Here is a 109,964-nt window from a genome sequence, read left to right on the forward strand (position 1 = left end):
AACGGGAACGCGTAGCATGTAAAAATCTGTCCTCGATTGCAACACTCACTATCAAGGTCCAAACTGCCTCTGGAACCAACGTCAGCACAATAACTGTTCGTCTGGAGCTTCATGAAATGGGTTTCCATGGCTGAGCAGCCGTACACAAGCCTATGATCACCATTCGCAATGCCAAGCATCGACTAGAGGTGTGTAAAGCTCGCCGCCATTGGACTCTGGAGCAGTGGAAACGCGTTCTCTGGAGTGATGAATTACGCTTCACCATCTGGCAGTCCGACGGACAAATCTGGGTTTGGCAGATGCCACAGAGAACGCTACCTGCCCGAATGCAGAGTGCCAATTGTAAAGTTTGGTGGAGAAGGAATAATGGTCTGGGGCAGGCAAATATAGGTCACCTTGGCCTAGAGAGATTTACACTTTTATCAAAACGTCACGCCAGGGTAAGCCTACACAAAACACAGCCCTTATTTTAAGTGTTTCAAAAATCCAAAAAAATTAATGGTGGAAAAACAATTGGAACCATTTCCCTGTTTGACCGCTAGGTTTATGGGTATTATGACTCATACTGTGGCCATTCACGATTGGCAGTGACAATGGCCTATTTTGAAATTAGGTATGCCTCATTTGGTGTTTGAGGGTATAAAAAAATTGAAACATTTCTTAGACAATATGTGTGGGCATAGGCAGACATTGCAGTTGGGGGATGCATTTTATGCATATTTTATAATGATATTGATTAGGCTAAACTGTCAGTACAAAACTTTGATTGAGAAATTAAGTAATAAATAAATTGTGTTCCTGCACCTAAATAAAAATGTGCACTACACTACTGGATAAGATTGTTGCTCATGAGGCATTTCTCAGTTACATTCTTAAAGTATCAATGGATAATAATTTAAAAGTAAAAAAAATGGGTGGACCCTCTCCCCCTCTCTTTCTCTCTCCTCTCTCTTTCTTTATTCTCTAATCCCCTCTTTCATCACTCTTTCTCTCTCCTCTCTCTCTTTCTTACTCTCTATCACTATTCTCTATTCTATATTCCCCTCTCTCAATCACTCTCTCCTTCCTCTCTTTCTCCCACTCACTCCCTCTTTATATTACAGAGGATGGAACACGGTGTTTTTGTGTAACTGCAAGGAGAAAATTAAGGACCATGTTGAGGATGAATTAAGCCACTTCCTGTTTCCAAAAGAAGGTGAACCTCAACACAGGGCATCCCTATAAGGTCACGGTGGGTTGTGTGCAAGGACGGTTAGCTAGCTCAATCGCAGTCCACAGGGGCGTCATGGTTATGTAAGGTTCGTAGGTAATGCTTTTCTATGGAAGAAAGGCCTTGTTCTCTGTGGGACAAGGTTTTCACTGTGAAGAGTTAATTTCAGGTGTAGGCGTGCATTCATCGGGAGCCTCTGCTGAATGATCCCATATGTGAATTGTGTTTCTAGCCTCAACCATTTTACGAATGTCACTCAAAAGCACATTAAGGCCTACCTTTCTGCCATGTAGTGGGGGAGGGGCAAATTCATTCAATGTTAATTGGATTATGGTTATGTCTATGGTTGAGGCCTTAACCCTATCTTCAACTCCACTCCTAGCTCAACCCTAACCCTAACCTGACAGACAAACAGACAGGCAGGCAGACATTTAGACTCTAACCCTAAGCCTAGCTTCATGTCCACATCCTGGCTCAAACCTTACTCTAACCTCGACCCTAAACTTAACCCTAGCTTCATGTCCCACATCCCGACTCAACCCTAGCCATAGCTATAGGGTTATGGTTGAGGTTGGAGTTGGAGTTAGGGTTGAGAAGGTATGTGGGCAAGAAGTTAAGGTTAGGCTTATGGCTATGGTTATGGTTGAGCCGAGGTGAAGCGTGAGTTAGGGTTAGTGTTAGGGTTGAGCCGAAATATGGACTTGAAGCTAGAGTTTGGGTTAGGGCCTCAACATTCGACCAGTGGCCGTTGGTGCCATTCAAGATTAGGGAGGACACATTTTTTTAATGTGCATGGCCCTATTTCTATTACAGCATATTGGTTGACTGTCATTCATATTCCATCCACCCAGCTCAAAGAAACATCAATAGATTTAGGCTACTACATGATACTCGAATTTGCCGTATACCCATCATAAGGTTGCTACAACCTAGTCTACAAATGAAAGTTCACAACGTAGGTGCACAGGGCGAGAGACAAATTGGAGTAATCAAGGTGACAGACAGTGACACATTCAATACTGCCTTGCACACTTTTGTCTGCGTCTAGCTGATCTGTGGTGTAATCATTAGTCCAAAAAGTTGCAAAATGTTCCATTTTGTAACTACAACGACGGTTTACTGGACAGATTCAGGTAGGTCCCTCCTCATTTCATTCTGTTTGCTACAGTTTAAGAAATGTTTTGCAACATAATCAGTGGAATGAATACACCCCTGATCACCCGCACACACAGTTCACTTTCATAGCAGCCACATACAGCACAATACAATCACTTTGCTCGTTGTATAACTCCTTCTCGCATCGAGGTGACTCCTTTTCTCACCTTTTCCCTTCGCTTGTGGACTTCAGTGCTATTGCTATTACAGCGTATGAAGGAGCGGAAAGAGCGTGGAGATGTGGAAATGGACAGTGAGGAAGAAGGAAAGAAGATGAGTGTAGATGGAAGGGGTGTGGTGAGGAAGATTGGCGTGAAGTACAAAATGAAAACAAAACGTACTCCGGTAGCTCAAAAATGAAACCTGATGAGAGTGAGGATGAATTTCTTGCTGTGGCAGGTGCGGTGAAGACTGCAGTGTTTGGGCCTCGTCCCAATGATGACAAGTGGGCATGAGATTTTTGGAGAGTGGATCCTTGCCTTTTGGCTGATCCATATGTGGTGTCAGGATGGGTGGATAAAAGGTTGGGGACAGTTGAATCAGTGAAAGTAACTTGAAGTGGACTCCTGATGATTTTTTGTATGTCTTCTGTCCAGATGGAGCGGGCTCTCCACACCACGTGCCTCTGGACAAGACTTGTGACTTGCTTTGCTCTACGGAGCAGGACGCTGTTGAAAGGACTGATAACTGGAGTGGCGATAAGTGTTAAGGACCAACTAAAATTGATGATTCCCGGTGTCTGTGACACCCGCTGTTTGGTGCGACACAGACCTGTTAGCGAGTGTGGTGAAACAGAAGACACTGTCTGTTTTGATATGACAAAATCAAGATAGGATGTGTCAGTTATCCCATGAGAGCTTTTGTCCCAAATGCATTACGGTGTTTCAGCTGCCAAGCTTATGGTCATGTTGCAGCAGTGTGTAGAAGGGAGATTCCTAGCTGTGAGAAGTGTGCAGGACAGCATGAGACAAAGGAATGTGTAGTATCTATGGAAAAACATCTGTGTGTTAACTGAAGGCATACCCATGGTGCTGAAGATCAGAAGTGTCCGGTGAGAGAAAGGCAGGTTGAGATTGCCAGGATCAGAGTAGTACAGAAGGTGTTGTATGCTGAGGCAGTGAAGAGAATAGTAGAGGATGATGGGTCCAGGGCAAGGGATCCTGTGATTAGGCAGAGGCCAATAGAGAGTGATAGGAATAACATGTGTTTCAGTAAAGGTTGGCTTCATAGCGTTCAAAGCCATGGTTATCAACTGTACCACAGAAATGGAATGTAAATCACAGAAAATAAATGTTTTGGTGGCAGCTACAGAGAAGTACTTGGGTGTACAAGAGTTTACTGCAGAGGATTTACAAGGTGTGTTGAACGATATAGTCCTGTCCTCTCAGGCTGCCGGCCTGGTGTAGGATCAGATAGGGCCAAGTAGTGGAATAGTGGTGAGGTTTGAATGGGTGTTAGGTTTTTCTTCCCTATTCCCCCATTATTTTTCATTTACCCTTTGTGTCACAAAGTGTAATGAATTCACACACCAGAACAGTAGGCAGAAACACAGGGCTAGATAAGAGAAAATAGATTAATAGGGAGGCTGTGACCGGCTTCACAGTCCGGTACAGTAGGTGGCGGTGTATGCACCTTTCAGTTGGTTGCAATCCGCCAATATACATTTGAAGAAGACGAGACCAGAGTGGGCGGAGGAAATGGCGGCTGTGCTTGAATCCGAAAGTGCTGCAAGTGAAGTGTGTGACAATGAATGGAAAATAGTGAAATAAAAGAATGGAACAAAACAAGCAAAATTGTAGTAGAAGACAAGGACCTGTCTAATAATGCATTTCTCATTGGACTGCGTTTTTGGACAAGGAGATTAATTTGGGAAATCCATGTGCAATATCGAGGACTGTGATGAAAGCAGTGAGGAAGGTGGATTCAATCAAGGTGACTAGAAGCGGCCTTGTTTTGGTTAATTGTGTTGATGAAGAACAGAAGAAGCATGCACTGGATCTGGCAAAATTGTCCACTTCAGAAGTAGCATGTATTCATCTTCGGAGCAGGGCGCCTACCAAAGGAGTTATAGCTGGAGTCTTGTTGGATATAAATGTTGCAGCAGTTTGTAGGAACGAGATTCCAATATGTGGGAAGTGTGCAGGAGGGCATGGGATAGAGGATTGTGTAGTTTCAGTGGATAAAGGTGTGCGTCAACTGTAGGGGTGCACATGTTGCTGGGTATCGGAAGTGTCTGGTGCGAGAGAGGCAGGTTGAAGTGGTTAAAGTCATAGTGCAGAAGGTGTTGTATGCTGAGGCAGTGAAGAAAGTAGAGGAGGATGGGTCAAGGGTGAGGGATCCTGAGAGGATCCCTGTGAGTAGTAGATTCATGCCAGCACGGAGGGATCGGCCAACGAGTGATAAATGCTTCAGTAAGGTTGACTTCTTAGCGTTCATAGCAATGGTTATCAACTGTACCGCAGAAATGGAACGTAAATCACAAAAAAATTGATATTGTGGTGGCAGCTGCAGAGAAGTATTTGGGTATACGAAATTTGACTTCAGAAGAGATACAGGGTGTGTTGAGTGCTGGTGTCCCGTCATCCCAGGCTGCTGGCATGGTGCAGGAGCAGATAGGGTCAAAGTAGTGGAATGGGGTAATGGGATTTGAATGTGTGCAGGGTTAGATGGAAGGGTGTTTTTTTGTATGATTTACAACACTCCATCACTCTCCTTCTTGGTCAAATAGCCCTTACACAGCCTGGAGGTGTGTTGGGTCATTGTCCTGTTGAAAAACAAATGACAGTCCCAGTAAGCGCAAACCAGATGGGATGGCGTAACGCTGCAGAATGCTGTGGTAGCCATGCTGGTTAACTGTTCCTTGAATTCTAAATAAATCACTGACAGTGTCACCAGCAAAGCACACCCACACCATCACACCTCCTCCATGCTTCACAGTGGGAACCACACATACAGAGATCCGTTCACCTACTCTGCGTCTCACAAAGATACGGCAGTTGGAACCAAAATTCTCAAATTTGGACTCATCAGACCAAAGGACAGATTTCCACCAGTCTAATGTCCATTGCTCGTGTTTCTTGGCCCAAGCAAGTCTCTTATTTTTATTGTTGTCCTTTAGTAGTGGTTTCTTTGCAGTAATTCAACCATGAAGGCCTGATTCACACAGTCTCCTCTGAACAATTGATGTTGAGATGTGTCTGTTACTTGAACTCTGTTAAGCATTTATTTGGGCTGCAATTTCTGAGGCTGGTAACTCTAATGAACTTATCCTCTGCAGCAGAGGTAACTCTGGGTCTTCATTTCCTGTGGCAGTCCTCATGAGAGCCAGTTTCTTCATATCGCTTGATGGTTTTTGCTTTTGCAACTGCACTTGAAGAAACTTTCAAAGTTCTTGAAATTTTCCAGATTGACTGACCTTCATGTCTTAAAGTAATGATGGACTGTCATTTCTCTTTGCTTATTTTAGCTGTTCTTGTCATAATATGGACTTGGTCTTTTACCAAATAGGGCTATCTTCTGTATACCACCCATACCTTGTCACAACACAACTGACAAGTTTTTGAGATCAGAGACAAAATCCCCATGTTGTTGCCTACTCGGGAAGCACGACCACCACCGCCACTCGTTTAATGTGAGTGAGTCAGAGACGCAATCTAAGGGCTACCGATCCCGTTTTTAGCAGTCCCAGACGTCCCGATATTTTCAAACATGTTTGATTTTATCGACACAAAATCTGCAATGTTCTTGTAGTGTGAGATGTGCAAGTTTTGAGAATGGTGAGAAGAAGCCAGTGAGATGATGATGTTGTTTCGCATCACCCAGAATTTGTAGACACGAGCAGGAGCGATGACTACTACTAGTATGCATTGGTACTTGCCTTTAACCAAAGCCAAAGTGTGACATTTTTACAGGTCTGAAGTTCACATGCATATTATTCCATTTAAAATGTTGGCTAGATATTTCATGTCTATATAGCAAGCATGAATTTCTGATTGAAAGCGTTTATAAGGCTGCTTTGAGCCACAGCTCATTCTAGCTACGTTAACAATCTAATCACATCATTGTTTTCTCGAGACAGCGTGGTATCAACAATCCTCACGACCAAGTGAAGAATCTTGTAGTGTGTGACCCCCCGTCTGTGCCAGATCATTTAATGTGTGCACCACTAAGTTGGCAAGACAAAAGAAAATACAGGAAAGACAGTTGTTTTATGTGAGAGTAGCTCTCCCTCTCTCTGCTGCTCCTCAATTTTTTATGAAAATAATTTGTTCACAACCCATTCGACTATTATATTTTTCATCTCTGAATCAACTACTCACCACACTTTATGCACTGCGGTGCTAGCTAGCTGTAGCTTATGCTTTCAGTACTAGATTAATTCTCTGATACCTTGATTGAATGGGCAACAGAGAGAGAGGTCGAGGTGGGAGAAAGGGGAGGGAGAGAGAAAGAGAGAGATGGGAGGAAGGGAGAGGGAGGTAAAGAAGAGAGAGAATGGAGAGGGTAGAGGGAGAGAAGGGGGAGTGTGAGGGAGGGGGAGAGAGAGGGTGAAGGAGGGAGGGGGAGAGAGAGATGAGAGACATGGGGATAAGGAAACAGAGGAGAGAGATTGAGGAAAATAATAGAAGGGAGAGCGAGAGAAAATAGAAGAGAGAGAGGGGAGGGTGTAGGGGGTGAAAGAAGGGGGAGGGAGAGAGAAGAGAAGGGGGGGATAAAGGAGGGAGAGAGAGAAAGAGAGAGATGGGAGGAAGGGAGAGGGAGGTAAAGAAGAGAGAGAATGGAGAGGGTAGAGGGAGAGAAGGGGGAGTGTGAGGGAGGGGGAGGGAGGGGGAGAGAGAGAGAGATGAGAGACATGGGGATAAGGAAACAGAGGAGAGAGATTGAGGAAAATAATAGAAGGGAGAGCGAGAGAAAATAGAAGAGAGAGAGGGGAGGGTGTAGGGGGTGAAAGAAGGGGGAGGGAGAGAGAAGAGAAGGAGGGGATAAAGGAGGTAGAGAGGCAAAGAGAGAGAAGAGTGATTTGGAGAGGAGGGATTAAAGAATAGAGAGAGAGAGAGAGAGAAGGAGGAGGGAGAAAGAGAGAGATAGAATAGGGTATAATACATAAATGTGTCCTGAAAGGATGTGTGTGGATGTCTGGCCTGGCAAAGTGGTTTTATGCGCTGACTGAACAAGGGCTGATAATTGAGTTTTTTACTCCACTGGGCCCTCATTTATAAACCTTGCGTATGTGCAAAATATGCCCCAAAACATGCTGTGCGCCAGCATCTTCGATCATCCTCCAGAGGGGGAGGTGAGCGAATTTTTCAGCTCCGGCATGGTGCCCAGACCGCTCCGGAGTACACCCTCACCTTTCGGACTGTGGCAGCTTCCAGCAGATGGAATGAGCCGGTGCTCCGCACTCTATACCGTAGTGGACTTCGCGGCGAAGAGGTCCAGACGGAGTTGGCATGTCGGGATGACAATATTTCCTTGGACGCTCTCACTCATCTCGATGGCCATCCGTCGGATAACCTTCTGCGGGAGTGCCGGTGTCCACTTCGCCACTCGCCTCCCTTCAGAGCCTGAACCCATGGAGGTAGGGGCCACACACCTCTCTGCAGCAGAGCAGCGTCGCCGGAGTCAGCTGGTGCTCTGTCCCTATTGGGGCCAGGAGGGGCACCAGTGTCAGTGGTGTCCAGTGTGCCCTCATGACCTTCCATCTCCCAGGGTAGGCATGAGTATCCCATTTTCATAGTTTTCTGCCAAACCCTTTAAGGTACCTATTTCACTGGCTGGCTGTCCCTCAAGTGTTGTCTCTACAGCTCTAGTGGATTCTGGTGCCGTTGGGAACTTCATCGACCAGGCCCTCGCCTCCTCCCTGAACTTAATCTCATACCGACTCTCCTCTCCTTTTCCTATTCAAGCTCTGGACACACAACCATTGGGATCCAGCACAGTTACACACATCACCGCACCACTCACCCTCATCGTGGGACACATGCACCAGGAAAGCCTTTCCTTCTTTATCGTTTCCGCACCTGTACACAAGGTAATCCTCGGCCTCATGTAGCTCCAACGTCACAATCCCACCTTCACATGGTCAAGTATGAAAATTACCGCCTGGGGACCAGGATGCCGGAGGACCTGCTTTCCCGTATCCTGTGGTTCCACGCCGGGTGAGGGCCCTGTGAATTCCCACCAGCCTATCAATCGGTCCTGGCATATCGTTGGGCCCGTATGTTGGGACGTAGATGAGAACATCCGCCATGCTCTGGAGCGGGAACCTGCTCCTGCCACCTGTCCTCCAGAGTGCATCTACGTTACCACAGGGGTGAAAGATCAGCTGTTAACCTGGGCACACACATCCCTCGCCGCTGGACACCCAGGTATCACCCGCACCATCCAATCCCTCTCCGAAAAGTACTGGTGGCCCACCTTGGCGCAGGACGTCACCCACCATGTCAGTCTCAAACTCCCCACCAACTACCGGATCTCACCTTCCTTTCATGTTTCCCTCCTCAGGCCGGTGGTTCCAGGTCCCCTGGCTGATGCCATCCCCCACGACACCCCACCGCCTCCACTGGACATCCAGGGGACCCCTGCCTATGCTGTTAGGTCCCTCCTGGACTCTCAACAATGAGGGGATCGGCTCCAGTACATAGTGGACTGGGAGGGATACGGTCTTTAGTGCTCTTGGGTCCCAGTGGCGGACATCCTGGACACCAACATCATCTGGTATTTCCATCTCCGCAGACCGGAATGCAAAGTGTTTGATACAGAGATAAAGTGCATGGGGAACGTATGGTGGATGGTTGGAAATGGCGGCGAGTAGTGCAGACGAAGAGGAGGAAATGGAGAAAAGGTTGGGAGAAGCAGATGTGCTGGAATGTGATCAATATGGGTGACAGCTCTGATGATATGGAGCGGGAGGATGAGGGTCAACGATCTGAATGGTCTGTAGTGGAAAGACATAGGAAGAAGAAAGATCATGATACTGAAAGGAGTCTAGTCTAGTATAGAAAGCATAAAGAGGGCCAAGGTCAGAAGCAAGAGTAATAATGTGTCAGAGTGGAAAGTTGTGATGGTGTTTGATGAGACCACAGGGCCTCATTTACACCCTATCCGATTTAACCGATGCCGTAGAGAGAGATTGGTGAAGTCAAACTAGCCCCGTTTATTGGAAGTGGTAGATTGCTATTATTTTGTGGTAGCCAGGCCCAGCAAGGGAAGATTCTTCAAATGGAAAAGCTTAATGGGAAGAAGATGAAAAGCCATGTCCCTGGTGCTTATGCTAGGTTGAGGGGAGTCATCACTGGGGTCCCAAGATCTATGTCCATAGATGATATTAAAGAAAATGTGAAGGGAGGCAGAGTGATTGAGGCCAAAATGTTGATCAGTAGAAAATAGGGTCAAAGAAGTGAAAGCTTATCAGTGCTGCTGAGGTTTTAAGAAGATTTTGCCTGGAAAAGTATAGATAGGATTCCTTAGTTTGTCCCATCCCCATTGCAGTGTTTTAAATGCCAAAGAATGGGACATGTAACTGGTCAGGAAAGAAAAGATGTGCCAAGTGTGGAGGGGGACATCATTATGGTAAATGTGGGAGCAATGTGAAAGTTAAGTGTTGTAATTGTGTGGGGGGGCATATGCAGAATTTGGTGGATGCCAGGTGCATAGAGGCTAGGGAGGCTCAGAGATATATAGTAGAATCAATCATGATGTATCATATGCAGAGGCTGTAAGACAGATTGCTGGTAATCGGGATTTATTTGTTTTTTACATTTTCTTTTCTTAGTAGTACAGAATTAGGCAGAGCATGATTGAATGCACACTCCAGCACAGTAGGTGGCGGCATGCACCTTGAACGTTTGTTTGCGGACTGCAATGATATCATAGAAGAAGAAGATGCGGCACGTGTATAACTACAACCAGTTAGCAAGTTGGAAATGTCAGAGTTCCTAGTTCAAATAGCATGTGAACGACGCTAGCACGACGCTAGCATCGACGCTAGCACGTCGTGAAACACACCTTTCACGTCGTTCATTATTTTCCATAGAACGCACAGCCCCTCGTTGAAACACGCGAGAGCTTGACGAAACGTGAAGAAATCCGGTGGAGGTGGATGAGCAACACTGCACTGTGACTGGAGCAGAGATGGATGGAAAGGTAGGGGGTTAGGAGTTGAGGATGGAAAGGTAGGGGGTTAGGAGTTGAGGATGGAAAGGTAGGGGGTTAGGAGTTGAGGATGGAAAGGTAGGGGGTTAGGAGTTGAGGATGGAAAGGTAGGGGGTTAGGAGTTGAGGATGGAAAGGTAGGGGGTTAGGAGTTGAGGATGGAAAGGTAGGGGGTTAGGAGTTGAGGATGGAAAGGTAGGGGGTTAGGAGTTGAGGATGGAAAGGTAGGGGGTTAGGAGTTGAGGATGGAAAGGTAGGGGGTTAGGAGTTGAGGATGGAAAGGTAGGGGGTTAGGAGTTGAGGATGGGATGGAGTGTAGTGGTGGAGTGTAAAAAGGTGGAGGTAGGGTAGTCAAGGTTAATAAGAAGACGAAGCCTGAAGAGCCTTTGTAGGTCTTCTCAGAGGAGAGTTGATGAGGGAAGTTCGGTTCGTAATGTTTTGACTGAGATATGTATGACAAGGCGCTCAAACTCAAGCAGGTACGGTGCATTCGTTAAGTCTTCAGACCACTTGACTTACTCCACATTTTGTTACGTGACAGCCTTATTCTAAAATGGATTAATGTTTTTAGACATTTTTGCAAATGTATTAAAAATAAAAAACAAATACCTTATTTACATAAGTATTCAGACCCTTTGCTATGAGACTCAAAATTGAGCTCAGGCGCATCCTGTTTTCATTGATCATCCTTGAGATGTTTCTACAACTTGATTAGAGTCCACCTGTGGTAAATTCAATTGATTGGACATGATTTGGAAAGGCACACACCTGTCTATATAAGGTCCACAGTTGACAGTGCATGTCAGAGAAAAAACCAAGCCATGAGGTCGAAGGAATTGTCCGTAGAGCTCTGAGACAAGATTGTGTCGAGGCACAGATCTGGGGAAGTGTACCAAAAAATGTCTGCATCATTGAAGGTCCCAAAGAACACAGTGGCCTCCATCATTCTTAAATGAAAGGAGTTTGGAACCACCAAGACTCTTCCTAAAGCCAGCCGCCCGGCCAAACTGAGCAATCGGGGGAGAAGGGCCTTGGTCATGTGACCTCAAGGACCTGTTTCCTCCAGCATCTTCACATGGTCCTTTGCTGTTCTGGGATTGATTTGCACTTTTCGCACCAAAGTATGTTCATCTCTAGGAGACAGAATGCGTCTCCTTCCTGAGCGGTATGACGGCTGCGTGGTCCCATGTTTATACGTGCGTACTATTGTGTGTACAGATAAACGTGGTACCTTCAGGCGTTTGGAAATTGCTCCCAAGGATGAACCAAACTTGTGGAGAGCTACAATTTATTTTCTGAGGTCTTGGCTGATTTCCCTATGATGTCACGCAAAGAGGCACTGAGTTTGAAGGTAGGCCTTGAAATACATCCACAGGTACACCTCCAATTGACTTCACTTTGGTTAGCAAACCTATTCATTAATGGCCCCTCTACTCAGAAATCAAGTTTTCCCTCCATCCCTAGTTTGCATCGTTCCAACAACTCTCAGATAAATTCCACCTTCCGAATAGTCATTTCCTTAGATATCTACAAGTGCGCAGCTTTGTCCGTGACATGACCTCAATTCAACACTCTTCCTGTGGCCCCTCCTACTGATTCATTTTCCACACCATCCCCAACAGTAAAATGTATTATTTTTTATAGCTATGATCAAATTTACTCTTCATAATCCTTCATTCACAGCTATTAAAACTTTATGGGAACAGGATCTAGGTGATGAGTTTACTGATGACAAATGGGAAGATATTCTGTACCATGTCCACTCCTCTTCTATTTGTGCTAAACATTGTTTGATCCAATGCAAAATCCTCCACCGCACTCACTGGACTAAACTCAGGCTCTCCAAGATCTATCCTGATGAGGTGTCGTCGGTAAGCTCCTGCTTCATTAATACATATATTTTGGTCCTGCTCTTCTCGACATAACTATTGGTCTGCCATCTTTGATACCATATCTAAAGTATTACAAGTGCCTTTTGCGCCTACTGCCAAAACATCATTATTTGGGGTAATACCTGATACTATTACACTACCAAAATACACATATTTGTAGCCCTTGAGTTTGTTGGCAAGAATGTTGATTTTACTTATGTGGAATTCGCCCTCTCCTCCCTCTCATTTTGTGTGGATTAAAAATGACTTACACTTTAGTAAATTGGAGAAGATAAAATGTACCCTTCTGACAAATTCTACCGAATGTGGCAACCTTTCTTTACCTATGTAGAGACACTGAAATTTCCCTCCACTCTACAGTAAACTGCCGACCTAAGCTGTGTATTTAATTTATCTACCTTTGTGAGTGTTTAATATTATCCTGTCTTATTATAATTTTCTATTCGTTTTGAAGACTAACAAAGTTTTTTTTGTGCACTTTGCTGTTTCTAATGTATGTTTTGTTATGAAAGTATTACTTAAGTATTTAACATTTTCGAATGGGCATATACATTCCTACCTTGTTAAAAAAGCATGTTCCCATGGTATATCGAATGTATAAAAATCACATGTGCAATGTACTGTATTTCAAGCATTGTTTACTGTAACTGAAAAAAATACCAATAAAAAGAGTAAAAACAAAACAAAAAAATACAGTTTCTTGAGGAGTTACCAGCCAAACCTGATGTGATATGTCTCCAGGAGACATGGCTTAAACCTACTCTAGATTTTGTATTACAAGGTTATGTTGCAGTCCGTAGAGATAGGGGGGGGGGGGGGGGGGGGGGGTGCTACATTTATGAAGCGGACAATCCCATATACAGTGGGGAGAACAAGTATTTGATACACTGCCGATTTTGCAGGTTTTCCTACTTACAAAGCATGTAGAGGTCTGTAATTTTTCTGTAAAATCCAGAAAATCACATTGTATGATTTGTAAGTAATTAATTAGCATTTTATTGCATGACATAAGTATTTGATCACCTACCAACCAGTAAGAATTCCAGCTCTCACAGACCTGTTAGTTTTTCTTTAAGAAGCCCTCCTGTTCTCCACTCATTACCTGTATTAACTGCACCTGTTTGAACTCATTACCTGTCCACACACTCAATCAAACAGACTCCAACCTCTCCACAATGGCCAAGACCAGAGAGCTGTGTAAGGACATCAGGGATAAAATTGTAGACCTGCACAAGGCTGGGATGGGCTACAGGACAATAGGCAAGCAGCTTGGTGAGAAGGCATCAACTGTTGGCGCAATTATTAGAAAATGGAAGAAGTTCAAGATGACGGTCAATCACCCTCGGTCTGGGGCTCCATGCAAGATCTCACCTCGTGGGGCATCAATGATCATGAGGAAGGTGAGGGATCAGCCCAGAACTACACGGCAGGACCTGGTCAATGACCTGAAGAGAGCTGGGACCACAGTCTCAAAGAAAACCATTAGTAACACACTACGCCGTCATGGATTAAAATCCTGCAGCGCACGCAAGGTCCCCCTGCTCAAGCCAGCGCATGTCCAGGCCCGTCTGAAGTTTGCCAATGACCATCTGGATGATCCAGAGGAGGAATGGGAGAAGGTCATGTGGTCTAATGAGACAAAAATAAAGCTTTTTGGTCTAAACTCCACTCGCCGTGTTTGGAGGAAGAAGAAGGATGAGTACAACCCCAAGAACACCATCCCAACCGTGAAGCACGGAGGTGGAAACATCATTCTTTGGGGATGCTTTTCTGCAAAGGGGACAGGACGACTGCACCGTATTGAGGGGAGGATGGATGGGGCCATGTATCGCGAGATCTTGGCCAACAACCTCCTTCCCTCAGTAAGAGCATTGAAGATGGGTCGTGGCTGGGTCTTCCAGCATGACAACGACCCGAAACACACAGCCAGGGCAACTAAGGAGTGGCTCCGTAAGAAGCATCTCAAGGTCCTGGAGTGGCCTAGCCAGTCTCCAGACCTGAACCCAATAGAAAATCTTTGGAGGGAGCTGAAAGTCCGTATTGTCCAGCGACAGCCCCGAAACCTGAAGGATCTGGAGAAGGTCTGTATGGAGGAGTGGGCCAAAATCCCTTCTGCAGTGTGTGCAAACCTGGTCAAGAACTACAGGAAACGTATGATCTCTGTAATTGCAAACAAAGGTTTCTGTACCAAATATTAAGTTCTGCTTTTCTGATGTATCAAATACTTATGTCATGCAATAAAATGCAAATTAATTACTTAAAAATCATACAATGTGATTTTCTGGATTTTTGTTTTAGATTCCGTCTCTCACAGTTGAAGTGTATCTATGATAAAAATTACAGACCTCTACATGCTTTGTAAGTAGGAAAACCTGCAAAATCGGCAGTGTATCAAATACTTCTTCTCCCCACTGTAGGTGTGTAGGAGAGGGAGTTGAACAGTATGTAGTGGTAGAGGTGTGTTGGGAGGGGGGAATATAGTAATAGTGAACTTTTACAACCTGTGTAAGAGACTAGAGTTGATGGCCCTTGGGAATGTAGAAGGTCAACATAAGATACGGGTAATGTGGTGTGGGGATTTTAATGCTCATAGTACGCTCTAGGGAGGGTTACGGACTGATGTAAATGGACAGGAGGAGCTACTGGATGGCCAGGAATGACCCAGTAACTGGAAATGAATCTACTCTGGATCTAACTTTGATATCAAGTTCAATGGCTGGCAGATGTAGTTGGGAGGTTTGAGGAATCTACAGGGGGTAGTGATTACTATCATATGTGTACTGTAGGATTGAGGGTTTAAGAATCAGTTGGAAATTGATTGAGGAGATGGATATTTGAGTCGGGTAGAGTAGGTTCAGTTTCAGGAGTTGAGTGAACAGGAGCTGCCTAAGGCTGATATCAAATCAGTTATAGAAACAGTGAATGATGGAAGCAATATTAGGGGTCACAAGGAAGGTGATTCCTAAGGGCACAGGGAGGAGAAAGAGTGGGCTGAGGAGTGTAGAGAAGCTGTGACGTGTAGGAACAGGGCTTTCAGAATGTTGAAAAGGTCCCATAATTACCAGCACCTGATTCAGTATAAACAATCAGTAGTAAGGAGGATCATTAGAACAGCTAAGAGGGAGTATTGGCACCGGTTCTGTGGAAACATAGGCAGGATCACTCCTGTGGGAGAAGTATGGGGGATTATTAAGAGGATGAGGGGTCAGATGAGATTGGGATCTCCCTGTGCTGAAAAGTGGGGAGATAGTTGCAGTGAGAGCTACTGAGAAGGCAGCGATGTTAGCCCAGGCATTTGTGAAGGTGCACAGCTGATTATAATCTGACAGAAGAGGGGCAGCGTGGGAGAGATGGGGTCAGAGGAGAACATCCAGGGTTCCTGGATCAGAGAGATGGTGGGGGATGCATTAGCTAAAGCTGGGATAACATCTCCTGGGAAGGATCAGATGTGTTACATCACGATGGCTCATCTCAGTGACACTGCAATGGGGCCTTTACAATAAAGTGTGGAAGGAAGGGAAACTGCCTGGAAGTTGGAAGGAGGCTGTAGTGGTGCCGATACGGAAACTAGGGGAAAACCCTACTAGTGCTTCAAGCTATAGGCCGATAGCGTTGACATCTCATGTATGTAAACTTATGGAAAGGATGATAACGGAAAGGCTGATGTATTTTCTGGAGTAGAGGACTTATGTCACCTGATCAAAGTGGGTTCAGGAAAGGCAGGGGAATGATCCTGTACTGTCCCATGAGTAGTCATACAGAAGGCACAGGCAAATAAGGAGGTGGTGGTAGCTGTTTTCTTTGATGTAGAGGTTTATGATATGATGGGGAAGGAAGACAGGGTTTTTAACTGGAAAAGTGATTTTATTTTTGGGTGATCAATACAAGTAAGGGTGGGGAGCTATATCAGAAAGCGATGAGGTAGATAATGGTACCCCCCAGGGAAGTGTAATTAGTCCTTTGTTGTTCTCCATTATGATTGATGATGTATTCTCCTAGGTGAGACCTGATATTGGGAGGTCATTGTTTGCGGATGATGAAGAACTGTGGAAGAGAGGGTGAAATATTACCCATACAGCCAGAAGAGTTCAAGAAGTGATTAGTGAAGTTGAGCAGTGGTGGGGTTTCAAGTTTTCAGTTGAGAAAACAGACTGTGTTTTTTTTTTTCTAGAAGGAAGGTTTGGGGGGAAATCTACTTGAAGTTGTATGGAAGGAATATGGAGAGGGTAATACATGAAGGTTACGTATGTAACCAAGGTTATGTGAGCTATTGGATCACTCCAATCATCGTCAGCGATTACTCACTTCGAACTGGACGATGTATCCTGCTGAGCGGAAGGATACCATTTTGGAGTGATCCAATATAGTGTTACATAACGAAGGTTACGTATGTAACCACAGTTATTTGAGCTATTGGATCACTCCAATCATCTTGTTGGTGATCTACCATATTGGAGTGATCCAATAGCTCACATAACCGTGGTTACATACGTAACCTTCGTTCACTCACTCCCTAGAGCTAAATCGAGGGCTGAGGGGACAACTGTTGTGATTGGACCGCCACTTAAGATGACAATCAAGCTGCATCCGGTCTCGACAGGGATTAACCTGAGGGAGGCTAACGCCAGCAAGTGTAGGTAGCTGCATCACTGGAATTCCTCTTTTAATGGACGTGTCGAGAGAAGTGGGAGGATAGGGAGCACTGATGGGAGGATCAGGCGCTGAATGATTTCTCTGCGATTGGTTACTGTTTTGATTGAGTGGTGTTCCTGAACGTGTCACTTCAGGCCAGCCTGGGGACGAAGTTATCGTGTGAAACAAGATCGGGAGAGCTAAAAAGGCACGATCTAATCTTGATAGAATCATACTGTGTCAGTTGAATGTTAACGAAACACAAATAACAAACATCTGAAACTAAAATTCAAATAAAAGTTGTCACTTTTTACCGATACATATTACGTCTATAACTCATAACGTCTGTTTGGCTATCATATGATGACAATAAAATTGTGTTTTGTTAATAACACTTATTATAACTACCTTTGTAGGCTTATTATTAGGCACCAAACAGACAATACAGGTTTTTCATTTACCAGTAAATCTATATTTCCTTATTATAGCTCACGGCTATCGTCAAAGGATGACAAAGTTTTTGGCTCAATAATCTACTCTTGTAGAATCTGGTAGCCAACCACCTTAGAATGGGAACTTCTGGGCTCGGTATTGTATTGACATCCTATTCAATGACAAGGTCAAAAATAAAATCTATCAATATGACTCCTACCAGAAATCCACTGTAGGCAACGTAACATATATAATGTCATGTTTCTATTATGAAAATACTGTCAAATTAACCTAATGACTTCTACATAAAGTTAGACTGTCATGTTCCTGACCTTATTTCCTTTGTTTTGTCTTTGTTTAGTTGGTCAGGACATGAGCTGGGTGGGCATTCTATGTTATGTGTTTCTATGTTGGGTTCATTTTCAATTAGCCTGATATGGTTCTCAATCAGGGGCAGGTGTTTTACGTTTCCTCTGATTGAGAACCATATTAAGGTAGGCTGTTCTCACTGTTTGTTTGTGGGTGATTGTTGCTGTGTCTGTGTTTGTTCACCACACGGTACTGTTTCGTTCGTTTGTTCATGTTTTATGTTCTCATGTTCAGGTCTGTTCACGTCGTTTTGTTGTTTTGTGGTTTATCAAGTGTTTTTCGTCTTCGTTATTATTATTTTAAAAAGTATGTATTCAAACCACGCTGCATTTTGGTCCGATCCTTGCTCATCCTCAGACGAGGAGGAAGACGAGCGTTACAGAATCACCCACCAACCAAGGACCAAGCAGCGGGGTAACAGGCAGCGGCAGCAGGAGCAGAGTCTGGATTACACTACGTGGGAGGAGATCGACAGGTGGGCGATCGACCCAAGGAGAATGCCGGAGCCCGCCTGGGATTCTCTGGAGCAGTGTGAGGAGGGATACCGGCGAATGGAGGCAGCACGACGACGCGGTAGGAAGCCTGTGAGTCAGCCCAAAAAATGTATTGGGGGGGGCTACAAGGGAGTGTGGCGAAGTCAGGTAGGAGACCTGCGCCAACTCCCCGAGCTTACCGTGGAGAGCGAAAGTACGGGCAGACACCGTGTTATGCTGTAAAGCGCACGGTGTCTCCTGTACGTGTGCTTAGCCCGGTGCGGGTTATTCCACCTCCCCGCACTGGCCGGGCTAGATTGAGCATTGAGCCAGGTGCCATGAAGCCGGCTCAACGCGTCTGGTCTCCAGTGCGTCTCCTCGGGCCGGCATACATGGCACCAGCCTTACGCATGGTGTCCCCGGTTCGCCAACACAGCCCAGTGCGGGTTATTCCACCTCCCCGCACTGGTCGGGCTACGGGGAGCATTCAACCAGGTAAGGTTGGGCAGGCTCGGTGCTCAAGGGAGCCAGTACGCCTGCACGGTCCGGTATATCCGGCGCCACCTCCCCGCCCCAGCCCAGTACCACCAGTGCCAACACCACGCACCAGGCTTCCTGTGCGTCTCCAGAGCCCTGTTCCTCCTCCACGCACTCTCCCTGTGGTGCGTGTCTCCAGCCCGGTACCACCAGTTCCGGCACCACGCACCAAGCCTCCTGTGCGTCTCCAGAGCCCTGTGCGCCCTGTTGCTGCTCCCTGCACTAGCCTTGAGGTGCGTGTCTTTAGCCCGGTACCACCAGTTCCGGCACCACGCACCAGGCCTACTGTGCGCCTCAGCCGGCCAGAGTCTGCCGTCTGCCCAGTGCCGCCTGCACTGCCCGTCTGCCCAGTGCCGCCTGCACTGCCCGTCTGCCCAGAGCCACCTGCACTGCCCGTCTGCCCAGTGCCGTCTGCGCTATCCGTCTGCCCAGCGCCGTCTGAACTGCCCGTCTGTCCTGAGCCTTCAAAGCCGCCCGTCTGTCCTGAGCCTTCAAAGCCGCCCGTCTGTCCTGAGCCTTCAGAGCCGTCCGTCAGTCAGGAGCCGCCAGAGCCGCCCGCCAGACAGGAGCAGCCAGAGCCGCCCGCCAGACAGGAGCAGCCAGAGCCGTCAGCCAGCCATGACCTGCCAGTGCCGTCAGCCAGCCATGACCTGCCAGTGCCGTCAGCCAGCCATGACCTGCCAGAGCCGTCAACCAGCCATGACCTGCCAGTGCCGTCAACCAGCCATGACCTGCCAGTGCCGTCAACCAGCCATGACCTGCCAGTGCCGTCAGCCAGCCATGACCTGCCAGTGCCGTCAGCCAGCCATGACCTGCCAGTGCCGTCAGCCAGCCATGACCTGCCAAAGCCGTCAACCAGCCATGACCTGCCAGAGCCGTCAACCAGCCATGACCTGCCAGTGCCGTCAACCAGCCATGACCTGCCAGTGGCGTCAACCAGCCATGACCTGCCAGAGCCGTCAACCAGCCATGACCTGCCAGAGCCGTCAACCAGCCATGACCTGCCAGAGCCGTCAGCCAGCCATGACCTGCCAGAGCCGTCAGCCAGCCATGACCTGCCAGAGCCGTCACTCGGCTCTGGCCGAGTGCCGCCCCTCAGTCCGGTGCCGCCCCTCAGTCCGGTGCCGCCCCTCAGTCCGGTGCCGCCCCTCAGTCCGGTGCCGCCCCTCAGTCCGGTGCCGCCCCTCAGTCAAGTGTTGCCCCTCAGTCCGGTGCTGCCCCTTAGTCCGGTGCTGCCCCTTAATCCAGTGGGGTTAATATGGTGGGTAGCCATTAGGAGGAGGCCACGGAAGCGGGGATTAACTATGGTGGGGTGGGGACCACGTCCAGAGCCAGAGCCGCCACCGTGGACAGATGCCCACCCAAACCCTCCCCTATAGGTTCAGGTTTTGGGGGGGGGGGGTTCTGTCACGTTCCTGACCTTATTTCCTTTGTTTTGTCTTTGTTTAGTTGGTCAGGACGTGAGCTGGGTGGGCATTCTATGTTATGTGTTTCTATGTTGGGTTCATTTTCAATTAGCCTGATATGGTTCTCAATCAGGGGCAGGTGTTTTACGTTTCCTCTGATTGAGAACCATATTAAGGTAGGCTGTTCTCACTGTTTGTTTGTGGGTGATTGTTGCTGTCTCTGTGTTTGTTTACCACACGGTACTGTTTCGTTCGTTTGTTCCTGTGTTCATGTTTTATGTTCTCATGTTCAGGTCTGTTCACGTCGTTTTGTAGTTTATCAAGTGTTTTTCGTCTTCGTTATTATTATTTAAAAAAATATGTATTCAAACCACGCTGCATTTTGGTCCGATCCTTGCTCATCCTCAGACGAGGAGGAAGACGAGCGTTACATAGACTGAAACCTTAAAGTGTGTTAACTAAACTAAATCAACCTGCTTTTCTGTAAAAATTAATTCATACATTCTAATCAGGTCCATTCACAGGCTCAAAAGACTCCTGTGAGGGCGGGACATTTCCTAGCGACAATAGTCCTTACAGTGCTTCTGCCGTGAAGTCATGGAGCCCCAAAAACTTCTCGGCTGCAAATAGTGATCTCCAGCTTCTTAGACCCTTGTGCTGTACAATTAATCACTGTGGCTATAAATGCCACAAAATCCACTTTCTTCACAATGAGTGTATCCAGATCACTCGATTGACTTAAAACACTAGGAACTGGTTGCAATGCATCCACTGCCATATTTTCAACACTATTCACCGCCTCCACATAGGTGATCTGCTGCACAGCCCTGAACCTTGACACCTCTACCTCTTTCACCCTAATAGGGCACTCAAGGAAGTCCAGACTGAATGACAGATTTTTCAATACTATACTTCTCCCGTCTGAAAAGATTTGACACGTGACCTTATCCTTTACAATTCCCACACTGTAATGGTTAGGACACAAATGCTCTCACCACATACCTCACATGTCCAAGCCTCACATATTAAGGTAGAGTCTCCTCAAACAACAATATCGATAGGCTTTTCTCCTTCCTTCCATTTACCATACGGGTCAGGCAACGTGCCACTCCTGTGATTTTGTGACTATGGTACTTGTCATCTATATCCAACGAGACTCCAGCTATAACTCCTTTGGCAGGTGCCCTGCTCCGAAGAGCAATACGTTACTTCTGACGTGGACAATTTTGCCAGATCTAGTGCATGCTTCTTCTGTTCTTTAACACAATTAACCAAAACAAGGATGCTTCTAGTCACCTTGATTCAATCCACTGCTTTCTTCACAGTCCTCGATATTACAAATGGATTTTCCAAATGAATCTCCTTGTCCAAAAAACGCAGTCCAATAAGAAAAGCATTATTGGACCGGTCCTTGTCTTCTACTGCAACTTTTGCTCGTTTTGTTCCATTCTTTGATTTCACTATTTTCCATTAATTGTCGCACACTTTACTTGCCGCACGTTCAGATTCAAGCACAGTAGCCATTTCCTCTCTTTCCACCCAACTGTCACTGATCTTGATTGTCCCATTTCTCCCCATCCTCCCACTTCTCTCAACACGCCCATTATGAGTCACTCCAGCGAGGCAGCTACCTAAGATTCAGCGCAAGGTGGAGAATGAAGATGTGCGAGGAGAGGCCATCCGCATCTGCCAAGAAGTTATGCCTGCAGAGAAGAACAAAGTTGGTGATACCATCGACGTTGTGCATCGCCTCGGCAAGAAGCAACAGCAAAACGATTCAAGACCAAGGGGTATCATCATCCTCTTCACTGCCAGATTCTACAGGGATGCTGTCTGGAAAGTTGCTAGGAAGAACGCCTTCCTTCATAGCCATGGTATGCGTTTCGCCGAGCATCTCAGCCCGGAGGACATAGAAAGAAGGAACAAGTTGTGGCCAACGATCAAGTTAGCACGAAATGAGGGTAAGGCTGCTTACTTCGTTGGAGGACGAGGCTTCATCAACGGTTCAGAAATCAATATTCCTCCCTAAAATCTCACCAGAAGGAACAGGTTGATGGTTTCAGCCATGGTATTCTCATTTTCCTTATGTTGTTTACCTAACAAGCATCAGGTGATTATTTTTCAGGAATACTCAGGTACTTCAATTTATTAGTTTGTTCTTGTATGACCAGAAGACCTATTTTGTTTACAAACTTACGAAGAAGATTGAAAGCTGTATTTATTTTTTATGTATACAGTAACTAAGATACTGTTTTAAAGGGCATACAGGTCTGCTCTGACTTTACACGGTTATTGTTCCAATTAGTTATTAATACTTATTTCCAAAAAAAGATCTTAGGAACGTGTATATGTAAAACATTTTTTATTCAATTATTTTATGATCAGTTTTCATATGCACTTAAAATAGTAGGTACCCTTTTATTTAAATTATTATTTTGTATTTTATGTCTCAGAATAGTTCCTGATTACACTAAAGAGGGTTTTTAGTCTCTCTTACTACAAGAACCCTTGGTTTGGTCTTGAACATAATTTTCAGTTGAGTTGAATTTCAAAGCCGGATAACGTCTAGCTCAAAGTTGATGGAATAAGCTATTTTCACTTTAAATTGACTTAAATGGTGCAGATCTCGGTTCCTTATCGTTTACGTTCACTGCTCCTACGTCTTTGACTCATCCTACTACAGTATATAATCTTTGTTGTTTTGTCTTTGTCTTTGTTTCGTAACCCCCTAGCATTAAGAGAAACTAATGTGAACCGCAAGGCCTTATTTTTATTTGCTAAACAATTTCGAACAGATTTTTGCCTTCTTCAAGAGTCTCACTCAATTTCGGCTGATGCCAACTTCTGGAGGTCACAGTGGGGCAACGATATTTGGCTTTCCCATGGATCTGAACGCTCCGCTGGTGTCACTACAATGAAAAATACCTTTGGTGGTAATATTCTACACTCGGAATCTGACCCCTTTGGTCACTTTGTCTTGTGATCAGTTACAATGACATTACGCTCATTACTCTAAACTTCTACGGGTACAACACCAAACATGAGAATGATGAATTGCTTGAATCTATAGAGAAACATATACTTCATTGGTTATCTAAATTTCCCAATTCGTTATTATTGATAGGAGGGGACTTTAACATTACTATAGATAATTCAACTGATAGATGGCCCCCAGGTAGACCAACCAATCAGAATTTGGGTTTAATACTTTTTATGGAAAAGTTTGATCTTACTGATATATGGAGAGAGAGGTTTCCGGCCGACAGATCATTCACTTGGAGTAACAAAACAGGTTCCAGACAATCCAGAATAGATTTTTGGCTTATATCCAAATGTATTGATAGTGAGTGTGTTACTACAAATATCTGTACTACTCCCCTCACAGACCATAGGGCCATTTACATTGATATCAAAATATTTACCCCTGATAGTAACCTTGGCAGAGCTTCCTACTGGAAGCTAAATAGCTCATTATTAAATAATGATATAGTTAAATTTGAGGTTAAAGATCTGCTCTCACACTTTTGGGAAAGGGCTTGTGAAGAAAAATCTTATTGCAAGAACTGGGAGCGCTTTAAATTTGAGGTGTCCAAATACCTTAGAAAATATGGTAGTAATCTTGCTAAGACCAGAAGAGCTGAGTAGGAAAAGGTGATCGTTAAGATAACTTCATTTTCTCAAAGGTCCCCAGCCGGCCTCTCGGGGGAGGAGAAGATGGAACTAATTGAGTTACAAAATAAACTGGATAATATATATAGATTAAAAGCAGAAGGAGCCTTTATTAGATCTACGAAAAAATGGATTGAGGAGGGAGAACAGAATTCATCCTATTTCTTTAGACTTGAGAAATCTCACTCTAAAAATAACACTATCCATAAATTAAACATTGATGGTGTTATTACAGATGACCAAAAATTAATCGCTAAATACTGTAGCAATTTTTACAGAAAATTGTATAGCTCTATGTACTGTCAGGAATCCACAGATATGTTTTTTTAACTCACTGAATAATGTTCACTCTATCAGTGATATAGAATCTAAACAGTGTGATGAACCCATCAAAGTTGAAGAGATTATAGAGTCTATCAAACATCTAAAGAGCAATAAATCACCAGGTGTTAATGGAATTACATCAGAATTTTACAAATTATTTTCTGAACAAATAGCTCCCTTCCTATTTGAAGTATTTTTAGAGAGTATTAAAAACAATGTTCTCCTTCCTACAATGAGTCAGGGGTTAATAACACTGATACCTAAGCCTAAAAAAGAAGTGCTGCTCATTGATAACTGGCATCCAATTTGTCTTCTTAATAATGACTATAAGATATTAGCCTTACTACTTGCAAAAATAATTAAAGAAGTCCTGGATGCAATCATTGATGAAACACAGTCTGGCTTCATGAGGAACAGACATATTTCTAACAATGTCAGACTAGTATTAGACATACTTGACTACTCAGACCTAATAACTGAGGATAGCTTCATATTATTTTTAGATTTTTATAAAGCATTTGACATAGTAGAGCATCAGTTTCTCTTCCACTCCCTTGAGAGACTTGGCTTTGGGGATTTTTTCTGTAAGGCTATCAAGACTCTCTATGCAAATGGTAACAGCTCTATCAAATTAAAATATGGCACCTCACCTAGATTTGAGTTAAAGAGAGGAATTAGGCAAGGTTGTCCTATCTCCCCGTAGCTGTTTTTATTAATCACCCAACTTCTTGCAAATTCTTTAAAAAATAGTCCTGTACAAGGTATTTCCATAGCTGGTAAAGAAATTATTATAAGCCAGCTGGCTGAAGATACTACACTTTTTCTGAAAGACGCTAACCAAATTCCCATATCGATCAATGTGATACAATTCTTTTCCAAAGCGTCTGGTCTATACCTTAACATTAATAAATGTGAACTCATAGCTGTCAAAGATTGTGTGACACCTTCATATTATGGTATTCCAGTAAAAGAAGAACTTACATATTTAGGCATAACCATTACAAAGGATCAGAAGTCTAGAGGCTTACTAAATTTCAACCCTCTTATTTAAAATACCCAGAAGAAGCTAAATCAATGGCTACAGAGGGACTTATCATTAAAAGGTAGAGTCCTAATAACCAAGGCCAAAGGTATCTCTAGACTAACATATGGCGCTCTATCTTTATATCTTGACAGTAAAATAAGCAAGGAGATAGACCAGATGCTTTTCAACTTTCTTTGGAGAAACCGTACCCATTACATTAGGGAAACTGTTGTAATGAACACTTATGAGAATGGTGGACTGAATTTTCTGGACTTTACTACTTTAAATAATACTTTTAAGATCAATTGGATAAAACAATTCCTAAGAAGACCCACTTCTATCTGGAATTTTATTCCTCATCATGTCTTCTTTACTTTTGGTGGCCTTAACTTCACATTGCTTTGCAATTATAATATTGACAAAATTCCAGTGAAACTTTCTGCTTTTCATCGGCAGGTTTTCTTGTCATGGTCCTTAATTTATAAACATAATTTTTCTCCACACAGATATTATATATGGAATAATCGGGATATATTGTATAAAAATACTTCTTTGTTTTTAGAATATTGGTTCCGAAATAATATCCTATTGGTGAGCCAACTGGTAAATGCAGAGGGTCTTTTACTCAGTTATAAGGAATTCTTATCACTTTACAAGGTCCCTGTAACACCTAAAGATTTTGCAATTGTTTTAGACGCCATTCCCTCAGGTGTTGCTCTGTTATTCAGGAACGTGTCAAGACCTGACCCTCAGAGCCTACCTTCTATTGACCCTGTTGACTCATCAGTAGAAAAGATTTGTTTTTCTTTTGGTCCATTCAACAACAGAGCGATACGAACCTTGTTTCAGCAGGATGTTGTATCTATACCTTATGTCATGCCTTATTAGAATGGATTTATTGATAATATCAGTTGGGAAAAAGTTTGGATATTGCCACACACATACCTACTTGTTAACAAAATTAAGGAAGTTTCCTTTAAAATTATTCATAAATATTATCCTGCCAACCACTATATGAAGACGTTTAAGGAAAACATAAACTCAAATTGCTCCTTTTGTAATGACCACCCAGAAACAGTGTTGCATCTTTTTTGGCATTGTATACATGTAAGAAAACTGTGGCAAGACATCAGTAGATTTATAATTGAACACATTTATGAAGATTTTACACTATTGTGGAGAGATTTACTGCTTGGATTCTTTACATACGATAAAAAATAAGCTGAAACATTTTTATGTAATTAATTTCATTATTCTTTTGGCCAAATTTCATATACACAAATGTAAATTTACTAACAAAAAACACATTTTCTTACCCTACAAAAAGAAATTGAACTGTATTTTAAGACAGTTAAATACTCTACTAACAAAAAAGCTGTTCGAATTGTAAGTGTATGTATGTCCCTTAAGGTCCTTGTGTAATTGTAATGTGATATTGTACCCCCTAGCTCGATTGTCCATTATATATAATCTATATATACTTGTGTTCCCTTATGTACTTTCTGTATTGATTTGTTGTTAATAAAAATAAATAAAAAAGATTCAGCGCGAGGGCTGATAGGGTAAAAATAACGCGATTGGACTGCTGGCTCTGACTCTTGACTCGTTGACGTACTAGTCGGAAGGAGGAAACTCGGAGGAAACTCGGACATTTCCGACATGCTAACTGGTTATAGTTATACACGTGACGCACACGTGACGTGTTCAACGAATCAGCAAGTCAGACATTTCCGAGTTTCCTAGTTCCGGACTAGCATATGAACTCGCCAAATTCTCTTAATTTGGGGGCGGACATAGCGGGTTGGCGTATTGGTCACATGACATATCTACAATTTATCACATGACGTGTATGAGGAAATATCGCAGCTGAAGAGGAGAAAGGTGGATTGTCTTTGCTTTACTGTGGATGTGCTACACATTTTGATCGATATCCGCCAAATCGTCGAAAATGAGTGCTAGTTTGGACATCAGACTGAAAAGAGCAAATAAAGTATATCATGAGGGGGTAAGGGTCAATTTGCCTGAAATTTACATAGTAAGATGTACAGTATAACTATCGATGCTACCAAACTGTAAGAAGCGATGACATTGTGTCACGCTTGTTTGGGTATAAAGCAGTTCACGTACTCAGCAGAAGTCATTCCAAATGGTATAGCTTGAACAAGTGCATCAGTGACAGGTGATACAGTGAAGTGTCAAATAAGTACTCAACCACCCGTATTTTAACCTCTTCTACCCTCGACATGTTCTGTTACTAGCTCGTGTTGACCATTGGTTTACTCCAATTTTATCATTAACTTCACAATACAGTGGCTAGATTAACCCTGAGTTAAATTGCTGTGTTTCGTAGCTCTGGAAACTTGGCAAGTCGTGTGCATGCCAATTGTTTTGCTTACTACAGAGCAACCTTTTATGTGTTTGTGGTGAATAGATGATAATGATTATTTTGACTGATCAGCAGTTATCAATTTCTTCAATGTGTAAGGTTTCTACTGCCCTCTAGTGGATGTCCTGCGTTGTCGAACATTCATTTTTTATTTAACTAGGTAGGCCAGTTGAGAACAAGTTCTCATTTACAACTGCGACCTGGCCAAGATAAAGCAAAGCTGTGTGACACAAACAATAACAGAGTTACACATGGAATAAACGAATGTACAGTCAATAACACAATAGAAAAGTCTATATAGAGTGTGTACAAATGAAGTAAGATTAGGTAGGTAAGGCAATAAATAGGCCGTAGTGGCGAAATAATTACAATTTAGCAAATAAACACTGGAGTGATAGATGTGTAGAAGATGAATGTGCAAGTAGAGATACTGGGGTGCAAAGTAGAAAAAAACAATATGGGGATGAGGTAGTTGGATGGGCTACTTACAGTTGGGCTATGTACAGGTGCAATGATCTGTAAGCTGCTCTGACAGCTGGTGCTTAAAGTTAGTGAGGGAAATATGAGTCTCCAGCTTCAGTGATTTTTGCAATTCGTTCCAGTCATTGGCAGCAGAGAACTGGAAGGAAAGGCGACCAAAGGAGAAATTGGGGGTGACCAGTGAAATATACCTGCTGGGGTGGGTGCTGCTATGGTACCAGTGAGCTGAGATAAGGCGGGGCTTTACCTAGCAAAGACTTATCGATGACCTGGAGCCAGTGGGTTTGGCGACGAACATGAAGCGAGGGCCAGCCAACGACAGCATACAGGTCGCAGTGGTGGGTAGTATATGGGGCTTTGGTGATGAAACAGATGGCACTGTGATAGACTGCATCCAATTTGCTGAGTAGAGTGTTGGGGGCTATTTTGTAAATGACATCGTCAAAGTCAAGGATCGGTAGAGTAGTCAGTTTTACGAGGGTATGTTTGGCAGCATGAGTGAAGGATGCTTTGTTGTGAAATAGGAAGCCGATTCTAGATTTAATTTTGGATTGGAGATGCTTAATATGAGTCTGGAAGGAGAGTTTAGTCTTTATATTTTTATTTATTTCACCTTTATTTAACCAGGTAGGCTAGTTGAGAACAAGTTCTCATTTACAACTGTGACCTGGCCAAGATGAAGCACAGCAGATTGACACACAACAACACAGTTACACATGGAATAAACAAACATAGTCAATAATACAGTAGAAAAAAAGTCTATATACAGTGTGTGCAAATGAGGTAAGATAAGGGAGGTAAGGCAATAAATAGGCCATGGTGGTGAAGTAATTACAAAATAGCAATTAAACACTGGAATGGTAGATGTGCAGAAGATGACTGCAAGTAGAGATACTGGGGTGCAAAGGAGCAAGATAAATAAATACAGTATGGGGATGAGGTAGTTGGATGGGCTGTTTACCAATGGGCTATGTACAGGTGCAGTGATCTGTGAGCTGCTCTGACAGCTGGTGCTTAAAGCGAGTAAGGAACCAGTCTAACCAGACACCTAGGTATTTGTAGCTGTCCACATATTCTAAGTCAGAACCGTCCAGAGTAGTGATGCTAGGCGGACGGGCAGGTGCGGGCAGCGATCGGTTGAAGAGCATGCATTTAGTTTTACTTGCATTTAAGAGCAGTTGGAGGCCACAGGGGAGAGTTGTATGGCATTGAAGCTCGTCTGGAGGTTAGTTAACACAGTGTCCAAAGAAGGGCCAGAAGTATACAGAATGGTGTTGTCTGCGTATAGGTGGATCAGAGAATCACCGGCCGGAGCGACTTCATTGATGTATACAGAGAATAGAGTCGGCCCGAGAATTGAACCCTGTGGCACCCCAATAGAGACTGCCAGAGGTCCGGACAACAGGCCCTCCGATTTGACACACTGAACTCCGTCTGAGAAGTAGTTGGTGAACCAGGCAAGGCAGTCATTTGAGAAACCAAGGCTGTTGAGTCTGCCGTTAAGAATGCGGTGATTGACAGAGTCAAAAGCCTTGGCCAGGTCGATGAGTACAGCTGCACAGTATTGTCTTTTATCGATGGTGGTTATGATATCGTTTAGGACCTTGAGCGTAGCTGAGGTGCACCCATGACCAGCTCGGAAACCAGATTGCATAGCGGAGAAGGTATGGTGGGATTCGAAATGGTCGGTGATCTGTTGGTTAACTTGGCTTTCGAAGACTTTAGAAAGACAGGGTAGAATAGATATAGGTCTGTAGCAGTTTGGGTCTAGAGTGTCTCCCCCTTTGAAGAGGGGGATGATCGTGGCAGCTTTCCAATCATTGGGAATCTCAGACGATACGAAAGAGAGGTTGAACAGGCTAGTAATAGGGGTTGCAACAATTGTGCCTGGATCATTTTAGAAAGAGAGGGTCCAGATTGTCTAGCCCAGCTGATTTGTAGAAGTCCAGATTTTGCAGCTCTTTCAGAACATCAGCTCTGGATTTGGGTGAAGGAGAAATAGGGGAGGCTTGGGCAAGTTGCTGTAGGGGGTGCAGAGCTGTTGACCGGGGTAGGGGTAGCCAGGTGGAAAGCATGGCCAGCTGTAGAAAAATGCTTATTGAAATTCTCAATTATCGTAGATTTATCGGTGGTGACAGTGGTTCCTAGCCTCGGTGCAGTGGGCAGCTGGGAGGAGGTGCTATTATTCTCCATGGACTTTAGTTTCCCAGAACTTTTTGGAGTTTGTGCTAAAGGATGCAAATTTCTGTTTGAAAAAGCTAGCCTTTGCTTTCCTAACTGCCTGTGTATATTGGTTCCTAACTTCCCTGAAAAGTTGCATATCGCAGATGATGACATACAAGTAACTGCCAAAATAAAGGAAACACTTGAGTAAAAGAGGGAAAGAAAGTATATTGAAAGCAGGTGCTTCCATACAGTTGTGGTACCTAAGTTAATTACGCAATTAACATCCCATCATCGTGTGTGTGTCAGTCATCAGATCTCAACCCAATTGAACACTTATGGGAGATTCTGGAGCGGAGCCAGAGACAGCGTTTTCCACCACCATCAACAAAACACCAATTGATGGAATGTCTTGTGGAAGAATGGTATCGCATCCCTCCAATAGAGTTCCAGACACTTGTAGAATATATGCCAACTGGCACTGAAGCTGTTCTGGCGGCTTAAGACACTTTGCTGGTGTTTCCTTTATTTTGTCAGTTATGTGTATCTTTTCACTAAACCCTCTGGTCATAGTACAGCTTTATGAACACCCTAAACACCAAGAGTGTGATACTTTTTGCATTTCATATTTGTAATATAATTTATGGTTTATTATGTCAGGAGGTCCTTGCCGGTGTTGTGGCGATAGTTAGTAAAGAGGCGGTCCAGCACCAGGGCATCACTCTCACCATGGAGGGAATTGTCAACCTACAGCTTAGCTCTAAGAGTGTGGGAGTCTTTGAGGCCTTCTACAACTCTGTTAAGGTGAGTGTCCAACGGGATTTCCAAGCCCAAGGATCACCACACATTGAACTGCCTCTTTCACATGATTAGATTATGTTGTTGTTGTCATGGACTGTTTAGTGCCAACATGGAGCATAGATACCTGACCTAAGTCTGTATATCAATGGCTCTGATGTCACAGATTGATCTCTCCCCTCTTTCTGTAACAGCCCATTCAACTTATCACGAGCAACATTGAAGTGGTAAAGCAAGGCAAGGTGCCTGGAGGCAAGACAGAGATTCCCTTTGAGTTCCCCCTGCACACAAAGGGCAACAAAGTGCTGTATGAGACCTACCATGGCGTTTTCGTCAACATTCAGGTAATGACCACAGAGCTGGGGCATGCCCTGCACTTTGCAAATGGCTGTCTTCTGTGTTTTCAGACTGACCTAGATTCTTCTCCATGTCAGACAAGGACCAGCCAGAGAACCATACTATACCTCCCAAAGCAGATATTTCAGTGTCCAAAATTGATTGTGTATGCATTTTGTCTGCCATCTTTGGGTCAGACCTGCTTCAGCTGACGCAGTGCCCATGCTATTTCTAATGACAATTTAAAAGATCCCTTTTATTGTCATGTCATCTGGAGAAATACAAAAACAACTGTGATTGTAAACCTCTCTGACGCTAATGAGGTGTAATTATAGAGACAGAGAGAGAGGCACAGATTGACATTTCCTGTGTTCTAGTCGTTTGTTGTCTCAAGGAAACTGCAACAACAAAAAATACAAGGAAGACTAAATGTTTGCTTAAAAAAACATGTTTTCATCACTGCAGATGTATAGGCCTAAGCAATGAAATAATGTTATTAAAGAGATGCTGAAAGGTCATTTTCCAGCAATCTTACATTTTGCTGGAGTAAAAATAACAAGGCATTCTGTAGTTGCCGAGGCATTTTTACTCTCAAACTGGAGTTTTTTTTTTGTCCCCTGAATCAGTCAAGCTTCAGAAAGGATCTAGATGTGTTCTGTAGTCTGCAAAATCAATGAGGTGTAGACCAACATTTCAATAGTGTAACGCTTGAGCATTAAACCTTTGGGAAAAAATTCTCTAATAGGCTTTGTTTTTGTCCAATAAGAATGTTTACGCTTGAAAAGCTATGTCTTCTGAAACAGTACGATCTAGTAGATTAGGTATTTTTATTGCTTTCCAGAATAAGCGAGGCATTCAAAAGACAGAGGGGAGGCTCTGTACTGCATCTAATATTAGACCTAAAATTCAGATAGTACTGATGAGGAACCTCATGGGGGGGGTGACTTATCAGTCTCAATTCTACCACTGGAAAAGGAATCCAGCTTTATTTTAAGGCAGGCTTTTAGCAAACATATGCCTGTTTCTCCTGACAATATCATGTGAGAAAAAGTATTTGTATCCACAAAAGCCTTGTTACTAATATTAATAATTGTATGGTGTTTATTTTCTCAGTACACCCTCCGTTGTGACATGAAGCGCTCCTTGTTGGCCAAAGACCTGAGCAAGACCTGTGAATTCATGGTGCACTGTCTGGTGAGATCAACCATCATCCTGACTCAGACCAATATCTCATCTCTTCTGAGAATCCCATACAAAAACCCCACCATAACACGATCTGACGTTGCTTGATTTTAAGTTTCATGTAGCTACAGTAAGGAACAGGCCTGTAGTTTCTCATAATTTTCTTCAATATAGATGAAGTGAAGTGATGTTGTAATCTATAGTTACACAATGACATCATACATGATTACTAGGGGACTGTTCCTTCTCTGGGGCCACGCAGACCATTTACTCATGGTTAGACTGTCCCCTTTCTCTTCTCTCAGCCACAGAAAGCCAAGCTGCAACCCACCCCGGTAGACTTCACCATCACGCCAGAGACCCTGCAGAATGTCCGCGAGGTACAGCAGGCCTGTCGGGAATATGACCAAACACCTACAAAATGTTAAATTACTTTTGGTCATGTAGTGTAGATTAAATGTATGTGGACACCTACTTGTCGACCATCTCATTCCAAAATCATGGGCATTAATATGGTGTTGGTCCCCCTTTGCTGCTATAACAGCCTCCACTCTTCTGGGAAGGCTTTCCACTCGATGTTGGAACATTGCTGCGGGGACTTGCTTCCATTCAGCCACAAGAGCATTGGTGAGGCCGGCACTGATGTTGGCCGATTAGGGCTGGCTCACAATTCCAATTCATCCCAAAGGTGTTCGATGGGGTTGAGTTCAGGTATCTGTGCAGGCCAGTCAAGTTCTTCCACACCGATCTCGACAAACCATTTCGGTATGAACCTTGCTTTGTGCATGGGGACATTGTCATGCTGAAACAGGAAAGGGCCTTCCCCAAACTGTTGCCAGAAAGTTGGAAGCACATAATCCTCTAGAATGTCATTGTTTGCTGTTGCGTTAAGATTTCCCTTCACTGGAATTAAGGGGCCTAGCCTGAACCATGAAAAACAGGCCCAAACCATTATTCCTCCTCCACCAAACTTTACAGTTTGCATTATGCATTCGGGCAGGTAGCGTTCTCGTGGCATCCGCCGAACCCAGATTCGTCTGTCGGACTGCCAGATGGGAATGCGTGATTCATCACTCCAGAGAATGGGCTTCTACTGCCAATGGAAGAGAGCTTTACATCACTCCAGCTGACACTTGGCATTGTGCATGGTGATCTTAGGCTTGTGTGCGGCTGCTCGGCCATGGAAACCCATTTCATGAAGCTGCCTACAAACAGTTATTGTGCTGACGTTGCTTCCAGAGGCAGTTTGGAACATGTTAGTGAGTGTTGCAACCAAGGACATATTATTTTTACATGCTACACGCTTCAGTACTCAGCAGTCCTGTTCTGTGAGCTTGTGGCCTACCACTTCGTGGCTGAGCCGTTGTTGCTGCTAGACGTTTCCACTTCACAATAACCACACTTACAGTTGACCAGGGCAGCTCTAGCAGGGCAGAAATTTGACGAACTGACTTGTTGGAAAGGTGGCATCCTATGAAGGTGCCATGTTGAAAGTCACTGAGCTCTTCAGTAAGGCCATTCTACTGCCAATGTTTGTCTATGGAGATTGCATGGCTGTGTGCTCGATTTTATACACCTGTCAGCAACGGGTATGGCTGAAATAGCCGAATCCACTAATTTGAAGGGGTGTCCACATACTTTTGTGTATATATACAGTTGAAGTCGGAAGTTTACATACACCTTAGCCAAATACATTTAAACTCTGTTTTTTCACAATTCCTGACCTTAAGGCCTAGTAAAAATGCCTTGTCTTAGGTCAGTTGGAATCACCACTTTATTTTAAGAATGTGAAATGTCAGAATATTAGAGAAAATTATTTATTTCCGCTTTTATTTCTTTCATCACATTCCCAGTGGGTCAGAAGTTTACATACACTCAATTAGTATTTGGTAGCATTGCCTTTAAATTGTTTAACTTGGGTCAAACATTTCGGGTAGCCTTCCACAAGCTTCCCACAATAAGTTGGGTGAATTTTGGCCCATTCCTCCTGACAGAGCTGGTGTAACTGAGTCAGGTTTGTAGGCCTTCTTGCTCGCACACAATTTTTCAGTTCTGCCCACAAATTTTCTATAGGACTGAGGTCAGGGCTTTGTGATGGCCACTCCAATACATTGACTTTGTTGTCCTAAAGCCATTTTGCCACAACTTTGGAAGTATGCTTGGGGTCATTGTCCATTTGGAAGACCCATTTGCGACCAAGCTTTAACTTCTTGACTGATGTCGTGAGATGTTTCTTCAATATATCCACATAATTGTCCTGCCTCATGATGCCATCTTTTTTGTGAAGTGCACCAGTCCCTCCTGCAGCAAAGCACCCTGACAACATGATGCTGCCACCCCCGTGCTTCACGGTTGGGATGATGTTCTTCGGCTTGCAAGCATCCCCCTTTTTCCTCCAAACAAACAGTTCTATTTTCGTTTCATCAGACCAGAGGACATTTCTCCAGAAAGTACGATCTTTGTCCCCATGTGCAGTTGCAAACCGTAGTCTGGCTTTTTTTATGGCGGTTTTGGAGCAGTGTTCTTCTTCCTTGCTGAGCGGCCTTTCAGGTTATGTCGATACAGGACTTGTTTTACTGTGGATATAGATACTTTTGTACCTGTTTCCTCCAGCATCTTCACAAGGTCCTTTGCTGTTGTTCTGGGATTGATTTGCACTTTTCGCACCAAAGTACGTTCATCTCTAGGAGACAGAACGCATTTCCTTCCTGAGCGGTATGACGGCTGCGTGGTCCCATGGTGTTTATACTTGCGTACTATTGTTTGTACAGATGAACGTGGTACCTTCAGGCATTTGGAAATTGCTCCCAAGGATGAACCAGACTTGTGGTCTACAATTTTTGGCTGATTTCTTTTGATTTTCCCATGATGTCAAGGAAAGAGGCACTGAGTTTGAAGGTAGGCCTTGAAATACATCCACAGGTACACCTCCAATTGACTCAAATGATGTCAATTAGCCCATCAGAAGCTTCTCAAGCCATGACATTATTTTCTGGAATTTTCCAAGCTGTTTAAAGGCACAGTCAACTTAGTGTATGTAAACTTCTAACCCACTGGCATTGTGATACAGTGAAATAATCTGTCTGTAAACAATTGTTGGAAGAATTACGTGTCATGCACAAAGTAGATGTGCTGACCGACTTGCCAAAACTATAGTTTGTTAACAAGAAATTTGTGGAGTGGTTGGAAAAATAGTTTTAATGACTCCAACCTAAGTGTATGTAAACTTACGACTTCAACTGTATAGCATACCTTTTGGCATTCTAGATGTTGGTTTCCTGGGATTTAATCGGTCTACTCCGTCATTGATCAAAATTATTTGAGGGAAACCAGCAGACACCGTAGCAGGAATGTTCAGACAGTTAACAACATCCCATCTTTGTATTACTCACCATCGTCTCCCTCAGAGGAGTTTGCTGCCCAAGTTCCTGATCCGGGGCCACCTGGATGCCACCAACTGTGTGATCACTAAGCCCCTGACTGGAGAACTGGTGGTGGAGAGCTCTGATGTGGCCATCAAGAGCATAGAGCTGCAGCTGGTCCGCGTAGAGACCTGCGGTGAGTCTGACGCTACTTATTGTAGCCCATCTACACTGAACAAAAATATAAACGCAACATGCAGCAATTAAATATTTTACTGAGTTGCAGTTCATTATAAGGATATCATACAATTGAAATAAATTCATTAGGCCCTAATCTATGGATTTCACATGACTGGGAATACAGATATACATCTATTGGTCACATACCTTTAAAAAAATAAGTAGGGGTGTGGATCAGAAAACAAGTCAGTATCTGGTGTGACCACCATTTGCCTCATGCAGCGCGACAGCTCCTTCGCATAGAGATGATCAGGCTGTTGATTGTGACCTGTGGAATGTTGTCCCACTACTCTTCGATGGCTGTGCGAAGTCGCTGGATAATGGCGGGAACTGGAACATGCACGTCGATCCAGAGCATCCCAAACGTGCTCAATGGGTGACATGTCTGGTGAGTGTGCAGGCCATGAAAGAAAAGGGACATTTTCTGCTTCCAGGAATTGTGTACAGATCCTTGCAACATGGCCCGTGCATTATCATGCTGAAACATGAGGTGGGTGGCACGACAATGAGCCTAAGGATCTCGTCATGGTATCTCTGTGCATTCAAATTGCCGTTGATAAAATACAATTGTGTTCGTTGTCCATAGCTTATGCCTGCCCATACCATAACCCCCCCCCCCTCCACCATGGGGCACTCTGTTCACAATGTTGACATCACAAACTGCTCGCCCACACCACGCCATACACTCTGTCTGCCATTTTCCCGGTACAGCTGAAACCGGGATTCATCCGTGAAAAGCACACTTCTCCAGCGTGCCAGGGGCCAATGAAGGTGAGCATTTGCAATTTGCAGTCAGGTCAAGACCATGGTAAGGGTGACAAGCACGCAGATGTGCTTCCCTGAAACGTTTTCTGACAGTTTGTGCAGAAATTATTTGGTTGTGCAAACCCACAGTTTCATCAGCTTTCCGGGTGGCTGGTTTCAGACGATCCTGCAGGTGAAGAAGCTGGATATGGAGGTCCTTGACTGGCGTGATTACACATGGTCTTTGGTTGTAAGGCCAGTTTGATGTATTGCCAAATAATCTAAAATGACGTTAGAGGTGTCTCATGTTAGAGAAATTAACATTCAATGCTCTGGCAACAGCTCTGCTGGACATTCCTGCAGTCAGCATGCCAATTGCACACTCCCTCAACTTGAGATATCTGTGGCATTGTGTTATGTGAGACAACTGAACATTTTAGTGGCCTTTTATTATCCCCAGCACAAGGTGCACCTGTGTAATGATCATGCTGTTTAATCAGCTTCTTGATATGCCACCCCTGTCAGGTGGATGGATTTTCTTTGCAAATGAGAATTGCTCACTAACAGGGTTATGTACACAATTTGACATAAGCTTTTTGTGCGTATGGAACATTTCTGTGATTTTTTAAAATTTCAGCTCATGAAACATGGAACCTACACTTTACATGTTGCGTTTTTATATTTTTGTTCAGTATATTTAGAGGGCAGGCCCTGGTAGAATACTGTAACAATGCTTCCTTCGAGGGTATCGTTCATCTGAACTGTACGTGATTGAATGAAAGTAAGATTCCCATTACTTTGCTTTCACCAATCCAGATTAGTGTCTAAACAGGGCCCTACCCACTCCTATAGAAATTAATGGCGTGTTTTTCCATCTGCGCCAGGTTGTGCTGAGGGCTATGCCAGAGATGCCACAGAGATCCAGAACATCCAGATAGCAGAGGGAGATGTCTGCCACAGCCTCCCCATCCCCATCTACATGGTCTTCCCCAGGCTCTTTACCTGCCCTACCCTTGAGACCATCAACTTTAAAGTCGGTGAGTTAACCTGTAATAAATACAAGTCAAATAGTGCAACAGTTTGTGATTTACCGATGACTGACAGATGCGATTCTTTGTTCCTCTGTAGAGTTTGAGGTGAATGTGGTGATTGTCCTCCATGACGAACATCTGATCACTGAGAACTTTCCTCTGAAGCTGTGCCGAGCGTGAGAGCCCAGAGCTCCACTACAATGGAGGATGGTCAGAGAATAGTGCCGTTGACATGCCTGGGCAAGAACGACCTGAAGTGACCAAGGACTCAAAGTCCAGAGATAGCCAAGCCTACATGTCCTGACAGACAGTCATATCTGTTGGCTGGGCTTCCCTGCTCTGAATCAATGACACAGTCTATAAGTACATAATGTTATATGGATGTATGTCTACAGTTCAGAAAAAAAAGACTGAAAAAGCAGAGGATGTTCAAGATTGTGGGCTATCTTTCAATATAATAGTGCAAATGTCAAAATGGATCAAGTAACTTAATTGTGTATCAATTCATGATATCGTTGAAGCCGCATTGTTGCATTTCAGAAGTCTTTTGGAGAGACATTGCCCATCATTAGCAGTAATATGGTCAATTTCTAACTGAATGTTGGCACTGTCAAAATGTAGCCCAAAGAACATTCTAAATGGAGGCATTTCAAACTAACAAGGTATTCAAAATCAACCAAGTTATTAAATGCATTTTAACATTCCAGTTATGTTATCATTGTAAATTGTGTGTATTGGCTTAACCCCAAAGAGCTGGCTCAAGGAGTTAAGCAGCTTCAGTAAATTTTCTTCAGTAAAGATTGACACATTTTTAGACTGAATCCATATTCCCAAACCATAAGATCAGAGATGGCTGGCTAAAAGTAATGATCCGGCTTTCTGATATACTGTACCCCCCCCCCCCCCCCCCCCAGGACTTGGACCTAATGTCCCAACAGCAGATTAAATTCACTTTCAACGTAAGCCTTAAATAACAGATTTTAGGTAATGCTGGGCTAAGGACCTGATGCATCTGGAGGAAACTCCCATCTTGGTAAATAAAAAGTAGCTACTTACATCACACAATTCACAGAAATGTTTTTGCAGACAACACTCTTGTGGACAGACTACAAACAAATGCATCTGACCAAATTACTTTATTTTAGTCTCTGTTAACACAGAACTAAGTGATACACATGACCAAAAGTATATTAATTTGTATTTATTATGGATCCCCATTTACTTCTGTCAAGGCATCAGCTACTGTTCTTGGGGTCTGGCTAAATTAAGGCAGTTATACAATTTTAACGTTACAATACATTCCACAACACACAAATTGGACACCTACTCGAACATCTCATTCCAAAATCATTGGCATTGATATGGAGTTGGTCCCCCTTTGTTGCTATAACAGCCTCCACTCTTCTGGGAAGGCTTTCCACTAGATGTTTGGACTTGCTTCCATTCAGCCACAAGAGCATTCGTGATGTTGGGCGATTAGGCCTGGTTCGCAGTCAGCGTTCCAATTCATCCCAACGGTGTTTGATGGGGTTGAGGTCAGGGCTCTGTGCAGGCCAATCAAGTTCTTCCACACCGATCGACAAACCATTTCTGTATGGACCTCACTTTGTGGACAGGGGCATGGTCATGCAAGGGCCTTCCCCAAAATGTTGGCAGCACAGAATCATCTAGAATGTCATAGTATACTGTAACATTAAGATTTCCCTTCACTGGAACTCAAGGGCCTAGCCCGAAACATGAAAAACAGCCCCAGACCATTTGTATTTATTATGGATCCCCATTAGCTTCTGCCAAAGCAGTAGCTACTCTTCCTGGGGTCCGGCAAAATTAAGGCAGTTTATAAAAAGATTTAAACATGACAATACATTCACAGATACAATACATTCACAACACACTGTGTGTCCTCAGGCCCCTACTACACCACTACCACATATCTACAGTACTAAATCCACGTGTAGGTATAGTGCGTATGTTATCGTGTGTGTGTGCCAATGTTTGTGTTGCTTCATAGTCCCCGTTGTTCCTTAAAGTGTTTTTTAATCTGTTTTTTAAATCAAATTTTACTGCTTGCATCAGTTACTTGATGTGGAATAGAATTCCATGTAGTCATGGCTCTATGTAGTACTGTGTGCCTCCCATAGTCTGTTCTGGACTTCGGGACTGTGAAGAGACCTCTTGTGGCATGTCTTGTGGGGTATGCATGGGTGTCTGAGCTGTGTGCCAGTAGTTTAGACAGACAGATCGGTGCATGCAACATGTCAATACCTCTCATAAATACAAGTAGTGATGAAGTCAATCTCTCCACTTTCAGCCAGGAGAGATTGGGATGCATATTATTAATATTAGCCAGCCGTGCTGCCCTGAGCCAATTGCAATTTTCCTAAGTCCTTTTTTGTGGCACCTGACCACACGACTGAACAGTAGTCAAGGTGCGACAAAACTAGGGCCTGTAGGACCTGCCTTGTTGATAGTGTTAAGAAGGCAGAGCATCGCTTTATTATAGACAGACTTCTCCCCATCTTAGCTACTACTGCATCAATATGTTTTGACTATGACAGTTTACAATCTAGTGTTACTCCAAGCAGTTTAGTCATCTCAACTTGCTCAATTTCCACATTATTTATTACAAGATTGAGTTGAGGTTTTAGGCTTAGTGAGTGTTTTGTTCCAAATACAATGCTTTTAGTTTTAGAAATATTTAGGGCTAGCTTATTCCTTGCCACCCACTCTGAAACTAACTGCAGCTCTTTGTTGAGTGTTGCAGTCATTTCAGTCGCTGTAGTAGCTGACGTGTATAATGTTGAGTCATCCACATACATAGACACTATGGCTGTACTCAGTCAGTGGCATGTCGTTAGTAAAAATCTTTTTAAAAAGCAAGGGGCCTAAACGGGTATGTGATGTGACAAATAGGAGTTGCAAAAAGATGTGACAAATAGGAGTGGCAATATTGTCTGCTATTATCCTCAGTAACTTTCCATCCAGATTATCAGACCCCGGTGGCTTGTCATTGTTGATAGACAACAATAATTTTTTCGCTTCTTCCACACTGACTTTACAGAATTCAAAAGAACAATTCTTGTCTTTCATAATTTGATCCGATGTACTTGGATGTGTAGTGTCAGCATTTGTTCCTGGCATGTCATCCCTAAGTTTGCTTATCTTGCCAATGAAAATCCTTAAAGTATTTTGCAATATCAGTGGGCTTTGTGATGAATGAGCCATCTGATTCTATGAATGAAGGAGCAGCCGAGTTGGCTTTTCCCCCCAAATTTCATTTAAGGTGCCCCAAAGCTTTTTACGATCATTCTTTATATAATTTATCTTTGTTTCATAGTGTAGTTTCTTTTTATTTAGTTTAGTCACATGATTTCTTAATTTGCTGTACCTTTGCCAATCAGTTGGGCTGCCAGACTTAATTGCCATACCTTTTTCCTCATCCCTCTCAACTATACAATTTTTCAATTCCTCATCAATCCAAGGGGATTTAACAGTTTTTTGTCATTTTCTTAATGGGTACGTACTTATTAGTAACTGGAATAAGTAGTTTCATAAATGTGTCAAGTACAGCGTCTGGTTGCTCCTTACACACTACAGAACAGTAAATATTCTTTACATCAACATATGAATCCCTACAAAACTTCTTGTATGACCTCTTATACACTATATTAGGCACAACCTTTGGAACTTTGGTTTTCCTAGATATGGCTATTATATTGTGATCACTACATCCTATGGATTTGGATACTGCTTTAAAGCAAATATCTGCAGCGTCAGTAAAAATGTGATCAATACATTTTAATTTCTGTGCTGTTTGTAACTACCCTGGTAGGTTGACTGACAACCTGAACCAGGTTGCAGGCACTGGTTACAGTTTGAAGTTTTTTCCTGAGTGGACAGCTTGATGATAGCCAGTCAATATTTAAATAACCCAGAAAATATACTTCTCTGTTGATATTGCATACATTATCAAGTATTTCACACATATTATCCAGATACTGACTGTTAGCACTTGGTGGTCTATAACAGCTTCCCACCAGAATGGACTTTAGGTGAGGCAGATGAACCTGTAGCCATATTTCTTCAACAGTATTTAACATTAGATCTTCTCTATGCTTTACAGGAATGTGGTTCTGAATATAGACCACAACACCTCCTGCGTTGGCATTTCTGTCTTTTCGGTAGATGTTATAACCATGAATTGCTACCACTGTATCATCAAAGGTATTATCTAAGGGAGTTTCAGAGATTAATATGAATGTCCTGTGTTACAAGCAAGTTACTGACTTCATGGACCTCGTTTCTTAGGCTACATATATTAATATGGGCTATTTTTAGCACTTTTCTGGGTTGTTTGTTTTTATTGCTTTACTGGGAAGCTTAGAGGTAGACTTACTCATGATTTACTTGGAGCTAATAGTGCAGGGTGAGCTGCATAAAGTGATCTTCCTACTATTGCACACCGACTCAGTGGTAACAGTGTAACTCTGGTGTATAGGCTCATGATTACTGCTTGCAACAGCTGAAGGATAAACAGATGTATTCGGTGCAATTATGGGTACATAAATTAAATTACTTACATTGTGTTTGCCAGTGCCCCTAAAATCATGTACTTTGATGCAGCATTATGACGACTCATTGTCAAAATACACTGCTCAAAAAAATAAAGGGAACACTTAAACAACACAATGTAACTCCAAGTCAATCACACTTCTGTGAAATCAAACTGTCCACTTAGGAAGCAACGCTGATTGACAATAAATTTCACATGCTGTTGTGCAAATGGAATAGACAAAAGGTGGAAATTATAGGCAATTAGTAAGACACCCCCAAAAAAGGAATGGTTCTGCAGGTGGTGACCACAGACCACTTCTCAGTTCCTATGCTTCCTGGCTGATGTTTTGGTCACTTTTGAATGCTGGCGGTGCTTTCACTCTAGTGGTAGCATGAGACGGAGTCTACAACCCACACAAGTGTCTCAGGTAGTGCAGTTCATCCAGGATGGCACATCAATGCGAGCTGTGGCAAAAAGGTTTGCTGTGTCTGTCAGCGTAGTGTCCAGAGCATGGAGGCGCTACCAGGAGACAGGCCAGTACATCAGGAGACGTGGAGGAGGCCGTAGGAGGGCAACAACCCAGCAGCAGGACCGCTACCTCCGCCTTTGTGCAAGGAGGTGCACTGCCAGAGCCCTGCAAAATGACCTCCAGCAGGCCACAAATGTGCATGTGTCAGCATATGGTCTCACAAGGGGTCTGAGGATCTCATCTCGGTACCTAATGGCAGTCAGGCTACCTCTGGCGAGCACATGGAGGGCTGTGCGGCCCCACAAAGAAATGCCACCCCACACCATGACTGACCCACCGCCAAACCGGTCATGCTGGAGGATGTTGCAGGCAGCAGAACGTTCTCCACGGCGTCTCCAGACTCTGTCACGTCTGTCACATGTGCTCATGTGCTCAGTGTGAACCTGCTTTCATCTGTGAAGAGCACAGGGCGCCAGTAGCGGATTTGCCAATCTTGGTGTTCTCTGGCAAATGCCAAACGTCCTGCACGGTGTTGGGCTGTAAGCACAACCCCCACCTGTGGACGTCGGGCCCTCATACCACCCTCATGGAGTCTGTTTCTGACCGTTTGAGCAGACACATGCACATTTGTGGCCTGCTGGAGGTCATTTTGCAGGGCTCTGGCAGTGCACCTCCTTGCACAAAGGCGGAGGTAGCGGTCCTGCTGCTGGGTTGTTGCCCTCCTACGGCCTCCTCCACGTCTCCTGATGTACTGGCCTGTCTCCTGGTAGCGCCTCCATGCTCTGGACACTACGCTGACAGACACAGCAAACCTTTTTGCCACAGCTCGCATTGATGTGCCATCCTGGATGAACTGCACTACCTGAGACACTTGTGTGGGTTGTAGACTCCGTCTCATGCTACCACTAGAGTGAAAGCACCGCCAGCATTCAAAAGTGACCAAAACATCAGCCAGGAAGCATAGGAACTGAGAAGTGGTCTGTGGTCACCACCTGCAGAACCATTCCTTTTTTGGGGGTGTCTTACTAATTGCCTATAATTTCCACCTTTTGTCTATTCCATTTGCACAACAGCATGTGACATTTATTGTCAATCAGTGTTGCTTCCTAAGTGGACAGTTTGATTTCACAGAAGTGTGATTGACTTGGAGTTACATTGTGTTGTTTAAGTGTTCCCTTTATTTTTTTGAGCAGTGTAGTAGGGATTCATTTAGCTGGTCTTGGATCATTATTCCTCCTCCAAACTTTAGTTGGCATTGCATTAGGGCTCCTCCTGGCATCTACAAACCCAGATTCATCCGTCGGACTACCATCACTCCAGAGAACACGTTTCCACTGCTCCAGTGTCCAATTGCAGCAAGCTTTAAGCCACTCCAGCCGACACTTTGTGCATGGTGACCTTAGGCTTGTGTGCGGCTCCTCAGCCACGGAAAGCTATTTCATGAAGAATTCGACTAACAGTTATTGTGCTGACATTGCTTCCAGAGGCAGTTTGGAACTCAGTATTGAGTGTTGCAAGTTAAGACATTACTTTTACGCGCTTCAGCGGTCTCATTCTGTGAGCTTGTGCAGCCTAACACTTCGCTTCAACAGTTGTTTCTACTAGACGTTTCCACTTCACAATAACAGCACTTAGTTGACCAGGGCAACTCTAGCAGGGCAAAAATTTGCCAAACTGACTTGTTGGAAAGGTGGAATCCTATAATGGTATCACATTGACTTGGGGCGGCAGGTAGCCTAGAGGTTAGAGCGTTGGGCCAGTAACCGAACGGTTGTTAGATCGAATCCTTAAGGTGACATGGTAAACATCTGTCCTTCTGCCCCTGTACAAGGCACTGCTCCTAGGCTGTCATTGTATATAAGTATTTGTCCTTAATTGACTTGAATAGTTAAATAAAAGGTTGCAATTTTTTTTTTTATAGTCACTGAGCTCTTTAGTAAGGCCATTCTACTGCCAATGTTTGTCTATGGAGATTGCATGGCGGTGTGCTCAATTTTAATCACCTGTGAGTAACAGGTGAGGCTGAAACAACCAAATCCACTAATTTGAAGGGGTGTCCACATACTTCTGTATATATAGTGTACCTAACATTCCATTAACAGAAGGAATCACATGCTTTTTATCTGGTGGGGTCTCATTGAAAACAAACTTCAAACTGATAGCAATGAGTTTGATTTAAAACAGGGTTTTCCAACAGATGACAGCAGTTGTCAGGAAATCCTTCAGGCTATGGCTGACTGCTTACAACAGCATAAAACTTGAATGAACAAGTCTGATTAACTCTTAATTCAAATATGTCAATCTTAAAATTAACCATACAAAAATGTGGAAAATATTTTTAAAATTGGTTGGTTTTCTATCCTCCAGTTCCAACTTTTCAAACAAAGTAGCTGGCAATCAAACTTTATTACACCAGGCACAAGAATCTTTAGACTTTCAGAATTAGCTCAACCCATAACCACACTTAAAGTAAACCGGGCCCAACTAAACTACTTCTTACTCAAACATGTGTCTAATGACAACAATGCTGCGATTAATGGTTATGAACATATTTAACACAAACATTGTCTACTACAAAAAAAATGGTTTAAGTAAAAAGTTTAAACACTTGAGCATTATAATGGCACATACGATAGATGCAAAATAAAAAAGCTCAACATTCATTGCATGATAGAGTATAAACCAATAATCATATTAGGGAGATCGCTCGATAACTGGTTCATCGCACTTGACTGGTTCAATTTCTTTATCGCCACATGCACATTTGACAGAAGCCTTCAATTGAGCAGTTGACCATATACTGGGAATCAATCTGTGTTTGGAATTCAGGCATTAGGCATAAGGGGGGGGGGGTTAAGGGTTGGTAGCTGGGGGTGTTTAAGAGAAGGCAGCGGGCGTGTGGCCCCTGCGTATTCTGCCAGGTAGCAGAGGGAAATCCTCAGGCAGGAGAGCATGCTCTCTGCAGGTGGGACAGGTGCTCTGCTCCTTCAGCCATGACTTAATACACTAGAGGGAGAAGGGAAGAGGAAAAGATACGTGGTAGAAAATGAGACTGACAATCAAACCTATCCGAATGCAAGAACAGGAATTCCCAGTTCCTGTGTTCTACTAGCCCTAAATAACCACAGGGCCATAGATAAAAGCACTGGGCAAACTCAGTTGGAGACTACTTAAGGGTGTGATGAAGTGGCCTTACCTCTCTGTGGAAGCTATGTCTGCACTCTAGCACACACAGGTCCTCCTGGGACATGTCCTCATGGCAGATGATACAGGGATCCTCCATGTTCAACTGTACAAGACACACATACATCAGAATCAATAAGTCCTTGTAGTACACAACAGCAAACCCTACAATTTACGCACTATTTAGGCTTCGACCCGAGTTAGACCTCATCAGCATCTGTACATCCATGTTATTGTCTGACCAGGAGAGTCGAGCCCTGCTGTGATTACGGTGCGCGACTCAGTCAGTGTGAAGTGCAAGCTGAACTCACCGCCTTTGACTTAGAGTGTCCCTGGGCACCCACACTCTTCCAGACATGGGTGGGGGGTCCAGTGGAGTGGACAGAGGCTGGAGAGTCAGAGCGCGAAGGGGTCCCAGCAGTGTCACCTCTACCGGCACTGCTCAGCTGCTCCTGGACACACACACACACACGTTACAGTTCATATGGAAGCCAACAGTTGTGTGCATATTTTAACCTAGGAGTGAACGTGAATAAGGACATAATACATTTTCAATTGATGCTTCCAGTCAAGATACTTTGATTGATATCCCTTTAGTTCAAAATCTTGCTAAACATCGTGATAAAAAGCATCCCTGATAGAGGGGATACAGAACTAGAGCAAGTATGAAGACATTTGCCAACAGGTGTAGTATGGTCCTAGTCCTTGGTGCAGGTTACTTTGGGGATCTTACTCTGGTGGAGTCCTGGTGGTCCAGGATGAGCTGGGCCACTCTGTTGATGACCTCCTGGTAGGACAGGGAGTTCAAGCAGCCTCTGTTGGCCGTGCGCATCTCCCCAATGAACTTGGACAGCACAGGCCTGAAATGACAAATCAGTATTGAATACTAGGGCGCTCGTACACCCATAATACCCATTTGTGTGCACGCGTGTCTGTTACGTTACCTGCTATAGTGAGGGAACATGACGCTGAGGCGATCTACGATTCTATCGTACACATTGGTGGGCTGTGGGGCCGGTGGCCTGGAAGCCTGGTTCGGCTGGGGCGCCCTCGTGATAGGACGTTTAGTGGTCACACTAGCTGGAACTCCAGCCATACCGGAGGGCAGTGCAACACTCTGATCCATGGCTGGGGCAGGAGGGGCTCTAGGAAACCCCAGGTGACTGTAGAGGGGGGCTCTCATGTGCACTGGATGGCAAAGGAGCTGCTGGAGAGCCTGGGGTGGGAACAGCATCAGAGTGGGAGCCGGTTAGTAAGACCACTTGACAGGAGATTACAATGGAAATGTTCCGAAACACCTTGACAAACTGACATGGGGCAGAGGTAAAGCCTGGGGAGATGGTAGAGCGGTGTGTACATATATAGAAAGTTAATTCTGTCCTTAACTCAGTCTTTTTCAAGCAACATTGACTAGATTGTGGGCCACCCCACATAAGAGACATCTCTTCCCTGACAGAGCTGCTCTGCCTCTAGCTAGCTACCTGCTCTGACCCCAGGGACTCTCTGATGGGGAAGTGGAGCCCCGGGACCTGCCCGCCGTGTGAAGCCTGCGCTGTGTCTCAAGCATGGCGCCACTAGGGGAAAGCTCAGGCCTGGGGGAGGGCTGATGGAGGGGACAGAGGGGAGGACGGGGTAGGGGAGGCAGAGGGGTACCAGGGACAGGTCTTCCTCTGGGACAGAGTAGATCTGGGAGAAGCAGGGCACCACACACAGACCTCACTCATCTGACAAACAGCTTCAATATATAGGCTGAGAATAGCCTATGCAGTTTCAAAGCAAGTCGCTAGGCATTTATGGTCACAATAGCCCTCTTACAATTTTATGAAATAAACCCAAGACATAGGATGCTGAGCTAACATGCTGTTTGTCAGAATGGACAACAAAATAAAGACATCAGAAAAAGTAAACCTTTCCTAAACTTAGTCTGGTTGTGCTGCATCTTACCGGTACAGGTGGGGGCCAGGGGGCGCTGGGGACTGCAACTGGGGGTAGAGTGCACAGCCTGGTCCCCCTCTTTACCTGTTCCATCTGATCCTGGTACTGTGCCTGTGGAGAACAACAAAGCTGTCACCCAAACACAAACGGACCAGCCCTCAAAAGCCTGTGCACCTTATGTCCAATTTCTTATCCAAGGTCTTCTGTAGTCACATTGGAAATGGCATCCCAATAGTTGAATCTGTGTGTTAGCATTGTTCTTTTGTACCTCAGTTGAGCGGATTTTCTCCTCTGCTTCTTGAGCACATGCCATCCAAGCATCTGTGGCTGACTGGAGAATTTGGGAAGGTAATCTGAGGATGAAGGAGAGAAGAGATTGAAACTGCTAAACTGGTTCTGGTGACAGCATACAACTGAATTTACGGGTCCTCAAGTCTGCCCTGTGGTTAGTGTTACCAACACCTACCTGGGTGAGACTTCCTTGAGTTTGGCCAGGATGGCCCTGGCATCAGACAGAGACCTGTAGAGGCAGCGCAGGCCGCGGCTACGCTGGTTCTCCAATATAGACAGCTAGGGAACATGTCAGTTGGGAGAGAACGTTAGAGCTACAAATGGTAGGAGAAACTCACTACCCACGCCTAAGAATCCTGAGGAACATGCAGGTATCTCAACATACACATTCAACCCACATACCTCTGCTCCCTGAGACCTTCTAGTTGCCTTGGCACACAGGTCTCTGCACCGCTTGATCTCATCCTCCAGGCTCATCTTCTCAGCAGCTGACTGGTTACTATGGGAAAGAATCACTGCACATTTAGCACAGCAGCACAATGCTCAGAATAGTTAGTGGCATGTTAACCTAAATGCCACTCATTAGGACACATGTGAAAACACATCATAACATGCCTCAGCTCCAGGAAAGTATTCAGCTGGGTCTCATACTCCTTGTTCTTCTTGTGGATGTTCTTAGAAATGCTGTGGAAGATAAAAACATTTTTATTGAATCAAAGTTTGTCACTCACACCTATATAGACAACCAAATGTGAATTTATCAATGACTCCAATGTCAATCATGTTGAAGGTCCCTTTGACCTTCACCCATGGTGCCCATTTGGATATACACAGGGCAGGGCTAGACAGCCTCGGCCATACCTCTCCTGTGACTCCGCCAGCTCCTTTATCTCAATCTTTAAGGCCTTCAGTGTTTCCTGATTCTCTTTCTTCTCCTGTTGGTCCTTCTTCACCTCCTCCTCCAGCTTCTGCTGGAACAGGCCCAGCTCTTTATGGATGATCTGGAACACAAAACACTATCAGTCACTGGGCAAAACATCATGGAACTCTTCCGCCCACACTAAAACTGCAGTTTCAACTCCTCTTCCAGACAGAAGTAGGGTGAAGTGTTGCCCATAGACAATGATCTTGGGTCAGTTTTGCATTACCCCACTAATGGTTAAGGTTAGGATTGGGGAAGCTGATCATAGATCTCTACCAAGGGAAACTTCACCCTGAGCCTTCCACACCAGTATGGGAGTACTCCTTTCTACCTGTATTGAATGGTTGATTTCCTCTTGCTCTCCTTCTAGGGCAGATATCTCCGTTTGGCGTCTTTGTTTCACAGCGCCGTAATCCTGCTTCATTTGCTGGATCTGCTGCTCAAACTCTGCATTACTCTTCTCTTTCTTGTTCATGTCTCCCTGGAGCATGGAAACAGGAATGATATGAGAGGTCAATATGATGGAGGACAATAATGTATTAAATACAAAGGCTTATTAGGTATTCAAAACTCACATTATTCCCTTCAAAAGGCTCATAAGGCTCCGTGTTAACAGCCACTTCACTCAATGCGTCACAAGTTACTACCTATAGAAAGGAAAAAAACTAGACATTACACTTGGCCTTGTGATCAGTGATCTTAAAAACTTTCAAATGGAGTGAGGACAATCCCCCACCTGTACTTCCACTGCAGTCTTTCCAGGTGCCTTGGCACTGTGAACAGGAGCATAAACAGTCTCACACAATCCCTGTTCATCCATGCCGCTAATATAAAGGTCAAAATCCTCAAGGTTATGCGGATCATGGTTATTATATGACTTGTCCTCCGCTCTCAGAGTTCCAATGGCACGTGCTATTTCGTTGGCAGGGGGGGCAGGTGGAGAGCCAAAAACAGGTAAAACATATGGGCTGGGGAGATTGGCGATCACCTGAAGATATCCAGTGAATTCAACCGGGTTAGGCCGCATATTAATGATGGCAACAGGCTCTTCATCATAATCCCCAGGTCCAGAGTCATGAGAGTTTGGGAGGAATTCCATAGCAGAAGGGTTTAGAGAGAGTCCATTGGGGATATCCCCTATGAAGTCTAGATTGTCCATTCTGTGAGTGTTGGCATCCTGCAGTGACACAGCGTGCTTCATGAGGCCCAGGAGGTTGTCGGTCATGACGAAGCGCAGCGACTCGAGGAGGAAGTGCTCAAGGCCACCTGCCTCATGGATCTTCTGCTGGGCATCAGGAGGGAAGTTGTCTAGCTCACCCACCAGCAAGGGGTCCTGGGCCCCTAAGGGACCGTACTCTTCTAGGATCTGGGCAAAGTAGCTGGGAGGAAAGGCAGACTTACAGGTTAGAGCCAGAGGGCATATACAAGGATCAGCATGACATCTGAATACACAACCAATACTTCAGGCCATTGCTTGGACTTGTGCATCCTCATGAGTCATTGAAACAAGTTATAATACACATTTTCTGCAGACTAAGACCCTGTTGTCCAATAACCAAAGGAGAAATAACGGAGGCACTTACTCATACAAACTCTCCTTAGTTGGGTCAGGGTTGTTGTCCAATATTCTATTGTAGTGGCTACTGCGACTGCCAATGTTGTACTGTCCCTCAAACTCTGCCACCTGATTTCGAAGATGATTGGGAATGCTGAATGGGTCAGTGGAGTCAAGGAACATTCTGCAAAGAAATTATGAGCTGGTGAGAACAAGCTGGGGGTTGTCAATGGGCAGACTTAACGAAGACAGTATTGTACAGAATAGGTAACTTACAAAGAGTCATGTAAAAAATCCTCGTCGTCCTCCTCTCTTGAGGTACCACCTCTCATTCCCGACAGGACAATAACTGACTAAGTAACAGAAAAAGAAAATTAGATTGGATGTCCAGAAAACACACAATAGCCTACATTTCTCTAGGTTTAAGGCTAGAGTTAAACAAAGCAATTTTCACATCACTTGCAACTGCAACTAAAATTGCATCTCAAAACAACTTTGCTGTTGTTACATGAAGCAACTCAAAAGCAATTAAAATTGCATCCAACAGCCAATCAAATTGAAGCTGCTTGTTTGAGAACTCTAAACTCAACCCATGTGATCTGCTGCATTACATCATGGTTTCACAAATTAGTTGTTTATCCAACCGTTTGGTTATTCTAACAGCAAGGATATAGAAGAAACACAGCCTGTACAACCAACTGCTAACTAAGCTAGCAAGCAAAGTTCAATGTGGACAATCTGTTTAGGGAGAGGTTTGGGTTCACTTCAAAATTACATAGACTGCTAAACCATGTACAATAATTTGTATACATCTCCTGTTGTGCCCGTTTCTGTTCTGTCAACCCTGATCACAGTTTTTGCTGCACAGCACTGAAAGCGGTGTTAACAACTGGGTCAGAATTACAAACCTTCAAATGGTTCATGTGACAAGTTTGTTTTGATTGGCTGTTGCATGCAACTAGTTGCAAACATCTGAAACATTACAACTAGATGCAGCCAAGTTGCAGGGGTGTGTTTTTCTAAGCAACTCTGTTGCAAGCAACTAAAATAGCGTGAACGCTGCATAGTGTAACAGTCTAAGTCCTAATGCTCACCCCCTTTGGCTCCTTCTGCTTTTTTTTCCGGTTTCTGTTCCTAGTCTTAATAGGGGAATTCTGAAATTGAGGGTTTTGATTATTAGTATATTATGCCTTACGTCAAATGCAACACTAAAATCCAGTTGCCTTTAAAAATAAAAGGCATCCAATGATCAATACTTACAATTTCATTTTCAATCCCTGTCTTTTTAATCACTAAACAATGCCCATCTGAAAGAGGTGGAAACAGTTAAGTTAACACATCTGGAAACAGGAACAGCAGCAAAACTTACTGAAATGTTTGCTTCAAGTGGACCTTTCCCCTGGTAAGGAAGGTGTGCGGGTCCAAACGCTTACCCATTATTTCAAAATAATCATCCAGCACAGTGTGGCAGGTGGCGTACTGGTCTCTGTGCTCCTCCAGAGTCCAGATAAACAGCCTCATTTCCTGGGAAGGGGCCTGCTTCAGGTACTCCGTTAGAGTCAGGCCTAGGCGGCTAAAAAACTCAGGCATGGTCCCAAACTTCTCTATGAGCATGTCCTGCAGGGGGGCAAAATTGAGCAAAGGAGCGAGGTCGAGCTGCTCCAGGTGGTCTGCATAGCGGTCAATGAACAGTGCAGCTGAATTCAGACCTGGGGAGACCAGCGGAGGAAAGAGAAAATTAGCCAAGCTGGCACATAAAGCATAGAGTCAAGCCCAATTGTGTTGCTGCTGAGTACCTGAAGAGTAATCTAGTGGTGAGAGGGTACACAGGTATGCAGCTGGGGAGGTTAGCATTGCCCTTCAATACATACGTTGAAAATGCAAATGTGTGCTGACCTGCACTGTTCAGTTGGTGGGCCCAGTCGTGCAGCTTGGGGCTGGTGTCCAGGCAGCCGCTTAGGCCATGGATAAAGACACGGGCCCACACCCGGTTCTTCTTTTCCAGGAGGAGCTCTACAACATCCCCCAGGGTCTCCACCTGCCTCTCAGTGTACGAAGTGCCCAGCTTGTTCCCCTTGATCTGATCCAGGTCCATCCATGGCTTAAGGTTCTCCATCAGGACAGAGATGTTGTGGCTCTCAGCCCTGAATAGGTCTTTACGCTCACTGATCTGAAGCAGAACACGATCCCCGTAAGCTAGCCAGGTGGAGGATGAAGCTGGAGAAGGGTGTTCAACAGTTAGAAACTGAGGATAATGTGACTAAGAGGAACTGTGGTGTGGTCAGAACAACATTTGGAAAGTAAGTGATGTGGATTGCATCATGCATTTATACTGAACAAAAATATAAAACGAAACTGACGAGTTAATATAAAGGACAATCAGTCAACTTAAATTCATTAGGCCCTAATCTATAGATTTCACATGACTGGGTAGTGCCGCAGCCATGGGTTGGTCTGGGAGGGCATAGGCCCACCTACTTGGGAGCAAGGCCCAGCCAATCAGAATTATTTTTTGGCATACAAAAAGGGCTTTATTACAAACAGAAATACTCCAGTTTCATCAGCTGTCCGGCTGGCTGGTCTCAGACGATCCCACAGGGGAAGAAGCCGGATGTGGATGTCTTGAGCTGACGTGGTTACACGTGGTCTGTGGTTGTGAGGCCGGTTGGACGTGCTGCCAAATTCTCCAAAATGGATGTGTGAGGTGGCTTATGGTAGAGAAATTAACAGCAAATTCTCTGGCACAGCTCAGGTGGACATTCCTGCATTCAGCATGCCAATTGCAAACTCCCTCAACTTGAGACATCTGTGGCATTGTGTTGTGTGACAAACCTCCACAATTTAGAGTGGCCTTTTATTGTCCCCAGCACAAGGTGTACCTGTGTAATGATCATGCTGTTCAATCATCTTCTTGATATGCCACACCCGTCACGTGAATAGATTATCTTGGCAAAATAAATGTTCACCAACATGGATGTAGACATTTGTGCACAACATTTGAGAAATAATATTTTGGGCGTATGGAACATTTCTGGGATCTTTTACTTCAGCTCATGAAACTTTACATGTTGCGTTTATATTTTTGTTCAGTGTAGTCACATCTTTACATCCTTTAAGGGTGAGGTCATTGAAACAGGTTCTTTTAAGAGAGGAAATGTTGAATGTACATCCGGTGGAATATAATACATGTAAGGTGTGTACCCTTCTGTTCTATGACAATGGTTTCCCCGTTCTCCAAAGCTATTTCATCATTCTTGGCTTGCGTAGACAGAGAAGCATCGTGCCTATGTTGCTTCCGCCTGAGTTTACGATCCTCTTTGGATTTCAACTTCTTGAGACTGGCAAGCAAAATGAAAAACATTGAAAAGATACAGAAACAATTGTGATTGTGTAATAGTACTGCCTTGGTTAAAGATGTGCTTGACATACAAATTGTGTTGTCTGTTCAGTGGGCAGTCTGATAAAATTAGTTGGGTGTGGACATTGAGAAACTTGAGCACACAAATATTTCATCTCACCTTGTACATTTCTGATTTACTCTCAATGTTGCTTTACCCATAGGTTTGTCAATAGATGCTTCAAACTAAAGACAGAATAATACATTCATTAGTATGTTCTCCAAATTTGCAATGACTTAATAACGTGACAATTTTAGAGAAATTCCTTACCTCACATTTGACAAGCCCTGTTGAACCATAGATTTTAATATGACAGATTCTACCCCCACAGTCTGGAGTAAAGCACATTCCCTGCAGGAAATCCTGTGGGTAAAAACAGACATGAGTATAACCGAGGCAAGAGTAACGTAAAATAAAATTGGTGTGCACTTGATCGTTGTAAATAGATGTTACCTTTTCATTCTTATCAGAGAATGCTGTTGCTTTCAACTTCTTCCAACAGTTGATATGGTACTCCACTTTGCAGCTTTGGCAGCAAACCATCCGAATGAAACCCTATGCATAAAGACAGCAGTTTGAGTGCTTCGTGAACATGTTAGGTCTTTGACTTTCATGGAGACAATTTAGGTTGAACACATTTGCCTTTAACCTTAAAATCTGGATCTGTGAAGTAGATTTCTATTTTGGAATGTCCGTGGCAATTCTGATGCCGACAAATGGCATCTGGTTTAGGTGGAAATTTGCACATCTCTATGGATTCCTCTAGCAGCTCCTGGTTTGGGGTTAAAATAAAACAATCTAAATGACAGCAATGACATTTCCTGCCTCATTTCAACAGTTGAGTTGACCCAAACCCAAGTGAGATCAATGAAAACATACCTTGAAATAGTCCAGCTTACTTTCCTCAACAATAACTTTAGTAGTGGGCCAGGTCAGTTTACCAGGTGTTATCTTTTTCTTAACCATTTGCATAGAATCAGAAAACTGTTCCAGAGCAAGTGGAAATCTACAGGGGTGGAGGAAAAAACATTTTAGTTTACCCAGTGATGTGCAGCTAATTTCAGCGTATCTATAAGTATTATTCCATTTGTATCTACCGGTTCTCCTTCTGATATGCCTTTCCAATGCCATAAAAAACCAGACACTGAAACTTCCTCTCTTCAAAATGTTTGATCTTTTCAAAGTCTTTTTGAGCTTCAGCAAGTTCCTAAATAGGAAAAAACCCATTAGTACAAAGCCTGATGGAGTGCAAATTTGATTTGCAGACCATATCAAAAACACTTGAAAAGCAGTAGCCTCCCTTTGTAGCTAGCTATCACACAGAATGTTTCTTACCTCTGGTTGACCAATCTCTATCAGAGCTGAGGCATGGCCATAAATCAGCAAAACTTGGTCAAGAGCACAGAGTCCAAGTTCCTGGGGATAAAAAAAATAAGTTAATCAGCTGCTAGCTAACTTAGAACAACGACTGCTACACGACCAGAATTGTGGACACCTGCTCGAACATCTCATTACAAAATCATGGGAATTAGTATGGAGTTGGTCCCCCCTTTTCTGCTATAACAGCCTTCACTCTTCTGGGAAGGTTTTCCACTAGATGTTGGAACATTTCTGCAGGGAATTGCTTCCATTCAGCCACAAGAGCATTAGTGAGGTGAGGCACTGATGTTGGCTGATTAGGCCTGGCTCGCAATTCTAATTCATCCCAAAGGTGTTTCGATGGCGTTGAGGTCAGGGCTCTGTGCAGGCCAGTCAAGTTCTTCCACACCGATCTTGACAAACCATTTCTGTATGGACCTTGCTTTGTGAATGGGGGCATTGTCATGCTGAAACAGGAAGGGGCATTCCCCAAACTGTTGCAAGCACAGAATGTCATTGTATGCTCTAGCGTTAACACTTCCCCTCATTGTAACTGATGATCCTAGACATCCACTTTAATACCAGCACTTGCAATTGACTGGGAAAAACATGCTAGCTAGTTAAAATGTGTTGGTTAGCCATCTAAATTGTCAAGACTTGGTTGTAGGGGAAAGAAATATAAAAATCTGCTTCGCACTTTTGAGAACGCTCACCATGACTTCACCTCCACATCTGAACAAGGTCTAGCAAGGACAAGGTCTAGCAATTTTCTCTAAAATAAAGCCCAGCGATGTATTCATTCTGCCAGTTACATTGAAAATTTGTCTTAGAACAGAAGCAAATGGACAATCTTGCTACGTTTGCATCTAATATAGTTTGTAACAAATATACCCCAGTTTCCAGTTATGCTGCACCCTTCCTAATGCACACCCCATACACAGTGCATTCGGAAAGTATTCAGACCCCTTCCCCTTTGTTACATTAGCCTTATTCTAAAAAGGATTAAATAAAAATCTCAATCTACACACATTACTCCATAATGACAATGCGATAACCAGTTTACAAATGTGTAAAAATAAATAACTTAAATATATATTACATTTAAGTATTCAGACCCTTTGCTATGAGACTCAATTGAGCGCAGGTGCATCCTGTTTACATTGATCCTCTGAGACGTTTCTACAACTTGGGAGTCCACCCGTGGTTAATTCAACATTTGGAAAGGCACACCTGTATTACATTTTTTTTTATTCATGGGTTTCCATGGCTGCGCAGCAAGCCTAAGATCACCATGTGCAATGCCAAGTGTCGGCTGGAGTGATGTTTAGCTCGCCGGCATTGGACACTGGAGCAGTGGAAACGTGTTCCCTGGAGTGAGTTACCACACTTCACCATTGGCAGTCCGACGGACGAATCTGGGTTTGGCGGATGCCACAATAACGCTACCTGGCTGAATGCATAGTGACAAATGTAAAGTGGTGGAGGAATAATGGTCTAGGGCTGTTTTTCATGGTTCGGGCTAGTCCCCTTAATTCCAGTGAAGGGAAATATTAACGCTACAGCATACGACGCTGCCAACAGTTTGTGGAAGACCCTTTTATGTTTCAGCATGACAATGCCTCCATGCACAAAGCAAGGTCCATACAGAAATGGTTTGTCTGGATTGTGTGGAAGAACTTCACTGGCTTGCACAGAGCCCTGACCTCAACCCCATCGAACACCTTTGGGATGAATTGGAACACCGACTGCGAGCCAGGCCCACTCGCCCAACATCAGTGTCCGACCTCACTAAATGCTTGTAGCTGAATGATAGCAAGTCCCAGGAGCATGGAATGAGCTGTTAAACAAACAGGTGTCCACATACACTACATGACCAAAAGTATCTTCTGAATGCTGCAATGACAACACATCACCTGGTGTGCACTCATTTCGATTGAACTTTTGCTATGTTGTGTAACAGTTTGTACTGAACAACACGTTTCAAAAAAAAGTTATTTAACAGACTGAGGTACAGTATGTTTTCTCCATTTGGTGGGTGTGGCTAGAAGCAGTAAGGGGTTAGCATTGATTGCACTTGATCTGGAACCGGGCTGCCTCCCGGCATGAGCCAGGAGCCTCGTTCTGGCCAGCGGCGAAGTCGGCTCAAAACAAAAGCACGTGGAGTATGGTATACGATTCTGCGTTCACATGCAAAAGTGATTGCTTTTGATAACACTTTGAATTTAATTGTTTTCATTGGGAAGGCAAACACATTTTATGTAAAAGATATTTCTGAACAATGCTGTATTGTTAACAATATGACCAAGCGGTATAGATTACCGTTTAATTTGAGCAAGGTGCGCCTCCTGCCACCTTTGCCCGGTCACAGGACAACCATAGCCTGGTCAACCCAGGACAGCTTAAATCAAATCCCCTCGAGGAATGAATTTTTTTTTTTTTTAAAGGGGGAAATCTGCAATTGCTACATCCCTTCCATTTTTTTTTACTTCAAATTTATTTCTATGTACCCATTGACTAAGAATACAACTTCTAAATGCCTCATGAGCTTAGTTCTGCTGTCATACCAACAGAACCCAGGGAAGGGGACAGCTCATAATAATGGCCAGTACAGAGCGCATGGAATGGAAAATACATGGAAACCATGTATTTTATACCATTCCAGTCCTGCCATTACCACAAGCCCATCCTCCACAATTAAGATGCCACCAACCTCCTGTGTAATATACCCTGAAAACATGTTTAACTAAACTCAGCAAATGAAATGTTTTCACTATCAACTGCGTTTATTTTAAGCAAACGTAATGTGTAAATATTTGTATGAGCATAACAAGATTCAGACAAACTGAACAAGTTCCAACAGACATGTGTCTAATAGAAATGGAATAATGTGTCCCTGAACAAAGAGGGGGGGGGGGGGGGGGGGGGGTCAAAATCAAAAGTAACAGTCAGTATCTGGTGTGGCCACCAGCTGCATTAAGTACTGCAGTGCATCTCCTCCTCATGGACTGCACCAGATTTGCCAGTTCTTGCTGTGAGATGTTACCCCCCTCTTCTCTTCCACCAAGGCACCTGCATGTTGCCGGACCTAGCCCTCACCCGCCGAGCCAACAGGTCCCACACGTGCTCAATGGGATTGAGATCTGGGTACTTCGCTGGCCATGGCAGAACACTGACATTCCTGTATTGCAGGAAATCACACAGAACGAGCAGGATGGCTGGTGGCATTGTCATGCTGGAGGGTCATGTCAGGATGAGCCTGCAGGAAGGGTACCATATGAGGGAGGAGGATGTCTTCCCTGTAACGCACAGCGTTGAGATTGAGTTTGTTATTGCAGACAGTCCGATGATGCTGTTACACACCACCCCAGACCATGACGGACCCTCCACCTCAATCCTGCTCCAGAGTACAGGCCTCGGTGTAACGCTCATTCCATCGATGATAAACGCGCATCCGGCCATCACCCCTTGTGAGCCAAAACCGCAACTCATTAGTGAAGAGCACTTTTTGCCAGTCCTGTCGGATCCGGTCTGGGCGGTGGGTTTGTGCCCATAGGCAACAACGTTGTCAATGTCTGGTGAGGACCTGCCTTTACAACAGGCCTACAAGCCCTCAGTCCAGCCTCTCTCAGCCTATTGCGGACAGTCTGAGCACTGATGGAGGGATTGTGCGTTCCTGGTGCAACTCAGGCAGCTGTTGCCATCTTGTACCTGTCCCGCAGGTGTGATGTTCGGATGTACCAATCCTGTGCAGGTGTTGTTACACATGGTCTGCCGCTGCGAGGACTATCAGCTGTCTGTCCTGTCTCCCTGTAGCGTTGTCTTAGGTGTCTCAGTACAGACATTGCAATTTATTGCCCTGACCACGTCTGTAGTCCTCATGCCTCCTTGCAGCATGCCTAAGGCACATTCACACAGATGAGCAGGGACACTGGGCATCTGTGTTTTTCAGTCAGTAGAAAGGCCTGTTTACTGTCCTAAGTTTTCATAACTGATTTTAATTGCCTACCGTCTGTAAGCTGTTAGTGTCTTAACGACCGTTCCACAGGTGCATGTTCAATTGTTTATGGTTCATTGAACAAGCATGGGAAACAGTGTTTAACCCCTTTCAATGAAGATCTGTGATCTGTGGATTTTTACGAATTCTTTTTGAAAGACAGGGTCCTGAAAAGGGGACATTTCTTTTTTTGCAAGAGTTTATAATGTTGATAACTTGGATGTTCATTATTTGCACCCATAGCTGTATGAATTTGAGAGTGGTTACATTTCTCCAGCCTCATCCCTCAGATCTTTAGCTAAACAGGGGAACCTCTTATGGTTTCAACGGCTGATTGATGCTTTAAAAAAAAAAAAAGGACAGCAGTGCATTTTGAACGCACAACCCCTCCACGTTTTCAACTAAACGCTCAGACCACCAACATTTGATTAATTGAACGCAATACGTTTTTTCATACTGAGCACAGCCCTTAAGATAATCTCATTTTGGGAACCTATTAAAACATTCAGTGAACATAAGGGCAGTTTAAAACTACCACTGACAAACATTGAATTTGATAGAAAGTTATTTCACAGGTTAGAAAAAACTGGATGAAGTGGAGTACAATTTGAGCTGAAGTTGCCCAACTCTAACACACCTCTGATAGTGTCACTGAGGGCTGATTGTGAGAGGAACACTGTTCTGTGCTGTACCTTTGGTGTGCTGGTCGCCAGGATGCTGAGGGCCTGGGAGAAGGCCTGCTCTGCGTTGCGGCATCGCTGGTCGGCCAGGGCCATGTGGGCGTCCTGCACAGCTGACATCAGTGCATCCCGCACACTAGGGTCTCTGGAGCTGCCGGATACCGCCTGAGTGGGAAGGGGTATCAGTGAATCACTAATAACACACAAGTTTTCGAAAAAAAACTTTCCGTGTGAGAACTACTTCAGGAGATCATGCATCATTCCTAGCTGACATGCTCTTTGTGGTAAAAACAATTATGGGATGAATGTATTAACTATGTTTCAGAGCCAGGGAGGTGGTGGGTTAAACTCGCAGGAGGAAGGCACGGAGGCCACAGTACATTTTGATAATGAGATGCATGCCATTAGTAATGTAAAGTTATGGCAAGAAATACAAGGAAGGAAAAGCATCCAGCGTTGTGAAAACCTGTTTGACTTGTAACATGAGGTCATTGACACATGACGGTCTACCTTTTCCTTTGACTGCTGGTTTCTGTTCTTCCCTTTTGTTTTCTCTGAAGCGCAGGGCTCCGGTTTGCTGCTATTTTTATCAGCCATTTCACTGAAAAGAAAAACGGATCACTTTTAGGTGTTGACAATGCTAACTTCTGAGTAGCCTACTGTAGTCAATTGCACAGTACAAAAACTTAACACTGGAGATATTCAGTTGAGGCAGACCAAAAACAGGAAATCACCCAAGTATGCAAGGGTGTGCACAGAGCTGTAGGCAGTTGGTGTGCCACATGATTCGACAAGCACTGTCAAGCATTAATCAAGTTAGCAAGAAAGTACATACCACACAACTTGCAAACAAAGGTGTGCCGTATGTGCTTTTCCTATACACAATTTTAAAAGAACAGATTCAGATTCTTGGTAGCGTTCAATAAAGCAGAAAATATCCATTGCTTCCGATAAAGCCTAAATTATTTTTCCACTGTTAGGGTGGACCAAAAATCTTAAAATTTGCCATCATACCGTTCATTAGTGTTGTCATGATACCAGAATTTTAGGTTTGGTATCACAATTCCAAGACAAAAAAAAAAGCATATTAGCCGTAGTCATAGAATGCACTTGACCCAGACAGATCCTTTGAGTTCAATATCATTAAAAGTTTTATTTTTCAACACATGCATTAATGAATCAGATTTGACTTATTTTTAACCAAACTACATAACATGAATCATTTGAATGGCGAATCTCAACTGATAAACTGGGGAAATTAAGTAGCCAAGGCCTATTCACAATACAGTTGAAAGCATATTAAATAGGTGTGCGCATGCATTGAGTTAGAGCTTGTTTTGTCTGATTTCATGGGCCTACAGATGAAAAACAATCTGCATCCCTTCCATTTGGGACTTATATTATACTGATCAACAACATTTACATGGAAGAAGCAATCTTTAATAAAAGTGTGCGCTCTCTTTAAGAACCATGTAATTATTCACACGGTCAGTTCGAGGTTTAAGCAAAGATAAGGTGGGGAGACATAAATCTGAAATAAGCTTTGAAAATCTGAAATAGTATGTGAACGATAATGCAAATTATCAAACAAGATACTGAATTTATGTTAGCTTCAGCTGTAAGGCAGCAAAGAAAGTTAGCCTACAAAGCTAGAAGCTACAGGTATCATCTTGCATTTTAAAGTGTTCTAGCATGTAATGGAAAATCTTTACCGGTAAGAGGCATTAGAAGACAAAAATGAATATTACCAATTGAACGACATCTATTGCAGGATAAAAATCAATGTTAGCGTTTACATAGCTGGCCATAAATGGTGTATTTTACTTTATAGGTTGGTTATGTAGGCTTCTTCTAACACATTGCTTTCAACTACATAATACGATTAAGCTATATCTTTACATTAAAAACATCTCAATCAGTAGATGACATGAAACATTTGACAGATGAACCGAAAGTAACAATCTAGTACTGAAAAATGAATGTTCTAGTATCGAAGTTAAGGTGCAACACCCTACTGTTCATTCGCATCAACTTTACCACACTAGTAATGCCCGTTTGGGGTCAATATACTGCTTTAAAAATCGTTCTTCCCCACTCAACAGCAGACCTGGTCTTTTGGTCTGGCATTGAGGTAAGCCTAATGTATTACAAACCCGGAAGCCAAATCGAACATAAAACTCACACTTTCATCTCTTTAGGAACCTTGGTATTATCCACCGAATGTGCTCTTCCTGCACCTTTCACCAAGGAGAAAAGGGTTAGCTTCTGAACACTCGGAGACGAAAACATGATGCTCCCAGTGAAAAAACAGCAACTTGGCAAAGAAAGTAGCAGCGTGTGTTCTTAAAGAGACAGCTCAAGGAAGTCAAAACATCAAACGGTTATGATAAGCAGCTGACTTTTGTTGAGTTTATTTAATCAAAAGCATCTCGTGGAAACAAAAAATCTGCATTGTATTTAACACAACTAAAAAAGCCAAACTATATTTGCTTCTATTTATACTGAACAAAAATAAACTCAACAATTTCAAACACTTTGCTGAGTTACAGTTCATATAAGGAAATCAGTCAACTGAAAGAAACTCATTAGGCACCTAATCTATGGATTTCACATGACTGGGCAGGGGAGCAGCCATGGGTAGGCTGAGCCCCACCAACTGGGGAGCCAGGCCTAGCCAATCAATGATTTCCCCCCACAAAATGGCAATATTACAGACAGAAGTACACCTCAGAACACCCACCCCCCCACTTTGTGCCCAGACACCTGTGTAATGATCATATTTAATCAGCTTCTTGATATGCCACACCTTTCAGGTGTATGGATTATCCTGACAAAGGATAAAATGCTCACTGACAGGCATTAAAACAAAATGAGCACAAATTGAGAAATAATAATTTGTGCATACAGAACATTTCTGGGATCTTTTTCAACTTATGAAACCAGCACATAACGTCGAGTTTATATTTGTTCAGTGCATATCAACCCAAACAGAAGACTTAATTTCTAGCAAAACAGAAATAGTAGCCAAAAACATCCTACCTGGTTGTGTCTGGCTTTCCACCTTGACTTCCAAGCCCTGTGTTCGGTGACATGAAAAACACCAGAAATAAACCATTAGGGATGATGAACACTGATTTTTTTTTTTTAAATGCAAGATGCAACAATTTCCGTTAGAGTTAGTTCATATATAATCTGCCAATTGAAGAAGAAAAAAATAATAATAAATAAAATCAGTAGACCCTAATATAATGGATTTCATTTGAATGGGAATACTGGTATGAGATCAGTGTCACAGATAGCTTAAAAAAGGTAAAGGCATGGATCAGGAAACCAGTCAGTATCTGGTAGCCACCATTTGCCTAATGCAGCACAACATCTTTTGCATAGAGTTGATCAGGCTGTAGATTTTGACCTGTGGAATGTTGTCCTACTCCTCTTCAATAGCTGTGCGAAAATGCTGGATATTGGCGGGAACTGGAACATGGCAATCCAGAGCATCCCAAACATGCTCAATGGGTGACCGTGCAATCGGAAAGTATTCAGACCTCTTTACAGTCACGTTACAGCCATATTCTAAAATGTATTAAATTAGAATTTCTCTACACACCCCCATAACAAAGCAAAAATAGGTTTAAAAATAAAATACTGTATTTACATAATTACTCAGACCCTTTGCTATGAGACACGAAATTGAGCTCAGGCGCATCATGTTTCCATTGATCATCCTTGGAGGTGTTTCTAAAACGTGATTAGAGTCCAGCTGTGGAAAATTCAATTGATTGGACATGATTTGGAAAGGCACACAGCTGTCTATATAAGGTCCCACAGTTGACAATGCATGTCAGAGTAAAAACCAAGCCATGAGGTCGAAGGAATTGTCTGTAGAGCTCCGAGACATGATTGTGTCGATAAACATATCTGGGAAAGGGTACAAAAAAATAAGTCTGCAGCATTGAAGGTCCCCAAGAACACAGTTGAGCAATCGGGGGAAGGGCCTTGGTCAGGGAGGTGACCAAGAACCCACCCAGATGATCAAGGAGAGCTCCTCTGTGGAGATGGAGAACCTTCCAGAAGGACAACCATCTCTGCACCACTCCACTAAAATCAGGCCTTTATGGTAGACTGGCCAGACGAGCCACTCCTCAGTAAAAACGCACGACAGCCCGCTTGGAGTTTGCCAACAGGCAACTAAAGGACTCTGACCATGAGTAACAAGATGCTCTGGACTGATGAAACCAAGATTGAACTCTTTGGCCTGAATGGCAAGCATCATATCTGGATGAAACCTGGCACCATCCGTAAGGTGAAGCATGGTGGTGGCAGCATTATGCTGTGGGATGTTTTTCAGTGGCAGCAACTGAGAGACTAGTCAGGACTGAGGGAACGATGAATGGAGCAAAGCACAGAGATCCTTGAATTCCTGAGCGCTCTGGAGTAGGTTCTCAGACCAGGGCGAAGGTTCACCTTCCAACAGGCCAACAACCCTAAGCACACAGCCGAGACAAGGGAGGAGTGGATTTCGAACAAGTCCCTGAAAGTCCTTGAGTGGCCCAGCCAGAGTCCAAACATCTCTGGAGAGACCTGAAAATAGCTGTACAGCGACGCTACCCATCCAACCGGAGAGCTTGAGAGGATCAGCAGAAAAGAACGGGAGAAACTCCCCAAATACAGGCGTGCCAAGCTTATAGAGTCATACCCAAGACTCGAGGCTGTAATCTCTGCTTCAAAGTACTGCGTAAAGGGTCTTAATACTATGTACATTTTATATTTCAGTTTATTTTTTATAAATTTGCAAAAACATCTAAAAACCTGATTTTGCTTTGTCATTATGGGGTATTGTGTGTATATTGAGGAAATATGTAACCTAACAAATTGTGGAAAAAGGTAAGGCATCTGAATACTTCCCAAATGCACTGCATGTCTGGTGGGTATGCAGGCCATGAAAGAACTGAGACATTTTCCACTTCCAGGAATTGTGTCCAGAGCTGTGCGACATGGAGCTGTGCATTATCATACAGAAACAATGGGCCTCAGGATTTCGTCACTGTCTCTCTACATTCAATTTGACATCGATAAAACACAATTGTGTTCATAGCTTATGCCTGCCAATACCATAACCCCACCATGGGGCACTCTTCACAACTTTGACATTAGGATACGGCTCACCCACACGACACCATCTGCCCGGTACAGTTGAAACTGGGATTCATCTGTGAAGAGCACACTTCTCTAGTGTGCCAGTTGGCATCGAAGGTGAGAATTTGCCCACTGAAGTCTTATGACGCGCATTACTGCAGTCAGGTCAAGACCCTGGTGAGGATGACGAGCACGCAGATAAGCTTCCCTGAGACGGTTTATAACCGTTTCTGGGTTTGCACAACCAAAGAATTTCTACAGTTTCATCAGCTGTCCGGGTGGCTGGTCTCAGGCCATGCTGCAGGTGACGCAGCCGGATGTAGAGGTCCTGGGCTGGCGTGGTTACACGTGGTCTGCGGTTGAGGCCATTATGACAAATTTCCTAAAACAATGACAGCTCTGGTGGACATTCCTGCAGTCAGCATACCAATTGTACTCTCCCTCAAAAGATTGAGACATCTGCGGCATTGTGTTGTGTGACAAAACTGCACATTTTAGAGTGGCCTTTTGTCCCGAGCACAAGGTACAGCTGTGTAATGACCATGCTGTTTAATCAACTTCTTATGGATGGATTATCTTGAAACCCTCACAGGGATTTAAACATTTGTGAACAAAATTTGAGAGAAATAAGGCGTATGGACATTTCTGGCCTCTTATTTCAACTTATGAAACCAACAGTTACACATGTTCTGTTTATATTTCTTCAGTGCATTTGGTCTGCATAACATGCCTAACAGTATTACTCACAAACTGGTCTTTAGAAACATTAATGTCCATGAGATGACGTCAACGTTATAGCTTATCCAGCAGCTCATTGATCAGTGCACAACACAAAGCAATCACCAGTTGCTGTAGTTGAAACTACTCATGGATTAAATCCTGTTTGTACTCTACAAGGACTGTTGTGGACAAAATGTGTCATCCTGAATGCAATTCATAGATTAGGGTACTGAAAGTTGAGGCTCAGGTCTGAGTAACTGACCTTGTTCTCAGGAGTAGTGTTTTTAGCGGAAGGCTCAACCTTACTGGTGGGTTTAGCAGTCTGTTGTGACTCTGTAGTGTCTGCTCTGGTGTTACTATCTGTCCTGTAGATAACAGTAAAACCAGGTTAACAACTTCAAAATGATCAACAAATGCATGATTGCCGTTGGTTCGTAAACACTTGTGTAATACTGTACATACCTTTTACTTGAAACTTTCTTAGCTGCAGTTTTATTTGATCTTCCAGCTAGAAATGAATAGTTAGTAAACATGAAAACAAACATCAAATCAAAGATAATACATACAGACAATGATCTAGCAAAACCAGACTACCTCCAACAAGCAATAAACTTAGGACAATTGACAAAAAACTGCTTTTGAGGAATAAGCAGGGATGCAAACTGGCGAGAGCCCAATACGGTGACACTTTGCGTTGCACTTAAACATGCAACAAAAAAAGAAATCCCTGCTAGGGGGAAACGCAGATTTTAACCTTTTCTCAATAGGAGATGCTGTTTTCACTTTGTAAAAATTTCGTTCCCAAATTAAACAGCCTCGTACTCAATTCTTGCTCGTACAATATGCATATTATTATTACTATTGGATAGAAAACACTCTAGTTTCTAAAACCGTTTGAATTATATCTGTGAGTAAAACAGAACTCAAGTTGGAGCAATTTTCCTGTGAGGAAGTGAGAAATCTGAAATCAGGCAGGCTGTTCTGAGGTCAGTTTATTAATTTGCATGTCTTCTATTGGTCGAGATGCACTGCGTACGCCTTCCCCTAGATGTCAGCAAATAGTGAGAATTGGAATGGAGTTGCTAGGCAGATCTGAGGCCATATAAAGGGTCTGAGAACGTGGGGTCCAGTCTTTTCAACATTCGCCATGACGCAAGACAGACCTCAGGATTGCGTTCTGGAAAGCTCCCGTTATAGGCCTTAAATATATCCGGCTGATTTTATTCGATATAGGTGTTAAAGACATCATAATGTAGTTATTTTAAACCGAGTTATATCAGTTTATATCAGTATATTGCGATTTTCGGATATTTCTTAGTGCTGCGTTATAGTGAGTTGGACACGTCTTCGCCACATGGCTAATGTTTACTGCTAATTCCAAAGTTGAAGGTGACAATCTACAACCGAGCAACGATTCCTCTGGACAAAGGACAACTTGCCCAAGATTCTGATGGGAGCTCATCAAAAAGTAAGAAGTATTTATGATGTTAATTCATTGTTCTGTTGAAAAATTTAAAACTACTGTTCTGCCATTAATTTCGGTGCGGTCTCGCTTTAACGCACGCTGTATGTCGTAGTAACGTTAATTTAAAAAATCTAACACAGCGGTTGCATTAAGAACTAATGTATCTTTCATTTGCTGTCCAACCTGTATTTTTTAGTCAAGTTTATGATTAGTTAATGTTTAGATTAGGTGCCTCTCCCAAGATTTCTCCCGACATTTTGTTGGCAGCTTGGCTACTATTCTCATTGTATAACCACGATTTGTGCCGCTAAATATGCACATTTTCGAACAAACTCTATATGTATTGTGTAATATGATGTTATAGGACTGTCATCTGAAGAAGTTTGAGAAGGTTAGTGAAAAAATCAATATCTTCTGCTGGTTTATTCGTTATCGCTATTGTTGGCTTGAATCAATGCTGTTGTGTGGTTGGCTATTGTAGTAAGCTAATATAATGCTATACTGTGTTTTCGCTGTAAAACACTTAAAAAATCTGAAATATTGTCTGGATTCACAAGATCTTTGTCTTTCATTTGCTGTACGCTGTGTATTTTTCATAAATGTTTTATGATGAGTATTTAGGTAATTCACGTTGGTCTCTGTAGTTATTCTAGTTGCTTTGGTGAGAGTTATGATGGTGGCTGCAATGTAAAACTATGATTTATACCTGAAATATGCAAATTTTTCTAACAAAACATATGCTATACAATAAATATGTTATCAGACTGTCATCTGATGAAGTTGTTTCTTGGTTAGTGACTATTTATATCTTTATTTGGTCGAAATTGTGATAGCTACCTATGTAGGAAAACAATGGTGGGGGAAAAAAAGTTGTGTCTTTTGCTATCGTGGTTAGCTAATAGAAATACATAGTGTCTTCCCTGTAAAACATTTTAAAAATCAGAAATGATGGCTGGATTCACAAGATGTGTATCTTTCATCTGGTGTCTTGGACTTGTGATTTAATGATATTTAGATGCTAGTATTTACTTGTGACGCTATGCTAGGCTATGCTAGTCAGCTTTTTTACTGATGGGGGTGCTCCTGGATCCGGGATTGTGACCAAGTAGAAGTTAACTAATTTAAACATATGCTCTACATGATCAGTCTAAAATAAAGTGGTTAATATAAACCTAACTCACAGCTAAAAAAAAGTAGTAAGGAAAGCAATGTGTTGAGGCACTGATCTGGGGAAGGGTACCAAAACATTTCACAGCATTGAAGGTCCAAGAACACAGCGGCCTCCATTATTAAACTTCTGGCTGCAAGCCCGAGGCCGGCCACAATATGACAACAGCCACTTCAAGTGCAGGGCGCGAAATTCAAAATATATTTTTTAGAAATATTTAACTTTCACACATTAACAAGTCCAATACAGCAAATGAAAGGTACACATCTTGTGAATCCAGCCAACATGTCCGATTTTTTAAATGTTTTACAGCGAAAACAGCACGTATATTTATGTTAGCTCACCACCAAATTCAAAAAAGGACAGACATTTTTCACAGCACAGGTAGCATGCACAAAGCCAACCTAACTAACCAAGAACCAACCAAACTAACCAACAAACAACTTCATCAGATGACAGTCATAACATGTTATTCAATAAATCTATGTTTTGTTCGAAAAATGTGCATATTTCAGGTATAAATCATAGTTTACATTACAGCTACAATCAGAAATTGCACCGAAAGCAGCCAGAATAATTACAGACACCAACGTCAAATACCTAAATACTCGTCATAAAACATTTCTGAAAAATACATAGTGTACAGCAAATGAAAGACAGGCATCTTGTGATTCCAGCCAATATTTCCGATTTCTTAAGTGTTTTACAGCGAAAACACAATATAGCGTTATATTAGCTTACCACAATAGCCAGAAACACAAGCCATTCCCCAGTAGCAAAAGTTAGCGATCGTAACAAACCAGCAAAAGATATATAATTTTTGACTAACCTTGATAAGCTTCATCAGATGACAGTCCTATAACATCAGGTTATACATACACTTATGTTTTGTTCGAAAATGTGCATATTTAGAGCTGAAATCAGTGGTTATACATTGTGCTAACGTAGCATCTTTTTCCCACAACGTCCGGATATTTTTCTGACACACATTCTGACCAAATAACTATTCATAAACATAACTAAAAAATACATGTTGTATAGGAAATGATAGATACACTAGTTCGTAATGCAATCGCCGTGTTAGAATTCTAAAAATAACTTCATTACGACATCCAGCTTAGGTATAGCGAGAGAGTACCCAAAAGCTGGGCGCAAACGACTAGCACAACATGTTCGACAGATATATGAAATAGCATCATAAAATGGGTCCTACTTTTGCTGATCTTTCATCAGAATGTTGTACAAGGGGTCCTTTGTCGGGAACAATCGTTGTTTGGATTTAGAACGGCCTTTTTCCCTCTCGATTTAGCAAGCACACTTGCCAAGTGGCGCGAATCTCTCCATCGTCAAGTCAGAGAACGGAACACGGCAAAACTCCCGAAAAAATTTCAATAATCTGATTAAACTATATTGAAAAAACATACTTTACGATGATATGGTCACATGTATCAAATAAAATCAAAGCCGGAGATATTAGTCGTCCATAACGACAGCTTATCAGAAGGCAAATCCAGGTCCCTTGACGCGCTCTCCAGAAAACAGGAAACTGGTGACACGTCATTGGTGACACGTCAAAGAGCATTTATTCGAGCCAAGATCAAGTTACACACTCCATTTCTTCTCTCACTGCTTGTCGACATCTAGTGGAAGACGTATGAAGTGCATCTAAACGAATAAATATCAAGGACTTTAATAGGCAGGCCCTAGAAGAGAGCATCGATTTCAGATTTTCCACTTCCTGTCAGGAAGTTTGCTGCAAAAGGAGTTCTGTTTTACTCACAGATATAATTCAAATGGTTTTAGAAACTAGAGTGTTTTCTATCCAATAGTAATAATAATATGCATATTGTACGAGCAAGAATTGAGTACGAGGCCGTTTGAAATGGGCACCTTTTATCCGGCTACTCAATACTGCCCCTGCAGCCCAATTAGGTTAACAACATTCTTAAGATTGATTCAATACATCGTTTGACATGTTTCTACTGACTTATGGAACTTTTGGACATTTCGTTGCGTTATAGTGGACGCGCTTTGTGACTTTGGAATTGTTTACCAAACGCGCTAACCAAAGTAGCTAATTGGACATAAATAACGGACATTATTGAACAAATCAAGCATTTATTGTGGACCTGGGATTCCTGGGAATGCATTCTGATGAATATCAAAGGTAAGGAAACATTTATCATGTATTTTCTGCTTTCTGTTGAGTCCAACATGGCGGCTAATTTTACTAATGTTCTGAGCGCCGTCTCAGATTATTGCATGGTTTACTTTTTCCGTAAAGTTTTTGAAATCTGACACAGCGGTTGCATTAAGGAGAGGTATATCTATAATTCCATGTGTATAACTTGTATTACCATCTACATTTATGATGAGTATTTCTGTTGAAACGATGTGGCTATACACTATCACTGGATGTTTTTGGAACTAGTGAATATAACGCGCCAATGTAAACTCAGATTTTTTGTTATAAATATGAACTTTATCAAACAAAACATGCATGTATTGTGTAACATGAAGTCCTATGAGTGTCATCTGATGAAGAGCAAAGGTTAGTGATTAATTTTAGATATATTTGTGCTTTTTCTGACTGCTATCTTTCGCTGGAAAAATGGCTGTGCTTATTGTGGTTTGATGGTGACCTAACAATCGTTTGTAGTGCTTTCGCTGAAAAGCATATTTGAAATCGGACACTTGGTGGGATTAACAATGCCTTTAAAATGGTATAAGACATGTATGTCTGTGGAATTTTAATTATGAGATTTCTGCTTTTTGAATTTGGCGCCCTGCACTTTATCTGGCTGCTGTCATATCGATCCCGGTAGCGGGATTGCAGCCATATTAAGTTAATGGTGGTCGGATCCATTTATGTGATGCTAGCCACAATAAGGATTAGCCACAATAGTGGACTTTGCGGTTAGCCTTCATTAAAAGTATGGCATAATTCTAGTTGTATTAATTTGCACCACTGTCAATGACATACTTTTATTTTGGAGGCAAACCGCAAATTCGACTATTGTGCCTAATCCTTATTGTGGCCAGTTTAACACATAACCCGGTCCGATCGAGCCTCACTAGCCAGATTAAGCTAGCTGGCTGCTTATAACGTTAGCTTTGGGGAACAAGGTTAAGTAGCTAGCCAGCTACTCAATTTCATGAACTGAAGTTAAATTTCAATAGAAGAACAATACTTACAAGGATTCCTAAATCATTGCTAAGAATAATGAAAATGACTGCAGGTTCTACTGATCATTGTTTTCAGGCTGTTGTATTGGTGCAACCTAGGTACCAACCTAAAGCTAGCTACCCCAGAAGTTGCGGGCGAACAAATGATGCGTTATTACCAACACAGTATTGTAAACATCGTTCATGGCCGGTGTTAGCTGACTTTTGTACAGCTTTGACTGTGCTACTGTATCTTTTTTGACACGCAAAGAACTAACGGCATTCCATAGTATGCATGTCGTGAAGCTATTACTGTGCAACTCTGGTAGGGCAACATCAGAAAAATAGTGCACTTGTTAGTGTTAACCGGTGCTCGACCAGTCGGCGAAAGCCATCAACACCCAGGACAGAACGGTTGATTGTCAAGGGCAATGATTTCTATTATCTTGCCTATAATGGATTTCACCATCGAGTTGTCTCACTGAAATTGTTACTCTTTCAAATGACTGCTTGACCAACACAGCAGACATTGTGGGCTAGTTTAGATGCTGTGTTGCACATATAGCGCAAAATTTTACATGGCGTCGTTATGTCATGTACCTTCGTTATATAGGTATGCACGTCGGGCATTACACTAGACATCGGCCGATACCGATGTTGGCATTTTTAGATATCGTCCGATTCTGATATGTTAACCGATATAGCGGAGAATCCCTAGTCTGAATACATATGTTTTTTAATACATTTGCAAACATTCCTAAAAACCTGATTTTTCTTTATCATTATGGGGTATTGTGTTAAGATTGAGGGAAAACAATTTAATCCATTTTAGAATAAGGCTGTAACATAACAAAATCTGGGAAAAAGTCAAGGTGTCTGAATACTTTCCGAACCCACTGTAAACAAAGATGTTTCTTTTCCATATCTTCCCCCAACTTCATATGGAGGTACCCTCTGGGTAGAGTTACGATTAGCCACCCCCACTTCCTGCTATTGCATATGCAAAAAATCTATGGTGGTGCATCTCATGAAGAATGATTTGCAAATGGGACAAGCTCTTGTTGGGAGGGCTTTTAACACCTAGTAAATCGCTAGGAGTTTACAAGGCGCCAAATTAATCTTGGTAACCACAAGCCAAGTCTTACAATCATCCCCAAATTAATCCTAGTAATGATGTTTTCCTACATGATCAGTTGGTTTAAATACGATGTTCTGTGGGCAAATTTCCCCGTTACCTTTACGTTCCTCTGCCCGGTGGCACTTGCTCTCCTCCATCTCTATGTTCAACTTGGCATGTTGCTGCAGCAGGTCCTTCATGCCCTCTGGGTCAGCCTTGCACAGGGTCTGGCCCCACTCGTTGGCCTCTATCGCCTGCTTGTGTTCCCCCAGTAGGAACAGCGCCTCACAGTACCGGTAGTGACCCTGCCATACACAGACCACAGAGGAAGGGAAGATACCATCATTCACAGCATACAGACATTTTAGGAATGACAGTACTTTGGGCGTTAACATTCCAATCACACAACCTATCCTTTCTGTAGAATGTTGAGCATTTCATGCCTCACACTGAAAAAAAACATGTTGATTTCAGATCAATAGAACTAGCTTGCTGGTCAGCCAGAACAAAGAGCTGACTAAAATGTATTCATTTCACCACCATCAGTGCGTTTGATCTTGAGATATTTTTGATAAATCTTGCTTAAAGGGATAGTTCAGGATTTTGGCATCAAAGCCCTTTATCTACTTCCCCAGGGTCAGATGAACTTGTGGATATCATTTGTCTTTGCATTTGACGTTCCCAACTAGCTTTAGCAGAATTCCTAACTAGCATTAGCACAATGACTGGAATGGTATCCACAAGTTCATCTGACCCTGGGGAACGACATAAATCCCGAAATATCCCTTTAAGCCGAGGGCAATCGCAATGGAAATTCAGATGTGGCTGTGGTAGAATTGCTTACCTTTGCCCACTCTGGTTGTATTAAAGTGGCTCGTTTTCCATCCCCAACAGCTTTTCTGTAACAACAAATGATGCCTTGATCATTAAACATGTTTAATGGGTCTGTGTAAGTGTCCTACACAAACAGGTTTGTTGATCATATGTTTATAGTTTGAAGGACTTACAAATATTTTTCACAACGGATATAACAAAGTGCTCGGTTCCCATAGATAATGTGGTTTTCAGGGCTGAAAAATAGATAGGATTATGTTATCAAACAAGAATTCCTTGACATACAAAAAAATATATTATTTATGAGTAGTTAAGTACACCATTCTGGTCCATTTTGACAGACCAAATGGGAAAGTGAGTCGTGATAGAGTTGGTCAAAGTAGCATTTACACTTCAGAGACATTTATGGTGCCATAAATGAACATGTTCAGCAGGGTGTTAGTCACTTGAATAAAACATGTAATCAAAAGGTACCGTGACAATAACACATTGGGAAGCGGTAATGCACAGATAATCAGAGTACATGGGAAACAGCCTGACTTGATGCAATCACAGGCGTATGTTATATTGTCCTCCAACATTCCAATAGTACGTAAATCCGATGTTAAAACCACCACTTACTGATATTTGATGGCTTTTGAGTAACACTTGACTGCTGCATCATATTTCTTTTTCTGAAACTGATCATTTCCTCTAGTCTTCATCTCTTCACTTCTCTGAGGAAAGGAAGGGGAAAAAATTTACAAAATCCTAATAGAAAACACATGTCAGAATTAATTAACTTTTTAGGGATAGGGGGCAGCATTTTCACTTTGGATGAATAGCGTGCCCAAAGTGAACTGCCTCCTACTCTGTCCCAGATGCTAATATATGCGTAGTATTATTACTATTGGATAGAAAACACTCTGAAGTTTCTAAAACTGTTTGAATGATGTCTGAGTATAACAGAACTCATAAGGCAGGCAAAAAAAAAAAAAAACAGGAAGTGAGAATTCTGAGGCTGGTCGATTTGCAACTCATCGCCTATTGAAATCCCCGTGGGATATGGATCTGTTTGCACTTCCTATGCCTTCCACTAGATGTCAACAGTCTGTAGAACGTTGAATGAAGCTTCTACTGTGATGTTGAGCCGGATGGGGGCTGTTTGAGTCATTGGTCTGGCAGAGAGCCAGGTCCTGGTCACACGCATTCCAAATGATATCGACTTGCGTTCCATTATTTCTACAGACACAAAGGAATTCTCCGGTTGGAACGTTATTGAATATTTAGTTAGAATTAAATAACTAAACTAACTAAATAACTATGTAAAACATGTATCTTTCATCAAAGTTTATGATGAGTTTGTTATTTGATGTGGTTCTCTGCAATTTCTCCGGATATTTTGGAGGCATTTCTGAACATGGCGCCAATATAAACTGAGATTTTTGGATATAAATATGCACATTATCGAACAAAACATACATGTATTGTGTAACATGATGTCCTATGAGTGTCATCTGATGAAGATCAAAGGTTAGTGAATAATTTTATCTCCATTTCTGCTTTTTGTGACTCATCTTTGGCTGTGAAAATGGCTGTGTTTTTTGGACTTGGCAGTGATCTAACATAATCATGTTGTGTTTTCGCTGTAAAGCATTTTTTATTTTTAAATCGGACACGATGGGTAGATTAACAAGATGTTTATCTTTCATTTGCTGTATTGGACTTGTTAATGTGTGAAAGTTACATATTTCTAAAAAATATTAGTGAATTTCCCACACTACCTTTTCAGCGGAATGTTGTGGAGGGGTTCCGCTAGCGGAACGTGGGTCCTAGAAAGGTTATCTAACCTATCGATCAACTTAGTTAATTAAAAAAAACATTATCTGCTATACATCTGAAACATTATCAGGGGTTGGAACCGGTTTAGGGAATAGAACAGAAAACTGGAAAATAACATTGAAGGAACAGAAAGAAAGTGATAAATAATGGTCCGGAAAATAACCGTTATTTTAGGAGCATGGGAACCGGTTAATAAATAACCGTTATTTTAGGAGCATGGGAACCGGTTAATAAAGTGATTTTATGTTCTAGGAATCTTTTTAGTCCCACAAAACTTAAGTGCCTATGCAAAGCCCACTGTTCCCCAGAAAACTTTCTCTAGTATCTACCTGTAATATGAAAACCGTTGCATGTTTAGGCTACCTGCCCCTCCCAAAGAATAGACTACTGTCTTGATGTTACAAGCTTGATTCAGAACATAGGTATTTTTAATTAGCTACAGAAGATTAGCTTAACTTTGTCAATGCTAGTTAAGAATACTTTAGGCCTAGTTATCACATTGGATTTATTAACTACAAAATGTAAGATGCATTTTAAATTCTGGTGCCGCTCTGCACACACACAAGATTGTTAGCTAGTTAACGCAAAAGGAAATGCAAAGTTCCACCACAGAAGCCACTCCTCCTAGGTATAATTATGTGGACCTAATTCAGATAATGCATGTCGTAAGACGCCCAGTGCTTCAAGCCTCCTCAACCCTCTTTCTACCCACCTGCAAAATGTGTCAAATTTTACACCATAGGCTACACTTGTCTGTCCATCAAATGTAAACTAGTTTGCCTGCTCTATCCACATTGATTGGGTAATTTAATTAGCTAAATAAAAAGGTATTTTACAGGTAAAACAATAAAGAGTACTTTTTGGTTCGAACTGGTTCAGAACTTTGTTTTGCTGATCGGAACGAAATGATTGTAATACATTTACTTTCCAAATCATCACCATTTTTACATAAAGTAAGGCGAGGGCATTGAGTCCTTCAAGGATGACAACATTATAAATTACAGGTGCTTACCTCAATAGACCATTGGCCGGGGTCCTGTGCAAGCTCTCGCATCATTTTTTTCCTGTCGACTCCCATGGCCTGTGTATAGTGGGCATCTGATGAGAGAAGGTCATGTTTGTATTGGGACCCATTCACTGCTAACCAAGTTGCCAGAGTAGGATAAACAATGTCATATTTAATTGCACCGTGGTATTCTAGCCTATAGCCCAGTAATATTCAAAGTCGGCATCACACGGGAATTGCAGGGGGTGGGGTGGTCACCAAATAAAATACAAATTGTATTGGGGGGGGACAAAACAGTTAAGACTAGAGATCAAAGCAAACTTCGCCACATGCGCCGAATACAAGTGTAGAGTAAGGTCTACACTTGTTGTATTCGGCGCATGTGACAAATAAAGTTTAAATATGGGGGGGGGGGGGGGGGGGGGACACAACAGTTTAGAGGTTGTATAGGAAAATATGCAAATGTTTCCCGAAATAATCTTTAAGGCATTTATTGGTTCTTAATTTTGATTAATTATATGTAATGAATGTAATATAAAAAATACAAAAAAAGCGATTCACAAATTTTAAGGTTGTGTCATTAGGTTTGGGCGGTCTCCAGAAATGCTGGCTTAAACAAAGCCCCCGCTGATAAAGTTTGGCTATCACCGCCTATCTACCATGTTTCACCTTTCAGCCTCCACAAGCTACCTACCACTAAGCCCTAAACAGTAGGTTAAGAGCTAGTGTGAGAAGGCTGTAAAAACACATCGGTATGAGGCTTACAGACAGTATATCAGACCACCATATTAACACCAATGGAGGACACGCTGCCCGAAAGTGGTTCTTACACTCAGTGAAGATGCGCTGCAGGGCAGCAAAGCAGTTCCCTCTGGGGCCCAGCTCCTGAACCCGCAGCTTGATGCGGGGCTCTCCTGTCCGCTCCAGCCAGCGTATCGCGTCGTCTAGGACCTCCGGCACATGCTGGCCACAGAGAGGTACCAGTCAACAAAACACCTCTAGCCTTCACCATCATAACAACTTATATAGCACTGATTATTGCAGAAAATTCTCTAAGCAAAAAAATAGAGATGGTACAGATGAGAGATTAATCTGAAGCCAAAATGGGGATGTTTAAAGGGTGGGGGTTGAGGCAGTTTGTATTGGAAAGGCAGTGTAGCTTCAGCATAGGGGGGCATCGATGGTACAGCCAGAGAGAAAGTCTGACAAACAGGCCCGGATCACTTCAGTGTACCACATCCGCTTCTCCGACAGTCAGTTCCTCCATAGGTACTGGTCCTCAATTGCCAAACATGTAGCACCCACCTGGGTGATGCCACAGCTGCTGAAAAGCACATGAATAGCCACCACAACTTGGCTGTGGTTAAGAACAGTTCCTGAGCCTCTTCTCCCATCTCTGGACAGCATGCAGTACTTACTGTAATTCCTCCCGACAGATGAAACAAAGCCAGGGCTACATTATTTGAATCCAAACAGCCATCTAGCTTGCTAACAATGAGCCAATTTTTTATATATATATATATATATATATATACACCCTTTACCCCAATTCTGCAGTGAGTCAAGACCAAAAATGTAAATGATAATTATGTACAATATTTACAGAGCTCTCTGCCTAGGCAACTCCACGGCAACCATAAGACAATACACCAATCGGCGGGAAGTTCATGCGCACTGGGTTGCTAGATATTCCATGTGACAAATTAGGTCGAGCTGGTCTTATAATGTAATCAATAATTCAAATTTAAGAGCACCGAACAGGACGTTTCGGTGTCCTTCGCTTGGCTATGTACCAGCAGTGCGTAAATAAATTGTTAAGTTGTTAAAACAATGATTATTGGCACCCCACTCTTTGGCTACCTCACAAACAGTAAGTAGAAATTTGCCCCATTTTCTAGGCATTAAGAGAACATTCTTGTATTCTTATGAATAATTACTGTGCTGAGTGGATAGTCAGATGGTTTCTTTTTTCTAATATGGAACTATGTTGCTCTATTTGGTAAGATATGAGCAAGAGAAAGCAGTGATGATGCAGCATATTTGCATCTTCAGTGCACCATAGGCATGCATTACACTTACCAAGTTAAATTTATTGCTTATCCAGATCATATGCCTTGTTTGATCTTCTAATAACTGGAAGAGAAAACAAGTAACATGAGCCTTCAGGTTCAACACTGCAATTCCTGTATGGTTCCATTTATTGTAACAAGGAACTTACACATCCTTTTTCCATCGCCCTGAGGATAGCTTCTAATATTTCTATCTTGTGCAGTCTCTTCAGACTCAAGTCATTGCTGACACTAGAGAAAGTGAAAAGAAAAAAACATGTACATTAACACTACTAAGGAATGACAAATGTGAGACAGGGGAGTTAATTCATTTGCAAGTCATTTTTCTTACTTTGAGTCTAGGAAGCCCACTTGCACAGCCCAGCGTGTGGTGTTGTGATTCTCTTGACGCAGCAGAATGTGGTACCAAAAGGCATACAATTTCATTAACTGGGCCGCCTTCTTTTTCAAAATGACAGGGATTTTATTCCATCGATCATATATAACATCTGCAACATTAAACACAGTGTGATACAAGTGAAAATGTATGTTATTTTTTCCATGTAATCTTCAACCTCCACCTTGAATAGATATGTTTGTATTCTCTGATGGAGGATCTGGGTCACACCTGTCCACTCCCAATACCCATTTCCAACCACAATTAGTGTGAGTCAGTGCTAGCTATTTGTGTAAGGAACTAGCTAGTGTTCTTCTACTTACCTGGAGGTTGCAGGGCTACAAAGGGACTGTCTTTGTCATAGATCTGAGGAAGAACATGAGGTTAATAATGACGTACTGCCACATTTATTACATTAGTCCATTTTCAAATGGATCTAGTTAACTCACCGGTCCTAACTTAATTCACTATTTAAAATTACAGTCAACCATCCTTGTTACTCACAAGTTTCGCCCCGTGTCTGATGTCGCAGTCCAAAAACTCTGGACCGGAGTCTGAATCTGACATTTTGGGAAGTCTGAAACAACAAGAACCATGATAATTTAGCCCAGTGACAATACACAATAACATAGCTAACTGCGTTGTCAACAAACTAGCCAACTTAACATTTAGTTAACTAGCCATTATTACTCAACGAACGTGTACCAAGGTAACGTACCACACGTGAATATACGGCTAATGCGGCCTAACTAGCTAGCTATGTTTGGAGATGGCTAACGACGTTAGTAACGTTACTTAACTAAACCAAAATGATAGCTAACGTTAGTTCCGCGGACAAATAACTTAGCTAACTAAGTTAACGTTTGCTAACTAACGTTACAACTAAGTTGTGTTTCCTAACAATATCCATCTAATAGTCATTGTCTGGTTAGCTAACTGCAGATGGGGGAAGGGAACATCTGTCTGACTGCCAGAAGCCTCGAACTCACCTTGAAAGTTAGCTAACGTTAAGCAATCGTTTGGCTAGCTAGCAACTTGGCGTGGTTTTTAATGGCTTTGCCGTGTAAAAAACAAACATTTAGAAATCTGGACACCGCGAACATGAAATACTGTTACACACGTTACAAAAAAATGAGGGACAGTACACACGGACCTACCTTTGTTGTTCACTCGTCTTTTATGGCAACATGCTCAGTTTACCACAGAGCAGACGTTGCTGATCATACGGCTACATTTCAAAATAAAAGTCCGGTATATGTTTATTTTACTTGAACGTTACAGGACGTTTTTCTGATTTAAAATCACAATAGTTCAAAGTGACTTGAACATACATGTACTGAAAAAACTAACAATATATTATTGAAATCAATTAACAAAGATCGTTTTACTGTCTCATTTTTTTAAGCTAGTACACCAGTTAAAATCCTCTTAAGGAGCAGAACCTTTTTTTAAATTTTTGCCTAAAATTAAATACCCAAATCTAACTGCCTGTAGCTCAGGACCTGAAGCAAGGATATGCATATTCTTGATACCATTTGAAAGGAAACACATTGACGTTTGTGCAAATGTGAAATTAATGTAGGAGAATATAACACATTAGATCTGGTAAAAGATAATACTAAGAAAAAAACATGCGTTATTTTTTTTGTACCATCATCTTTGAAATGCAAGAGAAAGGCCATAATGTATTATTCCAGCCCAGGCACAATTTAGATGTTGGCCACTAGGTGTCATCAGTGTATGTGCAAAGTTTTAGACTGGTCCAATGAACCATTGCATATCTGTTCAAAATGCTGTTCAAAATATAGACTTACATTAGAAGTGCCCATCCAAGAAGGCTCAAGGTCATTGGACACAGATAAAATGACATCAAATCACATTATATCTACCTTAGCTTTGATTGGACTGATCATGTCATATCATACTTTCAAAATCTTAGCTAGCAAGCTAGACAAGCAGTCATCATCATGCATCAAGTCGGCAATCTACTGGCAAATCCTTTTCAATCCTTGTCATATAAAGATAAATTATAGATAGAACGTATCGGTGCCACCGGCCATTGAACATAAACATTACACAACAAGTTGGAAATCGCAAATTCAACAAAGAGTGCAAAGGAGCCACTGCATCCCGGGTTTGATACCAGGCTGTGTCACAGCCGGTCGTGACGGGGAGACGCATGGTACGGCGCACAATTGGCCCAGCGTTGTCCGGGTTAGGGGAGGGTTTGGCCCGCTGGGATGTCCTTGTCTCATCACGCTCTAGCAACTTCTTGTGAAGGACTGGTCGGTCGACTTCAGTCGTCAGTTTGACAGTGTTTCCTCCGACACATTGGTACAGCTGGATTCCGGGTTAAGCGAGCAGTGTGTCAAGAAGCAGTGTGGCAGCTTGGTTCTTGACCTTCGCTGAGTCCATAGAGCAGGGGTGTCAAACTCATTCCACGGAGGGCCTAGTGTCTGCAGGTTTTTGGTTTTTCCTTTCAATAAAGCCCTAGACAACCAGGTGTGGGGAGTTCCTAACTAATTAGTGATGTTAATTCATCAATCAAGTACAAGGGAGGAGCGAAAACCCGCAGACACTCGGCCCCCCGTGGAATGAGTTTGACACCTGTGCCATAGAGGAATTGCAGCGATGAGACAAGATCGTAACTACCAATTGCATATCACGAAAAAGGGAGTAACGCCATGGGCCAGAAACATTTGAATACATTGGCCATGCTGTCAGTCCAGCATGACTTCTGCCGCATTCAAAAGAACTGGAAACTCGGATCTGGGAAATCTCAGACTTCAGTGAGTTCAATACAACTGGGAACTCGGATAAAACTAGCTCCAACTGGGAAAATACGTCAAATAATTTTGAACGGTGATCCAACTCTGAATTCCAGACGGGATTTCGGGCCTCTTTCTAGAGCCCACAAGTAGGCCCGCCTCACCACCTTCCTGTTCAAGTGAGCACAGCACAAAAAGGTGAGTCCAAAAATGTCTTGTATGCTGCTGCATAAATTATGTAATATGCCTGCGAGATATGTATATAATAATTTGCTTAGCCTACTGTTCTGACTTTGAGGTGCACATTTAGCCTATAGCCTGTTTTAGAGAAATGTAAATCTTTGAATATTGTATGAGTTTTCATTGTCTGCTTATATGCCCCCTTTATTTATCCTGCGGTTCTGACTTGGTGTACAGGGAGAATATTGTAAGAACAACCCATGTTCTGAAGTCTGTCGCCATACATTTCAAAAGTGCTGAACAAAAAGTTGTATTGACTACATCCATCCTAGCTCGCTCATTAATGTCTTGATCGGAATTACCGATTTCCTCCTATCTGCTCGTCGTCCCCTTATGCCATAGTTTGTACATCTCAATTGTCAGTAGAAAGCACATTTGTGTGCCATATGTACATCTCAATTATCAGTAGAAACCACATTTGTTTAAGCAAGTCAGCCATATCAGCTATGTTTTTTTAAAGACAGTAAATGAGGCTGAATGAACTGTTTTGCTGCCAGACAAGGATCTGCTGATAGCCAGGTGTAGCAGTGGTAAGGTATTGGGACTCTGCTGTTGGGAAAGGCCTTAACCGTTTGTCGTCACCGTTTATAGTGCAATTAATGAATTGTTTAGTGTTGTGTAGTGGCTTGCTGGCATGCATCAACAAAAAATGTGGGGATTTACCTGCTAAAATCGCTACTGCTCTCTCTAATTCCCCTCTATCTCTTTTTTTCTCTCTATGTCTCTCCTCCCGGAGGACCTGAGCCCGACCATGCCTGAGGGCTGCCTGGCCTGACAACTCCTGAATGTCTCTGTTACCAATCCACCCGGTTGTACGGCGGATCCAGTTCTGCTGTTCTGCCTGCAGCTGTGGACCCCTGACCTGATTCACCAGCATGCTACCTTGTTCCAGACTTGCTGTTTCGACCCCTTCTCTCTTGCACTGTTGGTGGTAGGTGCACCCGATTCAGTTGCCCTGCACGCCGGGTAGGCGACGTGTTTCCATTTTGAACCATTTCATATGTCTTAAGGTACAAACTCTGCCTTCCCAGGTGGAGCAAATCAAGTGCACCATAGGCCTACCACTCGCCAATCATATGGCTCAGATTACCGTGTATGCAGTAACGTAGCAGGTGTAAAAGAAAACTACAGAAAAGTTGATACTATGATATTTCTAAACTTTTTAAACCAGGACTAGAGAGAGACTGTTAACAAATACAGCATTGAGCTGCTGTTTTTATGAGTGAGTTCATGTTTGTCTTTACTCAGCACTGTCAATACAGCTGCAATGAATGAGTGGGAAAGTGTATCGATAGGCTAGCGTTGTTATTATTACCAGCTTGGGTCTTTTTTAATATTGAGGAATATTTAAATTTCTCTGGTCATATGAGTAACAACATGAATATGTGAATGAGGGAGAAATAATGAAGTGTGAATCGAGTTCCGCCATCAGCTGGAAGACAGTGTCCCTTTTTGGTCAGGGTCAGCGGAGGAAAGGGAGGGACGTTGAGAGGCGGACCCTCCGTCTACTGCCCTCTCCCTCTAATGAGACTGGCCATCAGATCAGCCCATTAAAAAAACAACGCAAATTATTTCAATTTATACTCATTCAGCTGAGCCTCATAAGTAAAACAACAACTATTACTGTTGTCATCATAAAGCCTACCTCAAATGTTGAAATATAATTTAAAAAATTGGTCTGAGAAGAACAACAATGCATTGGCAGGGCAATTCAAGAAAAGCCAATATGCAGTGATAATGTGTTGGGCCTATAGCGTACTACAGTAGTGTTTTTAATAGGTTAGTGTTGCATAGGCTTACGTTTTGTAAGTCATGTAAACAAACAAAAAATCTGAATGGTAGATCTCGGCTTGCATTTTGATTCAGAAAGTGATCTCGACTCAAAAAAGGTTGGTGACCACTGCCCGGGGCTGGGTTTCTACTATGCTAACATTTGAAACTGTTTTAAGATGGTCATACCAAGGATCATTTAGCTATTTGATTTGGAATTTTTTGACCCCTGTAGGTATAAAGAAAATATATAAAACATTTTTGATGAAACATTGAATTTGGCCTTACTGCTATTAGCCCATAGAGATACATTGAATAACAGATTCATACATGTAAAAACTTAGATAAAAAATGCAAATCAAAAGGAAGTATGATTTGAAGTGTCTGTCCTATATCGGATAGATATAAGAAACCTCAGAAGTGTTTTTTATAATTTATCGTAGGAATTACCTGTATACCTTTACATGGAAATGCCCTATTCACTTCCATTCATTTTTTGGCTCGGTACCGGGTTACCTTCAGATGAGTCCAGTGACACTTCTGGAGGTTGTAGAGCAAAACAGAGAACACCATTGTGTTCGTGAGAGTCCCGGCTTTCCATAGAGGGTTCATATGAGTGTCTAACCACTCGGACAGTACAGATATTTTCGTGAGAATACTGATTCTGACAAATACCACTGTAGCTCAGCGACCTTCCACCGCATATGCGGAAGGATTGAGATGCAGCCAATGCAAAAAAAAAAAAATCCAGCTTAAACAGACAGATGGGGATTTTTTTGTGTATGCCTCAAGTGGAGCATGGGGGGGCCTCAAGCAGAGAAATTATTTTAATAAAAATATAATAAGGAGAATATTATGCCCAACTCATAAGGCCCCTTGACGATGTGAGGCCTGAGGCAATTACCTCTTCTGCCCAATGGTAATTAGCCAGTGTTTGCCACCCCTCCGAGCCTGGTTCCTCTATAGGTTTCTTCTTAGGTTCCTGCCTTCTGGGGAGTTTTTCTTAGCCACTGTGCTTTTGCATCTGCGTTGCTTGCTCTTTGAGGTTGTTGGCTGGGTACCTGAAAAAGCATTGTGAAGAGCTTTATAAAAAACAGAGCCAATTTAAAATTGTTCTCTTCAAATCATGATTTAATCCTGTTCTGTTATTTTTTTATAGTTATTTAACCTTTATTTAACTAGTCAAGTCAGTTAAGAACAAATTCTTCTTTACAATGAAGGCCTACCAAAAGGCCTACCAAAAGGCCTCCTGCGGGGACGGGGGCTTTATAAAAAATAAAAACATAGGACAAAACACACATCACAACAAGAGAGACAACACAACAGTACATAAAGAGAAACCTAAGACAACAACATAGCATGGCAGCAACACATGATAACAAAGCATGGTAGCAACACAACATGGCAGCAGCACAACATGGAAGCAGCACAAAACATGGTACAAACATTATTGGGCACAGACAGCAGCACAAAGGGCAAAAAGGTAGAAACAACAATACATCACGCAAAGCATCCACAACTGTCAGTAAGAGTGTCCATGATTTAGTCTTTGAATTAAGAGATTGAGATAAAACTGCCCCGTTTGAGTGTTTGTTGCAGCTCGTTCCAGTCGCTAGCTGCAGTGAACTGAAAAGACGTGCGACCCAGGGATGTCTGCTTTGGGGACCTTTAACAGAATGTGACTGGCAGAACGGGTGGAGGATGAGGGCTGCAGTAAATATCTCAGATAGGGGGGAGTGAGGCCTAAGAGGGTTTTATAAATAAGCATCAACCAGTGGGTCTTGTGATTGGTATACAGAGATGACCCGTTTACAGAGGAGTATAGAGTGCAGTGATGTGTCCTATAAGGAGCATTGGTGGCAAATCTGATGGCCAAATGGTAAAGAACATTTAGCCTCTCGAGAGCACCGCTACCTGCCGATCTATAAATTACGTCTACGTAATCTAGCATGGGTAGGATGGTCATCTGAATCAGGGTTAGTTTGGCATCTGGGGTGAAAGAGGAGAGATTACGATAGGGGAAACCAAGTATAAATTTAACTTTAGCCTGCAGCTTTGATATGTGCTGAGAGAAGGACAGTGTACCGTCTAGCCATACTCCCAAGTACTTGTATGAGGTGACTACCTAAAGCTCTAAACCCTCAGAGGTAGTAATCACACCTGTGGGGAGAGGTGCATTCTTCTTACCAAACCACATGACCTTTGTTTTGGAGGTGTTCAGAACAAGGTTAAGGGTAGAGAAAGCTTGTTGGACACTAAGAAAGCTTTGTTGTAGAGCGTTTAACACAAAATCCGGGAAGGGGCCAGCTGAGTATAAGACTGTATGATCTGCATATAAATGGATGAGAGAGCTTCCTACTGCCTGAGCTATGTTGTAGATGTAAATTGAGAAGAGCGTGGGGCCTAGGATCGAGCCTTGGGGTACTCCCTTGGTGACAGGCAGTGGCTGAGACAGCAGATGTTCTGACTTTATACACTGCACTCTTTGAGAGAGGTAGTTAGCAAACCAGGCCAAAGACCCCTCAGAGACACCAATACTCCTTAGCCGGCCCACAAGAATGGAATGGTCTACTGTATCAAAAGCTTTGGCCAAGTCAATAAAAATAGCAGCACAACATTGCTTAGAATCAAGGGCAATGGTGACATCATTGAGGACCTTTAAGGTTGCAGTGACGCATCCATAACCTGAGCAGAAACCAGATTGCATACCAGAGAGAATACTATAGACATCAAGAAAGCCAGTCAGTTGATTATTGACAAGTTATTCCAACACGTTTGATAAACATGAGTTGACAGCAGTTAAAAACCACTAATACTTCAGTTTCAAAACCCTGAACCATTTTGTTTCATTACCACCAAACCCCTGACGGGGAGTAGCATGGGGGACAGTGCCATCTAGTGGAATATAAATGAAACTATTATTACAGATATTATTTAATGAAGAATATTGACATTTCTATTAACTCCTTTTCAACTCATGTATATTTAACATTGCTGTTTAATACACATTTCGATGTCCACTTATTATAATAATAACGTTTTTGAACATGTACTGATTGCATTATTTAATTTACCCACCTTGTTAGAGTGAGTACCTCTTGACAATTATAAACAGGGTAGTTCGAGCCCTGAATGCTGATTGCCTGAAAGCGTGGTATATAAGACCGTATACCACAAGTATGAAAAAAAACATTACTTTTGACTGTTCTAATTAATTGGCAAGCAGCTGTGTTGTGCACAAGAACAACCCTTAGCCGTGATATATGGTCATACCACACCCCCTCGTGCATTATTGCTTAGATAACCACTAGAACTGAACAATGAGCCTCAATACCTCCCCAAATAGCATGAACGGGAAGGATAGGATCAGAAAAATAGAACGCATCTTGAAACAAACTCAATTTCAAGAAAAAGGAGGACCTTTATTTTGAAGCTTTTTGCGCGATTTCGGACCAGTTAATGTCGCTGATATCACGGAGCTGGCGTGAAAAGAGTAGCTGTGTTCGAACACTCATACTAACCGCACTATTTGTGACTTATATTGAGTATGTAGTAAGCTAATTGGTCTTAGTATGCCAAAAATTCCCGGACGTCGTACTAAATTCGACAAAATACGAAGTATACAAGCACTGGACACTATTTCCGTGCTTTTAGGGACCATAATGCAATTCTTCAGAAAACTTTGTGAAGCCGCGCCCGTTTTCAGATTTTAGGAAAATGGCGGAAAATATGCAGCCGAAGTCCGACAAGAGCGGATACAAATGTATTGAGACAATGTTGAGCAATGTAATACATGAATGACTTTTCAATAATACATTTGAACTAGCCAGAGAGTATATTAACTATATGTTATCTAACTAACTAACCAACATTTGTTGACTTGATTATTCACATCATTCTTAGCTAAGTGGTATAGTCGTTGTGCGTTTTCAATGGACATTGTTCATTCTGGCTATCAACTCCGATTTCAGAACACTCTGAATGTGCCAGAGCACAGAATAACACCCGTTGAATATGGCCGTGTCAGTAAACGTTGGCAAACAGAAAGCTTAATTAAATTGTTGCCAGCAGCACAGTTACAGTCACCAATGCTTTGGTTAACATGAAAACAGCCTAAACAGCTCTGCTCGGGCAAGTAAAATGGTCAGAGTGAGATGTTCTCTCAGTTGTGTCTGGAAGTAGCAAGCCAACGTTAGCCAATTAGCTTGGGTGCTTGACTGCTGTTGTGAGGTCAGAACGCTCAGATCAACCCTACTCCTCAGCCAGAGCGTCCAGTGTGCTGAAAGCTCCAAGAGCGAAACGACAATCTGACAACTCTTGATTTAGGAACGCCCAGAGTACACACTGGCACTCCAGATTAAATTTACGAACACACCCGAAATCGTTAAATGTCTGGCTAGTCATTTCTTACGCTAGCAAGAGGTTGCATAGCAACAGCATCAACTTCCGGTAGAGAGGCGAAGCGCTAGTGCGCTCAACTGAAACGATAACCTTCATTTACAGTATATTACAATGAACTAATATGTCGTATATACTCATTAAGTATGTAGTATACAGTATGAAAGGAATGGGTATTTGAACACAGCTTGTGTTTCTCGTTCATTGCTAATCAGTTGCTTGTTCTACTTCCCACTCGCTTGAAGTCTCATGACAAATTTACCAACACCCACTTCCGGAATATGGAAGTAATAAAGATGGGTACAAGATTTAGGACATGGTTCTAAATTTCCCTCCCTAGCCCTACGAAAAAGCATAAAGTTATCTTCAAATGAAGCATGTTGATGTTGTGGTGAATATCTCTAATTATACATTAGCCTATTATAACCAAGCAATTAATCTGTCTATGTGTCATATTTACCACTATCTCCCTCTCTTTCCTATGAATTCAGATTATGTGGTGGAAAATTTGCCCTCTCCCCTGCCAGAAAGGGCCATCTACGGCTTTGTTCTGTTCCTTGGCTCACAAGTTGGCTTCTGTAAATCACAATTGTGTGACTTTTGAGTTTAGGCTATGTTGATGACTGAAGTTGGGATTGGAATGTGACGGAAGATGGCAGAACCTGAGGTTTTGTTTGAAACTGCTAGTGAGTCTAGTGAAGCTAATAGTACAGAAAGTGAGAATGTGTGGGTTACATTGGCGAAGAAAAAGAGAAACGAGAATTAAAGCTATGTTGGAAAACAGGAAACCAGTAGACTCGTTTTTAGTCAGGGTTTTGGATCAATGCTACAGGAAACCAGTAGACTCATTTTTAGTCGGAGTCAGGGTTTTGGATCAATGCTACTTATCTGTTTACCGTCTCCAGGAAAATCTGGAATGAGTTGGAGGAAAGTGTGGCGTCGTTGAGAGTCACAAGACGTGGTCTTATTTAGATTTTTTGTGTGTCTGCAGAGCAGAAGAAGCATGACTCAAAAAGATATTTGAGTGAAATCTTTCCTTCATGGATTTTCATAGCAGGGTGCCTATCAAGGGGGTTATTTCTGGGGTGGCGCAAGAAGTAAAGGCAGAGGATATAACTGAAGAAATCGATAGAGTGGTTGGTGCACATCGACTGACCTGTATGGTGGACGGAGAAAATAAATTAACTTCATCCATGCTACTGTTCTTTGATGAAGAGTCTCTCCCTTAACATATAAAGTTAGGATTCATGAGATACCCTGTAAGAGCTTTTGTGCACAAGCCCCTTCAGTGTCATAAATGTAAAAGATTTGATCATGTGTCAAGTGTGTGCAGAAGGGAAAAAGATTGTATGCCAGATGAAGGAAAATGCTGCAACTGTGCAGGTGAACATGCTCTTGAATTCTTGGAGTGCCCTGAGGGAGAATGAGGTGGCAAGGTTAAGGAGTGTCCAGCATGTCTTCTATCTGGAGGCGGTGAGAAGATTGGACGGAACGAGTGGTGGGGAAGAAGCAATGGTATTAGAGCCACCACGACCAGTGAAGGTTTCTCATCAACCGAGGGATAGTGGAATGCTACATGTTAAAAAGGTGGACTTTGTATTATGTATTGCAATGGTCATAAACTGTACGGCACAAGCAGAGAAGAATTTTAAGAAAATTGGAATCATTGTGAATGCCGCCGGTGAATGTACTTGTCGGTGAATGTACCCTCATCACAGGCCCCTGAGCCTGTGCAAGGATGTATTTTGTAGTGGACTGTGATTGAAGAAGTGTGATAGGTTTCCTTAGTTGACATGTTTATTTTGTATGACGTAGTTTTCCCCATTTCCCAAAATGTTTTTTTAATTCAATACCCCGTCCAGCCGGTGGCGGTAATGCACCATTAACATTGGATGCCAACCGCCGTTAAACCCCATCGAAGAAGAAGACTGAAGTTGGGGATTCAATGCCATATTATTCTCTGTAGACTATGTGAAAAAGCCAAATGTGCTCTCAAATGGAGTGTGTTAGCCTGACTTTTCAATGTACTTTTTTGTTGTTGTAATTTTCTACTCCTTCCCCAGTTTTATATTTGGTGTGAGCCTATGTTCCAGATAAATGGCTTCATTCAGTAGGGCTTACTTACTGGCCTCATCTGATGCAGCAGTCCACCACTCTCCTTCTTGGTCAAATAGACATTACACAGCCTGGAGGTGTGTTGGGTCATTGTCCTGTTGAAAAACAAATGATAGTCCCACTAGGCACAAACCAGATTGGATGGTGTATCACTGCAGAATGCTGTGGTATCCATGCTGAGTAAGTGTTCCTTCAATTCTAAATGAATCACTGATAGTGTCAGGAGCAAAGCACCCCACATTATAACACCTCCTCCTCGATGCTTCACGGTGGGAACCACACATCATCCGTTCACCTACTCTGCGTCTCACAAAGACACAGTGGTTGGAACCGAAAATCTCAAATTTGGATTCATCAGACCAAAGGACAGATTTCCACCGGTCTAATGTCCATTACTTGTGTTTCTTGGCCCAAGCAAGAATCTTCTTATTATTGGTGTCCTTTAGTAGTGGTTGCAGCAATTCAATCATGAAGGCCTGATTCACAAAGTCTCCTCTGAACAGTTGATCTTGAGATGTGTCTGTTACTTGAACTCTGTGAAGCATTTATTTGGCCTGCAATTTCTGAGGCTGGTAACTCTAATGAACTTATTCTCTGCAGCAGCGGTAACGCCGAGGTCTTCCTTTCCTGTGGCGGTCCTCATGAGAGCTAGTTTCATCATTGCACTTGATGGTTTTTGTGACTGCACTTTTGCGACTGCACTGTCAAAGTTCTTGAAAATTTTCCGGATTGACTGACCTTCATGTCTTCAAGTAATGATGGACTGTTGTTTCTCTTTGCTTATTTGAGCTGTTCTTGCCATAATATGGACTTGGTCTTTTACCAAATAGGGCTCTCTTCTGTATACCACCTGTACCTTTTCACAACACAACTGATTGGCTCAAACGCATTAAGAAGGAAAGAAATTTCACAAATTAACTTTTAACAACACCTGTTAATTGAAATACATTCAAGGTGACTACCTCACCTTTTTGAGTTTGAGAGAATGCCAAGAGTGTGCAAAGCTGTCATCAAGGCAAAGGGTGGCTACTTTGAAGAATCTCAAATATAAACTATATTTTGATTTGTTTAACACTTTTTTGGTTCACATGATTCCATGTGTGTTATTTCAAAGTTTTGATGTCTTCACTATTGTTCTACAATGTAGCAAATAGTAAAAATAAAGAAAAACCCTGGAATGAGTAGGTGTGTCCAAACTTTTGACTGGTACTGTATTTGATAGACCCAAAGTATCAGATCACACCATGTAAAGGAACAACCTCTAATCATTGTTTTCTCAATAAAATGCAACTAACTGGATTTATGTAAACATTAGATTATTCAAATATGTAATACAAATCTCCAACTGATTTTTGTTTTATTTTATAGCGCTATATACAGTGCATTTGGAAAGTTTTCAGACCCCTTGACTTTTTCCACATTTTATTACATTACAGCCTTATTCTAAAATTTATTAAATAGTTTCCCCCCCCCTCATCAATCTACACACAATACCCCATAATTCAAAAGCGAAAACAGGTTTTTAGAAATTTTGTGCAAAAAAAAAAAAATACAAAATGGAAATATCATATTTACATAAGTATTCAGACCCTTTGCTATTAGACTCGAAATTTAGCTCAGGTGCATCCTGTTTCTGTTGATCATCCTTGAGATGTTTCTACAACTTGATTGGAGTCCACCTGTGGTAAATTAAATTGATTGAACATGATTTGTAAAGGCACACACCTGTCTATATAAGGTCCCACAGTTGACAGTGCATGTCAGAGCAAAAACGAAGCCATGAGGTCGAAATAATTGTCCGTAGAGCTCCGAGACAGGATTGTGTCGAGACACAGATCGGTGGAAGGGTACCAAAAAATGTCTGCACCGTTGAAGGTCCCCAAGAACACAGTGGCCTTCCATTCTTAAATGGAAGAAGTTTGGAATCACCAAAGCTCTTCCTAGAGCTGGCCGCCCTGCCAAACTGAGCAATTGGGGGACAACGCAGGAGTGGCTTCGGGACAAGTCTTTGAACGTCCTTGAGTGGCCCAGCCAGAGTCCTGACTTGAACCCGATCGAACATCTCTGGAGAGACCTGAAAATAGCTGTGCAGCGACGCTCCCCATCCAACCTGACAGAGCTTGAGAGGAGAATGGAATAAACTCCCCAAATACAGGTGTGCCCACACTTGTAGCGTCATACCCAAGAAGAATCGAGGCTGTAATCTATGCCAAAGGTGCTTCAACAAGGTTCTCTAATATCTGTTTCTCTGAATCTAGTCACCTCGACTATAACCTGTAGCCCACGTTATTGTCTTGAACAGATGTCTATGCCAGAGGTCAGAGGATGGATGACTGCCAGAAGAGGGCCATACCCATATTAAAGGATGTCTTCATCAGTGAAGTGAACATAATTTTCTATTTATCACCTCAATGACAACAGATTTTTCACATTCCGTTGGAAGAACAATTTTTATTTTTTATTTTTTTTATTTCACCTTTATTTTACTAGGTAGGCCAGTTGAGAACAAGTTCTCATTTACAACTGCGACCTGGCCAAGCAAAGCAGAGCAGTGCGACAAAAACCACAACACAGAGTTACACATTAGCAAACGTACAGTCAATAACACAACAGAAAAATCTATGTACAGTACAGTGTGTACAAATGTAGAAGAGTAGGGAGGTAAGGCAATAAATAGGCCATAGAGGTGAAATAATTACAATTTATCATTAACACTGGAGTGATAGATATGGAGATGTGTCACGACTTCTGCCGAAGTCGTTGCCTCTCCTTGTTCGGGCGGTGTTCGGCGGTCGACGTCACCGGTCTTCTAGCCATCATCGATCCATTTTTCATTTTCCATTAGTTTTGTCTTGTCTTCCCACACACCTGTTTTCAATCCCATCCATTACCTCTTGTGTATTTAACCCTCTGTTTCCCCTCATGTCTTTGTCAGAGATTGTTTCTTGTTAGTATTGTTTTTATGTGTATAGGTGCGCGACGGGTCTTCATACCCATATTTGTTTGTTCGTTTCTTATTAGTGTTATGGAGCATGTATTTGGACTTTCATTAAAAGACTCCATTTTACACTCCGTTTGACTCTCCTGCGCCTGACTTCCCTGCCACCTATACACACGACTCTGACAAGATGATGATGTGCAAGTAGAGATACTGGGGTGCAAAAGAGCAAGAGGATAAATAACAATATGGGGAGGAGGTAGTTGGGTATGCTATTTACAGATTGGCTGTGTACAGGTACAGTAAGCTGCTCTGACAGCTGATGCTTAAAGTTAGAGAGGGAGATATAAGACTCCAACTTCAGTGATTTTTGAAATTCGTTCCAGTCATTTGCAGCAGAGAACTGTAAGGAAAGGCGGCCAAATGAAGTGTTGGCTTTGGGGATGACCAGTGAAATATACCTGCTGGAGCGCATGCTACGGGTGGGTGTTGCTATGGTGACCAGTGAGCTGAGCTAAGGCGGAGCTTTACCTAGCAAAGACTTATAGATGACCTGGAGCCAGTGGTGTTTGGCGACGAATATGTAGTGAGGGCCAGCCAACGAGATCATACAGGTCGCAGTGTTGGGTAGTATACGGGGCTTTGGTGACAAAACGGATGGCACTGTGATAGACTACATCCAGTTTGCTGAGTAGAGTGTTGGAGGCTATTTTGTAAATTACATTGCCGAAGTCAAGGATCGGTAGGATAGTCAGTTTTACGAGGGTATGTTTGGCAGCATGAGTGAAGGAGGCTTGGTTGCGAAATAGGAAGCCGATTCTAGATTTAATTTTGGTTTGGAGATGCTTAATGTGAGTCTGGAAGGAGAGTTTACAGTCTTACCAGACACCTAGGTATTTGTAGTTGTCCACATATTCTAAATCAGAACCGTCCAGAGTAGTGATGCTAGTCTGGCGGGCAGGTGCGAGCATACGGCACTAAGAAGTATGGCATTACCTCAGTGAAGATGCTCACTAAGAAAATTAACAAATAGCTGATGCTGTTTTATATGCACTGCAATGATAATTGCTTGACATAAGTGTGGTATGTCATATGATACTTATTTAGTATTTGTCGAGCACTATCGCTTTGAAGGGGTCCCCTTACTATTGTAAATGTCTTACAAATTATTTCCTTTTTACATTTTGTTTGGGAATATGAATGACTTCAGCCTTGATTCACAAGTTGTCTGAAAAAAAATCTCAGAAGCTCCTCAAGAAGAAAGAAAGTTATCGAAAGTTATTAGAAAGTTATTTAATGCAATTCCTGAACATTTATCACCAACTTCACACATTTTCATTTTAAAAAGTTCATTATTCTCTCACCAACTTAGGTTTCATAATAATGTCTATTAAAACCATGTGAACTGATCTTAATGATTATATTTGTGCGTTTTGGTTTAACTTAAATAGTACTCATGTTGATATGCATTTCTCAGAGAAAAGTCAGTTGTCTTGTCTTATCTTGCTATCTTTCTCACTCCCACTATTTTCTGTCTATAGTCCATTCAACGCCTGCCAAAGGTAACTGGAAGTACAGCACAAATGTAAATTCTATATGCAAAATGTTTCAATATGCTGCTGAGCTGAGGGTAGACAACCAATTTACCTCTATTTGCTGCATATTTTGTTTTGTTTATTTAGCATTTTAACATTGTTTATTATAATTCAACACTGTTGATCAATTGTATTAATCCTGCAACATACCTGTACGTTATAATTGTCCCCCATCCACTGTGTTGAGCCAGTGGTCTTATTTGAAGGCCCAGGGCAAGCAGAGGGCAGTTTTGTCACCATAACTGGCATCTCTCCTCACCGTGGGAATTTGCAGAGGTTTTAGATGCACCTTTTCAATCACTTGTGACAGGACAAAGATCTGACTTGTATATGAACCCTGGGAAGTGAGGTGACCTGACCACAGCAGCTCGCACATCATTTGCTCTTCAACCTCTTGTGATAATCCGTCATCACAGCCCCTCGACTAACTAATGAAAATGCAGATAGAAAATGTTGTGTAATGGAACATGTAAAATTAGTGGTGCTGTGTGGAACGAGATTAATTAGTCTTATATTTATCCAATGACTATTAGAATTTATCAGTCAAAAATATGAGACCAGCAACTTCTCGATTTTATAATGCTTAAGCCTTTGGGTGATGTAAATCATGCATTGTGCCTGTGCTTCTACAGTATGATGTGCTCTTTTCAGTTGAGGTGAGGTCAGTAGGTTTATGACCTCCTGAACTCGTCAGACTGCAAGTGAAATGGTCACAGCACTATCTTCTCATCTTCAGGATTTCGCTGAGACTCCTCAATCAGTCTGCTGCCCACCTCAGTGACCTAGCCACCCACTGGGGACTGACAACCCCCTGTCCCCATCCCCTCTCCGCTAGCCTGTCCCAGCCAGCCCACCAGACGGGTCAGCCGGCCACCTCAGCCAAGCTGCACAGATAAACCATCATAAACAAACAAGAGGTTGGGATCAGATGGCTGGCCAGTGTTTAACCTCTGGAGGACCACCAGTTCCTGCTGCCCTGTTCGTAAGCCAAGCTGGACCTGATGATGGAGAGCCCTGGCACTATACCGTTCCCTGTGTGTGTTCGTGTGTGTGTGGGGGGGGGGGGTCAGGGATTAGGAGTAGCCGATTACATGTAATCTGACTACAAAACAATTACTGTAATCAGTTACGTTACTAGCAAAAAATATTGTAATCAGCTTACTGATTACTTTTAAATTCAGAAAGGATGTTTGCAAAAAAATATGACACCTTTCTGTTTTCTCAATGAAATTCAATTCAGCATTAAAAAAAGCCGCAAGTTTAAGTTTGTTCCAGCTGAGCGAGTCTGACCGCAAGTCAGAGACCACTATGATGACACACCAAATGGTTGGATGGATCCTTTTTGTCTTATTCTAATGCCTTTTGGAAAGTAATAAAAAAAAAAATAACTGAAAGTAATCAGATTACATTACTGGGTTTGGGTAATCAAAAAGTAATGTTACTGATTACAATTTTGGACAGGTAACTAGTAACTAACGGATTACATGTAGAAAATAACCTACCCAACCCTAGAGGGAGGGGATGGTGCCGGTTGTTTGAGGGCTAAACTTGTCCCCAGGCTCAACCTCAGCCCAGGCTTTGATCACTGGACCCAGTGTCATTAGGAGTGATTAGGAAGTGACCAATTCGACTTATTTCCAATGGTTTTCCAGCTGTTTTCTGATCTCTCTGAGTTCCAGGGAAATATTCAATGGTGGACCATAATGTTTAGAAGATCCCATATAAGATCACAACTTTGGTCACCTTAAATGGATGAGGTTTGGGGTGTTTATACTCTTTTTCTGCCATTGAAATTCACAATATGATTCATGAGAGAGATGTTCTTTTATATGTACTGAAAGAGTCAGTTGATTTGCACTGACATACAGTATGCCTGACCTTCATGATCTATTTTCCTTTTACTTGTCAGGGTTCAGTGGGTCTGTCTCAAAGGGTCTGTCTCTTCCCCTTGTAGCATGAGCCTGTACTGGCTTGTCCTAGTGGTTAGCGCGGCCTTCTATGACCTCAAACTCTACATTTTGATAGGTTCATGCCATCTTATTCCATTTTCCCTTGTTTTGCACGCACTGTACTGTCACTTTCAAGCATTTTAGAGTATTGGTCAGCCAATATTAAATCATTTATATTCACTGTTGTTTTTGCTTAGGAGTAGGTTACTTACTAGTTTACTCCCAAATAGGAGTAGTGTGAATAGCAAATACCTGAATGAACATGTGAATTGATCCTGAACAAAAGTATAAGTCCACGTCCACAAGAAGGGTAGGAAAATTATGATTTTGAAATAAATGTTTATTACTTAACTAAAATGATATCATTGAAATACTTTTACATTTCACTTGGCATCCATACCAACATATTCACTCACTAGCTAAGCCCATAACAGTAATATTCAATTATATGCACATACATTATTTACATTTCAACCAACAAACCATCTACACAGTCACTCATATGTCCAGCAATGTATTACACACACTTTGTCATACACACATAAAAAATTATTATAAATACAAAACATAGAAAGCATAGAAAATGTTTCACTACAAACAAAAAGAAGAGACCAGCACAAGGCCAACTTGAGTTTGCATGACAAGGTCCTGAGAACATAGGACGTTGTCAAGGAAAATGGCCATATCCAGTTTAAAGGTGTGTTGACGTTGAACTGGTGTAAAAAGAATCACCTCAGTGAGGCCACATGCAGCCAGTGACCTGGCCCTTCCCGGCTTTCTGTGGCTGTCTCAGGTGAACACATTGGGTCCTACTAGACCCTCACCATGGAAGTAACATGTCTCCTGTGACCTGCTGCACTGTCTGTCTCCCTTGTCTAATCACACCTGCTTGTTTCCAAAACAGTAAAGACTAGCTACCTCTCTGAATTCTCTCTGAGTGGATGGGACCTGTGATCCAAACTGTGTGAATGAACCTCCAGCTCTTCCTCCATATCTTCATCATCCTCAGAGCTGGAGTCATCGTTGTAGAAGTGGAGAGTGGCTTGGACAGGGAAACTGTCCAAGACCATCTTCCCCAAATGAGACACATATTCCTCAGTCCTGGACTTGGGCATGAAGAGCCTACGGATCAGATTACTGTATTAAGTATTTTAAAATACATCTGTGTTTTACTATTCAAAGAAATTAGCATACCGGTATACAAAAATGGTCATCATGAAAGTGATAACATCAAATCATAAAATGTATTCACAACACAGGTCTTTTCCCCAAATTAGTCTAAATGTAGTAACAATTCCAACATACTATCTTCTCTCAACTGCTAACAGTCTACATACCTGACAGGGTGCTGGAATCCATGGGCACCTTTGGATATCTGTCTGGTTCTTGATGACACATTCCCTTGGGCAAACTAAACAGGACAAGTAGGCATGTTCATTTTAAACTCAAATGAATAAACCTATACAATACCAAATACAGCATTTCTAAGGACCTGTGTCAGTAAAGTATTGAATAATCTTGTTTACTAGGCTACAGGTTTCTTGTGATGATAGGTTGGATGAAATTTAATTACTTCATAATCTAATAGTAGGCCTAAAGTAATTGCATTATGTCCTTACTTTTTCTAGACATCCAGTTTCTCTATGACAGGGAATCCATGGTCTCCATATCACTGGAAAACTGCAATAGTAGAACATTTATTGAACTGGTTTTTATTTCCATATTCCAAACAGGCTAAATATAACGTTCATACCTTAGGAGTGGCTCTTCAGACTCCCTGTATCTTCCCATGCATCTCATTATTTGGTCTTTCACTGTGAGCGACGGCAACTGCATATCCTGACCAAGAGGGAGTTTCTTCTGTCTTCGACTGACTCACTACCTGCAAACTCCTAGACTGAGGGATACGGTCAGGTATGCTGTTTATCAAGGCTTTCCCATCTTGACTGTTCACTTGAATAAACAAAAGTGGATTTGGGTGGGGGGAGTCTTTGAGATCTGTCTTCGGCTGTCAAATTGCAGGTCCCCTTCCTCCACTGAATTGAAGCTTTTCAAAGATGGATCATGAAAAGTTAGTTATTCAGATAAACAATATTTTTTTGTTATCTTTTTCATGTTGTTATTGAACTTTAAGGCCCTGGCTGTCCTTCCATTTATTTTATAGGCCTATCCTATAGTTCTTGGTAAGTTTACTGGTAATATGCATTTGTACTGGGTACATTTAGATTAAATGGAATATAATTAGTTTAATTCTGATTTAAGGAAGAAACTGTATAAGAATTTGAATAACATTTGGTAAGGGATATGCAAATAGCCTCTCACATTATGTTCTCCTAATAGATATAAGTTTTTCTTTCCCTGAGTGTTTCAAATTCTCTCTCTCACTTGGCCTCGGCCTCGCGCTTTGAAAGTTTGCGCTGCAGTCTGCACCAATGACTGTATATACAGTATGTCTGCACTAGTGATGGGTGGTTTGACTCATAACCCGTAGTCCCCGCGGTTATATCCGCCGGGCGCGTGGGTTTAAGGTCATGACCTATTGTGTGGATGAAGGGCGGATGGATGGCAGGCGGGTTGAATAAAGAGAATACCTTTAAAAATCCATAAAAATATAATTATTGTGCAATTTATATCTATAGGCTACATTTTTTCCTTTCATTATTTTAGTCTCTCTGGCATTAGTGGGTAAGCCTAAACTTTAGGGCCTAACTTTATGCGTGCCAAATAGCCTACAGTCAATCACCAAACACTTTTGAGAACAGGCAGAAAAAGTACATGTACATCCACTGAGGCAAGAAGGACAATGTCTTGGTTTATTTCAATAAGAGAAAAGCTGCGATATGTTGACTTGAAAATAAAGACAAGGGACGGCCAGAAAAGTAATATTTGGGAAAGATTTGGTGAAGTGGTAAAAGAGGATGATAGCAGTGCCGCAATGTTGTGTGATATGAGGCACTATACAAAGTTGACAGTCACAAAACTGGACTTCAAATAGGCTTATGGCACATGAAGGGAACTACAGTTCAGTTCAGATGGGTTCAATAAGACTGAAATCTGGACACTGACTGTAGGTCTATAACCTCACACAGCCTTAATATTAACTCCTGCAGAATTAAGCATTTTTTGCAGTAAATTTATCCAAATGTAGGCTAAATGTTGACTCGGGAAGAGGAGTGGAGAAAGATGTCTTTCTTTCAGCATCTTGAGAGAATGGGAATGCACAGTTAGATACAGTCTGTAGAGGTGCTATCAGCATCATAAAATCAGTATTTAAACCACATAAAATAGGCTATGCATCCAAGCTGAACTGAAATCTTATCAAACAATATTTTTTTTTTTTAACAAGGCAAGTCAGTTAACAACAAATTATTTTTTACAATGGCGGCCTACCAAAAGGCCACCTACGGAGACGGGGGCTGGGAATAAAAATACAATTATAGGACAAAACACACATCACGACAAGAGACACCACAACCCTACATAAAGAGAGAGACCTAAGACAACATAGCATGGCAGCAACACAACATGACAACATGGTACAGTAGCAACACATAGCAGCAGCACAAAACATGTTACAAACATTGGGCACAGACAGCACAAAATGTTGGGTCGTTTTCACAGCTTTTTATTTCTTTACAACAAGTCAAACTGATGTCATTTGGACATTCATTCTATTGATTTATAACATTCTGGTGAGCAAGGGTTTATTTAGTCTTCTAGGAAAACTTATGGACTAGGCTAATGACAGAAGATAAGCTGCATGTACTTGCACTGAACAAAAATATAAAACGCAACATGTAAAATGTTGGTTCCATGTTTCATGAGCCGAAATAAGATCAGACATTTTCCATATTCACAAAAATCTTCTCAATTTCGTTTACATACCAGTTAGTGAGCATTTTGCCTTTGCCAAGACTATCCATCCGCCTGACAGGTGTGTCATATCAAGAAGCTGATTAAAAAGCATGATCATTACACAGGTGGACCTTGTGCTGGGGACAATAAAAGGACACTATAAAATGTGTAGTTTTGTCACACCACACCATGCCACAGATATCTCAAGTTGAGGGAGCATGCAATTGGCATGCTGACTGAAGGAATGTCCACCAGAACTGTTGCCAGAGAATTTAAATGTTAATGTTTTTACCATAAGCCACCTCCTACATAATTTTAGAGAATTTCACAGTACGTCTGTCACAGTTTAGTGTGAACCCCTTTTCTCACCACCCAACACAGGATTTAATGTTCTCCAGCACACAACCAACACAGATGACCAGGACAGGTAAGTATGCTCATGGTAAGTTTTAATTTAAATTCATGGGTTAACATGGATCGGACCCCTGTTTCCCCACCTCCCACAGCAGACTGCACGATTTCCCGGACTGTGACGTCACAATAAGGCCTCCCCTCAGGTAGGTTACCCTCCCCCTGACTCCCTCAGGTAAATATCGGCTATGCAAAAGATCAGCTGCACACGGAATTATTTTGATATGGCACTGCAAATCTCACACCACTGAAGTATTGTATGGCACTGCAACAAGATAGTTATTCTAAGGGAAAGCACTGCAAACAATATGGTGAAAGGCACTACAATCTCGCTCTGGAGCTGTACACAATATGGGACCCACCCTTGGCCCTGCTCTACTCTGCCAACCCCTCTAACGGACGTTCTACTATAGGACAAAATAGGGAGGACAGACAAGACAACAGGGTGGGGATAGGTTCTCGATTTCTAGGGCCCGACGAGAAGCATATCCCCACAAAATAAACCTCTGTATGGTGATATCCAGATCCACACAGCTCCCTGTCCTGGAATGCGCCCGGTCTGACACAGAACCCAAACTGGCTACGCACGTGCGCCATCGTGCATAAATGTATTTTGTCCCCCCACACCAAATGCGATAATGACACGCAGGTTAAAATATCAAAACAAACTCTGAACCAATTACATTATTTTGGGGATAGGCCCGAAAAGCATTAAACCTTTATGGCAATTTAGCTAGCTAGCTTACACTTGCTAACTAATTTGTCCTATTTGGCTAGCTTGCATTTGCTAGCTAATTTGTCCTGGGATATAAACAATGAGTTGTTATTTTACCTGAAATATACAAGGTCCTCTACTCCGACAATTAATCCACACATAAAACCGTCAAACTAATCGTTTCTAGTCATCTCTCTTCCTAGGACTTTTCTTCTCTTGACTTTATATTGCGATTGGCAACTTTCATAAATTAGGTGCATTACCGCCACTGACCTTGTTCGTATTTCAGTCACCCAGTGGGTATAACCAATGAGGAGATGGCACGTGGGTACCTGCTTCTATAAACCAATGAGGAGATGGGAGAGGCAGGACTTGCAGCGCGATCTGCGTCAGAACTGATTTCTATTTTACACCTTGCCCAAACCGGCTGCGCGCGTGCGCTATCGTGCATAAATGTATTTTGCCCCCACTCCAAACGCGATCACGACACGCAGGTTAAAATATCAAAACAAACTCTGAACCAATTACATTAATTTGGGAACAGGTTGAAAAGCATTAAACATGTATGGTAATTTAGCTAGTTAGCTTGCACTTGCTAGCCTGTCTGGCTCTGGCGTTCCGCTAGCATTCCCACATTCCACTGAAAAGGCAGAGCGCGAAATTCAAAAGATATTTTTTAGAAATATTTAACTTTCACACATTAACAAGTCCAATACAGCAAATGAAAGATACACATCTTGTGAATCCAGTCAACATGTCCGATTTTTAAAATGTTTTACAGCGAAAACACCACATATATTTATGTTAGCTCACCACCAAATACAAAAAAGGACAGACATTTTTCACAGCACAGGTAGCATGCACAAAGCCAACCTAACTAACCAAGAACCAACCAAACTAACCAAGAAACAACTTCATCAGATGACAGTCTTATAACATGTTATACAATAAATCTATGTTTTGTTCGAAAAATGTGCATATTTGAGGTATAAATCAGTTTTACATTGCAGCTACCATCACAGCTACCGTCAGAAATAGAACCGAAGCAGCCAGAGTAATTACAGACACCAACGTCAAATACCTAAATACTCATCATAAAACATTTCTGAAAAATCGATGGTGTACAGCAAATTAAAGACAAACATCTTGTGAATCCAGCCAATATTTCCGATTTAAGTGTTTTACAGCGAAAACACAATATAGCATTATATTAGCTTACTACAATAGCCTACCACACTACCGCATTCATTCATCAAGGCACGTTAGCGATAGCAATAGGCACGTTAGCGATAGGGAATAAACCAGCAAAATATATTAATTTTCACTAACCTTCATAAACCTTCATCAGATGACAGTCCTATAACATCAGGTTATACATACACTTATGTTTTGTTCGAAAATGTGCATATTTAGAGCTGAAATCAGTGGTTATACATTGTGCTAACGTAGCATCTTTTTCCCAGAATGTGCGGATATTTTTATGACACTCCAACTATTCTGACCAAATAACTATTCATAAACGTTACTAGAAAATACATGTTGTATAGGAAATGATAGATACACTAGTTCTTAATGCAATCGCCGTGTTAGAATTCTAAAAATAACTTCATTACGATATGCAGTTTACGTTATGGCGAGAGCGTGCCCAAAACCTGGCCGCAAACGACTATTTCACATGTTCGACAGATATATGAAATAGCATCATAAAATGGGTCCTACTTTTGATGATCTTTCATCAGAATGTTGTACAAGGGGTCCTTTGTCGGGAACAATCGTTGTTTGGATTTAGAATGTCCTCTTCTCCAGTCAATTAGCACGGAAAGCTAGCAAAGTGGCGCTAAGCTCTCCTTCCTGAACAAAGGCACACAACGCAACACGCCTAACGTCCCGAATAAATTTCAATAATCTAATAAAACTATATTGAAAAAACATACTTTACGATGATATTGTCACATGTATCAAATAAAATCAAAGCCGGAGATATTAGTCGTCCATAACGACAGCTTATCAGAAGGCAAATCCAGGTCCCTTCACGCGCTCTCCAGAAAACAGGAAACTGGTGACACGTCATGCCGAGAGCTTTTATTCGACACCAGATCAAGTTACACACTCCATTTCTTCTCTCACTGCCTGTCGACATCTAGTGGAAGATGTATGAAGTGCATCTATACTAATAAATATCAAGGACATTAATAGGCAGGCCCTAGAACAGAGCCCTCGATTTCAGATTTTCCACTTCCTGTCAGGAAGTTTGCTGCAAAAGGAGTTCTGTTTTACTCACAGATATAATTCAAACGGTTTTAGAAACTAGAGAGTGTTTTCTATCCAATAGTAATAATAATATGCATATTGTACGAGCAAGAATTGAGTACGAGGCCGTTTAAATTGGGCACGATTTTCCCCCAAAGTGAAAACAGCGCCCTCTGTCCTCAACAGGCTAGCTAACGTTAATTTGTCCTATTTAGCTAGCTTGCTGTTGCTAGCTAATTTGTCCTGGGATATAAACATTGAGTTGTTATTTTACCTGAAATGCACAAGGATCTCTACTCCGACAATTAATCCACACATAAAACGGCCAACCGAATCGTTTCTAGTCATCTCTCCTTCTTCCAGGCCTTTTCATCTTTAAATTATATGGTGATCGCATCTAAACATTCATTGTATTACCACGACTACAGGCAAAACAGTTCGTCTTTCTATCACCCACGTGGGTATAACCAATGAGGAGATGGCACGTGGGTACCTGCTTCTATAAACCAATGAGGAGATGGGAGAGGCAGGACTTGCAGTCAGAAATAGGAACGACATCTATTTTAGCCCTGGTGTCGCAGAAGCTCGTTGGTGCAATAATTGAATAACATGGATTTCAAAATGTATTTTGCAACGCTCGCGCACGTGACGCGAGTGGTGTAGTCAACCTGTAAGGGGAACACAGGAAGAATCACGTCCCTTACTTAGAGGAGCTAAAGCTCCTAGATGTGTGATGTACCAATGCCTCTCTCGGTCCTCTGCTCTTAGATCACCATTTTAGCTTCAGTTCGTCGTCAGCGCAGCCGCCCACTTACTCACTCGAATTCGCCAGTAAGAATTTGCATTCCGCAGACACTGGTCCATTGCGATCACAGCAAACACCCAAACAGACAAGACATGGAAACTTGCATAGGGGACCAGTCCCCACGGCATAGGAGATTCGATTCATTGCTCTAACTTGCCACCTCAATCTTCTTCACCCTTACAGCACACTCCAGGAATTGGGGATCATTATCCCACCACAACTGCAACACTGTCGTCCTTCAACACATCATTCTTCAATACTCTGTCCATCTGCACACATTTGAAACATGGCCAATCCTTTACAATTCTTACACTGCAATGGTTTGGGGGCGAAAGCTCAAACGGCGTATCTTAGTTAACCAAGCTTCACATGCGTAGTTATTTGCTCTTTATCAAAAAACAGGACCAACACTTTTTCTCCTTTCACCCAGCGGGTTAGATACCGGGCACCAACCACACCAGGAATTATCTTCAGGTTTTCAACCTGAACATCCGTCGTCACCCCTGAGATGACTCCTTTGACGGGTGCTCTACTCCGATGTTCAAAACACAAAACTTCTGTTGTCTAGATTCTTTTGAGGCTGCCTGTTCTTCAGAAATCCTGGTCACTCTGAGACTCCACTTTTCCCAGCGCAAACTTCACAATTTTCAGCACCTCAAATGGGTCTCCAACATATTCATCCTTACTCAACAAATGCATCCCAACAAATGCATGCCCCACCACCACAGAAAGCACTGAGCTAGGCTGAAACACCTGCATTTTGGAGCTGCCTGTGTGTATGTGGCTTTATTAATTGAACCTTTAATTTAAGGTCTGAATACTTATGTAATTACTTATGTAATTGGCTGTTAGCCAGCCTGCCAGCTTAGTGGAGTCTGCCACTAGCATAGTCAGTGTAGTCAGCTCAGCTATCCCCATTGAGACTGTGTCTGTGCCTCGACCTAGGTTGGGCAAAACTAAACATGGCGGTGTTCGCCTTAGCAATCTCACTAGGATAAAGACCTCCTCCATTCCTGCCATTATTGAAAGAGATCGTGATACCTCACATCTCAAAATAGGGCTACTTAATGTTAGATCCCTCACTTCAAAGGCAGTTATAGTCAATGAACTAATCACTGATCATAATCTTGATGTGATTGGCCTGACTGAAACATGGCTTAAGCCTGATGAATTTACTGTGTTAAACGAGGCCTCACCTCCTGGTTACACTAGTGACCATATCCCCCGTGCATCCCGCAAAGGCGGAGGTGTTGCTAACATTTACGATAGCAAATTTCAATTTACCCCCCAAAAAATGACGTTTTCGTCTTTTGAGCTTCTAGTCATGAAATCTATGCAGCCTACTCAATCACTTTTTATAGCTACTGTTTACAGGCCTCCTGGGCCATATACAGCGTTCCTCACTGAGTTCCCTGAATTCCTATCGGACCTTGTAGTCATAGCAGATAATATTCAAATTTTTGGTGATTTTAATATTCATATGGAAAAGTCCACAGACCCACTCCAAAAGGCTTTTGGAGCCATCATTGACTCAGTGGGTTTTGTCCAACATGTCTCTGGACCTACTCACTGCCACAGTCATACTCTGGACCTAGTTTTGTCCCATGGAATAAATGTTGTAGATCTTAATGTTTTTCCTCATAATCCTGGACTATCGGACCACCATTTTATTACGTTTGCAATCGCAACAAATAATCTGCTCAGACCCCAACCAAGGAGCATCAAAAGTCGTGCTATAAATTCTCAGACAACACAAAGATTCCTTGATGCCCTTCCAGACTCCTTCTGCCTACCCAAGGACGTCAGAGGACAAAAATCAGTTAACCACCTAACTGAGGAACTCAATTTAACCTTGCGCAATACCCTAGATGCAGTTGCACCCCTAAAAACTAAACTTTAAATCTGCGTATTCCTCCAAAGCTCAGCTGTCCTGAGTCTGCACAACTCTGCCAGGACCTAGGATCAAGAGAGACACTTAAGTGTTTTAGTACTATATCTCTTGACACAATGATGAAAATAATCATGGCCTCTAAACCTTCAAGCTGCATACTGGATCCTATTCCAACTAAACTACTGAAAGAGCGGCTTCATGTGCTTGGCCCTCCTATGTTGAACATAATAAACGGCTCTCTATCCACCGGATGTGTACCAAACTCACTAAAAGGGGCAGTAATAAAGCCTCTCTTGAAAAAGCCAAACCTTGACCCAGAAAATATAAAAAACTATTGGCCTATATCGAATCTTCCATTCCTCTCAAAAAAAATTGAAAAAGCTGTTGCGCAGCAACTCACTGCCTTCCTGAAGACAAACAATGTATACGAAATGCTTCAGTCTGGTTTTAGACCCCATCATAGCACTGAGACTGCACTTGTGAAGGTGGTTAATGACCTTTTAATGGCGTCAGACCGAGGCTCTGCATCTGTCCTCATGCTACTAGACCTTAGTGCTGCCTTTGATACCATCGATCACCACATTCTTTTGGAGAGACTGGAAACCCAAATTGGTCTACACGGACAAGTTCTGGCCTGGTTTAGATCTTATCTGTCGGAAAGATATCAGTTTGTCTCTGTGAATGGTTTGTCCTCTGACAAATCAACTGTACATTTCGGTGTTCCTCAAGGTTCCGTTTTAGGACCACTATTGTTTTCACTATATATTTTACCTCTTGGGGATGTCATTCGAAAACATAATGTTAACTTTCACTGCTATGCGGATGACACACAGCTGTACATTTCAATGAAAAATGGTGAAGCCCCAAAATTGCCCTCGCTAGAAGCCTGTGTTTCAGACATAAGGAAGTGGATGGCTGAAAACTTTCTACTTTTAAACTCTGCTGCTTGTTCTAGGTCCGAAGAAACAAAGAGATCTTCTGTTAAATCTGACAATTAATCTTGACGGTTGTAAAGTCGTCTCAAATAAAACTGTGAAGGACCTCGGCGTTACTCTGGACCCTGATCTCTCTTTTGACGAACATATCAAGACTGTTTCAAGGACAGCTTTTTTCCATCTACGTAACATTGCAAAAATCAGAAATTTTCTGTCCAAAAATGATGCAGAAAAATTAATCCATGCTTTTGTTACTTCTTGGTTGGACTACTGCAATGCTTTACTTTCCGGCTACCCGGATAAAGCACTAAATAAACTTCAGTTAGTGCTAAATACGGCTGCTAGAATCCTGACTAGAACCAAGAAATTTGATCATATTACTCCAGTGCTAGCTTCCCTACACTGGCTTCCTGTTAAGGCAAGGGCTGATTTCAAGGTTTTACTGTTAACCTATAAAGTGTTACATGGGCTTGCTCCTACCTATCTTTCCGAGTTGGTCCTGCCGTACATACCTACACGTACGCTACGGTCACAAGACGCAGGCCTCCTAATTGTCCCTAGAATTTCTAAGCAAACAGCTGGAGGCAGGGCTTTCTCCTATAGATCTCCATTTTTATGGAATTGTCTGCCTACCCGTGTGAGAGACGCAGACTCGGTCTCAACCTTTAAGTCTTTACTGAAGACTCATCTCTTCAGTAGGTCATATGATTGAGTGTAGTCTGGCCCAGGAGTGTGAAGGTGAACGGAAAGGCTCTGGAGCAACGAACCGCCCTTGCTGTCTCTGCCTGGCCGGTTTCCCTCTCTCCACTGGGATTCTCTGCCTCTAACCCTATTACAGGGGCTGGGTCACTGGCTTACTAGTGCTCTTTCATGCCGTCCCTAGGAGGGGTGCGTCACTTGAGTGGGTTGAGTTACTGACGTGATCTTCCTGTCTGGGTTGGCGCCCCCCCTTGGTTTGTGCTGTGGTGGAGATCTTTGTGGGCCATACTCGGCCTTGTCTCAGGATTGTAAGTTGGTGGTTGAAGATATCCCTCTAGTGGTGCGGGGGCTGTGCTTTGGCAAAGTGGGTGGGGTTATATCCTTCCTGTTTGGCCCTGTCCGGGGGTATCATTGGATGGGGCCACAGTGTCTCCTGACCCCTCCTGTCTCAGCCTCCAGTATTTATGCTGCAGTAGTTTATGTGTCGGGGGGCTAGGGTCAGTTGGTTATATCTGGAGTACTTCTCCTGTCTTATCCGGTGTCCTGTGTGAATTTAAGTATGCTCTCTCTAATTCTCTCCTTCTCTCTTTCTTTCTCTCTCTCGGAGGACCTGAGCCCTAGAACCATGCGTCAGGACTACCGGGCATGATGACTCCTTGCTGTCCCCAGTCCACCTGGCCTTGCTGCTGTTCCAGTTTCAACTGTTCTGCCTGCGGCTATGGAACCCTGACCTGTCCACCGGACGTGCTACCTGTCCCAGACCTGCTGTTTTCAACTCTCTAGAGACCGCAGGAGCGGTAGAGATACTCTTAATGATCGGCTATGAAAAGCCAACTGACATTTACTCCTGATTATTATTTGACCATGCTGGTCATTTATGAACATTTGAACATCTTGGCCATGTTCTGTTATAATCTCCACCCGGCACAGCCAGAAGAGGACTGGCCACCCCTCATAGCCTGGTTCCTCTCTAGGTTTCTTCCTAGGTTTTGGCCTTTCTAGGGAGTTTTTCCTAGCCACCGTGCTTCTACACCTGCATTGCTTGCTGTTTGGGGTTTTAGGCTGGGTTTCTGTACAGCACTTCGAGATATTAGCTGATGTACGAAGGGCTATATAAAATAAACTTGATTTGATTTAATATTTCAGTTGTATTTTTTTTTTATAGATTTGCAAAAATTTCTAAAATCATGTAGATTGATGAAGGCAAACAACTATTTAATACATTTTAGAATAAGGCTGTAACATAACACAATTTGGAAAAAGTCAAGGGGTCTGAATATTTTCCAAATGCACTGTATCTGTGACCAACATATGCATATCTGTATTCTCAGTCATGTAACCCATAGATTAAGGCCTAATGAATTCATTTCTATTGAATAATGTCCAACTGAACTGTAACTGTAATTGTTGCATT

At 42.5% G+C, this 109,964-nt stretch overlaps 2 protein-coding genes and 1 long non-coding RNA gene across 6 annotated transcripts; 1 reads left to right on the forward strand and 2 right to left on the reverse strand.

Annotated features, from left to right (window-relative positions):
* The first annotated feature begins 27,111 nt into the window (after nt 1-27,111).
* Nucleotides 27,112-38,802, forward strand: vps26c (VPS26 endosomal protein sorting factor C). 2 transcript variants are annotated; one of them, XM_038976465.1, is made up of 8 exons: nt 27,112-27,281; nt 30,966-31,109; nt 31,298-31,447; nt 32,553-32,633; nt 32,927-33,001; nt 36,029-36,179; nt 37,852-38,004; nt 38,096-38,802. In XM_038976465.1, exons 1-8 carry the CDS (start codon nt 27,225-27,227, stop codon nt 38,176-38,178), a joined length of 894 nt encoding a protein of 297 aa, XP_038832393.1. In that variant the 5' UTR covers nt 27,112-27,224; the 3' UTR covers nt 38,179-38,802. The 2 variants fall into 2 exon arrangements, with proteins under 2 accessions (XP_038832393.1, XP_038832399.1); XM_038976471.1 differs by lacking the exon at nt 32,927-33,001.
* Nucleotides 38,803-45,178: 6,376 nt separating this feature from the next.
* ttc3 (tetratricopeptide repeat domain 3) lies at nt 45,179-80,463 on the reverse strand. 3 transcript variants are annotated; one of them, XM_038976481.1, is made up of 46 exons: nt 80,374-80,463; nt 79,721-79,793; nt 79,540-79,582; nt 79,172-79,328; nt 78,990-79,071; nt 78,851-78,904; nt 77,602-77,734; nt 76,778-76,863; nt 74,566-74,660; nt 74,118-74,180; nt 73,955-74,009; nt 73,229-73,415; nt 66,658-66,703; nt 66,458-66,560; nt 63,379-63,415; nt 62,522-62,576; nt 60,850-60,940; nt 60,352-60,504; nt 55,642-55,722; nt 55,404-55,513; nt 55,186-55,312; nt 54,956-55,078; nt 54,760-54,861; nt 54,577-54,669; nt 54,427-54,491; nt 54,110-54,246; nt 52,805-53,125; nt 52,342-52,617; nt 52,169-52,215; nt 52,003-52,062; nt 51,185-51,261; nt 50,937-51,092; nt 50,090-50,732; nt 49,929-50,000; nt 49,685-49,834; nt 49,293-49,432; nt 49,047-49,115; nt 48,834-48,930; nt 48,607-48,710; nt 48,409-48,493; nt 48,150-48,251; nt 47,150-47,421; nt 46,939-47,065; nt 46,517-46,657; nt 46,219-46,311; nt 45,179-46,028 (listed from the first exon to the last, which is right to left on the reverse strand). In XM_038976481.1, exons 2-46 carry the CDS (start codon nt 79,781-79,783, stop codon nt 45,900-45,902), a joined length of 5,502 nt encoding a protein of 1,833 aa, XP_038832409.1. In that variant the 5' UTR covers nt 79,784-79,793; nt 80,374-80,463; the 3' UTR covers nt 45,179-45,899. The 3 variants fall into 3 exon arrangements, with proteins under 3 accessions (XP_038832409.1, XP_038832417.1, XP_038832425.1); XM_038976489.1 differs by lacking the exon at nt 80,374-80,463 and adding an exon at nt 79,935-80,144; XM_038976497.1 differs by lacking the exon at nt 54,956-55,078.
* A 16,943-nt stretch (nt 80,464-97,406) lies between these two features.
* LOC120044346 lies at nt 97,407-100,433 on the reverse strand. Its single transcript, XR_005476545.1, has 3 exons — nt 98,609-100,433; nt 98,327-98,400; nt 97,407-98,111 (listed from the first exon to the last, which is right to left on the reverse strand). It is a non-coding gene; the product is annotated as an uncharacterized LOC120044346 (long non-coding RNA).
* Nucleotides 100,434-109,964: the final 9,531 nt, after the last annotated feature.

Source organism: Salvelinus namaycush, chromosome 3, assembly GCF_016432855.1.
Source record: "Salvelinus namaycush isolate Seneca chromosome 3, SaNama_1.0, whole genome shotgun sequence".
In the NCBI taxonomy this organism is placed as follows: Eukaryota; Metazoa; Chordata; class Actinopteri; order Salmoniformes; family Salmonidae; genus Salvelinus; species Salvelinus namaycush.

Excerpts from the sequence above, each read along its gene's own strand:
- ttc3 (XM_038976481.1), bottom strand. The coding sequence starts at position 79,783 with ATGTCAGATTCAGACTCCGGTCCAGAGTTTTTGGACTGCGACATCAGA. Across the intron at positions 74,181-74,565 it reads TCAAAAGCCATCAAATATCA|CCCTGAAAACCACATTATCT; the intron begins GTAAGTGGTGGT and ends TCTATTTTTCAG. Across the intron at positions 50,733-50,936 it reads ACTAAGGAGAGTTTGTATGA|CTACTTTGCCCAGATCCTAG; the intron begins GTAAGTGCCTCC and ends CTTTCCTCCCAG.
- vps26c (XM_038976465.1), top strand. The coding sequence starts at position 27,225 with ATGAGTGCTAGTTTGGACATCAGACTGAAAAGAGCAAATAAAGTATAT. Across the intron at positions 31,110-31,297 it reads CCTTCTACAACTCTGTTAAG|CCCATTCAACTTATCACGAG; the intron begins GTGAGTGTCCAA and ends TTTCTGTAACAG. Across the intron at positions 36,180-37,851 it reads GGTCCGCGTAGAGACCTGCG|GTTGTGCTGAGGGCTATGCC; the intron begins GTGAGTCTGACG and ends CATCTGCGCCAG.